The 120,862-nt window shown below is 46.3% G+C and overlaps 4 protein-coding genes and 1 long non-coding RNA gene across 7 annotated transcripts in view; 4 read left to right on the top strand and 1 right to left on the bottom strand.

The window, feature by feature from the left end:
* Nucleotides 1-10,158, top strand: part of Gnb5 (G protein subunit beta 5) — a 32,980-nt gene extending 22,822 nt beyond the window's left edge. Inside the window, exons 7-11 of the mRNA XM_028865145.2 lie at nt 839-930; nt 2,937-2,985; nt 5,945-6,041; nt 7,102-7,268; nt 9,250-10,158. Coding sequence (XP_028720978.1) covers nt 839-930; nt 2,937-2,985; nt 5,945-6,041; nt 7,102-7,268; nt 9,250-9,261 — 417 coding nt within the window. The 3' untranslated portion in view covers nt 9,262-10,158. The remainder of the gene's footprint in view (nt 1-838; nt 931-2,936; nt 2,986-5,944; nt 6,042-7,101; nt 7,269-9,249) is intronic.
* Nucleotides 10,159-11,963: 1,805 nt separating this feature from the next.
* Bcl2l10 (BCL2 like 10) lies at nt 11,964-16,010 on the top strand. The gene is made up of 2 exons (XM_028867462.2): nt 11,964-12,689; nt 15,452-16,010. Exons 1-2 carry the CDS (start codon nt 12,252-12,254, stop codon nt 15,575-15,577), a joined length of 564 nt encoding a protein of 187 aa, XP_028723295.1. The 5' UTR covers nt 11,964-12,251; the 3' UTR covers nt 15,578-16,010.
* A 4,681-nt stretch (nt 16,011-20,691) lies between these two features.
* LOC119089070 lies at nt 20,692-23,678 on the top strand. The gene is made up of 3 exons (XR_005092923.1): nt 20,692-20,993; nt 21,644-21,803; nt 22,828-23,678. It is a non-coding gene; the product is annotated as an uncharacterized LOC119089070 (long non-coding RNA).
* A 20,222-nt stretch (nt 23,679-43,900) lies between these two features.
* Mapk6 (mitogen-activated protein kinase 6) lies at nt 43,901-66,975 on the bottom strand. Of its 3 annotated transcripts, none has more exons than XM_028865089.2 (6): nt 66,839-66,975; nt 53,793-54,963; nt 51,634-51,778; nt 49,453-49,617; nt 47,799-48,000; nt 45,010-46,114 (listed from the first exon to the last, which is right to left on the bottom strand). In XM_028865089.2, the coding sequence occupies exons 2-6, from the start codon at nt 54,345-54,347 to the stop codon at nt 45,010-45,012; spliced, it is 2,172 nt and encodes a 723-aa protein (XP_028720922.1). In that variant the 5' UTR covers nt 54,348-54,963; nt 66,839-66,975. The 3 variants fall into 3 exon arrangements, with proteins under 3 accessions (XP_028720939.1, XP_028720922.1, XP_028720931.1); XM_028865098.2 differs by lacking the exon at nt 66,839-66,975 and adding an exon at nt 66,126-66,268; XM_028865106.2 differs by lacking the exon at nt 66,839-66,975 and having other exon boundaries at nt 43,901-46,114; nt 53,793-54,347.
* Nucleotides 66,976-93,950: 26,975 nt separating this feature from the next.
* Leo1 (LEO1 homolog, Paf1/RNA polymerase II complex component) lies at nt 93,951-119,755 on the top strand. Its single transcript, XM_028865076.2, has 12 exons — nt 93,951-94,091; nt 97,864-98,643; nt 101,340-101,444; nt 103,232-103,326; nt 104,169-104,314; nt 105,442-105,526; nt 108,730-108,824; nt 109,227-109,361; nt 110,216-110,351; nt 111,587-111,773; nt 113,965-114,062; nt 119,570-119,755. The coding sequence occupies exons 1-12, from the start codon at nt 94,034-94,036 to the stop codon at nt 119,669-119,671; spliced, it is 2,022 nt and encodes a 673-aa protein (XP_028720909.1). The 5' UTR covers nt 93,951-94,033; the 3' UTR covers nt 119,672-119,755.
* Nucleotides 119,756-120,862: the final 1,107 nt, after the last annotated feature.

Here is a 120,862-nt window from a genome sequence, read left to right as displayed (position 1 = left end):
GACGGGTGCCCGTACCTAAAATGGCACCGTACCTCTTCACACCTTTGAAGCCGACAAACTTGAATGCTTTACGCCATCAATTCATCTAACTGTCGAGAGAATGCCTTTTGTAGTCAAGCTCTGTGGGAATTTATCAAAAAGCTCCTAGAATCTTGAGAGCATGGTATGGAAAATCTTTCACTTACAGTGAAAGCCTCTGTCTTGTGAATGACTCAAGGAGAGCATGCAGTTTTCAGGGTTGAGGGGTCGGGGGTGACTTTCCACCCTCTCCCCCAGTTGCTCAATGGCAGGCCTATGAAGAGGCCCTGGGACAGCTGTTTCCCAGGTTGGCATGCTGCTGAGGTGCAGGTGGCCCAAAGGAACACACACACACACACACACACACACACACACACACACACACACACACGTTCCTAACTCTGCTGAGGGCTGGCTCTACAACTCCAGCAAAGCCGAGGCTTTTGGGCGCCCCCAACTCATCCCTTAGTGTCACCGGTCTGGGCACCCCCCACCCCCTCCACGTGCACCAAGATCTGCTTGCCTTTGATGTGTGCGTGTGTGCGTACGTGTGAGTGGGTAGTCGGGAGGAAACGGAAGAGGGGTGAAGGAAAGTGAAATGCCCAGGAGGAAGTGGGGAGGAAACACCAGAGGTCAGAGACACCCAAAAGAAGGGAACACGCTAAAGGGGGAAGTGTAGAGAAACCTGCCTGCCTTCTACCCTGAGATCAGTCGGGTCTGCCTCCTCGGGCTTAGCGGGTGGAGGAGAGTCGTGTGTGAAGGTTCGTCCCCGACTGGACGTAGTCCTTGCAGTGTGTAACCGGAAGCTTTCTGTTTGCAGAGCTGTGACAAGAGGGCTATGGTGTGGGACATGCGCTCCGGCCAGTGCGTGCAAGCCTTTGAAACTCACGAATCTGATGTCAACAGTGTCCGGTCAGTCAGTCATGGGCTTGAGATCCTCTGTCCGGGGGGGCTTTCCCGGGCTTCGATCACACACACACACACACACACACACACACACACACACGCGCACACGCACACGCACACGCATACATACACACACACACACATACACACACACATACACGCACATACACACACACATACACACACATACACACACATATACACGCACATACACACACACGCATACATACACACATACACACACGCGCACACACGCACACACACATACACACACACACACGCACATACACACACATACACACACACACGCACGCACATACACACACGCGCGCACACACGCACGCACACACACACGCATACATATACACACACATACACACACGCACACGCACGCACACATGCACACACACATACACACACATACACACGCACATACACACACGCACACGCGCACACACACACATGCATACATACACACACACACGCACACACGCACATACACACACATACGCACACACACACATACACACACACACACGCACACGCACACACACACATACACACACGCATACATACACACACACACACACACACGCACGCACACGCATACACACACACACACACACACACACACACACACACGTCCATACTATGGTGTGGGGCAGACAGAGCTCAACATTGCGGGCATTTTTTCTTCCAACCCTTCTGTCCTCATCCCTTTCCGTCAGACCTTTTTAAGGTAGTTAGTTACACAGAACCAAGCTTGCTGGGGCTGAGGGGTTGTTAGCTCATCTAGTAAAGCATTAGAGGATCCAACTTCAATCTCTATCGTCCATCCACATAAAAATGCATAGTGGCAGGTGGTTGTAACCCCAGCCCTGAGGAGGCAGAACTAAGAGGATACCCTGGGGCTGACTGATTGGTGAACTCCAGGTCACTGAGAGCACCGGATTCAAAGGAGGGAGACATGGTCCTGAGATTGACACCTGAGGCTGCCCTCCACCTTCTAGATGCACACACACCTCCACAAATGCATGCATTAAAAAAATAAACTTTCCTGTTCATTAGCATTTTTTTTTTTTTTTACTATCATCTCCCTAGGACAAGCTGTAGGGTGGAGAAAGAAGACGCCTTGAAAGGAATGGGACGCATCTGAGTGTGGGCAAAGCGAAGGGATTAAAGACACTTATTCAGGGGATGTAGCTCGACTAGTAGAGTGCTTAACTAATGCACACGGAACGCAGAGTTCTCTCTAACACGGCATAAAACCGGGTGTTGTGGCTCACTCCTGGATTCAGAACAGAGGAGGTGGAAGCAGAGCGATCAGAAGTTCAAGGCTAGCGTGGGCTACATGAGACCGCATCTGTAATAAATAAATGAACACCCATGCTCCACCCATGCTTCCGGTTCATAATCTAACATCCATACTTCCTACTGAAGCTGACGGCGGGAACAGCCACCGTTCATTGCTTGCTTTTTATTTGGCAGCATGCGGGATTCTTGGGACTCACTGCCCTATTAGATCTTCACTGTGAGGACAGGCTTTATTACCCTCACTTTTCCGAAGAGGAAACCAGGCTGGGAAAGCTGATGTCATTGCCCAAAGTGCTGCTTGTCGTGACAGTGCCAATAGCTGATGTGGCTCTGTCCGTCTGACTCTGTTGTCCCTGCGCTCTGAGCTGCACTTTGGGAATTAGGTACGCGATAGGTACAAATCCTGCTTTGTTAGGTGCCTAGGGTGAATGTGAGTTATGACATTTGGTTCTCACCAGGCCTTTCTGCAAGGTAGTGCCGCTGTCCCGGGTTTACCAGAGGAACATGAGGGGCCGGTGGTCAGACCACATGAGACTCCCCTCTGGCCTGTGCAAAAGTCCTCCTGCATCCCAGAAGTGGGGCTTCTGGGTCTGAGACCCTGAGCCAGGACGACATCCCAGGGGTTCTGGGAGCGAGGGTGTCAGTGGCCAAGGATGACTGTTCCCCATTAACAGGCTTTCTACCAACTCTCTCTGCAGATATTACCCCAGTGGAGACGCCTTTGCTTCTGGGTCAGATGATGCAACGGTAGGTTTCTGGGTTACTGAGAGCCCTTTCAAGGCAAAGGGGAAAGATAATAATAGCTTGTTTTTATTTATTTGCAAAAGTAACAAGGAAAATTTATTTAAAGCAAAGCAAAAAAAAAAAAGGAACTAGAAAACACCACAGGAAAGCATCAGGCTTTAATTTTTTTTCAAATTTTATTTAAGTATTTTTATGTGTATGGATGTTTTGCTGTATGTACATCTACACACCACATGCATGTGTGGTGCCCTTGGAGGCCAGAAGAGGGCACTGGGATGCCCTGAGACTGGAGTTACAGATGTGCGCAGCCATCTGGGTGCTCAAACCCTGATCCTCTGGATTAGCAGCCAGTGATCTTAGTGGGGCCGTCTCTTCAACCCTTTATCTTTATTTGGTTGGTTGGTTTTGGTTTTGGTTTCCGAGTCAGAGTTTCTCTGTGGAGCAGCCCAGACTGTCTTGGAACTCATTTTGTAGACCAAGCTGGCCTCGAATTCACAGAGATCTGCCTGCTTCTGCCTTCCAAGTGCTGGAATTAAAGGCGTGAGCGACCTCCACTACCTGGTGCTCTATTTTATTTTTTAAACAACTTCTTTTCTGGTCACAGAAGTCATAGGTAGTGAATGAGGAAAAAAAAATGAAGGAAATTAAATTACTCTCCTTTCCTAAGGAAAGCCACACACAGTTTAATGAATCCTGAATGCGCTTTCTCTTTGTCAACACAATATCTATTTGTATATTTGTCTTTTCCACATCACAACAGCTTGTGTACATTCTGTGCCTAACAAGCATTTTTCACTGTGTAGTCTCTTAATCATTGTCCGGTATTTGGTATTATTGGCATGCTGTCATGTACTCAGTCTTCGATCTGGAGAGAGCTCTTCCTAAGTCTCCCCCTCACCCATTAAGAACACTGCCATAAAACCCAGCATGGTGGTACAGTGCTTGTCATCACGGCACTGGGAAGTAGGAGGAACAGGAGTTCAAGGTCATCCTTAGCTACATAGACATAGCAAGCTCATGGCCAGCCTGGGCTACAGAACAAACTTTACTGTAAGTAAATATTTTCGTGCCTCGCACTATTTAAAACTCTCAGGCATTAGTTACTTACCTAAAAACAGATTCAGTTCTCACAGTTTTGTTGCTAGTGGCAAATTATGTCAACATATGTTCTTAGGAGAAAACATAATGCCATTTCTTGTTGTCCTTAAAAATATCAAATAGCCCATTAAGTAATAGGCTTCACTCTGAGCTGCTGCTATGGAAGACATTACAAGAGAAATTGAGTTTTGGTAATAATGAAAAATCTTAGGGCTGAAGAGATGCCTCAGAGGTTAAGAGAGCTGGCTGCCATTCCAGAGGACCTGAGTTCTATTCCCAGCACCCATTTCAGGTGGCTCACAACCTCCTATAACTCCAGTTCTAGGGAAATCTGACTCTCTTCTAGCCTCAGGTACCCATGCCTGTGTGCTCACATGTGCATGCACATCCATGCACATCCATATTCACATAAATAATGTTTTTTAAAAACTCTTATGTGTCAACAGTGTGTGTGTGTATATATATATACACACACACACACATACACACATACATACATACACACACACATATATGTATATATACACACATTTTGGCCATGCCATTTTCTGGAAATAATTCTATTCTAAGGGTTCTGCTCCTAAGCTAATGTAATTTTATTTCAGACATCAACATGTATATAAAGATTTTTACGTAAACATTTTTATCACGTGGCTATGGGCACTGTTGTCACGGCTCAGCCTGTTGACCCTTGTAATATATTCAGAAATCAGTTTTCCTCCCACAAAAAAAGGTTCATCATAGAATTATGCATAAAAGAGAAAATTAGTCATAAGAAGAACATTTAGCTGGCCATGGCCCGACAGATTGTGACAGAGCCACATGGAGAATATTGGACAGACATGTAAATCATCTTCTTGGAAGACTAATTTTGGAAAGTGCTTACCACATAATGTTGACAGAGACGGCAATGCAACAGCCACCCCATCAATTTCCACACCGTCTTAGGGTTTCCATTGCTGTGATGAAATACCATGGCCAAAGAGCAAGTTGGAGAGGAAATGGTTTATTTGGTTTACACTTTCAAATCACACTGTTCATCATCAAAGGAAGTCAGGACAGGAATTCAAACAGGTCAGGAACCTGGAGGCAGGAGCTGGTGCAGAGGCCATGGATGGGGTCCTGCTTACTGTCTTGCTCCTCATGGTTTGCTCAGCTTACCTTTTTATAGAACCCAGGACCACCAGCCCAGGGGTGGCCCCACCCACAATGGGCTGGGCTCTCCTCCATCAATCACTAATTAAGAAACTACCTTGCCTACAACCCACACTTTTTTTTTCTTCTCCCAGAGCTGAGTACCTAACCCAGGACCTTGTACTTGCTAGGCAAGTGCTCTGCCACTAAGCTAAATCCCCAACCCCTACAACCCAACCTTATGGAGGCATAACCTCTTAATTGAGGTTCCCTCCTCGCAGAGGACTTTAGCATGTGTCAGGTTGACATAAAAGTATCCAGCACACACACATAAAATAAAAAACAAAAACAAAGAACATCACAGACATTAGCAAATACCTCTAAAACATGGGGCAGGGTTGGGGGAGGGACGGACTTTCATCTCCTCGTGCACGAATTTCAAAGTATTTCAGAATGTTCCATGATGACTGTATGTGCTTCATCATGGAAAAGAAAGTAGGGCTCTATGTTTATCTCTGTACCTGAAGAAGTTTTCTAGATTTGCTGTTTGAGTCTCTGCTGCCCCATGGAGATTAGCAGGAAACTGGGCTGAAGGATAAAATAGGAGAGGAAAGTAAAGAGGTTTTCTCCTGTCATGCCTCAAACTGCAGAAGCTGCTGGGCCCGCATCGTAGCTCTGTGGTCTGCACTTTGAGAAACTGAAGACCTTTGTCTGTTTCTTCCCACCCCAGTGTCGCCTCTATGACCTGCGGGCAGATAGAGAGGTCGCCATCTACTCCAAGGAGAGTATCATATTCGGAGCATCCAGTGTGGACTTCTCCCTCAGTGGTAAGATTTCCTTTCAGAAACTTTTCCGGGACTGTAAGACTAGACCTAAAAAACAAACCAGCCCTCTGCCTAGCTTCCCACTGCGGGGCGTTTACCCACCAACCCCACAGCTCCCCAGAGTTTTCTTGAGTGCAAGCAGCAGGAAATATTAGATAGAAGGATTTAGATTGTGGAGATAAACAGATAGAAAATAAAAGAATAGCCTCGAGAGGACCTGGAACCTATTCCAACGGGCCCTGTCTCTGCCCCAGGGTATTTATAGAGACGCCCAGGGGAGGAGCAAAAGACCTCCCCCACCCCCCCCCAGCACAGTCAAGTGCAGACCATCTCAAACACCTGCACTCAGGCCCGTGGTCCTGATCATCCTCTATGCGGACCTGCTGGGTAAAGACATGAGGAACCTGAAAACGGGCTCCTACATCCCATCACTGAGCTTTCCGTGGAGCAGTATGCTCAGGCCACATCTGACCCTTCCGATACCCCTCCCTTCACCTCATCCCCTGGCCCTTCCCCAGTGAGTTCTGAAACTCCCTGCTGCCCCACCCACAGCCGGGAGGCAGCTAGCAGAAGCCAAGCCACTGCTGATGGGACACCCCCGGTTCTGAGTTTGTGCCCTTGCACACAGAATTGCAGCCGCTTTACGGCACCTCTACCCAACTCAGCTGCTCAGCCCTCAAAAGCATTGACTGCTTTGCTTTCATCTCTGTAAACTCAAGTTGAAGGTTTAGAAATGGCAGGAGTGTGCCTGCTTCCTCTAAGGCCCGGCGGCATCCTACACACATGTGAGCCTGGCATGGTGGCCCCTACCACCTGATGCTACAGTGATATTCCTCTCTGTCCCATGCCTTCCACAGAGAATAGTGACAGCTTTCTCCTGAATTGGAAAGGCAACATACACTGCCTGCCACACAGTGGGCCTAGATGAATCTATGTTTTATTGAATGGATGGATGGATGGATGGATGGATGGATGGATGGGGAAATTCATTAGCAAGTGAGTGAGCGACAGTCAAGGGAGGAAAAACAGGACCTGCTTTAACCATTGTATCTTCTGCTTCCAGGCCGCCTGCTCTTTGCTGGGTACAATGACTATACCATCAATGTCTGGGACGTTCTTAAGGGCTCCAGGGTCTCCATCCTGTTTGGACATGAAAACCGTGTCAGCACCCTTCGAGTTTCTCCTGATGGGACAGCATTCTGCTCAGGATCATGGGATCACACCCTAAGAGTAAGAGAGCTGTCCCGTTTTCCTGTGTGAGAGGAAAGGAAGGACCGGTGGCTTTCCTGAGACAGGCTGTCAGCCAGCATTCTCATGGCCAGAACTCCAGATGCCAAGGGGGTGTCTCTGGGAGGTTAAGGGCTTCGTCCACAGGCATTCAGAGAAACCAAGAGTATCAGCATGGTGCTGAAAGAATAATGGAGCTAGATAACCCAAATGTTTTGTTTTGTTTTTCCCTAGATGTCTGATCTTTTGAGATTCTGGCCTTGAGTAAGCCACAGGTTCCTAGTCTCTGCTCCTATGTTGAAGGGGTCTCCATACCAGTACAGATTTCATGTGTCAGGTCACGGGCCCCTGTGAGGCTGTGAAGGCCCCTGTGAAGACTATTCCAGGAAAGGGGCCTCGTGACTTTGATTAGACTTGCAGCTCCCCTAGAGTACCACCACCATAGCTAAAAGGAGGTGAGCATCGGTGTGGGAGACCAGCTCCAACCTGTTGAAGGTTTCTTGTGGGGAGGAGCGAGGAATGAGGAAGTATTAGAAATATAGACAGAGATGACAGAGACACAGGATAGCTTTGGGAGGGCCCTGGGTCAATACCCAGTTGCCTCAAGTTTAATCATGATGGGCTTTTTATTCATCAGCAAGGGGAGGAACAAAAGACCTCCCCCCTCTGAAGGTCGAGGTACAAAGTACCGACAAGTGTAGACCCTTCAAAACACCTGGTAACCACACCCTTGGCCAAATCATCCCATTATGCAGCCCTGATGGGCAAAGCAAGCTCAGACTTTCTGACCTTGAGTAAGGCCTTACTAGGGAGCTCCCGTGGGCCCCCACACATCGGATGTTCCCAGAGCATGTGAGTGCTAAGCACATTGCTCATTGCTATGCAAGATCCCAAATCTGACAGAGACTTGTGTGGGGATATAGGGATCTACTTTGAGATGGGTCTTTGGATAAAGACTTGATTAGGTTTGGACATATTTGGAGCATAATAATTTTAACATTGCTGGACAGATGGTAAGGGCCAACAAGATGTCTCAGTGGGTAAAGGTGCTTGCTGCCAAGCCTGACAGCTTGGGTTTGATTCCTGGAACCCACATAGTGGTAGGAGAGAACTGATGCCCCCAAATTATCCTTTGACCTACTCATGCTCGATAGAGCACACACATGCCCATGTATATAGACACATACACACTAAAGCATAAATGAATGAAAAACATTTTTAATAAGGACTTAGAAAGTAAGCAAGCCTTCATGTTATATTTATTTTAATAGGAACAGGTTGAATGCCTAGTTTCAGGACACATAGATAAGAAGATTTTTTTTTTGCAGTGTTACAAAAACAAAGTTTAGTAGTGAGGTGTTGATAACAACAATGAGCTTTGATGTTGTTAGAGTTTTCTAGCCTTGCCCACAGTCAGGACAAATCTTTGTCACCTGCCAGTCCCACAGCCGCTCAGACCCAACCAAGTAAACACAGAGATTTATATTGCTTACAAACTGTATGGCCGTGGCAGGCTTCTTGCTAACTGTTCTTATATCTTAAATTAACCCATTTCTATAAATCTATACCTTGCCATGTGACTGGTGGCTTACCGGCGTCTTTACATGCTGCTTCTCCTCGCGGTGGATGCAGTGTCCCCCCTCCTTCTTCCTGTTTCCCCAATTCTCTCTCTTTGTCCCACCTATACTTCCTGCCTGGTCACTGGCCATCAGTGTTTTATTTATATAGAGTGATATCCACAGCACTTTGAAGATACACATGGTTCAGGTCTCCATCTTAGGGTGTCACCAGTGGCTGGTAAGCAGGCTGCAGAGGCCCTGCACACAGTGAACTGGGGGGTAGGTGTCAAGCATGCTGAAGCTCTTGAGAGCCCTGTGGGTAGAGTGTGTGAGTGAGGTGTGCGCACGCGCACAGCCTGATTTCCTCTTTTAAACTCACGTTTTACGAATAGCTAACGACTAAAAATAATCTATCTGTCTTCTAGGTTTGGGCATAATCCTCTCACAGTGTGCGTGAAGAACATGTGTCCTCCCACGTAGATACGACTTCTAGAGGAACCCAGGATTCCCACGGGCTAGCTCATGTGAGCGACTTCACAGCTCAGCACTCACTCAGCCCCTCCAGTGTTGCCATGAAAAGCCATCCCCTTCCTGGAAATGTACTCCTGTGGGTCTTGGCCCTTCAGCTGTCCCTTCGAGTCCCTGTTTCATCTCAAACACTTTGTAAAATGTGTCTGTTTTGCAAGTTATTCCAACCGATAGAATTCCACGTTTATCGGCATTTAAAGTGTCCTCCGTCGCTTCCGTGAATTTGGTCTGTCTTCAGAGCACTTTAAACTCCGCCTTTTCTTGGTGTGGACTGTTCTAGAACCGTCCTCTGGACATGCCAGCTACATGGACTGTAAGAATGACTGTTCACTGGTCTGTCATAGAAGAAAATTCCAGTTCCAAATGTGGCTACACAGAACCACTTTTTAAAACCGTTTTTTTATGTAAAAGTATCTTTTTTTCTCCCAACCTGTTCAGTTGTATTTTTATAGATGAAATGTTTTTGTCTGGGAGAGCCTTTAGAAATGAAGCAGACGCGTGCTGAAAACAGGCCACATGTCTGACTGTGTGATGCTCTGATAGATGGTGGTCTAGGGTGGGGCATTCCCCTACACTTGAGGGGAAAACCTGGTTGCCACTTGTAGCACAAATGCTACTGAGAACAAACAGAACCTTCTGGCATGGGAAGACAAGACACTAAATTGGTTTAAAAGCCTACTAGTGGTGTTATCAGAAATGTCTACGTTAATGTGGGTGTTACCCATGTAAATGATATTTGAGTGTCCTGCACAGCAGCTGTACAGACTGATGCGCAGGTTGTGAGTAATAATGTCTTTGCTATCAAAGGAGTATCCTGTCTTTATTTGAACCAGTACTTCCCTCTCGATGCTGCTGGCTGCTGCTGCTTACAAGGTCCCTGCTTTTTCTTCCTTTTTTCTTTTAAAGGTGTAGAAGTTGGTTCTTCTAGGAACACCTTATCTAGTAACATGTCACGTCAACAGAAGTGATGGTACACACTTGTCAGTCCAGGTACTTGGCGGGCAGAGGCAGGAGGATGGCTTGAGCCCAAGGGTTTAAGATTAGCCTCAGCCAGATAGTGAGACCTCATCTTTTCATTTTGTGTGTGGGGAGGGGGGTTGCTCTTTTTTTATATATTAATTTGTTCATCATTTGAATCATTTCTTCTGTGTGTATGTAGGTGAATACACATGCCACAGAGCACATGCCAGGGTCAGAGTACAGCCCGTGGGAGTCTGTTTGCTCCTTCATAGGGTGCCTGGGCATGGAACTCAGATCCTCAGGCTTGGTAACAAGAACCCCTACCTGCTGAACAAGCTCACTGCTCCCTGGTTTGGTTTTTATGAGACAAAGTGTCATGTATCCCAGGTTGCCCTCAAACTTGCTACATTGCCAAGTAAGATGGTAAACTTCTGGTCCCTCTGCCCTTGCCTCTCAGGTGCTGGAAAATTGGGTTTGCCAACGTGCACCACACACTGGATGCACTAAAATTGGAGGCACACTGCTGGGACCAAACCCAGACTGTCTGGCATGATTCACCAGCACTCTACAACTGAGCTACAGTCCCAGCCCCAAGACCCCGTCTTTAAAAAGTTTTTTTTTTTTTTTTTTTTTTTTTTGAGTACTGGGAAACAAAGGTCACCTTGGACCCTGGTAATCAATCATTCCTGGGTACAACTGGCACTGTGCGTGGCCTTGGGCATCTGACCAGCCAAAGATTTGATGTCCCTAAGAAGCAGGGGGTAGGGTGGGGTAGGGTATCCCCAGATTGCCTGGTCCCCTGTCTTATCCTTCTCTGCCTGACTCTTTGCATAGTGCTGACTTTACCTTTGTAGGCCCAGCCCCAGACCTTTGCTCCCCAGAAAGACCCTCAGAATGCAGAAAGGACATTCTTCCAGCCATCAGGGTGCCACGGTCACTTCAGCAGTCCCTTTGGAAGTGAGGGTGAGAAATGCCACATGTATTTTTGTTATGTCCTTAGTATTATTGAAACGTCCCGTAGAGTCTCAGGGACACACGATGGTTCTGGGTTATACTTTGACACCCTAGAGAACTCTCTTTGCCCCTCAGGGAGATGGTCCTGAATTAAAGTAGGTCTCTAGAGAGTGTGGACATAAAGAAAGGGCCAGGACAGCTGGGCACGGGTGACCTCTGGGAAAGAGCCTCAGAGGAAACTTTGGGTAGCATCACAGCAAGTCAAAGAGGAGCCCCAAGAAGGCCCACAAGGGCTAGAACCCAGCAGACCTGTGACCTACTAGAGCAGTGGTTCTCAACCTGTGACCTCCTTCGGGGATTGCCTAACAGAAACCATGCATATCAGGTATTTACAGTTCATAACAGTAGCAAAACTACAGTTATGAAGTAGCAACGAAACAATTGTACTGTTGGGGGTCACCCCAGCGTGAAGGTTCGCAGCACTGGGAATGTTGCGGACCACTGTACTGGAGACTCGTTCAAAGGAGGGCGGCGGGGGTTCTAGGGAGCACAGCTGGTAGGTCAGAGACAGGCAAGAGTCAGGGGCTGGGGCCGCATTGCCTCCTCCAACCTAGGACAGCTACTTTGCAAAATGATTTATACATCCTCGTTTTCCAAACACGTCAGCCCAGTCAGTAGCAAGATACAGCTTCTAGCGGGGCCTGATGGAACAAGCCTGTAATCCCAGTGATTCAGGTGGCCGAGGCAGGAGAATGACAATGCCAAGGCCCGCCAAGCTCTAGAAAGTTCCAGACCCTGGCTGTTTCTTAATCCGGAAGGTAAGCAGTAATCCATGGGTCTCACGTGGCTCCTGCTTGCTCCATCACAGGCCTCTCTCCTTGCAACAGGTGCAGGTGAGATTCCCAAAGGTCTGGGAGGGGTGGAGGCAGGAAGCCGCTGAGCCTAGAAAGCCGGCTGGGGTTAGGCCGGGTGCAGAGGCCAGAGGATGGGTGATCCGCTGCTGGAACGCACCAGAAGGCTGCTGACTGACTACTTGACGTTCTGTGCGCGGGAGCCGGGCACCCCCGAGCCGCCGCCCGGGTCGACCGAGGCGGCCTTGCTGCGCTCTGTGGCAGGTGAAATCCAAGAGCACTACCAGGAATTCTTCTCCTCCTTCCTGGGCTACCAGGGCAACCGCCTGGAGCTGGTGACACGGATGGTGAATGTGGTGCTCTCCGATACCATCAACTGGGGCCGCCTGGTGTTGGTCTTGACCTTCGCGGGGACGCTTCTGAATCAAGGCCCTTGCAAGGCTACCAAGCAGAAGAAGAGTGGTCGGGGGAATCAATCCCATGTGACCCGAGACTGCCAGCTCATAGTGGACTTTCTGTGCAGTCGGATCCTGGGACAGCATCGTTCCTGGCTGGAGGCTCAGGGTGGCTGGGTGAGACCACGGAGCGAGCGTGGGAGTGATGGTGTGTGGGGGTGAGGCGGAGGGTGCAGGGCCGAGCACCTCTCAGAGACGAGGAGCGAGTGCTTCAGCTGTACTGTGCAGTCCGATTTTATTTCCTTTCTTTACTATTTTCCCTCTTAAAGTCAGGGTCTCATGTAGCCCAGGCTGGCCTCACTACATAGCCTCCTGCCACTACGGTCCTCCTGCTTCCAGGAGCATTAGGATTATTGGCTCTGTCACTATGATGGGGTTCTGTGGTGCTGGATGTGGACCCACAGGGCTTTGAGCATGCTAAGCAAGCACTCACTGAGCCAGGTCCCCAGCGCAAGGATTTCTTTACAGGCACTCAGACTGCCCTTGCTCCATAGTTCTCATAAAAATTCATTCAGGGGTGGCCAGGCACATAGGGCTTACCCTAACCCTTACCCTCGGGACTTTCAGGGAGGGCTTATTAGGTCAGATATACCCAAGGAGCATAAAGGGAGCTGTGGTCTTGCCCAAGCTCTCCAGAGCTTCCTCTCCTTTCTCTAAGCCTTTAGGAGACTGAAACCCTAGGGGTTGTGAAATGTGTGTGACCAGCAGTGGGAACCCTGACTAGGCTCTTTACTTCTCGGCCACAGCACTGTTCCCTGCTGGGCAGCCTCCAGGCCCCTGGCTTTCTGCTGGTCCTGAATCTCTGGTGTAAGCGAAAAGGGCAGCTAGCTACACAGAGTTAGCGATCAAAGGAAACGCCCAGGATGGGAATAAAGGTTGATAGCAGACTGTTAACATCTGTGAGGCCCTGGGTTCGATCCCCAGCACCACCAGAAAAGAAAAAAAGAAGAGCTCTACCCTAGTTTAGCTCACATGCCGAGCTTGGCCTCAGGTTTCTTTACTTTCCTCCTCATTGGGGTTGGATCAAAACTGAAGTGACCCATGTTAGGGGATAAATGTAACTTAACTATTAAAACCTGTTACACACACACACACACACACACACACACACACACACACACACACACACACACAAACCAAAGCTGCCTGTCAGCAGTCTGCATTTAAACCACCTGATAAAGAACGGTGGTGTGACGTGTTAGCAATTCCTGATGTATGGGTCTCCACTGGGCCTGAGGACTGCCTTCAGCTGGGTTTGTGAGAACCCTCTCTGAGCCCTCTGAAGAGGTCATAAGACAGTATTCATTTTTCCTTCTGTCTTCTGGCTCACTCCTCTCCTCCTTTCTCTCCTCACTCCTCCCCCCCAACACTCAAGTTCTCAGACTTGGGTGGGTTCAAGAGGAATAGTGAGGCAGATTTTCTTTGGGGTAAGAGATTCATTCATTCACAGAGTAATACCATGGAAAGACAGCATAAGCCGGGACCCTGTGTAGAGTTAGGTCTATGAGACAAAGCCCGACTCCCCTCTTAAAGGTTCCAGAGGAAGGGGAGGTCCCATGCCACATAGTGCTGACTATGTGCTTGTAGTTGAGATGTCACTGACTCCAGAGCAGTGGGGAAGAGGGAAAGGCTGGGTCCTTAAGTCAATGTGTAATCATCACACAGGATTTGCTGCCCATAGTCCCTGATTGCTTAGGGTCTCGGGTAGCCTGGGGTTCGTAAACACCCTCTGGGGAAGAGAGGCTTATAAATTCACAGACTGGCTTTCAACAGAGCGTCTACTATTTCTTTTGTCTAAGCTGAGTAGGTAGAGAAAGCAGCTTCTGCAAGTGAGCATGGCTTGAATACACTCTAGTCCAAATAGAACCTTCCCAGCCTTTTGGTTTGGGGGTAGCATTGAGTTCAATCTCTAGTTGCTACATACTGACTTGGGGTGGTGTAGACGCAGCACGTCTCCCATCTCGGGGTATCTGAGTCAGAGATGACTGATGCCTGTATGGGCACAGTAGAAGGATGTTGAGCCTGTGTGATGTACCACACAGCAGTCTGGATGAGTCGAGGTGGGCAGTGTGCTAAAGAGGGGGGCCACGGATGTAAGAACCAAGATCGTTATTAAAGGGGTAACCCCAGGTGTGACCCAGGAGGTCCCTGATGAGTTTGGAAACCATTTTGAATTTGATTTGTAGAGGGAAGGTCAAGGTTAAAGAGACAACTAAAGACAGACAGGTGCCGTCAAAGGGAATGCCCAAGGTTTAAAATTTTCAATTGTATTGGAGGTTGTGGGGAAGGTATCAGAGAATAAAGAGAGGCTTGAGTAGAGTTCTCCTAGATGTCTTTCCTCGGTGTTGAGGTAAAATATGAAGTGTTATGAGGCATCTCTGCCATATAGGACAGTCAGGTGGTTGCTTCTATGCAAGTTGAACTGCTGTGAACAGGTCCTACGAGGTGTCTGGTAGCCACATGCCTTTCATTTTATGGCAGGATCTAGACCTCCCCATGTATTCTGGAGTGTTTTTTCATACTGGAGATTGGCCCACGGCCTTGTGCGTGCTGATCACCTGTTTGACCTCCAAGCCCCACACTAGCCCTTCCTGTGAATTTTCATTTAGATATTTTTATTGTGTGTGGGCTAAGTCCCTGTATGTGTTCTGTGTGCCATGTAATGCAGTGCTCGGGGAGGCCAGAACAGGGTCCCCTGGACCTGGAGTTACAGAATTGTGAGCTACCGTGTGGGTGCTGGGAATTGAACCCGGGCCCTCTGCAAGAGCGGCCAGGCCCCTCAACTGCTGAACCGTCTCTTCAGCCCTGACTTCTGTGTATTTGGAGCTCAGGTTTGTTCGTGGGGAGTCAGTCTAATTCTCCTCTTCTGCCCCTTGCAGGATGGCTTTTGCGACTTCTTCAAGAGCCCCTTTCCACTCTGTTTTTGGAGACTGGTGATCAAGATTCTTCTGTACTGCATCATTGCAACAGCCACCCTGTATGTCTGGAAACAATTTAGGTTTTAAAATTGTAAAACGATTTTACCTGCCTACCTGTGATCCTCTAAGGGACAATTTTAGATGGCTGGATAAGAACTGAAGAAATCCTCCTGCCTAGAAACATTTTAACCTGCATGCTACATGGAGTCCCGGGGTTGTGATGGAGCCAGTATTTGGAGAGGGCCTGAGTGGCTCTTCACTAAGTGGGGAATGGTCTTACTTCAAAGAACTCCAGAAGGAACTACATCCACTCACTAAAGTGCGGCTGTCTGCGTTTGGCTATAAGCACGCCAGAGCCTCTCCCGTCTGTTCTGGGGTTCTTGAGCTGCCGATGTTCAATAACCAGGGTTCCAGGGCAGAGACTCCCAAAGCGCCAAAACCCCAGAGCGATGAGGAATGCCAATAGGAAACCTCAAGGACTCCTCGGAAACCTAGATCTTTCTGTGCCTAATTCCCGGGACTTCTGAATAATAGTGTAAAGTAGCCATGTTTTTAAAGTAACTTCAAATTTTTAATAAATGTATGCATTAAAAAAAAAAACCCTGGGTTTTTCTCTAGTTCAGCAAAACTCTTTTCTTGAGGGTAACTAATTGGTGACACTTTCCTTTTGTCTCGTTTGATTAAAAACTAGGGTTTAGTTTATATAATGTATATTCACATTATGCTTGTATGTATATCCATGTACCACATATGTGTCTGGTGCCTATGAGGCCAGAAGAAGGTGTCAGGTTCCTGGAACAGGAGTTACAGTTGTAAGCACCATGTGGGTGCTGGGAATGGAACATGGGTCCTCTGGAGGAGCAGCCAGTGCTCGCTCTCCAGCCTTAACAATGCTTTGTTTGAAACATTTAATCTACATGTAAGTTCTGAAATCACTCCTCTTTCCCCCCTTCCCCTCTCCAGTCTACTCAAAACATGCAGGGTGGTAGGGAATGTGCTCCTCCAAGCCTCCCTGGCTATTGTTAACTCGCATTTCATAAAACTGAGTCTGCTTATGCTGAGTGAGTGTGTGTGTGTGTGTGTGTGTGTGTGTGTGTGTGTGTGTGTGTGAGAGAGAGAGAGAGAGAGAGAGAGAGAGAGAGAGAGAGAGAGAGAGAGAGAGAGAGGACGAGGTTTCTGGTTTCTGGCTGGAGATGTAGGTCTCGGGGATCAGATTTGGGTCGTTAGGCTTGGTGGCAAATACCTTTACCTACCAAGCCATCTCATCAGCTAAACCACATTTATGATTTGTTTAGTTATAGTGTGTGCACGTGTGTGCGCACGCGCACGCATGTGGGTGTGCGTGCGCCACAGTACAAATTGGAGGTTAGAAGGAGTTGGCTCTCTCCTTTCTCCACGTGGCTCCCCAGGATGGAACTTGGGTCATCAGGCCTGCTGGCAATCACCTTTACCTGATCAGCCAGCACTTTGGTCGCCTTTTCCTCTTCCCACCATGAGATTCCTAGGGAAGTTCCAATTTGAGGAGTCCCTTGAAGAGAAATCGGGGCCCCTGTAGCAGAAGTGGGGGTCTCTTTGATACCTTTCTAAGAATGGGGGAAGGTACAAGCCTGCGGCTAGACTGATCGCCAGGCAATAGGCGGGGAAGAGGGTGATGAGCAGGATGAGTACCCTCCCGTTCCCCCAGGGGGGTCTGTTAGCTAGAGATTGATTCACAGTGTCTCAGCAGGTGCCTGTTGTCTGTAACTGTGAGTGCAGAGGGGCTGCTGTAAATATTGTGGCCTGGGCAGAGGCTGGATTCTAACATCACATCCTGACAGTTCTAGTCCTTGCATTTGTATTGAGAGAGAATTCACACAATACACAATTCTTTTCCGCATCTTAAAGCACGCACTTCAGTGGATTTTCGTGTGTTTACAGTATCGTGCACCTATCACCTGTTATTTAATTCCATCACTCAAAGAGAAACCCCACACCATTAACACACTCTTCTGGTCCTCCCCAACCCCAGCAACCACAAATCTACCTTCTGCCTCTGGATCTGCCTCTTCTGGACACTGCATATAAATGGAACCAGACAGCTCATGGGTTTGCGTGTCTGATTTCTTATTTAGCCAAGTGTTTTCTAGGCTTCTGCACGATGTAGCATGCCAGGACTTCACTCCTGCTCAAGGCTAATGCTACATCGTGTTTACCACACACAGCTCACCGGAATGTGGGTGGCTCTTGCTTGTCGGCTAGTGTGCATGTGACGCTCTGAGCGTGCTTTTACGTGTTTTTATGCAGACTTAGACTCTCAGCACTCCTGGGTGGGATTGCTGGGCCCTGTGATAACTGCAGGCTCAGCGTGGGGCAGATCTGCTGAACTGTTCTTAGCTCTACCACTCAACATTCCCACCAGAACAACCTGGGGTTCCAACTCCTTCCATGGTTGGAACCATGGAGGCATGGTTCCACGCTTCCCAGGGTAGCAAAGGGAAAATGGAGAGAAAGTCCTGGGCAAGACCTGGGAAAACACAACTTGTGCGTTTAAAATACAGATGGCAGATGACTTCTTTCTCCTTGGCTTCCCGGACACCATGCGGCCACGTGCCCTGATTTGGTGGTACCAGCCAGAGAGTAGAGTCTTCTCCTAGACAAGGCCAGGGGTCCGTGTTATGTCCTCGGCCCTTCTCTGCAGCCAGGTAGGGCTTCTGTGAAGCCATCACATTGTACTTCGTGCCCTGAGGCCTTCATGCCTGGCCTTGAGCTAGTCAGCTGTTGTTACAGGCTCTATTAAATGGCTAGAAGTTTTGTTTAAGATTTTATCTTGATTTTCCTGTGTGTGCATGTGTCTGTATCTGTGCACACATATGTGTGTGGGTGCCCATGGGGACGAGAAGAGGGGTTTGGATCCCCTGGACCAGGAGTTATAGGCAGTTGTGAGCTGTCGGAACCAAACGCCCGTCTTCTGTAGGAGCAAGAGGCTTACCAGCTGAGGCATCTCTCCAGGCTGTTTGTGCCTAACCAGTTTCCCTGACCCTGACAAGACTTCGGTCACATTTTAAGACACTTACAGGTGTCCACTGGGAATTAGCTGAGGGTCTTTTTTTTTTTTCATAAAAATTATATGTAATTTAATTGAAAGAATCAAACAGTTCAATATGGTCTGTTACAAGAAATGGCAGGATCTCGTCTTCCCTCGTGCCCCCAGGCCCACAGGAATCTGCTTGTTCCTCTCACTGATTATTTTACTTTCTGCCTCAATCTTTATTTTTGTTTTGTTTTATTTTGAGACGGGGTCTTTAGGCAACCCAGGGTGGCCTTGAACTTGACATGTTGCCAAAGATGACTTTGCCTTCCTTTGAGCTTCTACCTCCCAGTGCTGGCTAGGATTGCAGATGTCCTCGACCACCAAGCCAGCCAGCTCCCGTATCTTTAGAGGGCTTTTCTTGATTTCCAGCTTGAGGCATTATCTTTATCTTTACAGTCCCAACCCATCTCTTGCCATCCCCAGCCCCACCCAATGTAATTATATCATAATTTTACTTCAATCACTATTCATTATCCATATTACCAGTTCTCATGCTATTCCGAACTGAACCATGTAATCAGCTAAGATTGTTTCTTTCTCACACTTTCTTTCCTTGAGCTAATAATTGCCTTAATCTTTCTTGCTCGATTAGTTTTGTATAAACTTTTTTGATGACCCATCCTTGAGTTCTCTAACAGCTGCGGCGATCTCTTCTGGAGAAACTCGTTTCCATCGGGTTTCTCATATGTGATCTTGCAGGGTCTCCCAGTTTGCTCACACCTGTCCTTATCTCCCGTTCCAGGTACACAGTTACCCGACCCCGAAGTGTCCCTGCGGTGTCCAGACTCGGGATCCCCACCCCCTCTCCTCCCGGTGGAGTCTCCTGCTTCTGGCCTTACTCCTCTTTTGTCTGCCATCCTTGTTCTGCTGGAGCACATCCCATCCCGCAGCTGCTGGAGCACATCCCATCCTGCAGCTGCTTCCTGACCAGGAGGAGGTGGGAAGGGACTGCTTGCTTGCAGCCTTGCGTGTCTGAACATCTTAGGTTACTTGCCATCAACACTCCATCCAGATGCACAGTTCAGATTGCTCATGGCTCCCTTCCAGGATTTACAGTGCGCTTTCCCATCTCCTTCCAGTTTTCAGGATTTCCCCAATATGTGCATGGAGTGAGAAGGGGGCCTGCGTTCTCTACCAGAAGCTAGCAGGGCCTTCTATTGAACGTGATTTTGAAATTCAGGTGCAGGGAGTTTTTCAATCAGGGCTCATCTGTTGTCCTCTTGTCCTGATCCACTCCCCTGATTTCCTTCCTATAATTTTTAGTATTTAGATTTCCATCTTTTAATGTTTGCTATGGTTTTTTTTAGGGGGGCGAGGGTTCGAGACAGGGTTTCTCTGTGTAGTTTTGGTGCCTGTCCTGGATCACTCTGTAGACCAGGCTGGCCTCCACCTCACAGAGATCCACCTGGCTCTGCTTCCCGAGTGCTGGGATTAAAGGCGGCTTCATGTTTGCCTTCTGCCCCTCCCTGGGGAGCTAGCTGGTGGAATGGAGTTGTTGCAATTATGACAAGGAAAACGTTGTGTGGGGCAGCAAAAACCAGAAGCTGAAGATTTCTGGAAAGAAATGCATTTCAGCATGACTGTGATACTATGTTTCCATCCACACACCCACAAAACAAGCGGCTTCTTACAAGAGTAAATGTAATTTAAAAGACGTGTATTTAGCCAATTGCACACCCAGAAAAGGCCCAGCTGGCTGGGAAAGTCTGCTGAATAAAAGCAGGTCAGATAAAGGAGGGCAGGGCCATTACCCACCCTCAGGACCCCCGTGTCCTCTGTACCCCTCTGGGAATTGGAGCATCCCCCACCAGAGGCCAACCTGCTATCCAACAGCGAAGACTATTTCTCAGAAATCAGTTGCCAAGAAGAGAGAAAGTGAGTTCGCTGTGTGTCACAACTCCGACCACAGTCTTGACTGCAGCTATTTCTATTTTTGAAGCTGCTTTCCTGTAATCCTGGGCAGCTCTCTAGAGTAGCAATTACCCTCAGAGGCCTGTGACCGCAGAGGCTCATCTGCTGGGGCCCAGGGCCTGACCCTTGAGGAGGAAGCGGGTGTGGAAAGGGCCAAAAGATAGCGAAGGCCAGGGTAAGTGCCAGAGGGCGGAGGCTGCCCCACCCCAACACTCTCCGCGCTCCCACACAGCCTTTCAGTGGGTACTGCGGACCTCAGGGAAAGTGCCCAAGTGGGAATTCTCAGTGGCCCTGGCTCCTCTCTCATTTGGGGCAGGGTCACAAGCCTGGCTGACTGCCTCCCATGGTGCATGTCCTTGCATGAAGGAAGTGCTGACTCCCCCCAGCAGCCTGGATATGTGGCAGCGGCAGCAGGGCAGGTCACCTTCGTCTTCTGCCCCACAGATGTGGGTTTTGAGAGTTCTGTGGGTACTGGCTTTGCTTCCGACCTGTTCCCAAAGGCTAGCAGAGGGGAACCCCGAGGTAGGAACGCCCTATCATTGCTGGGGGGCAGTGGGAGGTGGTGGTGATCTTGCGGCTTCTTTTCTTCTGGCCAGAATTTAAATTCCCTCTCAGCCTTAGCTCTTGACCTACTGAAGCTATAATTTTTCATTACTTATTATACTCATTAATCTCTCATCTCTGACAAAAATACATGACACACCTTTTTAAAAGATGTTTGTGTGTGTGTGTGTGTCGTCTGTGTTTGTGTCTGTGTGTGTGTGTGCAGGTACCTTCAGAGGCCAGAAGAGGGCGTCAGATGCTCTGGAGTTGGAGTTATAGGCAGTTGTGAGCTGCCCAACATGGGGTGTGGGGAACCTAACTTGGGTCCTCTGCAAGAGCAACAGGTGCTTTTAACTGTTGAATCATCTCTCCAGTCCCAGAAAGCAACTTTTTTTTTTTTTTGGGTTTTTTTTTGGTTTTTTTTTTTTTTTTTTTGGTTTTTCGAGACAGGGTTTCTTCGTGTAGCTTTGCGCCTTTCCTGGAACTCACTTGGTAGACCAGGCTGGCCTCGAACTCATAGAGATCCGCCTGCCTCTGCCTCCCGAGTGCTGGGATTAAAGGCATGCGTCACCACCGCCTGGCTAGAAAGCAACTTTTTAAAATCCATGTTTATTTTACTTTTTCTTCAGTGCTGAGGACGGAGCTCACAGATTTGTGCTCGGGAGGGGCTCTACCACAGAGCCAAATCGCCACCTAAGATGCAGCTTGGAAGGAAGGAAGAAGCATTTATTCTGGCACACGGTTTCAGAGGAGGTACAGTCAATCATGGTGTGGCCAGCACAGCAGAAGGTATAGAAGACAGCTCATCACACTGTGTGCAGAATCAGAAAGTCGGTGGAGATGAGTGCTGGTGCTCTGTTAGCTTCCTCCCCCCCTTTTTTAGATTTATTTATTATGTATACAGAAGAGGGCGCCAGATCTCATTACGGATGGTTGTGAGCCACCATGTGGGTGCTGGGAATTGAACTCAGGACCTCTGGAAGAGCAGTCAGTGCTCTTACCTCTGAGCCATCTCTCCAGTCCCCTTTCCCCCTTTTTTTTAAATTCATCTGGGAAACTGGAGAGAGAGAGCTCAGCAGGCAATAGCGCTGACTGCTCTTCCAAAGGACCAGGGTTCGATTCCCAGTACCTACATGATGACTTAAACCATCAGTGAGTCCAGTTCCAGGGGATCTAATGCCCCCTTCTGCCTCCAACAGGCACACATGATACACAGACATACATGCAGGTGAAACACCCAAACACATAAAGTATTTATGGCTGGGTATGGTGGCACATATCTTTAACCCCAGCACTCAGAAGGCAGAGACAGGCAAACTTCTGTGAGTTCAAGGCTAGCCTGGTCTACATAGCAAGTTCCCAGGCAGCCAGGGCTACAAAGTAAGACCCCCATCTCAAAAAAACAAAAAACAAAACAAAAAATAAAAACACCAACCCAGTACATTTGGGACTGCAGCGGGTGGGATAATGCACCCTATGCACAGTGGAAACACCATTATAACAGACCCACAGGTGTGTCTCCTAGGTGATTCCAAATCCAGTTGACAATGAAAATTAAGCATCAGGTTTATCCATTTATACTTATATGAATAGGTCCTTGCAGTTTGTTTTTTTATGATTCAAAACTCCTCGTGCTCAACCTTTTAACCTCCCAGTCTACGTAAGAATTTCTTAAAACTGCTTAACATAGTGTGAAGTGGATCCTTAGGATGCTTCGATCCCATGCTGCTGTTTTTAAGGATCATTATTATCCCTTCATCCCCTGCACAGAATGAAAATGGGTACAGCTACTTTTCACTTTGTTATTTTTTAGGACTTTATGACAGACAAAATGCAAACATGAAAAATGAAGATGAATTTTCACACCCATCTCAACTGTGCTTCAATCATTGCCAATTTATGGCCAATCTCAAACTGTTTATACCTTCACTTCCCATTTTCTACACAAGCAGTCCAGCATCTCCTGCAAGATCGTGAGCCGATGTCCGCATGGTGGCCTTCCATGGCTTCCTTATTGCTGGTGTGACCAGGCACACTGGCCTCACCCTGGAAATCTGTGACCCAGAGTAGAATCAGCAGCCAGTGTCTTTGGGAAAGAGACCCAGCCTCTTGAGTTCTGGCAACTGGCTGTTTTGAGGTAATAGGCCCACCGTGGAGTTCCCAGGCTCTCTAGGCCTTTGAAGATTCTTAAATACAATAACCCTCATTTGGTCTCAACTTCATTAGAATAAAGATTCAAAACAGGATATAGAGCCTGCCAGCCAGAGCAGTCAACATTTATTTAGCCCTTTAGCCCACTGTCCCCAAGACACAGTGAGCTAAATAAAGCAATAAGGAAGGCCAGTGGTAGGTAGATGGCAACTAGTGCCGTATAAAAGAAAAGCCACAGGGTGGGGAGGCAGACACATTGCGGGCTGGTGCTATGTCTGCTTGGCACAAGCTAGAGTCATTTGGGAAGAAGAAATCTTAGCTGAGAAAATGTCGCCATTAGATTGGCCTGTGGGCAAGCCAATTTTCTTGATTGATAGCTGATGTGGGAGGGACCAGCTCGGTATGGGTGGAGCCAACCCTAGGAAAGTGGTCCTAAGTAGTGCAGGAAAGCCAACTGAGCTATCTAGGAGGGGCAAGTCAGTAAGCAACATCCCTCCACGGCCTCTGCTCCAGGTCCTGCCTCCAGGTTCCCGCCCTGTCTTCCCTCCTTGATAGAGTGTGACCTGAGAGTTGTAAAATGAAATAAACACTTTTCCTTGATTTGTTGATGGTCATGGTGTCTTATCACAGTAATAGAAGCCCTAACAAAAACAGGTGAAGGCAGGTTTCAGGCTAACTAGAGCAGCAGGCTGCCAGGCCATGGGCTCAGCCACCTCATGGAGAAGTGACGTCAGCTTTAAATGTGTTGGTTAATGTATATGATACATACAGATGCCTATGTGGATTGCTTGTATATTTCCTGTATTTTCAGAATAGTGTATTGAGGACTTTACAAGAGGGTGGTGAGCAGCAATTACTAGAGTAATGTACAGCCAACTTGGGTGTTTTTACAGAAAAAGAACAAGAGGGGTTGGGATAGGAACTTGGGAACGTGCTGGCCTTGTAAGCAGGAGGACCTGAGGTTACATGTCTGTCATCTCAGCGCTGAGGAGATGGAGACGGAGGATCCCAGAGGCTTGCAGTCAGTCAGTCTAGCCGAATGAGCAAGCTCCAGGTTCAGTGAGAACCTGCCTTAAAAAAAAAAAAAAAACAGGTGGAGCGTGCAAGGAAATCATGTGACCTCCATCTATGGCCTACATACACATACACACACAGATAAACACACACGTATATACAGAGAGATGCAGGCAGACATACACACACACACACACACACACACACACACACACACACACACGAGAAGAAAGGAAGAAAGAGCTGGGGGGAAAATACACCAAAAACACGGCCTTTGGCTCTCTTTGGAAAGTGGGAATTGTGGTGACTTTTTCCTTGACCCTTTATTATAATTCACTACAATTGCTAAATTTTATAACATGAGTAGGCAAAGTTTTATTATCAGGAATGAAACAATATATATTACTACATTACACAGTTTAAACAATAATCTATCTGCCTTGTGCTCCCAGGCGAGCTTCGGTGCTGGGTGTCATGAAGTTGGCCTGGTGTTTGGTTTTTCAGAAGAGACTGTGTTCTTCCACGAGGGGGCGCCTGGCCTTCAAGTGAGGAGACTCAGCCTCAGGGTTGAGGGGAGTGGTCCAGTGTGAGAGGTTAAAGTCTTGCATAGTTACTGGACACACCTAAGAACCTTACTCAGAATGCTTTGGAAGCTTTTGACATTGGTATACCTGTCTCCTTCGTTACTAAGAATATAAAAGCCCATTTTCCCTGAAACCAGTAAAAAAGTAGACTACATCGAGGCTTGGGATCAGCTAGCCAGGGAGAAAGCATGTGCCTGCCTTTGGGAGGTTAGCGATCTAACCAGAGAAGCCTGTCTCGCAGTGACCCTTCCCCGTGTGAGTACCGGAGAGATGAGCCAAGGGAGGGACCTGATACAGGATTACCCCAGGAGAGATGCAGAGGCCAGGGTATTGTCAAGCTTGGCCTACATAAGGCCAAAAGAGATGCCCGGGGCTCACGGCTCGACACTTGGCTTGTTAGTGTCTATGTATGTGGGCAGAGGGCGGCTGGGTCCTCCAACTATGCAGCAACAGCTAGCTTCTTTGCAGTTGTGCAAGAAAAATGGAGTAAGACCTGACCAGAGGACGGGGGTGGGGGGGTGGGGGGTGGGGGGGATGTCCAAGCTTCTACCAACACCAAGATGCCATGGGAAGATAGGGAGGAGCCACCCGGCCCAGAGTGTCAGGGAGGACTTCCTGAGGGAGGTGGCCATTGAGCTTGTGAAAAAGGGCCAAAGGGGCACCTGAAAGGAGAGCAGCTCAGGCAGAGGGCACACACACACACACACACACACACACACACACACACACACACACACGGTCCTCGAAAAAACATGGGATCTATCTATGTGTAGAGGGAGCCAGGGCATGCAGACAATGCTGAAGATATTGTATCTGAAGGGCCTTATGGAGCCCTGAGGGATTTCTACAGTGACGTGCCCACCGACCATGGGGACAGACATTCAATAAGGTCACCATTGTGGTCTTCATGTAGTCAAGTGGTTCTGCTTAGTTTTTTCTCAACATGACATGCGCTAGGGCAAGATGAGAAAATGCCTCCATCAAATCGGCCTGTAGGCAAATCTATGGGGCAATTCCTTGATGAATGGAACTCTAAACCACACCCCCAGCCTGTGCCTCCTCTGGTCCCTGCACGTAGCTGCCCTGTGTGGCTACCCGGATCCCCTTTCAGCATTCCCACGGCTTTGGATGCTTCTGTCCTACTTAGCAGTGACGATGACGACGAGAATGGGGTGCTGCAGGGACAAGCAGAGGCCCACATCTCCTGGGTGTTGAGGCCAGGGGAGACATGTTCAGACCGTATCATGAGCAACCGTGGGAGGATCAGAACATATTGTTCGCGGATAAGCAGAGGCATGAACTGGAGGGCTAAGAGCTGCTGACAGGATAATGTCCTGGATCTGAGTGAGGTTCAGAACTCACTGTTCTCAAAGGGCCGAGGGATACACTCTAAAATAAGGTCAAGTCCAAGGTCTGAGAACACGATGAATTCAGGGAGAGGCAGGAAACACAGATAGGCCCAGTGGGTCAAGGGAGACTCCAAAGTCTGGAGAGTCACCGGAGGTAAGAATCCAGGCCAGAGAACCGGGTGTGGCTTCTGGCCTGGCTTGGTTCCCTAAGCTATGTGGGCTTCAAATATCCAAGGATGTGCTCCCAGCTTCGCAGGCAGAGAATCGGGAGTGTGTGCAGGCCATGTTCGGACCTCACCACCACATGAGCAATGACAGCAGCAAAGTCTCAGTCCCTGCCCCAGCTCCCTGTTTCCAAACCACATCCCAAGAGGACCAAGAATGTCTCAAGGCTACAACATGCAGACCACTGATAAAACAAATAGCCTTCATGTCTTATCAGGAGTAAAGTCATAGGCCAAAACATCAAAATATTATGTTTAGGTATTTACAATGGGTAGGAACTACTAGATTATTTAGTAAGCGTTGTTAGAATAATCGGCTACCCCCCTCAGAAACAAACCAAGTCAGGAGTCTATCTTAGCATCACACACACACACACACACACACACACCACACAAATTACCCCACTCACAATTAGTTTCAAAACATCCCACAAAAAGCTGGGCCCAGGCTGCTGAGATGGCTCAGAGGTTAAAGGCTGAGACCAAGCCTGAAGACCTGAGTTCAGTACCCCAAAACCACATGGTGGAAGGGCAACATCAACTCCCCAAAGTTGTCCTCTGATTTCCACATACATGCTATAGCATGCACACAGCCTAAATTTAAAAAAAAAAATAATAAGTGTACGATTTTTTTAAAGCTAAGTCTAGATGGTCTTACTAGGGAATTCCAATAAATGTTCAAACAACTAATAACAGTCCTACACAAACTTCCAAAAGCATAAGGGCTATTTCCCAGTCCATTCTAGGGGAAGATGCCCTACTCAGGGTGGGATATTTGCAAATCATACATTTAATAAGGGAGTTGTTATTAGAATATGAATTTTTAAGCATAATAATAAAAAGGCAGTCCAATTGAAGAGCAAAGGAGCTAGAGAGACCATTTCCCAAAGATTATATACAAATGGCCGATTAGCATGGATGTTCTCACCTTCATTAGTTACCAGGAAAGTAGAAATCAAAGCCATGATGAACTGCTGTTGTGGATCCAGTGGAATGGCTGTAGTTGGAAAGATTGGTAAGTGCTGGAAAGAATGTGGGAGATAGTGGAACCCTGTTCCAGTGCAGTCTATGTTCAAAAAGAGTGTAGCATTTCCTAAAATGTTGTTATCACGGGATATGCTTAAGTACATACACAAGAGAATTGAGCACACGCTTCTAACAGAAATCCTACACCGATATATGTAGCGTCATCAATGATAGCCAGAAAATACAAGTAATGAACAGGCAAACAAGCCATAATGTCCACACAATGGAGTGTTACTTGTGGTGGGGGAGAAATGAAGTAGTGATAGAAGGGGTAACATGTAAAGAACTGCAACCTTGCGTTGTGCATGAGTGTAGACCATGAAACTAGAAAGAGGATATCTTAGGGAGGGATCGAGAGAGTAATGGAGTACAGGTGATAAGAAACCAGAGGGGGTATCTGGAAGGAAGAGGAAGAGGGAAGCAGCCAGAGTGGCCAGGTGTGGTGGTTTGAATAAGAATGGCCCCTAGTGCCTCATCTATTTGAATGGCTGGTCACCAGGTGGTGGCACTATTTGAAAGGGATTGGGAGGTGTGGCCTCATTGGGGTAGGTGTGGCCTTGTTGGAGGATATGTGTCACTGGGGGTGGGCTTTGAGATTTCAAGGGCCCAGGCCAGGCCCAGAGGTGCTCTCTCTTCTTGTTGCTTGTGGACCTGGATGTAGAACTCTCAGCTCCTTCTCCAGCACCATGTCTGCCTGCATGCTGCCATGCTTCCTGCCAGGCTGATAATGCTCTGAACCTGTAAGGCAGGCCCAGCTAAAAGCTTTCTCTTCTAAGAGTTGCCATGGTCATGTTGTTTCTTCCCAACAATGGGACATTGACTAAGACAACAGGAAACAGGGGGAAGGGCATGGATTATGAGAAAGTATGATTCTTAGCATAGAAATACCAGGAAGCCCATTTCTTTGTATTCTAACCAAGAAAGTTTAATGACATTTATTTATTTTATCATATCTTACTTCTGTGTGTGTGTGTGTGTGTGTGTGTGTGTGTGTGAATGAGAGAGATGAAGAGAGAGAGAGATGAAGAGAGAGAGAGGCGAGAGAGGGGGAAGGGAGAAAGAGAGAGTGTGTAGAGAGAGGGAAGGGAGAAAGAGAGAGAGAAAGAGAATGTGTGTGTGTGTGTATAGGCACACACATGCTAGGGTGACTGTGTGGAGGTCAGAGGACAACTCACAGGAGTCAATTCTCTCCTTCCACCATCCTTGGGTACTGAACTCAAATCGTCAGGCTTGGCAGTAAGTGCCTGTGCCCACTGAGCCATCCCCAACCAAAAAATTATATATTTAAAGAAAGAATAACCTCAATGAACCTTGAAAACATTCAGCTGACTAAAAGTCACTCACAAAGACCAAGTGTTTTGTGAATCCATTGAGATATAATGAACCCATCTACAGAGAGAGGAAGTACGCTCATGGTTGCCAGGGTATTTCAGGGATGCATCCTGAAGAGTGACTGTAAGTGTCCTGAAATTAGAATTCGGTGATAGCTGCAAACCCCGTTAATGGAGTTCAAAAGGATTTCACTTCTATAGGGCTGCCCTGATGCCAGATTTGAGGGTGCACACCTGGAACCCCAGCACTAAGGAGGTAGAAGCAAGAAGTTCAGAAGTTCAAGGTCATCCTATGTACATAGCAAGCCTAGGATGTATAAAATCCTATTCAAACAAACAAATAAATAAATAAACCAACTGAAAAATATCAAAAGTACCACCGAAGTAGGTAGCCTAGAATCTTAATTTCACTACCACCAGAACTTGGACAGGTTACTTAATTACTGAAATTCTCTAGTTTTGCATCACAGATGGAACTATTGCCTACCTGGTGTACTTAACCTCTTAGGGAAAAGTGAAACACATCAAGTTTCTAATATTGAAATGCGCCCTAAAGTCAAGGGACTGTGACTGAAACGGATATTCATTGTCCTGATGAGCCCAACAGAGATAACTTAGTGACATCCATGCCTGGAGGACCCCAGTGTGCCCAGCTGGAGAACAGCTAGTTAAACATGCAATAGAAAGAGCACTCAGGAGCCTAAGTCGAGGAGGACCACAAGTTCGAGGTCAACCTGGGCACGTAGGAGACAGGAGAAGCCAAGTTGCATCACACACTGTTGTATGTTACAGGCACATTTGGTGACAATCAGCCACAAACCATCCTCCTGCCTTGCTCTCCCCATCAAAAGCCAACTCGCGGGGCATGGTTTCTTGAAAACATCAACTGCCTCCTGGCCATGGCAAGGTGAACCTTCCCTTCTACCCTCCCACCCTGCCCCCTGCCCCCCGAGAAAAAGACAGAAGGATGAATAGACAGCAAGATTCTAACAGCTGGAAGGATTGTATCTGTGGAGCTATGGAGAGCCCCTGCTGCTGGCTGTCCGCATCAGGAAACCTTTAGCTGAAAAGGGACAAGCAGAAATGAGACTCAGCAGCTGGTGCCCCTTCCCCAGCCTGGTTCCGATTCTGCCTGTGACTGGATTGAAGGATCCTACGCGTCATCTTTAATCATGAGAAATGCCCCCTTTTGGAAAGACTAGCCTAGGTGGTCTGTTGCCAAGGGCCCTTGGCTGACCGTGTGATCTGGGCCTTGGCTCATGTGATAAGGAGATGATGCACAGGGACAGTACGAGACACTTGGATACAAACTGTACTGCGCCGTCTTAACTAGGTCACGACATATTGTGCAACCCTAACAGGTACAGTCAGTCATCCCCTAGGAGCTGGGAAAACCGTGGAGCAGCTGAGTCAAGAACAACGAAAATGCTAACCTGAGCTGCACCCACATTTGAAAATGCAATTAAGGTTAATAAACCAGCCAGAGCAGGCTTACGTTTTTCCCAGAATTTCTAACTGCTTCTGGGACTGCAACTCAGAGCACATCTAAATAGCCCCAAAGCCTCTGGGCACCCACAAATTATAGAAAATTGACAACTATGACTCCTATAAGATGTCCCTCCAACAAGCAAACCCCAGAACCGTCAATAAAGCATCGCTGACTGAGAAGGAATATGAGAATCTCCTTCATGCCTTCCTCCAGCTAGCAGATACCAAGAGTTCCTGTGCCTGGCATGGTTAGGTGGTGAAGAGACATAAACAAAGCCCTGCATCAAGGGGCTCATTCTCTAACTAGAAGGGTAGACAGTCTGTAACTGTGTAGTATCAGGGGCTGCGGGCTGGAAAGGGAAATCAAGCAGGGCAGGACACAGGGGGACATGAGGAGTGCTGTTGTACACACACTGGCAGGCACAGCTGCAATAAGAACAGACTTATTTTAAGTTAAAATGCAGCTGCATCACTTCCCCTTCCCTTCCCTCCCTCCAACCCTCTCATGCCCCCCCTTTCAAAATCATGGCCTCTTTTTCCTTAATAAATATTTATCTTTATATATAACATATAACTATATAAAGTATATATAAATAAATGTAGTTTGTATACTTATATTGCATGTTTAATTTTTATATATTTATGTGTATACATAAATATAGTATGTATGTATATATGTATGTGTTTTTATTATATAACATATAATGGAAATATATTACATAATCAAAACACATACATATACAAATACACCCTGCTCAGACTGTTTCGTGTTGCTTGTATGTATATGTCTGCAGGGCTGACCACTTAATATTGGATAACCAATTAGGAGACTCATTCCTGGGGAGGAATAAATTCTCCCTCTCTCAGAAGTCTTTAGTTGCCTGTAGCTCCTTGTCTAGAGCTGGGGCCCCATGAGAGTCTGCCTTCCAAGCAAGTTAGTATACATATTGGCATTGTCCTTGTTCAGGTCTTGTTTAGGCAGCCATACTGTTGATAGAGCATGGGTGTGGCTTCCTTGTCATGTTTAGGAGACACAATCTCATGACGGACTTTTGCATCCCCCTGGCTCTGAAAATCTCTCCACCCTCTCTTTCATGATGTTTCTTGGGCCCGAGGTCCAGGACTTGTTTTGCAGATGTAGTTGTTGGGACTGGGCAGCCCATGAGCAGGTCTCTGCACGTTGGCCAGTTGTGTTTTCCAGCAATGGTCTCTGTCTGCTACAAAGGGATGATTCGTTGATGAGGGTGAGAGCTACACTTGTCTGTGGGTGTAAGGATGGGTATTTAGAATGCAGATAGGACATGTGCTGGTCTCGTGAAGTGGTGACTGACAGTTCTCCTCTGAGATCCATGACCTCCCTAACCCCAGGTAGCTAGCTAGCCTTTGAGTAGCAGTAGCTTTCCCTCCTGTTGAGTGAGCCTTAAGTCCAAATAGAGGGCTATTGGTTTTCCCCAAGATATGAGTGCCACTCGGCACCGATATAGTCACATATCAGGCTGGTCACTGATGGGGTCCATTGGTGTCACAAACTGGGTAGGATTATTGGCTGCTTCCCTCCCTTGGCAGGTGGCATAACATCTTGGTACTGTGAGAGCTGGTCCTCAGGGAGGAGGCTTTCAAGTCAGATCCAGTTTGAATCCTCCAAGTCCTGTGTCTCAAGTACATGATATCTTCAACAATAGGGACTCACCTTCAACTTCTGGGAGGCAACCAAAGGCAAGAGCAATAACCTATATTGTTTTGGGAGTCTCTTGGACACACCTAGCCAACAACTTGAAAGGGAGTCTCTCATGCTGGGTGCTGAGATTTTTACTAAATAGCCTCTGCCTCTTGTGGGGAGCATTGTCAGCCTAAGTGACCTAACTTCATTTAAAACATATATATTTGTGTGTGTATGTGTGTACATATCCGTATGTATTATGTGTAACTTTTTTTTTTTTTTTTTGAGACAGAGTTTCTTTGTGTAGCTTTGCGCCTTTCCTGGAACTTACTCTGTAGCCCACCCAGGCGGGCCTCGAACTCACAGAGATCCCCCTGCCTCTGCCTCCCAAGTGCTGGGATTAAAGGCGTGCGCCACCACCGCCTGGCTTATATGTAACATTTTAAGTAAGTAAATATGACTCCTTATGGTTTTTCTTTTTCTTTTCTTTCTTTTTTTTTTTAAGATTTATTTATTTATTATGTATACAGTGTTCTGTCTGCACATATCCCTGCAGGCCAGGAGAGGGCACCAGATCTCATTACAGATGGTTGTGAGCCACCATGTGGGGGCTGGGAATTGAACTCAGGACCTCTGGAAGAACAGCCAGTGCTCTTAACCACTGAGCCATCTCTCCAGCCCTCCTTATGGGTTTTTCAAACATCCTTAGTGTTATTTTTCCCTTCTCCATCCCCGTTGTATATTGGTTCCCCCACCACCATTTTACCGTCTCCCCCTCATATCACTGTATCCTGCTAGTCCCCCCTCTAGCATTCTTCCCCCAACTCCATTGTCCCTTTCTTCTTTCCCGGATTCTGCAGTTACTCCAGGCTGTATGCTCCCATCTGAGGATTTGGAGCTAGGAACCACAGATGAGAGAGAATGTGCACCATGTGTCTCTCGGCATCTGGATGTCCTCCCTCGAGACAATCTTCTCTGGTTCTGTTCACAGACTTGCAAATGTCATGATTTCATTTTCTTTACGGCTGCAGAGTTTTCCACCGTGGATATGTCCCCCATCTTCATTAGCCGTCAGTCGAAGGACATTTAGATTCTTTCCATTTCCTAACAATTGCGAACAGGGTGGCTGTAAACACGGCTGAGCAAGTATCTATGGAGTAGGGTGTTGAGTCCTCTGGTCACATGCTAAGGAGTGAGTGGTATAGCTGGGTCATATGGTAAGTTTATTTTTAGTTTTTTGAGCGCTTTCCAGAGTGGCTGCAATCAGTTTGCAGGTCCACCAACAGTGAATGAGGGTCTCCCCTTCCTCCCTGTCCTCTCCAGCATCTGCTGTCAGTTCTTCTGTTGATCTTAGCCGTTCGCTCTGACTGCGATGAGACGGACCGTCAAAGCCTCGCTGATGTGTATTGTTCTATTTGCTAACAATAATGAACTTCTATTTGCTAATGATAATGAACTTTTTTTTTTTTTTTTTTGAGATTTGTAGCCATTTTTATTTCTTCTTTTGAGAACTCTGCTTGGCTCAACAGTTTGTTTTTTGAATGGGCAGTCTGTTTTCTTTTTTTTTTGGTTTTTTGAGACAGGGTTTCTCTGCGTAGCTTTGCACCTTTCCTGGAACTCACTTGGTAGCCCAGGCTGGCCTCGAACTCACAGAGATCCGCCTGTCTCTGCCTCCCCGAGTGCTGGGATTAAAGGCGTGCGCCACCACCGCCCAGCACAGTTTGTTTTCTTGACTCTGTTTTTTGAGTTCTTTGTAGTCTGGACTTCCGCCCTCTGTCAGAGCCCCAGTGTGGACTTGCTCTGCTCTTTGGGCTTCCACTTTAATCGGCTGATTGCTTCCTTAGCTATGCAGAGACTTCTAAGTTTTCCGAGGTCGCATTTGTCAATTGTTGGACTGATTTCCTGGAGACCTAGTCAGAAAGCCCTTTCCCACATCCATATCTTGTAGCCTATGTTTTCTTCTAACACAGTGGCTCTCAACTTTCCTGATGCAGTTCATGTTATGGTGACCCCCAACCGTAAAATTATTTCACTGCTACTTCCTAACTGTAATTCTGATACTGCTATGAATCGTAAACACCTGACATGCAGGATATCTGATATGTGATCCCAAAGGGGTCTCAGCCCACAGGTTAAGAAGCACTGTTTGTGTTTTAGGTTTTACATTAAGATCTTTGATCCATCAGGAATTAATTTTTATGCAGAGTGATAGATACAGGTCTAATTTTATTCTGAAACATGTGGGCATCTAGTTTTCCCAGAATCATTTGTTAAAGATTTTGTCTTTTGGGATATCATTGTGAAATATCAGATGGCTATATTTATGTATGTGTACTCACATTGGAACCGTCTATTTTGTTCTGTTGGTCTACACATCCATTTTTGTGCCAGTATCATACTATTTTTATTACTATGGCTCTATAATATATCTTGAAATTTGCAATGGTAATCCCTTAGCTTTTTTTTTCTCCTCAGGATTGCTTTGGCTTATCCAGGCTCTTTTATGGTTCCAAATGAATTTTAGGGTAGTTTTTCTATTTCTATGAAGAACGAGATGGTGATTTTGATTGGGTTTGCATTGCTTCTGTAAAAAGCTTTTGGTTGTAGGGTCATTTTCACAATATTAATTCTGCCGGTCCATAAGCATGGGATCATATCATTTGTGTGCTGCCTAGTTTTATGTCTACTTGACTGAGAAGTCATCTGAGAAGAGGGAGCCTCAATTGAGAAAAATGCATACATAAGATCCGGCTGGCACACCTTTAATCCAGTACCTGGGAAGCAGAGCCAGGCAGATCTCTGTGAGTTCGAGGCCAGCCTGGTCTACAGAGCGAGATCCAGGACAGGCGACAAAACTACACGGAGAAACCCTGTCTCGGAAAAAAACAAAACAAAACAAAAAAATCCGGCTGTAGGCAAGCCGGTGAAGGATTTTCTTAGTGATTGATGGGGGAGGGCCCAGCCCATTGTGGGGTGGTGCCATCCTGGGCAAGTGGTCCTGGGTTTTTATAAGAAAGCAAGCTGAGTCGTCCACAAGGAGCAAGCTAGTAAGCAGCACCCCTCCATGGCCTCTGCATCGGCTCCTGCCTCCAGGTTCCTGTTCAGGTTGAGTTCCTGCCCTGGCTTCCCTCAGGGGATTGTGATTCAGGATAGGTGAGCCAAATAAACCTGTTCCTCCCCAGGTTGCTTGTGATCATGGTATTTAGCACAGCAGTAGTAACCCCAACTAAGAAACTGGTACTAGGTTCTGTTCTGTGACAGCCCTGAATGTGTTTTGGGGAGGATTGTGGAAGGACTTTGGAACTTCAGGCTAGAAAAGCCTTCGAGTGTTCAAACTGGTGACCCGTTGTGAGAACTTGGAAGAGAGGGGATAAAGCTGAGAGCGGTGTAGGTGAAGGAGGCCTGGCTTGTGAAACTTCAGAAGGAAGCAGAGGTTCTCATCAGAGCCATCACTTATTTTGAATGAAGAATCTGCAGCTTGGGTCAGCTGGGGTTGAAGACGCAGCTGTGATTAACAAGAGGGCAGCATCCCTGAAGTGACCTTCGCTTTATTGGGACAATTGATGCCCGTCAGTTGGCGCTGAGACACTATTGGTGATTAAGAGGAGACCAGCATTGTGGCCGGAGAGAAGGCTCGGGGGTTAAGAGTACTTACTGTTCTTCCAGAGGGTCTGGGTTCATTTCCCAGCACCCACCCCAGGTGGCTCAAAATCTCTGTAATGACAGTTTCAGGGGATCTGACTCCCTCTTTCCTCTACCTAGTACCCGCGTACAAGTGGAGCAGATAAACGCACACAGGCACGCATACACATAATAAATAAATCTTTAAAAGAAGAGAAAGAAAAAGAAAGGAGGAGGAGACCAGCATTAATGATGTGGATTCTGGGATGGTTTCCTTGGAGTAGCACACGCGGAAGCTGTGTTCCAGAGGAATCCAGGTACTGGCAGCCAGACTTGGTAGTATAAAAGTTTTCCAGGTGGTGCCAGTGTTGAAAGGCATGAAGGAGTCATGGGGAGCAGCTGGCATCCCTGAAGGGAGCCCAGGAGAGGCTACTGATGAAAGCGCAGCCCAGCTGCAGCAGAGGACCCCATCATTCTAGAGATGCTGGTACTATGGGACAACCATCAAGAACCTCGGAGTAAAGCCAGCCTGAGGCCAGGAGACAATGTGTGTGGGCTGCAGATGGTGGAGTTGGAGAAATGACCCGCAAGAACTCAAGAGATCATGAGTCCCAGACATTGGACTCTTGAATTATCTACACTGTCTCTGCCTCCTGATGCTGGGATTAAAGGCATGCAGCACCACACCCAGCCTTTTGAGTAAGGAAAGTAGGCACTCAGAGCTATACATCTCCCTCATAGATCGGCTCAGTGTGTCCCAGAGTTTTGTTTTCACTTTCATTTAGGTCTAGGAATTTGATTTTTTTTATTTCTTTGATCCATACATCATTATGAGTTGTTTTATTTCCCTGAGTTTGTATGCTTGCCCAAGATTTGTTTTCTGTTGATTTTAAACTTTATTACATTATATCCAGGTAGGATACACTGAGTTATTTCAATTTTTCTGAATTTGTTAAAAATTGTGTCCCAGGATGTGGCCTATTTTTTAAGATTTATTTACTTATGTATACAGAAGAGGGCCCCAGATCTCATTACAGATGGTTATGAGCCACCATGTGGGTGCTGGGAATTGAACTCAGGACCTCTGGAAGAGCAGTCGGTGCTCTTAACCTCTGAGCCTTATCTCCAGCCCAGGATGTGGCCTATTTAAAGCAGCTTCCAGGAGCTGCTGAGTAAAATGTATATTGCTTGATATTTGAGTAGAATATTCTGTAGAGACCTGTTAAGTCCATTCGATGTATGATGTCATTTAATTATGTTTATTTTTATTCAGATGGCCTGTCTGTTGGGGAAGGAGGGGTGGGTACTGACATTGTCTACTGTGTCTCTTTAATTCTAGTAGTGCATTTTTCTTTTTTTTAAATTTTTTACTTATGTGCATTGGAGTTTTGCCTGTATATCTGTCTGTTTTGTTCCCCTGGAACTGGAGTGACAGTCTTGAGCTACCATGTGGGTGCTGAGAATTGAACCCGGGTCCTCTGGAAGAGCAGCCAGTGCTCATAACCCCTGAGCCACCTCTCCAGCCCCAGCAGCGCACTTTGTATGAAACTGGGTCCATCAGAGTTGGGTGCACATCTGTTTAGGATTGTGATGTCTTCTTAATCGTTCCCTTGGTTAGAATGAAGCTTTCCTTCATCTCTTCTGACCAGTTTTAGTGTGAAGTGGATTTTATTAGCTATTGTGAGAGCAATGCCCGATTGTTTCCTCGTTCATTTTGATTAGAGTGCTTTTCTTTAAGGCGGCGTCCATTTTTAAAGCATATTAATGTTTATTTTTAGACATCAGAAAGATATTTCTTTAAGAAGGGGTTTGAGAATTATTTATTTTGGAGACAAGGTCTATGTAGACTTGGCTGTCCTAGAACAGGCTGTCCTGTAGAAGACCAGGCTGGCCTCGAAGTCACAGAGACCCACCTGCTTCTGCTTCCCAAGTACTTGGTCTAAATGCACATGCCATCACGCCAAGTTTATTTTTCTTTTATGTGTATGGGTGTTTGCTTGCATGTATGTCTGTATACCCCATGTGTGCTGTGTCCATGGATGCATCAGATCCCTTGGAACTGAAGTTAGTTATTAGCCATTATGTGGGTGCAGTGAATTGAACCTGGGTCCTCTGGAAGAGCAGTCAGTGTTCTTATCCACTGAGCCATCTCTCTAAGCCCAGATTCTGTTTAATCTATCTATTCAGCCAGCCTGTGCCTTTTGATGAAAGAGTTAGGCCATTAATATTTAAAGCTGTTTTTGAAGGGTGTGTGTTGAATGCAGTCATTGTGTTGTCTTATTGCTATTTGTGTTATTAGTCTATAGCCTCTTGGCTATGCTTAGTTCTCTCTTCAGGCTGGAGTATTGCTCAATATATATATTGGTGTTTTTGAGACAGGGTTTCTCTGTGTAGCTTTGGAGCCTTTCCCAGAACTTACTCTGTAGCCCAGGCTGGTCTCGAACTCAGAGATCTGCCTGCCTCTGCCTCCTGAGTGCTGGGAATAAAGGCGTGTGCCACCACTGCCTGGCTGCTCCCAATATTATTTAGGGTTGGTATGCTGGATATGAATTCTTTTAAGGTTATATCAAAAATGTTTTGTTTCATTTTTCAGCTATGGCAGATAGTTTGCTGGGTATAGTAGTCCAGGTTAGCAATTTTAGTCTCTTAGAATGTGGAATGCATTACCTCAGGATCTTCTGGATTTCAAAGTTTCCATTAAGAAATCAGATGTTGCCAGGCAATAGTAGTGTGTGCCTTTAATCCCAGCACTTGGAAGGCAGAGACAGGCGGATTCTCTGTGAGTTTGAGGCCAGCCTGGTCTATGCTTCCTATTCTTTGCTTGTATGGTCTAGTTCTTTTACTTGCTCTTCGGGTCCTAATACTCTATTTCTACTTGATCCATTCTACTTGTAAGACTTTCCCTTAAGTTTCTAGTTGGATTATTTCAATTCCATCTTCATTCCAGCTTGTATGCTCTTCAATATTTTTCATTGAATTGTTTTTAAATTTTAGGTTGTCGTTTTATTCACCATTATGTTGGTGTTTTCTTGGGCATCATTCCGATGTTTACTCTTTTATTACATTTTCTTTAAGTTCACTGAGCTGTTTGTGTCATCTCTAGATTCCTTCAGTTCTTTGAAGCATGCGAGCGTTAAGTTCTGTGGTCTGAGGTCTATCTGGGTTAATTCTACAGGACTGGTGGATTGAGGGAGGGGGGACTGAGGTCTATCTGGGTAATTCTACAGGACTGGTGGATTGGTTTGTATTTTGGCAATGAAACCTGGGCATGCGGACTTCTTTTGTTGTGTCAGATGTGGAGTTACCAGGCTGGGCTGCAGTGTAAGATGTGCTGGGCCCTACTGGCCCTGGAGGTTGGATATGGTCCAGGCAAAAGTCATGCATAGGAGGTGGGCTGGGCTGGGCTGTCAGGCAGGTTATGGCCAAAGCCTGGGAGTTGGGTGTGGTATGTGTAGAGCTGACCAGATAAGGCCAGGGCCTTAGATGTGGGGCCCAGGCTAGATCTGGGGATTGCAGTGTGTGTGCATAGGATAGAAACAGACACATCAGGCTGGGCCCTGGCTCCAGATGTACAGGTTGGGCTGGGTCTGGATATTGAATGTGCCATGGAGGGATCAAGTCAGGTGGTAGGAGGGGAGACTGTGCTGGTACATACAATGTACCTCCTGGCCAAAGCCTGAATGTTGGGGATGGACTAAGCCAGGGCACTGGATATGTGCTCCAGACTAGATCTGGGGTGGGGATGGTATGTGGAGGGGGAGATCAGGTGGTGAGCTTACCAGGCTGGCCCTGATGCAAGACTGAATAGATTTCTAGTAAAGAGGAGAGGAACAGTGACAAACTCCTGTACCGAGAGCTTCCAGGAGTGGGTAAAGCCAAGAAATAAGTCTGGGCCAAAGGCTGGAGCCATGTGATGATGATGAGGTGTAGGAGAGAGGGATGTGTGCCTCAAAGGCCTCCACAGACTAACGGGAAAGTCAATTAGGCTCTTGGGTAGCCCAAGAAGTGACACAGTCTAACAGGTTTAAAGGATCAGTCTGGCTGGGAGGCGGCGGCGGCGGCGGCGGTGGTGGTGGCGCACGCCTTTAATCCCAGGATTTGGGAAGCAGAGCCAGGCAGATCTCTGTGAGTTCAGGGCCAGCCTGGTCTACAAAGCGAGTTCCAGGAAAGGCGCAAAGCTACAAGAGAAACCCTGTCTCAGAAAAAAACAAAAACAAACAAAAACAAAAACAAAAAGCATCAGTCTGTGGGTTGGAGAGATGATTCCAATTAAGAGTACTTGCTGGCCCGGCGGCGGTGGCACACGCCTCTAATCCCAGCACTCGGGAGGCAGAGCCAGGCAGATTTCTGTGAGTTCGAGGCCAGCCTGGTCTACAGAGCGAGATCCAGGACAGGCACCAAAACTACAGAGAAACCCTGTCTCGAAAACCAAAACAAAACAAAAAACAAGTGCCTGCTGTTCTTACAGAGAATCTGGGTTCAGTTCCTAACAACCAGATCAGGTGGTTCACAACTGCCTGCAGCTCCAGTTCCAACGGATCTAATGCCTCTTCTGGCCTCTGTGGGAGCGCGCACACACACACACACACACACACACCTCTAATCTTTAAAAAAAAAAAAAAAAAAAAAAAAAGGCTCAAGCCGGGCGGTGGTGGCGCATACCTTTAATCCCAGCACTCAGGAGGCAGAGGCAGGCGGATATCTGTGAGTTCGAGGCCAGCCTGGGCTACCAAGTGAGTTCCAGGAAAAGGCGCAAAGCTACACAGAGAAACCCTGTCTCGAAAAAACCAAAAAAAAAAAAAAAAAAAAAAAAAGGCTCAAACTGGTTGAGTATGGTAGTTCATGCTTATACTCCTGGCACCTGTGAGAATGAAGCAGGAGAATTGCTATGAGTATTAGACTAGCCTGGGTAACAGAGTAAGAACACATCTCAAAACAAAAACAAAAACAAAAAAAACCCAAAAGCAAATAAATTGATAAAAAATAATAAATAAGTGGCCTGTTCTAGTTGTGAATTGAGAATAAGATACAGCTGGCATATTACTAATATTCTGCAAGTAAAACAAATTTTAAACACCCTAGAGATGCCCCTGGAAGTCACACGGAACTTTATCCAGAACCAGGATGGGGCTTACGAGCTGTTTAAATGCCCTAAAGTGGAGGTAGAGAGCATAGCAGAAACCTATGGCCGAATAGAGAAGCAGCCAGTGCTGAAACCTTTGGAGCTGAAAACCTTCCTCAAAGTTGGTAACACTTCCCCGGATCAAAAGGAGCCAACACCCTTTATTATTGAGTGGATCCGGACTTACTCCCACAATCCAAGATTGGTGAGCTTCGAATCAAGTTTGAGTATGGTCACCACCGGAATGGACATGTGGCTGACTACCAAGAGCCAAGGCCACCCCTGGGCCAGCCTTTGGAGCTGGCCCCTCTGACCACTATCACTTTCCCTTGAGGCAAATCGAGTTATTTTGCAGGGTTTGCACATCCCCCCCACCACCACCACTGTAAATTCTAGTAGCACTTAATGTGGCCCCTGCTAATAAACTGCACTTAGCTAAGGTGCAGTTGCTCGGAGCATGCATGTGGGTTCTGTAGAAGGAACTCTTTTACATAGCCTTGTTGGCACTGCTGTGTACAGTCTTATTATAAACCAAGCTCTTAATTCTGACCAAGTCCAGGTCATTGGCGTTCTCATGGAGTCACCTGCAGCTCGCCAATTTTCTGTAATTCTAAGAAGTCGGCAGCTCTGGAACTTAGCCAACAGTGTGAAAAAGATAACGATGCCCTGGACAGAGCAGAATGCAAAGGATCTGCCTGAGAGCTCCAATACTCTATCCTGATAGCAAATAAAATAGTGTCACTAGTTTTTCCAAATGGTAAAAAAAATGTAGATCAAGGCGGCTCCAAAAAGCCTGTGAGGATGCTATTGTGATCCCTGATGGCAGCGACATCTTATGGTGGCCAGGGCTAGGGAGGCAGTGAAAATTACGTATCACAAGTTGCCTAACGTGTGTGTTCCAAGAATCCACATGGCTGATACACTTACAGACCTAGATAGGAAAGGCCAATCGCTTACTGTCACCTCTTGGTGCAGCCAAGAACTAGGGAAATAAGCTGTGTGAGGCCACCGCCAACACAGTACTGCTACACTTCTAAAGCAAGCACAGGGTGCTGAGGGAACCAGCCACTACCCATGAGGCTGTGCTCTACTTTTCCTTTAGGGATGGGGGTTTTGTCTGCATGCCTGGTGTCTGCACAGACCAGAAGAGGCCATTAGGCCCTTGAAACTGGAGTTAAAGATTATTGCGAGCCATCAAGTAGGTGCTAGGAACCAAATCCAGTCCCTAGAAGACCAGCAGCCAGTACTCTTAACCACTCAGCCATCTTTCTAGCCCCAACACTTCAAAGACCAGAAAACAAACCAAACCAAAAACTAAAGAAAACTGTGTGTGTGTGCATGTGTATGTGCCTAAGTATATGTGTAGCATACAGTATAGGTACCTCTGAAGGCCAAGTGAGCATCATAGCCCCTGAAATTATATTTAAAGAGGACTGTGAGCAGCCCCAGGTGGGTTAGGAAATGAACCTGGATCTTCTGCAACAGCAGCCAGTACTCTTAAATCCTGAGCTAGTCTCCAGCCCCTAACCTGTGTCTTTTTATATTTTGTATGCATTATCAGTCCATAGGTGGCATGGTGACCCAGCCTGCAACCTTTGCACTCGGAAGGCTGACACGGAGGACTGCAAATGAGGCCAGCTGACGCAAAGAATGAAAAAAAGCAGGGGCTGGAGAAATGGCTCAGTGATGAAGAGCACCTCCAGAGCATCCAGGTTCGGTTCCCAGTACCAACAGTGGCTCGCCATCATCCACGACTCCAGTTTCAGGGGATTGGCACTGTCTTCTGGCCTCCTCAAGCACCAGGCATGCATGTAGTACACAAGCATATATGTAGGCAAAACACCCATACGCATAAAAACAAATTTTAATTACAATTTTAAAAAAAAGGTAAAAATTTTGACTTTGCTAACACAAGGACAGATGTGAAGTAGTTTCTGCACATGGCTGAAGGTGCTATCAGTTTCAAACAGAATGTTACCATCAATGTTTTATACAACTCCTTTGATAACTGCAAAGAAAATGCCTACAGAAGGAACACCCCCTCACACACACAGAGTCAACAAAACAGGGACAATACAAGATATAAAATACTTCTATAAAAATTGAAGATTCCTGACTAAATGACAATGGGTCTTTAAAATCTAATTATATGCTCTAAACAAGACTCATGTATATGACTATCAAGATCCATCTTACCACGTAGCCTAACTGGCCTGTGACTCACTGTGTAGACCCAGCTGGCTTTGACCTTGGGGCGATCCTCTTGCCTCTGCCTTCCAAGCGATGGAATTACAGGCAGGTCCCATCAACATGCCTAGCATTCCAAGACTCATTTTAAATGTAAGAACTAGGGTTGGGGATTTAGTTCAAATACACTTGCTTCATAGGCACCGACCCTGGGTTCAATCCTCAGTATTACCTAAAATAGGTATGGTGGCTCATGTCTGTAACACCAACACCTGGGAAGCAGAGGCAGGAAGATCAGAAGTTCAAGGCCAGCCTGGCTGAGGCTACTTGAAATCCTGTCTCAAAAAAGAAAACAAACAAACAAACAAATAAATAAATAAAACAAGAAATACCCAGCCTGGATCCCCACAAAGCAAGCATGTTTTATATAGTTTCCAAGTAGTAATCTATCATCCTCTTCCTCTGATGGCTTTAAAAGGTCAAATTGTTAATAAAAATCCAACCACTACTGATGCTAAGTTGACATTCAGGAGCAAGTTTCCCAGGCAGAAAGAAACCCTTGGCTTCCCTCAGATGGGAGCATTTTACTTATTTACAAACATGTGCTCATGAAGGCCAGGTCCTTCCACTCCGGATCCTCCTGCCACCACCTACTGAACACTGGGCCTGGCCTATGCCACCATGCCCAGCTTCCCAATAAATGGCCTCTGTAAGGGTCATTTACTGAGGAGAGTAGATACAGGTTTCTCTGCAAGGTTCAATGCTTCCCCAGGCTGTAAGAGCTTCGAGACACAAAGGATTATCCCATTTGAATGTGAAAGCATACCAGAGAAGCTTTTGTACAGACAAACCACCTTTTCCCCCAGCCTCTTAGAGTATTTCTATTAGGGACAACTAAGCTTTTGTCACTGTGCTATTATCTTCTATAAATGTTGGGCACATTCCCAGCATCCTGGGACCTGTGCTCAGGCTGCAGGCTGGTGCTACCTTTCCTTCGGAAGAGTCAAACAAGATCCGTACCTGCCGTCGTCCATCTTGTCTGTTTCCTTCAAACAGGGTAACTGGAGATACAGGCTTCAGCAATATAAAACAGATGAACCAAACTCTAAAAGACTGAGACGCAGCATGCTACATTTAACCTAATTTTATTCATGCTTGCCTAGGGATGGGAAATAGATCATCCAATAAAAACATACAGTAAAAACGGGGGGGGGGGGGGAGGCTTATCATGTACAATGTTTAAACTACAATAATGATGTACCTTAATTACTTCCATGCACACAAGTCTAACATTACAAGTTTTTAAAAAATAAACACAATTAAGACTTCTAGGAGCATTTTATAATAAATTCCTAATTTTTCTTTGTAGATAGATCAAGCACCTCCAAAATACAGATTCCTATACACAGTGAGTACTTTACTTAACGTACATGGACAGCCTCAGAGCAAGCTGACGTCATCAGCTTGGCAGGCAACAAACCATAGTGCCAAATGGAAAAAAGGGCAGTTGCAAATAAACTTAAAACTAAGTTAACTTCTATAATTAAATACAGAAAATATACTGATTCGCTAAAAATAAATAAGATGTGATGTATTTAACACTCACTATTAAGAATGAATACCAGGACATTTATAAACGGTGAACGGGTCTCAATAGTTTACTACGATAAACGCTGGCTGGATAGAAGTGCAGATGCCGTGGAGCACTATGGGTGGTTTATGTTTCGCCACATACTTTTGTTACCTTGAGGTAGATAACACATGTGTACCAAATTCGGCATTCGTTTTCAGTTGCTGCTGGTATCATGTGTCTTAAGAAATGTGTACAGTATGAAAAACTTGAAAATACTAATGAATGAAAAATGTTTCAGGAAAAAAATAGATCTTTTCATGCAATTATGTACAGTCTCACTGTGTAAGTTTCAAGGCAAGGTTTTGTTTCCCGTAAAGCAGGTCACTGGTCTATGAGAATGTCTGTTCACCCTAGCGCATCTCGTCTCCTCCTGCACTGCATTGTTTTGCTCTATTCTTTGTGTGTATGTGTGCAAATGACATGCCAGTTCAAATGAAAACTAACTCACATGTAGAAAAAGTCTGCATTTTACAAACCGAGAACTAAGAAAACTCCTTGCAAATTAATGACACCTTCTGATTCAAGTAAAAAACTGACTTAGAACATTAGTGATAAAAAAAGACAACACATCTCATGAAGAACAAAGAGAAATGTCTGCTGAGTGTTTAGTTCAGATGTTTCAGAATGCTGCTGTATGTCTTGTGAGGGATTTGAGGGGAAGATTTCATAGCGGAAGGTGTTAACGTGGCCTGGATGGACTTGAGTGGGGACCCCACTGGACTGTGGAACTGCGGAGTGCCTATGGACTCTAGCTGCTTGCTCAGGAGGATCTCCCCATTGCCGTTCAGAAGCCCTGCCTCGCGTCCTCTCTCCCCACGCTTCCCTTCCTCAACTGGCTCAGTTTCTAGCATTTCAGAATCTTCCTTCCTGCTAAAGAACTTGTCCAGATAGCTGGTGTACGTGTTCTCCTTCTCCACATGCTCGTCCTTCCTGACCTCACAACAGAACTGACTGATGAGGAAACACTCCTCCCCGCTGCCGCTCACCAACTGGCTGTCCCAGGAGGACTGGTACAAGGCTTCCAGCTGAGCCAGGTTCGCCATCCCCTTTTCCTGCTTCTCTTGGCTGACTGACTTGGAGATCAAGCTTTTCAATTCTAGCTGGGACACTGAGCTATTCAAGTCGTTTAACTTGTCAACAACGTCAGCAGGCTCCTGCTGGGAACTAAGCTGAATAGTTCCTGCTATGAAGGAATCAAAGTCAAAGCCCTGGCTCTTCTCCCTTTCCTTCTCCGCCAGTTGCTGGGATGCTTCCTCCAGCGCTATCTGTGCTTTGACCAATCCGTTCCTCTCACACTTTGACTTGCCTTTTTTATCGGATTTTTCTTTACTTTGCTCTTTCCAGTTGGAAAGATCTATAATAAGTTTGGGCTCATAGTAATGGTTAACTTCACTCTCCCTCCATACCAAGTTATCTAAATATGATGGTGACCTTGTTTTGTAGTTACAGGTGTGGCTACACTCCAGATCACAGTACTTGTTCTCGTGGTGATCTGGGTACTGCCAGCAAGGCTCAGCAGAGTAGCTAGTGTCAAAGGCGGGATCCTCCAGGTACTTCTCTCGGTCTCCATCCAAGTATTTTCGAGGATCAACTTGAACTTCTTCTTCCTCGGTGACATCAGACAGAGCTCTTGGGTCAAGCTGAACTTCATCGATATCAAAGTTGTTATGAATAGGCCAGTCATGCTCCGAGAACTGACAATCATGATACCTGAAGGAAACACAGGCATTACTCTACATGGTGACTTCATTTTCAAATGCACAGTGTGCTCTCTGTGCAAGTATTGAGTGCTTTTTGTTTGGCTTCGTTTTTAAGAGCAGGAGTCTCACTGTATAGCCAGGCTGACCTCACACTTGTGATCATCCTGTCTCAACTTCCCCAGTACTGGAGTAGAGGTGGATGCTGCCACACCCAGCTCTGAGTTGTAAAAGCTGTGCAGGGTCTGGGGGGTTGGGGGGGTAAGAGAAGAGAAGCTAGGAGCAGTCTCTCCCTCCCATCAGAATCTATCATCTCCATCTGGAAGCCGTGCTACTGATTAAAACAGCAGAAGGCAGCATCTGGCGGTTGCCAACAGAGCTCCAATTTCATCAGAAGTCAGGACTTCCATTGAGCTGGGTTGCCACTTCTCACCTCCTGTGCTCCCTGTTCTCCTCTCCTCCACAGGTAATTACCTAGGAGGCTGGCACAGCTGTAATTTAATCCCACCAGTTTCCCATTAACACTTTATGCCCAAATTCTGTACATCTAACAGTGAGCAGGTACTTTCCTCGTCTTGGGTCCACTGGTAATGAGGTAGCTGAGTAATGGGGAAGGCTTACTGGAGTCTCCCATCAGCTCCGCCCATGTGTGCTGTTTCTGTTTACTGACAAAGGCAGGGCAACTATACCACGCCCAAAGGGAGGAGACTGACACACCAACAGAGGCTGGAGAATGGGAAGGAGTCAACGGAGATGTTGACTTCAGTATACTTAGGAGAACGCACAGGTCAAAAAAAACCCCGGGGTATATGAGACCTGTACTTAGGGACAGAAAATGACAGCTAGCAGATGGGGTGAGTATATACACACCCTGACATTTATTTAAGAGACAAAAAATACTGCTTTAACTACTTCTGTTTCGTTTGGCATGGGTCAAGACAGGGTACTGCCCTACAGCAGGGTGGCGCCTACCTCTCCAGCTTCCAGGCAGGTGCCACTAGCTTCAGCTTGACCACTTCTTTCCAAACATAAAAACTTAAATCCCATTTGTGATTCTCAGTCCTGGCTACACATCAAACCCCTGGAGACCTTGACTCTCCGGGGTTGTTAGGGGTGTACCCCACTGAAAGCGCGCACAGCGACACATCTCCAGGAGTTAGAAACACAAAGGAGGCCGAAGAAAGCAGACCACACGCACTCCAGTGATGTCACCATTCTGTTCGCAGACCAGACCCGTCCCCCTCTCACTGAACCTACTCTCGGTTTGCTCTTATGTCACCTGGAAACAAATTCAACTGCCACATGGACAGGAATCAGACACTGAGTCACCTCACCAGGTAAGGTCGAGTCTTCAGATTCAGAGCTAAAAAGCAGGTTTATCACAGATGAAAAAGCATTAGGTGTGTAATTAAATGATTTTTAAAAATTAAATAACTTTATAAAATTAGTTTTAAATCATTCAGATTTTCAACCATCTTAAAATCTTAATTAGCATGCTTTAATGACTGCTTAAGACAGCACTGTTATCACCATTTCCTCGCCAGTACCTAGTGCTGAATTCCATAAAATCTAGTTAAAGACAGTGACTTAACAAACCCTTTAAATTTTTAGGACATCTATAAACGTAAGCATACAGTATACAACATATGATATACTGAAAATTCAATAAATGTTTTTCTAACTTAGGATGAATTTACCTTTCCCAGTTATAAATGTGACTGTGTGTTTCATCCATAAGTAAAATATCATCAACTTCATCTTCTATGTGAAAAGGATGGCTTGAAATTGGCTCATCCGTTGGAAAAGAGTAGATGCTCATGTAAGGATGGGAAAGCGCTTCCTCTGCTGTTAGCCGATCCATGGGGCTGAATGTCAGAATCTGTTCCAGGAAATCCAGTGCTAAGGGGAAGAGGAAAGGTTTACAAAACAGCCTGTTCATCTGAAGAAAAACTGAAAACGTTAGTTTCATTTAATTCAATGTGCATAGCTGGGCATGACGGTGCAAATTTTGGTGGGGTTGGGGGGGGGAGCTTTTTTGAAACAGTGTTTCTTTGTGTAGCCCTGCCTGGCTGTCCTAGAACTCACTTTGTAGACCAGGGTGGCCTTGAACTAAGAGATCCCCCTGCCTCTGCCACCCAAGTGTTAGGATTAAAGGCGTGTGTCTTTGACCCCCCCAATTCTGACACCTCAATGTATCTGACTATCATGTGTGCATGTACATTAAGTGTACGTACTCAGTTTGATGCTAGGGGTCAAAAAGAAGGCCTGAGCACTCTAGGCAAGTGGTCTACTACTGAGCCAAACTCAGATCTAAGTATCTTTCCCTTTTCTCAAGAAAAGGTTATCTTATTACAGAGAACTACAAAAGTTGAAAACTTTTGATCAAGCATGTCACTCCGTTGAGATGAGAAACGAACTAACTTAGTAGTTGATGTAGAGACTTCAATATTCAAGACTGCACAAACTCTTACATCTAGCACTTCATACTTCGAATATTAACCCACAACTCTTACATACTTTGTTCATTTGGATCAATACTTGGGCAAACACTATTTCTGCTTGCATCTTGCTCTTCCTTGTCATGAAGATCTCTGCCTTCTCCTGACTACTCTTCTCTTTCCTATCTAAATTTAGCCAGTGAGATGGCCAAGGAGTAAAGACAGCTCATGTGCTTGCCGCCAAGCCCAACAACCCAAGTTTGATCCCCTGGACTCTTGCGGTGAAAGCTGACAGCCCCATTCTTCTTACAAATTGTCCTCTGACCTCCACACATGTATCTTTGCACACATACACACAGTGTAAACTTTTTTGAAGATTCAAGTAGTTGTTTGCTTTTATTTTAGAATATGGATGTCTGTGTGTGACATGCATGCCTGATGCCCATGGAGGTCAGAAGAAAAGGCATAAGATCTCTTGGAACTGAAGTTACAGTTATAGGCCACCATGTGGGTGCTGGAAATTGAACCTGGGTCCTCTGGAAAAACAGCCAGTGCTATAAACCACGAATCCATCTCTACAGCCCCATGAAATTATGTTTTAATACAGAAAGCATACCTGATCAGCGTCTAACACTCAGAGAACTCCACTGCAGTTAACTGAGACCCAGTCATTCGATATGCTTACCCACAGTAGGTGGGAAGATAAATTAGAAAATGGGATTAGAATCAGCGGATGGGGTATGTTTTCTTAACTCCAGGAAAGCCAAGACAAAGACTATAGTCAAAAGGGGAATGCCAGAGTTTAAGGCCTGGGTCCACCTGAAGACTCTGGGAAAACACACACCTCAAGATGGCAGCAGGCCAAAGCCTCCACACTCCAAAGAGATGTGACATTATTCTCAAGTCACATTACCTTCTCGACTAATTCCTGGAAGCAGCTGAGTTAGCGGTTTGTGTGGCTCAGTCATGTCATTTCTAATGTAAACTGGAATCACACTGAGAAGCTCCTGACGATCTTCCTCATGCACAACAGGAATAGATTCTAAGATGAGCTGCATCTGTTCAAGTTCATGTGCACCTGAGTGAAATCAAGACACCACAGTGTAAACAGATCACCCACGGTGCCCACTTTCCCGGCAATAAAGACACCCACAGGTTCTTTGATAGTCTCCCTTGAAGTCAACACCTCTCTGCACTGAGTCTGAGCTGTCCTTGGTGACCTGCTTTTACGAATGAGGCTGAAATGACAGTGTATAAGTTCTGAGGAAAATCACAAGGTAGTTCACGTTTATGGCCAGCTTTTTTTTTTTTTTTTTTAAAATAAAGGTGGCTTACTATTCAATTTGTAAACAAAAACTTCTTCACCAGATGGTTCAAGGACAACTGGACATCCACAAGCAAAGTAATGAAATTGGACCCCTGCCCTCACATCACACACATAAATCACCCCAAACAAATCCTGATCTAAATGTAAAAAGCTAAAACTATAAAATGCTTGTAAGTAAATATTGTGGAGAATGGTTTCTCAGATATGATATGCTAACACAAAAGACAGATCAGTTGGCCTTCAACAGAACTAAACGTTCTGTGCTTCAGAAGGCACTGTCGTAAAAGGAAAAGACACCCTGCACACAGCCTGGGACAAAATATAAACTCTATCTGATAGACCCGTGTCCACGGTGTGTAAAGACTTCTTAAAAACACAAAAGACAATCCAGTTAAAAGCAAACAAATGATCTGGGTACTCTACAAAGAAGATATTAAAAATAAGAGACTACGCATGGTGGCTCCCACTTGTGATTCTAGCAGCCAGGAGGCTGAGGCAGGAGGACTGTCTCATGAGTTCATGGTTCACTTGAACTTGTAAGAGCCTACACTAACAAATAAGAGGTCAGTAAGCACATCGAGACACCCTTTTTTCACACCCACCAGGATGATCACATTCAACAAAGACACAACAACCCTTTAAAGTGCTGGTGATAATGTGAACAGAACCTTCCTTCTCAGCTGACTGGGGAATGTACAACACACAGCTGCTTTAGAAAACTGTCTAGTCTCCAAAAATTCAACCTAAGTTACCCTGGGTCACCTAGTTATTTATGCCTGGGCATGTAGATCGAAGAGAACTGAAAACACGCTCACATAAAAACTGATACACAAACGTTCATAGCAGCATTGTTCATAAGGGCCAAAAAGTAAAAACCAAGACATCCACCAACTGATGAATGGAAAACTAAATGAGGCCTCTATCATCTGGCATATGCTGAGTCAAACACAGACATACGCAACAGGAATGAACCTCTAAAACACTGTGACGAGAAAGCAGTCTGTCATAGAGCCCGATACATGGTTCCATGCACGTGAAGTGCACAACAGGCAATCCACGGAAAGTGGATGAGTGGGTACAGGAGCTGGGGAAAGGGATAACTACTATCACAGGGCTAGCTTCAGAAGGATGGGGATGCTCTAGAATCGGCATAACCCATACATTTACGAACACTCCCAACGACACACTTCATTTTCTGCAGTGCTAGGCTTTGAACCAGAGGCTCCATGAATGCCAGACAGGCACTCTATCTAATACCCAGCCACATCTCCAGCTGAAACACAGCCTCTGAGTGAACTGTATGGTATGCAAACGAAGATGGTTTTCTTAAAACACTGGCTTTTTCCTTGGTCTTTTAACGGATAAAGAGTTTCCACCTTGTGAGGATACCCCCACTGTCCACAGGAAACCTGGAGAAGGGGACAACAGAACTCTGGAGGATTTTCAACAATAAATTTACCAGGAAATGACTAATGCAATTCAGATATGACTTAACACAGATCGCCAACAAAGAGTATGGATCCTCAAAACACTGAGGTTTAGAAATAAACTGGCAACAACAGAACACTAGAGTTCTAACTAACCGTTAGAGCAATTTCATGAATATGTGAATAATGATGTTCTCATTTCTTAAGTAATATAAACACTGTTTTCTCTTTGCATTGGAATATTCCAGACTATATTAAGCTCTTTGAAATCTTACATAACCTTGCCTTAGAGATAAATGCAAAATGACTTCTGGTACAATTCTCCCCACATGATACTGACCTGCAAAGAGGGTTTTACCAGTCAACATTTCAGCAAAGATACAGCCTGCAGCCCACATGTCAATGGCTTTAGTATAATTATTAGGAGAAAGTAAAAGTCGTGGAGATCTGTACCATTTGGTAACCAATCCTTCAGAAAGATGACCCTGCAAAGGAAACACCAAACAGACTTCAATTTCCCTTACTTTATGGGGCAGGAGGATACTCATCCTCCAAAAAAGCCGTAAAATTCTCAATTACTGTTGATTTCTAAGCCCATTTTCAAGGCTCTTACCATCTAGATGCTGCAACCATCACTTAAGAGATGGACATGCCATGTCTCAGATGACTGTCACAAAAAGTGCAGAACAAGACATCATAAGGCCTTAATGCCAACTCTAGGCCAAGTGCAGCTTGTTTCAGAAGAGAAAAAAGTTCTCCCTCCAAGTTTTAACATAATTAAGGAGCAGGCATGCTATGCCTGGATCAGAGGGAAGGTGGGGGAAAGAGCTGCAGCTCCTAGTTATCACACACACAAATTCCACCCCCCACCCTGCCACACACACCCTACTCCTAACCAATGTCCACATGGTCGTGCTCCACCCTCAGAACAACACAGACACTGTACTGGTGGACACTGATTTGCAGGTCAGAGCACTGGACAGATCATGGGTCTGCTTAAGGACACACCTAGGTGATTCCAGGGACGTCAAGTAAAGGTCTAGGTGTGGCTCCTTCCAGTGTTCTGTCCACACCTCACTGTGCTCAGCAGGGACTCAACCTCTATGTTAAAAGTTGTTCATTAATCTATGTGGGTGAGGGAGGAGAGAGGGAGAGCCAACAACCACACACCATAGTGCAAGTGTCCAGGTCAGAGAACAGCTTGGGAGAATCCATTCTGTTCTACGGTCCGGGTTCCAGGGTCTGAACTAGGTTATCAGGCTTGCTGCAAGGAACCTTTCTGCTGAGTCATCTTACTGCCTCCCCTCCCCTTTTTGTGAATGGAGTGAAGACCATCAGTTAAGACAACACGCACGCATGAAGATTTGTTTCAGACATGGGCTATGGAATGCCAAGTAACAGAACTTGCTCTCAGGGGTTCTCTGTCACCAAATCAGCTCTACCTCTATATTTGACTTACTTTATTGAGACAGAGTCTCTCAGTGTTGCCCTAGTTGGCCTGGAACTGTGTAGACCAGAATGGCCTTGGCTTACACGGGTTTACCTGTCTCTGACCCCTGAGCACTGGAATTAAAGGTATGCACGACCATACCCAGCGTACTTTTATATTTTCTTTCTTTCACTTTTATATTTTAAACATCAAGATTCTACCTAAGATTTCAATTTAAAATCAAAAGGCCCAAGTTCTCCTTGGAAGATGTTATTAAGTTCTTATATGAAAAAAAGTTGCTTATAAAGGGAAGTTGCTATGAAGTGAATCTTTTTGGCTGTACTTAATTGCCAGCTGTTCATGCAAATTTAAATTTTAAACTAAATTCCATTTAAATGAGGTATAACTACAGTACAGTATAGAACAACAGTATAGAATAGTACAGCAGCATCAAAAGGACCAAGATAACTTAAAAACTGGGAAAGCTGCTCCGCTCACCTTCAAATAAGATGCCAGATCCAAACATAAAATGTGTTCTACTTTGAAATAACTAAATAAACAAGAATCTTAATTACAATAAATAACTATGTGGCAGTACATGCTTAGAATCCCGGTATTTAGGAGACTGCAGATAGTGAGTTTGAGGTCTGTCCAGACCATACACTAGAGTCCAGGCAGCCTGGTTACACAGACAAGAGTCAGTCTCAAAAAAACAAAAACAAAAACAAAAACGGCCAGGCCATGGGGGCACATACCTTTAGTCCTAGCACTTGGGAAGCAAAGGCAGATGGATCTCTATAAGTTCGAGGCTAGCCTTGTCTTACAGAGCTAGTTCCAGGTCAGCCAAAACTACACAAAGAAATCCTGTCTCAAAAAAACAAAACAAAAAAAAAGATGTACACCTCAAAACTTCATTACTAACAAACAGCCATGCACTCTGAGGAAGTTGTATGGACCTAGGAGTCCACTTCACCTTCAGTTCATACCCTGGAGATTATGAATGAAAGCAGAGCTGCGTCAGGAAAAGACATCCCAGTTTAGAAGTTGGGTGGAGAGAGCTTTCTACATACCTTATGGGAATAATGAGGATCCATGATCCGTGCCAAACCAAAGTCACCTATCTTCAGCACCAAGTCTTCAGTGTTAATGAAAAGATTAGCTGGCTTGAGATCTCTGTGCAGTACGTTTGCAGAATGGATATACTTGAGTCCACGTAGCAGCTGATACATGAAAAGCCTGGCATGCTCTTCCAGTAGAGGACCCTGCTCCAGCACGTTCGCCAAGTCTGTCTCCATGTACTCCTGAACTATGTAGACGCTGTTCAGCTCCGTGAGAGAGCCCACATCATCTGTTAAGTGGCTTCCACTGGGACCAAGAATTTCAAACACTTTCACAATGTTATCATGGTCAAGTCTTCTAATAATTTTGATTTCACGGAGAGCATGTTTGACGCTCTGGGGATCGGTGAGGACAATTTTCTTGATGGCTACTCTTTTGTCACAGTCATTGTCTACAGCAGAAAAAACCAAGCCATTGCCTCCACAGCCCAATGGTTTTAAGTCCATGTATCTAGAGCCCAGATCAAAACCATGAATGTTCATGAGACTTTCAAATTTCTCTGCCATTCTGAAACCCTTACAATTGCCTTTTCCTTTCAAATTGTTGAACTTGTGTAAACAAGGAAGACAACTGGCATCAAAAGGAAAGATCTCTCAAAAAGGGAGAAAAACAATTCCGTTTCCACAGCACGATGGTTTCTTGATGTTCATTGCAGACACCAACCAGGCCCGCTGAGTTCCCCTCAGACTTAAAGCTCAAAAATCTCTATTCATACTGAGAATCAAAAAGATTGCAGTGCTCATAGTTCAAGGAAGGGCAGCAACTCTGCAGACATTTAAAGAAAACACTCAAGAAACTCAAACGGAATGAAATGACATACTATGCACTCAGATAGACTATGCTAACCGACTTAACATGGGACAAAACTGTGAATAAATATGCACCCGGCAGGCCTCCGTGGACATCCTCTCACAGTGCAGATACATTCAGTGTTGGACTGGTCCTGAGCAGCATCCTAAGGCGCTGAAAGCACTATTCCCTTTGCTTCCTCTCTTCCTTGTTATGTATTTCAACAGGAAGCCCTGGTGATGTTGGCTGACAGGTATCTTTTGTTAGTGATCAGGTGGCTCCAGCTCACCACAATCACAATCAAAGCTACCGTCCATCTTACTCTGATACAACCTGGGGTGAAAAGAAAAGAAGGAGAAATATCACCACTAGAGAAACCACTTCCTATCTGTACGACATGGCAGTGAGGCATGGGAAGGACCACAGCGGGCATGGTGGCACATGCTTGTAATCTGGGGAGGCTGAGGTAAGAGGATTGTCTGGGAGTTCCAGGACAGCCTGGGCTATTAAGTATCTCTGTCCGTCTGTCTGTCTCTATCCATTCATCACACACAGTCAAGTGGTATAAGTTTCCCAGACTTCACAGCACTGAATTCTCTGGAACAGGCTCATCAGGTTGGCACTTCAGTGAGAAAGGGGCTTGATGTGCAAACATTGAGACCTAAGTTCAAATCCCAGGCCTCAGGTAAAAAGCTTGTAACCCAGCATTGTGTGCAATGGAGTCAGGAGGAGCACTGGACCTTGTCTCAGGGATATAAGCCAAAGAATGATAGAGCAGAGCACCTAACATTCTCTTCTGGTCTCTGTGTCCACACAGGTATACAAATACACCACACACACACACACACACACACACACACACACACACACCCCACATGAAATGCCAACCAGTATAGGAAACTTCATAATATTTTTATAGAACTTTTTACAAGTAAAATTCATTTGAAAGGTAAAATTTTAGTAGTACTTTCTTAGTTGGAGCATTGTATCATTATCAATTAACTATGTCAGTACCCAGTAAGCAAAGTCTAGCAGCACAGGCTGAACTTGCAGAACACGCTCTGAAGCTGGTAAGAGTGGGTGCAGGCAGCTCAGGAGACAGACACCCTTGACTGCCAAGGAAATCAAACTATCTTAACATTTCCAACTAAAACACTTGGGGGGTCGCTTGCACACCAGTGTGGAAATGCCACCGTGCCTGCCTTCTACATGGGTGCTGAGGAGCAGACTCAGTTTCTCATGTTTGCACGGCGAGTACTTTACTCACAGCCATCTCCACAGGCCCCAGAAAAATATTTTAATACTCCATTAATATCAAGTTTGAGGAGGAATGCAAAAAAGGAAAAAAAACCCACAGAATATTGATACAGTATTGGTGAAAGTTTAAAAATAGTAAAAGAAATCAGGGCTTGGTAGTTAATACTTGTAATCCCAACACTCGGGAGACAGAGGCAGATGGGTCTCTTTCGAGTTTAAAGTCAGCCTTGTTTAAATAGCAAGTTCAGTCCAGTCAGGGCTACAAAGTGAGACTCTGTCTCAGAAAATAAAAATTAAATACAACAGTAGAATGGGGGCATTACTGCCCCCATTCTATAGAAACACTTGAAAGTACACTGGAGCTTCTCAGGGTAAAGTACCCCTCCACCCCACCCCAGCCTGTTCACAGTGACAGCCTCTGAAAGGCTCTTGGTCACTTTGCTCTTCTCCAGAGTCAAGTGAGCAGTCTGAGTTAACTGGAACTCAGCCAGCTGCTTTGGGAAGGGACAAGCTGAGCTCTACTCTGTCCCCTAAGCCTGGCACAATTGGTGCTGTTATCAAATTCACTCGTCTGTGATCATGCCTCAGACTCTCTAGTTACTGAGTTCCTAGGGCACAGAAGGCCATAGCTTAGCTACTCACAGGCATTCCTGACAAAAGCCCCTGTTCCTCAGGTAGGGTGGCCTGAAGAGATGACATCAAGGAGGCCAGCGGTGCAACCCAGTATTGGGTGAATCATTGCAGGAAGCTAGAGAAAGACTTAAAACATATAAACACCAAGGCCTAGCAGGCTTGTTGCACACAGTATCAGTACCTACTCAGCTACACTTAATCCTGCCATCTATCTTGCTTCTGGCCAAGACTTCATGGTGGACAGGGGAATACAAAGTCTCTTATGTAGACCAGGCTGACTTTGAACTCACTGAGTGCTGGGATTAAAGTTCTGTACCACCACCCTGGCTCAAGACTTAGTTTCTAAGATGCCACATTGACCTAAGATTAAAGAAACACTGGAACAAACACAGGACTAGGAAATGTTTGAGTGACTCTTTTCCAGACACCTTTGAGTCTAAGGATTCCCATCAGATTTCTGTGGCTATCAGGATAGACCAGATGATCCCCAAAACTTGGCGGTTTACTCTAAGTCACAACGAAGTTGTTATCAAAGACACCACCTTTACCATTGATACTGAGTACACCAAAGGATCTACACGAGCATCTACACCTCTCATCCCCATGACACATTTACCAACCTATTACAGACCTAAGCAGGTCACACAGTCTCACAGACACACCCAAAGGAATTGAGGAAGTGCTACCCCAACCAGGACCCAGGAGCACAGAGAACTAAGACATGAACAGTTCTAAGAGTCCGTCCGAGTCTGTTCTTGTTCATCAGAGTCCTGAATGCTCACCATGGCCAGCACTATCTTCAGGCATTAAGATGTGATGGAAACAAGAGAAACAACCTGTTTCCAGCCCTGACTCAGAGAGGCCCTGAGTCTGAGCACTTCCCTCCTGCTCACCATTTCCTACTTCCTGTCCCTCCCTAACAGCACTGTCAGTTTCCCCAAGGTTATCTTCTAGATCGTCTCCTCTTCCTCTCCCATGACACCATCCCTCTCCACTGATGGTGGCTGTCTGCTTTAAATCAAAAGGTTTGAGATTAAGCAGTTTTACTAGCATTTGCTGAGTACAGAATTTGGCGGTTACTAGGTGCCCTATAAACTGTACCGAATGAATAAAACAGCCTATCCAATGAGATGATGAGACATTTGAGAGGGGATAAGCCCTATTCTCCTATTTTTCCAGAATCAGAGGACTAGCCTGGCCACTGGAGAGATCTGTGAAGATGCAGCTCCAGCATTTGACTTTCCAGGCACTCCCAGGAGCCTCATCCCACAGTGAATGTGCAAGTTTGTCGACAGGAAAAAGCAACTGGTTTCCAGCCCTGGGAGAGCAGAAGCAAAAGCACTCAGCTTTGTTACACTCCCCCTTTCCTGTGTGGAGGTGGAAGGACAGACTGCCTGGGCACTGTGCTCTGCAGAACCACGGCAGCAGCCTCTGGAAAGGCAGAGCCTGTGTCAGTCAGCCCTTCACACACAGTGACCCCAGCAGAGTCGAGGGCACCTTGGCCATACTCCACGACAGGTGAGACCCAGCACCGCTGTCCTGCAGCTGAGCCTGGTCACCAGGGTAGAGGACCTTACAAAACTTGTCTAGACTCAGTGGCTGACTCACACAAGCTTGTCTTCCCAGCTACTCAGGAGGCGGAGGCAAGAGGCTCAGTAGTTCAAGGCCAGTTTGGACAAGAAACCCTGTCTCAAAATTTTTAAAAAAGGACTAGGTATAGTTCTGTAATAGCACCCTTGCTAAGCACTCAGGAGGTCCCAAGATTGATTTCCATCCTTAACTTCAATTCCAGGGGATCTAACACATGCTTCTCACCTTTATCACCATGCACAAATGTTAGACACATACATACATCCAGGTAAAGCACTCATACACATAAATTAAAGTAAAAAAATGTAAAAAAAAAAATTCATTAAAATGTCAAGCCTTGCCAGGTGGTGGTAACACACACCTTTATCCCCAGTGCTAGGGAGGCAGAGGCAGGAGGATCTCTGTGAGTTTGAGACCAGCCTGGTCTACAAAGCAAGTTCCAGGACAGCCAGAGCTACACAGAGAAACCATCTCAAAAAGAAAAAGGAAGAAAAGGAAGGAAGGAAGGAAGGAAGGAAGGAAGGAAGGAAGGTAGGTAGGTTGGTTCACTCGATCCTTTCAGAAAAGAAGATACCATGGCTGCTCTTGTGGTTGGCAACAGAGCAGAGAACCAGGCATTTCCCACTGACAGGATTAAGGAGAACGCTAACTTCTAGGGAACAGTCTCATGGGGATTCATCAGGGCCACCCTGCACATCCCACTCACCAGTCCTTTCCTACTGGTCATCTTCAGTGAGTACAGAAGACTGAGGGAGTCAGCTGTGGTGCCACACACCTCTAATCCCAGCACTCAGGGAGGCACAGAACAGATGATGGGTGCAAGTCTGAGGCCACCAGGGCTACAGATAAGAGGGCTAGAAAACCCACCATTTCCAAAGCAGCAGCCCTCTGAAAGTGGGGCCAAGGCAGGAAGCTGAGCTAAGGGCATCTTCAGTCTAACAAGTTCATATTCTCCTCAGGCTGAGCCAAGGAAATAGGGGGCCGCACTGGAAAGCAGGAGGAAAGCTCCTGTAGTCAGCAGAGCCAGAAGACAGGCTGGAAGCAGAGAACTCCAAGGTTTGGGAAACTAATGAGACTTCAGAAATACGTGTCAGGACATTTTCAAAATCAATTAAAACAAGACAAAAACAAACAAAAACAAACCAACTCAATTGAATTCACACCAAACCAGTGACACAAAACAATAAAGAACAGCTGTTAAAGCCAACCAGGAGACTCAAGTCTGTATCAGGGAAGAAAAGAAAGACCGAGGCTGATCATCACTAGGAAGGAAAACAGCACCAACAGGAGGCTGTCAGCAGAGAAGAAGGTCAAAGACTCAGAACATACTAACTACGGTTCATAGGATTTTCTGTGATGTTCCCATCTACCGCCCCACAAGGTAGCCATAGCCACAGATGGTAACTGAAATGAGACAGACTCCACTGAAGAATTCATCATTCATTCATTCACTCACTCATTCATTTTTATGGTACTAGGGATTGAACTCTAGGCCTTGTGCGTGCTAGGCAAGCATTTTATCACGAAGCTACATCCCCATCTCCATCAATTAAAGGGAAATGTCTTTAATTCCAGCACTGGGGAGACAGAGACAGGTAGATCTCTGTGAGTTCTAAACTTGATCTACATAGAGTTCCAGAACATCAAGGGCTGCATAAAAAGACTTGCCTCAAAAATAACAAAAAAGTTGTTTTTTTTTGGCTGTAGGTACAGCTCAAAGATAATCTGCCTACCATGCCCAAGGCCTTGGGTTCAACCTCTATAACCAAAATAAAATCAATTACTAAAATGCCTACATGTGGCTACCATATTGGACAATTCTACAGCACATTGGCATATTTAAAAAAACAGTCTAACAGAAAGGTGAAACCCACAATGCAGGTAAGAAGGAAGGCGTAGGAACCAGAGAAGGAGTCAAGAGCATAGGAGCGGAATGCATGGGGGAGAGTATGATACACAGAACAGAACAGGTAGAGCATGCATTAAGCCTAGTGAGAACCCAAACTCAGGGTTACATACAGAAGAATATAGGAGTCAAGTCGAAGGTAGGAACATAACTCATAATTTACTCTGTACCTGTTATAGGCCAAGCATTTTCTAAGAGAAATAGTTCATCTTACAGAGAGTCCAGATGTTCCCAAAGGTGAGGTGATCTCATTAGGCAACACGGACAGTAAAGCCAGGATCTGAGCACACCAGTCTGATTCTGGAGTCAGAATCTTCTCATTGCATACAGTTTGTGTGACTTTTGCAGAGCAATGGCCAAAATCCCCCAGGACAAGCTAAAAGGAGGAATTATTTATTTTGACTCAATTTCAAAATGTCATTCCAAGATGGAGTGCAAGACATAGTAGAGCAGGTGACTCATGGAGACTTAGTGTAACACCAAAGCCATGCCCCTAATGACCTACTTCCTTCAAAGATGCCACCTCCCACTTTTAACCAGCTCCCAAAAATGCCACCAAATTACAAGTCAATCAAGGAATTAAGTCACTGATCAAATCAGAATCCTCATGGACACACCAGATGTAAGTTTTAGTGATCTCCTAGGCATTTCCTAACCTAATTAAACTGACAAGACAGACTACTATGTATGCATCTCTGATGAGAGCTTAAGATCTCTCTCCATTTCTGCACCTGGAAAAGTACCCAGCATGTCTGCCTGGCAGTTACCTCCAGAGCCAACAAACGTGGAGAGACCAGGCCAAGGGCAAGGCTACCAACACAGACCACGATGTACCTCAGAAAACTGAATCCCTCTGTGTTATTTTTTTATCCAAGTGAAAGAAACAGGAAGAAACGTGCATGCATTCTTGCAACTTAGATTAGCTTTACTGAACAGAAAATTGGCACCACTTTCTAACAGTCATTAAAAGAATATCCAGGCATAAAGTAAGTTAGTCAAAAAAGTACCACCTCTTCAATTTGTACATAAAGAGGGAAGAATTACCAAACTGAGACTCATTATTAAGTTGAGGATTGGATAATTTAAAATTTAGTTTAAAAAAAATCTAGATTAGGCTAGGAATATAGCTCAGTTGGTAGACTGTGTGCCTAACCAACCAGAGGCCCCAGCCTCAATCTCCAGCAACACAGAAGACCAGGTGTAGTGGTGCACACCTGTGATCTCAGATGGGAAGTGGGAAACTGAGGCCAGCCGGGTTACTACCTAAGGCCCTGTCATGAAAATCACACAGAAAGCTAGAAGTGATTTCACACACCTTTAATCCCAGCACTCGGGAGGCAGAGACAGGTGGATTTCTGTGAGTTCAAGGCTAACCTGGCCTACAGATCAAGTTCCAGGCCAGTCAAGACTACACAAAGAAACACTGCCTCAAAAAACAAACAAACAGATGAAATTCAATTTCTCAAGGGCATCAGTCACTTGTCAAATACTTAATCATCACCACTCTGGCTTGCTGAGACCTCACTGGTCAACACAAAACTGAGCACTCCCTCATCACACAAACTCTATCCAAAATTGATTCTATTCTCAACTTTACATTCCCATTTTTCATGAGGGCCAGGAGAGAGAACAATTCATAAGACGTGTTTTTCCAAACCAGCTGAGGGCCACTCATGTCTCCCTCAGCCAAATGACTGTGAGTTCAAATCACAATATTCACAATAATTCACTGGGTCCGGATGAGCCAGCTCCCAAGTGATATGGTTTTAGATCATACTGGGCCTCAGTTTACTTAATTATCAAATGATATAGTTGGAGCAAAATGTTCATGCCACCCTTTCAAACACTCACATGAAGTTTTATGGTTGCAGAGGCGGACTTCCTTGAAGTAAATGTTAAGGTTCTTTTTTTTTTTTTTTTTTTTTTTTTGGTTTTTTGAGACAGGGTTTCTCTGTGTAGCTTTGAGCCTTTCCTGGAACTCGCTCTGTAGACCAGGCTGGCCTCGAACTCACAGAGATCCGCCTGCCTCTGCCTCCCAGTGCTGGGATTAAAGGCGTGCGCCACCACCGCCCGGAAAATGTTAAGGTTCTTACATCCTGAAACCTTTGGATTTGTTCTTTTTGTGTATATGACCTGTGCTTGTGAGAGCATGCAGAGGTCAGAGGACAACGCTGGAATCAGGTCTCTTCTTTCACCATCACAAGAACTGCTAAGATCCACCTTAGGTAATCAGTCTCACACAGCAAGCTCCTCACCTGCTATCTCACCAGAGCAACATTAGAACAATCCTTTTTCTTCCCCCCCCGCCCCTTTTCTTGTTTCTTCAGACAGGGTTTCTCTGTGTAGCAGCCCAGGCTGTCCTGGAACTCCTCTGTAGACCATACTGGTCTCAAACTCAGACAGAGATCCGCCTGCCTCTGCTTCCGAGCGCTGAGGTTAAGGGCAGGCATGTACTATACCACCTAAAAAGAAAACACACACACAGTGCAAACAACAAACTCTAGCACCCAACCATGGTGTCACGGGCCTGCAATTTCATGAGGTGAAGGCAGAAGGATTAAGGCATTGTGGCAAGCCTGGGCTATGTAGGAAGCTGTCTCAGCAAAACAAAACTGGGAAAGGTGTGTTTCAGGAAAACAGACTACATTTTCCAAATGCAATTCACGGAGAGAAATTCAGGGGGCCACTAGCTCCTCAACAGCAGCAGCTCCCAGGAGCAGCTCCCTGGCAAGAAGCCAGGGAGTACAGTAACGACATTTTTTTTTTTTAGCATAAATCAAATTTTGTTTCTCCTTTAGAATATTTCTTGCCCTCCCTTCTTTTATGGTTTTTCTGGAACAAACTCAGCCCAAGCTGGCCTTGTACTCATGAATCTGCCTCCTGAGTGATGGAATAGCAGGTGCCTACCACTGCATCTGGCTTTTTTGAAGAAGTTCTGATCGGCAGAGTAATGTCATCTTTATGTTTGTGAAGTCTGAATACTAAGCAATAAAACTGATCAAGATCCTGATACTGTAGGCAGGCTATAGTGTAAGAGTTCACAAAACAGCCTGCCAACAATGGCACAGAGAAATGACTTTAGAGGCATCTTCCTGGTTTCACAGGAGCCCTGAAGTAACGTAGGCTCAAGGGCTATAATGCAAATAAGGAACTGGAGAGCAGTGTCAGAACTCCCCACCTCACAAAGCAGCACCTTAGAGAAAGCTTGTTTTTAATTTCTGAATTATGTACAACAGTTAATAACCTGCATTTAAAAAGCCCACATGCCCAACTTCTAAGTAATGTGATGCTTTGAAAATCTCAATCGTTTTACATTTGTATTTTTGTGTTTCCTTTAGTAGGCAATATTAAGTATAAATTAATCTTTGATACAATTTCAAAATGCCCCAAAGATTTAGTTCAAATCCACAACACATTTCACTGCCCAGGAATCTTCCCAAATAACTTTCAGAAAATGAACAGTATAGAGAAAGTAACAAATGGGTGAGGAGATTTTTATTTATTTCCTCACTTAGGAAACAAAGTATCTTCAATCTGTCTTGTTTCCCCTCAAATTATTTTTAGGCAGGTCTCACTATAGGGCTCTGGCTGGGCTGGCACCCTCCTCCTAAACCCCACTGTCCCAAACTCACACAGTCTTGCTGGGCTCTAAAGGGGGGGGGGGACTTTAAAGGTGAGCACATGCCGGGCGGTGGTGGCGCACGCCTTTAATCCCAGCACTCGGGAGGCAGAGCCAGGTGGATCTCTGTGAGTTCAAGGCCAGCCTGGGCTACAAAGCGAGTCCCAGGAAAGAGCAAAGCTACACAGAGAAACCCTGTCTCGAAAAACCAAAAAAAAAAAAAAAAGGTGAGCACAACCTCCCCTGCCCCAGCCCTTCAAACTTACTTTAAGCCAATTTGTTAAATGCTGGCCAACTACTTTATCACCAAGCTTCAGCCTAAGTCCTAAATTTGGAACGATTCATTTAGTTTATCGCTTTAAAAACTATCAATTATAAAGAGTGCTTGTAACAATACTGGCTGGAGAGATGGCTCAGCAGTTAACAAGCACTGGCTGCTCTTCCAGAGGACCCAGATTTGATTCCTAGCACCCACATGGCAGATCACAACCCTCTGAAACTCCAGTGCTAGGAGATCCAATGCCTTCTTCTGGCTTCTCTGAGGATACCAGGCAAATGGTTCATAGGCACACATGCAAGCAAAACATCCATGCTGATAAAATAATAACAATAATTATAAAGTACAGAAAATGCACAAATATCACAAGAAAGCACTGTGTATCTTTAGCAGCTCTACTAAACTCTGGTGGTATTTGTACAACATCTAATCCAGTACCCTCTAGATGTTATAAAGATAGCTTTTACATAATCAATGAAAACCAGTCAATTTCCACTGAGACTATAATGTACTGTCTATCCTTTAGAAATAACTTGCTAACAAATCTCTCTTAATAGTAGCCAAAGACCAACATTTAATTTCAGCAACTAACCAGCAATTGACTTTATCTTTTCTCCTAACAAATGTTATACAATTGTACCTGTAGGGTACTGGATAGCCTTTTAAAAGGCAATTTAAGAAGCCATTACTTTTTTTGGGGGGGGGTGACTACTCTTCAGAGAAAAGAGAACTATGATATGGACAGTAACAGTTTATCATATAAAGAGGGGGAGGGGAAGAGGGGAAGGGGGGAGAGGGCAGGGAGGGAGGGAGGGAGAGAGAGAGGGAGAGAGAGAGAGAGAGAGAGAGAGAGAGAGAGAGAGAGAGAGAGAGAGAGAGAGATGGAGAGGGAGAGAGAGAGAAAGCCAGCCACGTCGTAGCAGTAGTGGGCAGGGTGAGTCATCACCCAGCTCCAAACTTGCAGCAGTACTTCTGAGTCTCCTCCCACCCGACCCCAACCCCTTCACAAGGCACCCTGAGTCAGCACGCCTTTCTTACTATTTGGTCAGTTATGAATTCTCACGATGCCTACATGAACTTATGTAAAATGCTGCAGCGCTTTAGCGCTCGCACTTGTCTTGAAACGGCTGCCTTTTCTACTGCAAAACTAAATGTTCTTCAAATCAGTCTTCTTCAGATTCTTTTTTAATCGCAGAAAGTGGGCAGGCTACTTTTAATCCTCTTCTGCAAATGACTAAACTCCAAAATATCCTCACATAGAAAGCTGGTTTTAAACGGTTTTTCATTTCCCAGGGTCTTTTTTCTCTGAACAGTAATACTGAAGTGACAGAACAGTCTGCTCAAATCTAGCAAGCTTCAGAGATGACAAATATTCATTAGGACACCAGTAAGCAAGATTTATGATGTAGTTAGATTAACTAGTACAACATATATGTCCAAGCACCTTACAGTTTTTAACTACAAGCTAAAGATATTTTTCCTCCACCCAATTCAAAATTATTTCCAAACAGCAAAACCTATCATTTCTAAGAAAACTCTAAAGCTGAGGGTAATGCGCACACGTGTCAAGCCCAGCAGGAAGCCGAGGCAGGAGAATCGTTTCTCAAAGCCTAGCTGGGACTACGTGGCGAGACCGTCTCCACAAACAAAACAACAAAACCCCTTTGAGGGCCGGACCCTGTTTAGACTCTACATTCTTCTCTACTCAAATCCCTCTTTCCAACTCAGTTCTCCGACGTTAAAGAGACAGACAGAACGTTAAAACCCAGAATCTTACCAAAATAAACACGCTGGAATAATCAACAATTTAGAAAATTATTCTGAAGCTAGCTGCTCTTCGTTGGATGGCCCGTGAATGTTTTTTTTTTTTTTTCCCTTCCCCTCTGACAATCATCTGTAGCCATAAAAAGTTAATACAGGACTGCCTCGGGACTCTTAGCAACGCACACGGGCTGTTCAGATACAGTAAGGCGACCTCCTGACTCTCCCTTGCTAGGTCCCTTCGCTCGATCTTTCCGTACTTTCAAACCACCAAGGTAAAAAACACGAAAGCGATCTAAAGGCGCCCGCTGCACGCAGCTCCCCCAGGCACCTGAGCCGGAGAGACCACGCCAGGCAGGAACAAAAGGCGGCCGAAAGCCCTCCGCTCCGCACAACTCCCAAGTCGGATTATAACAAGCTCCAAGTGCGGAGGCCTGGAACCGGTAACGTACGTTTTCATCTGGGTTGTTTTTCCGGATCACACCTTAACGTCCGGAAAGGGTGTCAGGAGCCCCGTCTCCGGCCGGCCGGTCGCCCGCACCTCGTGGACGGCCAGACAACAAACTTGGGCGGACTTAGGGGTTGGAGCCGAGAGCTACGCAACGTGCCGGGGGAAGACTTTGCCCGGCCCGAGTCAGCTGAGGCCGAGTCACCCGGGCGGGCTGGGGGAGGAGACAGGAGAGCGTTAGGGAGGCAGCGAGCCAGGAAGGCAAGCCTCCGTCGCCTCAAGCGCTCCTGGACCACCGCCCTCGCCTGCGCGCTGTGGCGGGGACTCGAACCCGCAGAACCGGGCGCGGGAGGGGGGAGGGGGAAGGCGGAGACTCGAACCCTCGCAACACAGCCCGGCGCAGGCGGCGGCGGCGGCGGCGGCGGGGGTCGGCCTGAGGAGCCCGCGGCCGGCTACCCGGCGAGGGGCGTGCCGGGTGGGAGGGGCGCGCCGGCCGCGCCGCCAACCCCACGCGGGGACCCGGCCCTCGCAGCCGGCCGGGCCGAGCGGGCAGACGGAACAAAAGCGCCTTTGTTGAGCCGCGGCCGCCCGGAGGGTCACACACAATGGACGCGGGAGCCGCCGCCGCCGCCGCCGCCGGGCCCTCCGCCGTTCCCTCCCGCGCCGGCCCGCACACGCACACGGACACGGACACACACACACACGAGGCACACTCACGGGACTCCTCCGACTCATCGAGAGTGTGCGGGGCCCGCGGACAGCCCCCAAGGTCGGCTCAGGTCTCCGGCTGTGCTGGCGGCAGCGGCGGCGTCTCCGAGGCTCTCGCTTTGCCGCAGTCGCCGCCATGTAACCCCGACCCGCGAGAGAGAGAGAGGGAGGGCGCCGAGAGGAGGCGGGGCCTCGCCGGGGCACGCCCCCTCACGTCACAGGCTCACTCCACGGCGGCCCCGCCCCCGCCGGCCGGGGGACTCGCACGCGCCGGAATTTCCAACGCCCGTGACGACGCGCGCCGCAGGGGCGGCGGCGGGGGCTGCGCGCGGCCTGCTGGCGGGTATGCCCCGGCCTCCGCTCAACCACCGCCCGGGGCTGTGGCACCCAGTGACCCGGCAGGGCGAGGCGGTGAACGGCAGCTGCCCCCCCCCCCGGGCCGTCTGGGGGAAGTGGCCGAGGGCCTGGTGCGGAGCAGATCGACTCCGGGTGGTGTGGGTCCGGAGGCGCCCGGGATCGGCCCCCCGGGAGGGCTTCCAGAAGCTTCCGCTGTAACCCAGGAGGTGAATGGCTGAGGGGTCCTGAGAGAAGTGAGAGCGGAGACCCAGGCTGAGACCCCGGAGAGTGGCTGGCGTGTTGGGGGAGCTGGGGCCGGGCGTTGTTAGCCTTGGGTAGTGAGAAAGGTGGATCGCGGCCCTTCCCAGGGCTTGGGTGAAATTTTTAGGAATTGGTGATTTAGGAATATTAGAGATTAAAAAACACAGGGCTGAGCCGGGCGGTGGTGGTGCACGCCTTTAATCCCAGTACTCGGGAGGCAGAGCCAGGTGGATCTCTGTGAGTTCGAGGCCAGCCTGGGCTACAGAGTGAGATCCAGGACAGGCGCCAAAGCTACACAGAGAAACCCTGTCTCAAAAACAACAAAACAAGCCGGGCGGTGGTGGTGGTGGTGCACGCCTTTAATCCCAGCACTCGGAAGGCAGAGGCAGGCGGATCTCTGTGAGTTCGAGGCCAGCCTGGGCTACCAAGTGAGCTCCAGGAAAGGCACAAAGCTACACAGAGAAACCCTGTCTCGAAAAACAAAAAAAAACAAAACAAAAAAAAAACAAACAACAACAACAAAAAACCCCACAGGGCTGGCCTGGGAGTGGTGGTGCATGCAGGAGTCTCTCTCCGAGTTCGAGACCAGCCTACATAGTGAGTTCCAGAACAGCCTGGGCTACATACTAGACCCTGTCTCAAAGGGAAAAAAGGGCGGGAGGAGAGCTTGTTGGTGCCCCTCTGTGATCCCTGAACTCCAGGAGTGGAGACAAGAAGGGTCAGGAGATGCAGGTAACCCTTGGCTGCATAGGGAGTTCAAAGCCAGCCCAGACTTGATAAGACACTTTTTGTCTCCCAAAAAGAAAAATGAGAAATTTGGTTACCCCTTTTTATCAGTGATAATTGACCATCCTAAAGGAAATCTGACACACAGCAGTCCATTATCCACTGCATGCAGCAAACCCCTTCAGAGATGACACAGTCACTTGAAGTTAAGAGCTTGAGATGGGCTTCGATGTTTTCTAATACAGAGATACATTAAAATATATACTTTGTGAGACGGCATCTCACTAGGAAGCCCGGCCTGCCCTAGCACACCTAATCCTCCTGCCTTAGCTTCCCCAGTGCTCGGATTATAGGCTTAGGCTGCTGAGCCCAGCTCTATGATATTTAAAGCAATACCGTCTGAATACCGGGTGAGTAATGCCAAGCGAACACCAAGATTTTCAGCTCGTGGATGCAGCCGGCCCAGCACTGCTCTGTCTACACACCCCCATCACTGCCCCATTCTTCTTCAGGGACTCTTCCACATCCATCTTCCTATAATGCCTGGACACCTGGGGGTGGTGAGAATAAAGAACAAGCAGTGTGCCTTCTCACCAAAAGGTCATAATGTATCTCCCCTGACTTCCATCAAAGGCCAAAAGCCAACCTTATTGTTTTATAGCAGTCAAGGGAGTCCGTGGAGTTACGTCTTTGCAGTATCTTGAGAGAGGTCTGGGGCTAGTACAAGATTTGGGGGATTTGGTTTAAAGCAGGTCTTTCGGCTAGGAGACTTAACTGGGATTGAGTGGTGTAACAGTTTAGGGTGGGAAAGGGGAGAGTTTTGAAGCCTAGGAGAGTGTAATGGTGGGTAAGCCCAGTAATCTTGCTGAGGTGGGGGCTGTTTACCCTGAGAGTTTGGTTACTCTTGTAGCCTTCAAAAAAAAAAAAAAAAAAAAAAGGATTTGAGGAAGTCCCTGCCTGAACGTCCAATAAAATATTTGCAGATTCATCTTTCTTGAAATTTGTCATGCGTACAAACCAGGTGTGGTGGTGAACGCTTGTCATCACAGCATTCTGCAGGCTGAGACAGGAAAATCTTGAGGTGAGGTCAACCCTTGGGGTTCATAAGACCTAGTCATAAAGGCAAGCAATCAAGAAAAGTAAGAGAAAGGAGAATGAGAAGGTAATGGGGGAGAGAAAATGGCCAAAATGTATCACATACATGTGTGAAATTGTCAAAGAATTTTTCTAAAAAGGTCATGTTTACATGCACAGCTGACTTGCATTCCTGGTAATCCAGCTGGGCTTAGTTCTTAATCCTGTTGTATGGGTGTAAACAGTCCAGTTCACTAAGGTTAGTTTTGTTTTGAAGGGGGTTATGAAACAGGATCTGTCTGTGAGGCCCTAACTAGCCTCAAAGTCTTGATCGCCCCACCTCAGCCTCCCCAATGCTCCACACCACACCCAGCTGCTCCAAGTAGTTTTTGAAGCTGCATATGACAATCCTTAATGAGTAGGGAAATCATTTTGTGGGTCATGATCAGCAAATTTCATTACCAAAAGAGCAAAAAGCCAAATAAGAGAACATCCTCTATAACAAAAAGGGTAACAGTGAAGCTTTCAGCTTTGTGCTATATTTCAGCAAATCAAAATGCCACCAAATATGAGCCATGCCATAGGCTGCTCTTCCAGAGGACCAGGGTTTGATTCCAGTACCCACGTGGGCATTCACAACCATCTACTCCAGTTCCAAGGGCTGCATCGTCCTCTTGGCCACCACAGGCACCAGGGATGTATATGGTACACAGACAAACATGGAGCCAAAACATCCTTACACTTTTTTATTTAAAAGAATGATAAAATCAAAACCAGACAGGCCTTTAATCCCAGCACCAGCTAAGCAGAAGAAGGCAGATCTCCCAGAGTTCAAGACCAGCCTGATCTACATAGCAAGTTCCAGGCCAGCCAGGGTTACACAGTGAAGCCCAGCCTCAAAGAAGTAATAAAGAAAATCTTATCAAAATGTCTCATTGCTATGTTCTGATTTCAGAGCTGTTAAATAAAGGAAGAACACAATATTGAAACGTAAGGCATATAGAGCTGTGTATATTTGATCGAAGTGTGAAATGAATTTCTGGTTTTTTGCTATTGCTAGGAAAGTTTGAGAGCCATGGTTATGGTGGAAGTACACAGGAGAAGCTGAACATGGCTGAAGGTAGCAGAATGTTGAGTGCTTTCTGAGATGCACAAGTTGAGCTGTAATGGAAGGAACAGTTAATGAGAGCTGGGGACATCGGTGAGCTCAACTAGGAGACAGCATTTTACCTGGCCTCCACTTGATGAGGCAGTAGCAGGACAATAGACATTCCCAGTGAAAGAGCAGACTGTAAGAAGGCATGAGCCTTCAGACCACACTGCAGAACTGAAGTACAGCAGGCCTGAGAAAGTTGTCTCCAGATGGAGAAGGCTTTGAATGCCCTGCCAACAGCTCTAGATTTCATGATAATGACAGCAGGCGAGGAATTTAGGTGATGCAACTAATTACCGATGGTGATGACGATGACGGTGGTGATGATGATGATGATGATGACGACAGTGTATGAGTGATGCTACCCAGGGAACCCAAGGCTTCTGAATACTGAGCTGGCTCTCTGCTGGTGATCGACAGCCCAGCCTGCATCTACTTCTTTGAAGTGAAATGGTTGACATCAGTGGGAAAGGCAGATTGATAAGCAAAAGACTGAAGAACCTGAGAGGGTAGGAGAATCTATTGTTTCTGCCCAACTTACCCTAGCCTGCTAATGAGAGATGCTTAGAGAAGCCTCGCACTTGACTTAATTCTCTGCCATCCTGACTTTCCTAATAGTTCCTGTCTGGAAGTCAGGTGAGACAGAGGAGCGGGTGTGTGTGTGTGTGTGTGTGTGTGTGTGTGTGTGTGTGAACAGAGAGGATAGAGACCATATTGCATTTTATCTCCCCACTCCCCTCAGGGCAGTCTCCGCGCCCACGGGCATAGATTTCTGATGGAGCTACAGATGTCAGAGTTCACAGCCAGGAGTCCAAGGGAAGTAGCTATCTGCAGCTCCCAGAGGCCGCGCTTTCCAGTAAACAGAACTTGAAACCTAAGCCCTGTACTCTGATACTCCCAAGACTGAACTAGGGTGGCATGGCCACTCTGGCTTTGTGCTGGCCAAGCTTCTGTCCTGAGGATACTTCCAACCAGTCCTCCTTATGCTTCGGAGACTCCTGGTGGGAGGTGTGTATCAAGAGGTAAAACATTAAGGCTGAGTGAGTTTTGTGCAAATTTCTTGCTTCCCTGGTCAGAACAAAACATAAAAATGTTTGAGCCCTGAGACAGAAACTGTGACACTTTGGTGAGTATATGCAAAAATTAAGTACTTGTGGTTACATGTAAAGCTGCCTTCCTACAACATAACATAAAAATATGTAAATTTTTTCTTTAGAACCACATAAACAAATTGAAAACAAAAGGAAGCATTTTATATTTTTCTACCTTTAGCAGTCTCTCTCTCTCTCTCTCTCTCTCTCTCTCTCTCTCTCTCTCTCTCTCTCTCTCTCTCTCTCACCAGCATTGCTAGGAAACCCCACCCCCATGGCATCTCCCCAGCCCCTGAAGAAGGTGGCTCAAAGAAGGACTTCCCCACTTCCTGGCACTCCCCTCACTTTCTGAACAAGCCAGAAGAGACTAGCTCCGCTCTCTCCAGGAGATCCAAGGCTGCCTCTAAGCTAGCTGCCACACTGGAGGCACACTTCCTGTAGTGACCACACTTGGGCCCCATTATTCCAGGAGTTAGGTGGGGAGGAAGAACGCGGTCGGTATTTATGACGTGGTGTCTGTGGAAGACACAAATTCGAAATCAACTCTTAAGAACTCATCTCAGTCACAAGCAAGGGCTGTCTGTCTTCCAAGCTCAGAAAAGCCAGCATGGTCAAGAAGGATGTAAAACTGGGACAGACACATGTCAACACGAAGTTATTAACAGTGATAACTTCACTGTGTCCCCTGGGAAGAGTCCAGCCCTCTCAGCTGAAAGAACTTGCTTCTGCCTAGGTGGACGGTCTCTGGTGACCAGTGCTGGCTAGGCTGCGGTTGACTAAACAGATGGTAATCCATTCAGAGATGACTGTGCTGAGCGGGACCCAAGATTCAGCCTGTCTGCTATTCTCTGGCGGTGTGCATAAAAAAACTTCTGGGTCTGACTCACGATCACCCTGGCGTTGGCTGTAGTAGCCTTTTGGTAAGTGTTGAAAATTAAGTGTTTATGCCAGCCATGGCCCAAACTTAGGGACTTAGCAGCAAGTGGTTTTACCGTGGAGCCATCTCAACAGCCCTTCCTCAGTTTTTCATGGTTGTAACACAGTGGCTGACATTAGTCACGGCGTGTTATTCTGGCGTATGGTTCCTAAGGTTCCATGGTCATCTGACTGTTGCTATGGGGCTCTGGAAGGCAGAACAAGGAAGCCAGGGACAAGACAGGCCCTTGTAGTGCCACTCACATCCTCAGCGGCCTGCTCCTTCCAACTACACCCCACTTCTAAAGTTTCTACATATCACACCCCCAGCACCATCTAATAATTTTACTCCCTCAATGGGTAACTGTGTTGACATCAGAATCCTCAGGGTCTAGTCACTTTCCAAAAGCCTGCAGCACGTGAGCCTCGGGAACAGTCCCCATCCAAACTGTAGTGGGGATCTGCCTGGTTATTTTGTCCCCTGGTGAATCTGGTAGACCCTTTTTTAAGGTTTCCCAGAAGAATTCAATGCATGATTCTGAGTATTGCTTCATTAGTGTCTTGGACAAAATGCTTTCAGTTGTAGAGAGGTTGTTGTATGACACAGTCAGTCGTAACTCAGGTTCTCTTCTTGGAACAAAGCATGGCTTCCAGCTCATCCTGAGCTCACAGCACAGTAACGGCCTAAATGAATTATTGCAAACAGTGCAAAGGGGAACTCATCTGCCGTCCTTCTGTCCACTGACGTGGCTGTGTGTGCGGTTTGCCTTTTCTTCAGTGTAGATGCATCTGCTTGGAGTTTATTGCTGGCTGGAGAGCTTCGGGACATTTTCAGCCCAGTGACTTTTCATTTTCAGCCTCTGAGAGTCTCATGCCCTCCAGCAGCAGTGATTCAGGAGAGCTCCAGCACCAGGAGCTCCTGCTGGTGCCCATCTGGTGCCCTGACACCAAAGGCATTCACCAGACCTGGGACTGGTTCCACTTCTGCCACTTATTACTTGTTTGACTCCAGGCAAGTAATTTCATCTCAGGACATTATGAACAGAGCCGACCTCTCTCCTCTTACAGAGTCCTCCTGAGGGTTTCATGAGCTACTGTGTAGCATGAATCTTAAAAGTTCTTATTAATAAAATCAAACCCGAGGTCAGTTATTGGGGTCCATGCTGGTAGATCAGAGAGACAGAACAAGCCACAGCTACCTCACCTCACCAGTTCCTCAGCTGGTCCTGTTTCCTCAGACTGGAGGCCTCTGAGTCCTCATCCAGAATGAATCTCAGCTGAACTGTGTTGCTCCAAAGCCTGAATGCTTAACCAGCCACATGCTTAACCAGCCAAATGCTTAACCAGGCCAAAATGCCTCTAGTTTCTGGTCCTCACGCCTTATATATCTTTCTACTTTCTACCACCACTCCCTGGGATTAAAGGCTGGCTTTCTGGGATTAAAGGCGTGTCACCATGCTTGGCTGTTTCCAATGTGGCCTTGAACTCACAGAGATCCAGAGGGATTTCTATCTCTGGAATGCTAGGATTAAAGGTGTGTGTGCCACCATTTTCTAGCCTTTGTATCTAGTGGCTGTCTGTTCTCTGACCCCAGATAAATTTATTAAGGTACACAATATTTTGTGGAACACAATACCACCACACTACTGTGTGGAAAGTGCCCTGGCAATGTGGAAAGGACACACACAGGGTGGTCAGATCTCCAACCAGAAGCCTATTTCCCTACCGTGGCTTCCTGAAGTTAGCCTGGTCTCCCTCCACTCTGCTGTATTCAACAGGTACTCTTTGGGTGTCTACTTTATCTGAGGAAGAACATTTTCCCAGAGCTGGGGACTCAGTTCTCTGGTCCAACACCTGCCCAACATACATGAGGTCTGGGTTGGGTGCCCAGCAACAGGAAGGGCAGATACAACAACTCCCCAAACCTTCAGGGTAACTTAGTTGGGAAGTTGTTGTTTTCAATGCATGTCTTACGCATCAAATGATGGAACCATTTTTAAAGTGTGGAGTGCGTTGTTTTGAACTTAATTACTTCTCAAAGGCATGCTGAAATAATAAAGCCTGACACCTGCCCAAGCACATCTCCCAGGGCCACGGGGCCAAGCAGTCTACCCGTATCTCTCCCTGGAAGGAAGGTAATGCTTTCGGCTCCCTGGGAAGCAAGGATGCCTTCTGCTTTCGGCCAGGAGAGGTAAAAGGAAGGTCAGGATGGATAAGGTTAAGAAGACCGGGAGAAATAACCAGGTGATACCAAAGTGACTGGCAACTTCGCCATTCCCAGCATCCAGTACCATCATGAATATGTTCATTTATACAAAGGCAGCTTTCATGCTCTGTAGTTTAGCCTGAGGTCAATTCAAGCAAAGAAACATTTCTTCTACATTTAGAAGCCTTTGTTGAAGGATTACAGATACCAGTTCCGGAGCAAAGGCAGAGGCTAAATATCCTCGGGGGAAAAGAGAAACATTTAAAAAATGACTTAGCTGGACAGCAGGGCATGCAAGAATGAGAAGGAAGAAAATAAATGGCTCCTTCCTGCCTCCCTCTGTGACGCAGAGATTACCCCTAAAATAGTCCCCGTCTCAGCTGAGGAAGACGCATCTTCACAAGTTCCATGATGGCCGACCAAGGGAGAGGAACAAGGGAAGGAGGTGGGAACTACTTTGGATTTTGATTTTTTGCCAGCAGAGGGCTGGTGGGGTTGTTTTGAGACAGGACCTCTCTATGAGGCCTAGACTAGTCTCAAACTTCAGATCCTCCTGCCTCACCTCAGCAATGCTAAGATTGCACCCGTGCACCAGCACCCCTGGCCGGAACCAGCAACTGCACCCGGACAAGAGTGCCCCCACTCCGGCTGTATCTCCAGCCTGGTTTTCCTTTTGAACTGGCTTCTCTAATAAGTTTCCCAGGCCGGCCTTGAACTCTTTCTATAGCCTGGTCAGGTCTTGAATTTGTGACTACCTCTTCTTCAGCCTCTAAAGTAAATGAGATTACAGGCCCCTGTCTCTAGGCCCATCAGAAACAGTGTTTGTGATGCAGGGGATGAACCCTGACCTCACTAATGCTTGGCCAGTGCCCTTACCTCTGAGCTCTGCTCTAGGCCAGGAACAGTAACTCTGTGTGGAAATTCAGAAGACTAACACGCTTTGAGGCGGGCCACAACCGAGGCCCATCTCGTGAAGTCAGTGTTTCCTACTCTTTCTTGCCCCACTGTTTTTCTTAAGTGTATGGCCTGCATATATGTGTGGGTACCACATTCGTGCAGTGGCCAGAAAAGGGGACTGAATCCCGTGGAAGTGAGGTTGTGAGCCACTATGTAGGTGTGGGGAATCTATGCTGGCTAGTTTTATGTCAACTCGACACAAGCTGGAGTCACTGGAGAGGAGGGAGCCTCAATTGAGAAAATGCCTCAGTAAGACTGGGCTATGGACAGGCCTTAATTAGTGCATTGTCTTAATTAGTGATTGATAGGGGAGGGCCCATGGCAGATGGTACTATCCCTGGGCTAGTGGTCCTGGTTCCATTACAGTCGTTCTCAACCTTCCTAATGCAACCCTTTAATACAATTCCTCATGTTGTGGTGACCCCGAACCCTAGAATTATTTTTGTTGCTACTTCATAACTGTAATTTTGCCACTGTTACGAATCATAATGTAAATATCTGTGTTTTCTGGTGGTCTTAGGTGATCCCTGTGAAGGGGTTGTTTGACCAAAATGGGTCACAACCCATAGGTTGAGAACCACAGTTCTATAAGAAAGCAGACTGAGCAAGCCAATAAGCAGCACCCCTCCATGGCTTCTGTATCAGCTCCTGCCTCCAATTTCCTGCCCTGTTTGAGTTCCTGTCCTGACTTCCTTTGATGATGAACAGTGCTGTGGCCAACTTGCTTTTGGTCGTGGTGTTTCATCACAGCAAAAGAAACCCTAACTAAGAATCGAACCCAAGCCCTCTAGATAAGCAGCCAGTGCTCTAACCTCCGAGCCATCTCTCCAGCCCCTCGCCCCATCATTTGTAAGCCATACACATTGCATTGCCTTAGGAAGAATGAAGCTTAACTTCTGTTTCAGGCTGGTCTCCCATCGATTCTCCGAGAGACCCGTGATTTACAACCTCAAATGGATTTTCATCTTTCCTGTGTTTCTTCAGTTGTTGAGTATTCTTTTCGGAACAGCTTTTTATTTTTAGTATTTCAGACTTAGAGAAAAGTTGTACACCTGGGCTGGGGATGTTGCTTACTAGTGGAGTATTTGTCTAGCATGGGAGAAGCCCTGGGTTCGACTCATATTACTGTAAAAGCCGAAAGGGGCAGGGCCTGGAGAGATGGCTCAGCTAGTGGGAGCACTGGTTGCTCCTGCAGAGGACCAGGATTTTGTTCCCATCACCCCTGCGGTAGCTCATAACCATCCATAACTCTAGGTCCAGGGGAATCTGACACCTGTACCAGGCATGCACAGAGTACACATACATATGCACACAAAACACATGCAAATAAAATAAATGTAAAAATAAATAAATTAGGAAGAACTGTCCACACATAGCATAACGATTTCTTCCTGTGTTTAAGATAGAATCCAGGTTTCATTTAAGCGCTACACTGCTTAGCTGCTGGCCAAAACACATCAATTTTCACCTGAACAATTAGAGAGTAAACTGCCAACGTGACCCCTGTGGTGGCATTCAGACCACTGGCTAACTCTTCCTTTGAGAAGAAACTTGGTGTTTAGCTGTTGGGACTGTGGTTGCACATGGCTGTCAATCACTTCCTTCAGGGTTTGCCTAATCTGCAGAGAGCATCCTTGCCTAGAGAGATACACCTTTCCTCAGTGGCCCAATCCATTGACAATCAAAGTAAATACAGAAAGAGCCACGGACTTGAGCCCTGCTCCTGGTGACGTTGTGGGCCTTGGCTGTGTAAGGGCTCCGTGATGGGGTTAGCTCAGGCCGTCAGTCTGCATCTCATTCCAACTCCTCCTCTGCCCAGTCTTGTTTCCTTCCCCTCCCATCCACAGATGTTGATCCCAACAGCTCTCTCTAATAAATATCCTGAGCCCTGAGTCTGTCTCAGTCTGCTTCCTGAAAAATCCAAACTCCTGCAGTCTGAGAAGTCAGAGATCAGACAGGGTTTGGAGCTGGCCCATTCACCACTGGCAAGACAGGCTGCAGGTTCCATGAGTGACAGATGGAGCACAGATAGCCTTTGGCACAAGACAAGCAATTAAAATACTTTGAAAGTATCTTTTTGTTCACTTAAAAAAGATTGATTTTGTTTTTAACGTGTGTGTGTGTGTGTGTGTGTGTGTGTGTGCTCCCACACACTGTGTCTGTGGGTATGTGAGTGTGAATGCTGGTGCCCACAGAGGCCAGGTGTCAGGTCCCCCACCTGATGTGGGTACTAGAAATCAATAAGCACTCTTAAACCCTAAAACATCTCAAGTAATTCAGGCTAGCTTCAAGCTTCCTATGTAGCCAAGGTTAATTCTGAACTCCTGATCCTCCCTCTTTACCTCCATTTCCCGGTGCTAAATTATCAGCCAATAATACAACACCCATCTTAAAAATACGTTTTTTCAACACAAAATGGAGGAATAGACAGACAAAACAGACAGAAGGAATAGCAAAATGGCAGATATAAATCCCTCATATAAAATGACTCAGCCAGGTGAGTCAGCCTTTGTCATCAGCCACACCACAGCTGGCACAACAGATGCGTGAGTTAAGTGACCCTGTGGCAGACCGAGACTCTTCAGAGCCCAGTGGCCCAGTTCTCACTAGGGCTTAACTACTTCTTGCTCTCCAGTGTCCAACTCGACAGCCTGGGAGGCCTGTGGAAGAGTCTGGGTATGGCATCACACCCCCAAAAAGCCATCTGGCGACAAAAGCTGGAGACGCTGGAATCCTTCTTCGGGGAATGATTCATTCTAACAGGAATGGACAAGTATTTGGGTGAGTGCTTCGATTGTCTCATCCCTCAGGCATCACCCTGGGGTTCTGGAATATTCCATTAGCATAGAATCTCACAGAACATTGCATCAGACTGGGGGATTCAACTTGCAACACAGAAGCAATGATGGTGGGTCGGTCCCTGACATGGAATCTTCTGTCTGTGTTGCTCACAAGCTGTATCTATGCCTGCTGGTCTGCCTCACTCTGCAGAGATGGAATGCCATTTTCCAGGCTGCGTAAGGACAGAGAACAAAAGGGTTTCACTATGGTTCTGTGTCTCCAGCAGGAAGAATATGTGGACCTGGGAAACAAACTTGCTATCACTCCCCTGGGTCCCAGATCCACTCCTGCCGTTCTGATTCCGTAGGGCTGAGGTACCTGGTTCCTAAAATGGGACTCTCTCTGCACCAGGTGAGGCAGCAGAAGTCCCTTTGAATAACTAGCAAACTGAACACTTTGTGTGCCTGGTATCCAGAGACAAGGGGAACAGTCTCCCTGGGGGGACATCATCATCAGGACCCTCCACATCCAATAGCTGATCAAAGTGTGGTTCTAGACTCAAGGCCTGGACCAGGGAAATGGCTCAGTTGGTAAAGTGCTTGCCTACCGAGCTTGAGCCTCAGAATCCATGTAGGAGTAGGAGGCCAGGTGGGACAGCACATGCTTGGAATGGTGGAGACGGGAGGATCTCATGGGACTCACCAGCCAACCTGGCCTACATGGTGCCTTCCAAGCCAGTGAGAGAGCCTGTCTCAAAAGGCAAAATAGACAGCTCCCAAAGGATAAACCTGAGGCTGTCCTCTAGCCCTCATATGCATGTGCACACATGAGCATGTGAACTTACACACACACACACACACACACACACACACACACCACAATAAAAATTGGTCCCAGCACTTTCAGCCTGACTGGGGCACTGTGGTTCCAGAGCGCCTCATAGGTCACTTGAGGCTGCTGCTCTTCCTTACAGCTGTGTTTCCTGCCCCCGTGCTTGCTTCCTTCTCTTCCCTTCCCTTCCACAGGTGTCAATGTCAGAGGCACTCCCTAACAAACATCCTGGATGCTAAACTGTGACTCAGAGGCTTCTTCCTGTGGAGTCACAGCTATGAAGACGCTCTGTTGCCCCTAGAACTGTAATGTGTTTTCCTCACAAATGAGAACACTCAGAGCATTTCAGCAAAATCATCTAAATCAGGATTTAACAAGTTTGCCTCTCATCTCCAGACTCTACTGGAATTGTCAACGTTCTCAATAGTATCCTGTGTGTGTGTTCATGTGTATGTGGGCATATATGCACATGGTAGGGGGCTTTGTGTATATGCATGTGTGTACGAGTGGGTGCATGTGTGTGTGTGTGTGGGAGGGGAGCTGACTGGAGAGAGAGCCTCAGGGTCTCCACCTCCCCAGCTCTGGGATTACAAGCGGACACCACCATGCCAGACTTTCCCCCGTGGGTCCTGGGAAGCAAATTCATATCCGCGTGTTTGCAAGGCAAACACTGTCCTGACTGGGCTGTCCTCCTTGCCCTAATCCCACCGTCTTTATAGTGAAAAGACCCTTCCAGAAATCACACCTGTGTTTAGGTGGCATGGCTCCCCAGTCTGGTTTTTTTTGTTTGCTTCATGGTTATTAACGTGTATATGTATGTGTACGTGGGAGGCGTGAGGACAACTCTGGGGAGTTATGGAATCCAATCTCTCCTTCCATCTCTGTACGGGTTCTGGAGGTTGCATCATGAGCAACATCATCCACTGAGCTGTCTCACAGCGCCTCCCGCCTTGTTCAACACTGAACAGCTTCTTAGTCATTCTTTCACTTTATATAATATTCACATATGCAGGATTATGTAATCCTCACATATGCAGCAGCCCAGGCTGGCTTCAGACTCCTGCCTCTACTTCCCCAGTGCCACAGCGGGCACCACCATGGGTGGCTTTCCTTTGACTTTCACGACTCAACAGTTCTCCAGACGATCGGCCCCTTCTTTTTGTAGAATGTTTTTGAATTTGAGCTTAGCTTGCAGCAGAGAAACTGAGGGGAGATCTCTGCAATGGAGTCCACTGGCTGTATCACCACACCTCCTACAAGTTGCCCCTGCGTCCGTTCAGGTGCCGTGCTCTGTAGGCATGGACTGCCATCTTCCAGGGTACAGAAAGACAGAACCCAAAACTGGAGTTTGATCATAAATAGACTGAGGTCATGCACCTTTGGCCAAACTACCAGAGCAGCCACTTTTCATTGCATCCTAGTGGGTGACACATGCCGCCAACTTGTTTTATCACGAATGCAGGTAAACTGTGACCACTTGATCAGGTGGTGACTGCCAGGATTTCTCACTGTGAAATTACCTTTTCCCTTTGAAATTAAGTTTTTTATGGGGACATACATTACAGCTATGAGTAAATAGAATATAAAGAGCAAATATCCTGCCCTTCATCAGACCTTGAGTGTATTTATTCATTCCTTTGTGTCTGCATTGGATGAAGGACTCCTGTTTCATGCAGGAAATTATAATCCATTACTTCATTATTTTATTTTTATTTTGTTTTGTTTTTTGAGACAAAGTCTCCCTATATAGCCCTAACTGTTCTGGAACTCTCTATGTAGATCAGGCTGGCCTTGAACTCACAGAGTTCCACCTGCCTCTGCCTCTTGAGTGATGGGATTAAAGTTGTGAGCCAGCCACCACAGCTAACTTACTTCCTTGTTTACTTTTCCAGGGTTTCCGTGGCCAGTAGGAGCCTGTGCACACTGGCCTCCTTTTCCTTTCCGCTGATTTCCTCATTCCGTTGTCCTTGCTCCCTGTGTAAGATGCTCCAAGCTTACTCCGTATCTTCCATGCTCCAGCCCTTCAGCCATTATCTTAGAAGCCAAGATCTGGACCTTAAATGTGTTCCTTACTCTTCTGTTCTTGGGCCCATTGACACATACAGCTAGGGAATATAGGAAATATTCACATGTGTGTACATGTGTGTACTTATAAATAACAATGTACACATTTAGAGCTATAGTTGTTTCTAGACTCTTCTGTGTAGATCCAAAATAATATCACTCTCACCTCCAATTCTTGTCCAACTTGACCAGCCTGAGTCTTCTCGCTTCCTATGTAGGCAATGACTATCTCTACTGGTGAAAAGCTTAGGGCATTCTCTGTGTTAGCAACCTCCCGACAGCCTGTGAAATTGTGAAATATAGATTTGGCCTTTACAGAGAGATCCACAAACCTGTGTAATTTCCTGAGTAACAACAGCTGCTAGGAGAATCTTTTTTCCCCTAATATTTGGTCATTGACCCTGGTTCCTGACTCAGAGATCTTCAGACCTGTGTAATTTATTGAGTTCCTGCCACATCTAACTCGGAGCCTCTAAATCCTTGGAATTTCCTGAGCTAGGTGCATCCTCTGTTGTACCAAGGCAACTCTTGACCTGTTCCTGGAGAGCCTCAAGATGGAGATGGTTGCCAGGGGAACCAGCCATGTGATCAGATGGGGCAAGAGCTTCTTAAGGTGGATCTGGACATGAATGGCCAGTGCTGTAAACAATACAGCTTCCTAATGAAGCCTCCATAAAACTTCCAGGGATAAAGTGTGAAGACCTTCCAGGTCCCCAGCTGGGGTTGGGGGGCACTCAGAGCGCACTGCATCCCTACAGCCTCCCATATCTCATCCAGCCATCAACTCCATCTCTTATACAAGTCTTCCTAATACGTGGATGAACATCGGCAAAGTGTTTCCCAGAGCATGTGAGCTGCCCAGGCAAACCAAGCAAACCTAAGAAGGGCTGTGGGAACTCAGATCTACAACTTAAGTGTGAAGCCACCCCGAGACGGCTTGACAAGTGGGGGCAGTCTTATGGACCATCCGTTCAATCTGTGGGTTCTGCCTCTTCTAGGTAGAAACTGTCAAGTGAAGTGTAGGAGTCCTGGCCTGTGTCCACCGAGGAAGCTGGGGTCAGAAGTGTTGAGTGTGTCCCTGGGTCAGGACACAGCTCTTTCTCCTATGTCTCTTACTGTCCCCCTGCCCCTCCAGTGCGACTTTCCTTCTCACCTGCATTGCAGGTGCCATGGACGGTGCCCAGCCCCACTGCCCCGAGTCTCCATGGGCAGCTTGACCAATGCACCCTGCAGGCTTCCTCTCTCCTTTCCCTGCCCTTTGTCCCATGTTTACCTTCCTTGGTTTCCAAAGTCTGACGCCAGGCTGCCTCTCTAAAGGGACTCCATTCTCCCTTGTCCCAGAATACTCTGCTGGTGTCCCTCCCTTGTGGGATGCCCTCTCCTTCCTAGTAAAGCCACCCTCTGCACAGAATCCTTCTTGTCCCTCTTGACTTCAACCTCCTTTTCCAGACCACCCTCCCACCCAAACTCTAGACCACTATGGTCCTAAAACCCCCACCTTGCTCGGGTCCTGCCTCAGTTTGTTTTCTATTGCTATAACAAAAGAACTGAGGTTGGATACTTTAAAGAAACAAGATATTTAATTAACTCACCATTCTGGCGACTGATACGCTAAGATCAGATGGTTTCTGGCGAGGAACTCCTCGGCTACATCACACCATGCCAGATGGCATCATGGCAGGAGTACAACACAGAGAGAAGCCAGGCAGCAGAGAGGCCTTTTTATAACAGCAGTGAATCTTCTTGAAAACAAACTCCCCAGCTCCTTCCAAGGGCAACACCTCTGATGATTTAACAAGTGCCCTGGACTCTAGCTCTTCAAGGTCCTACACCTCCCAACACCACTCCACTGAGGACCAAGCTTCCACCGAATGAAGGCACACCCAAACCTCAACAGCCCTACACATGGTTTGATTTATGTAGCAAAGGGAGGGAGGAGCAGAGAGGAAAGTAAAAGAAGTGACACACCATTAGTCACTTTTCAAGTTTTATTTTATTTTTTTGAGTGGGGGGGGGAGGGAGACAAAGTCTCATGTAGTGCAGGCTGGCCTCCAACTTGCTACATAGCTGAGGGTGACATTGAACTTCTAATCTTGTCTCTACCTCTTGAGTGCTGGCATCGCGAGTGTGCACCATGCCTGGCTCGTGCAGTGCTGAGATTGAACCCAGGACCTCCTGCATACCAGGCAAGCACTCTACAACTGAGCCACATCCCCATTCCGCAGGGTCACTTGCAGTAAACATTATCCTGAGATTCAGCTCCATTTTTTTTTTAAACTCATTATGGCATCTGTTAAATTTATATTTGCCAGGGGAACCAAAGCTGCCTGCCCAACTCATTCTTTTAGTTTTTGTCTTTGTTCATTTGAGACAGGGCCTTGCTATGTAGCCCAGGTTAGCCTCCAACTCTTGGTGTGCCTCCTGCCTCAGTTTCCCAAGTGCTGCAATTACAATCACAGGCCACTATATCACTTCCACCCATTCTTTATGATGCCACAAACTCTTGTAGCAGAACCTCCATGGCTCATGCAGGGCAATAGGTAACAGCTGACCCCCAAAGTCCCCTCACTGTTTGTCAGCAGATGTGCCAGGATAACCGACCTGGGCATGGGCTTTAACCACCTTGAGCCCCTCCTCCTTCCTGTTCTGGGTCCTACTAGAATGTTTGCTAGTCTTTCTAGATTTGTGTGTGTGTGTGTGTGTGTGTGTGTGTGTGTGTGTGTGTGTGCAAATGTGCCCCTGTGTGTCTCTGTTGGCCATGGGTCTATGTTTCTAGACTGGGTATTTCCCTCTATTATTGGTTTCCACCTCTTTTCCCCACTTTTCTTCTTCTTCTCCTCCTCCTCCTCCTCCTCCTCTTCTTCTTCTTCTTCTTTGACAGGTTCTCTCACTGAACCTGAAGCTTGCTCTTTTGACTAGGCTGGCCAGGGAGCCCCCGGGATTCCGTCACTCGGCACCATTTCCGGGGTTACAGATGTGCATCACCACACCATGTGTGGCTTTTCATGTCAGTGCTGGGAGCCAAACGTAGGTCCCTACACTCACACAGCAGACACTTTACCTACTGAAGCATCTCCCGGGAACCCCTGCCTCTGCACTTCCTAGTGTTTCGAGTTCTCTTGACCTGGGCGGGTGTGTGTCTACCTTGGCACAGGTGTGGAGGTCAGAGGACAACATTCAGGAGTCAGTTTTCTCCTTTCACCATCCGGGTCTGCAGAGCAAATTCAGTCAGGCTTGGCGGCAAGTTCATTTATCTTCTGAGCCATCTCTATGATTCTGTCCATAAATCTATGCTAGATTTTTTTTCCTATGGGCAGATACTTCCAATGTCCTGATGCTATACAGGCCGGGATCACTTTTCCTCATGTATACCCCAAACTGTCTGTGCCTTATTCATGCAGATTCTCCTCTCAGGCCTGTCTTCCCATTGCATCTCCAAAGACAACAGCCCTGGCATCCTTAAAGGCATCCCACATGCTGTCCATAGCCTTGCCAGTTTTCCAACTCTGGACCTTGGTAGAAATTTAGGTATCTGTGACATAAGTCCTTTTCTGTTTTAGAATCTAAGAAATACTAAGCTCCTTCCTGGAGACAGGTACACAGCAGAGATTAGACATATTTGTTACACTGAAACATCAAAAAAGTTTATATATTTATTTCTCTGAGACAGGGTCTCACTTCAGGCTGTCCTGGAACTCTGTAGACCAGGCTGGCCTCAAACTCACAGAGATCTGTTTACCTCTACCTCCTTAGTGCTGGGCTTAAAGGTATGTGCCACCATACTGGCACTTTTTTTTTTTTTTTTTTTTTTTTTTTTTTTTTTTTTTTTTTTTATAACTAGCATAAGACCTCAATTTTCTACCTTAGGGAAGATAAGACACTTTACTCATCTAAAAGGCAAGAAAGTTAAAATGTTTGCCTTTCTCTCCCAGGATGCAATGTGCTGTGTTAGTTCAGAGGTAAAACCTACCCACACTGCAAATTCAGACTTGCCCATGTAAGTCCACATTTTTATCTTCCCCAAATGGCATTCCATTTTAGCTTTTAAAGCTATGAAATATTGACATATTTTCATTTCCCACGGCATGTATTATTCGTTACTTTCCTGTTGCATAAAATCCTATTTTCATCTGCAGAGACATGGCCCCAATTCCTCACTCCTGGTAGGCATTACATAACGACAGCAGGAGAGCAGTCTGCTTCTCTGTGCTGGTCTTAGCCTGGAATCTCATAATCTGTTTCAAAGCAGGGCATTATGGACAATCTGGCTGGGCTGCTCGGGCAGGCATTTTCTCCATTTAACTATTGAGAGCAAGAAGAATCATTTGGTGGTTGTCCTTTACCCAGCACTGTCTTCTAATGCCCCGGACCCTCCTTGTCATCCCAGGGCTGACAGAATACTATGGATCTGCAGAGTGTGGGACTTTACCAAGTTCAGTTTGGAGCATGTCACTTCTCTCTGTGCCATCTGCTACTGATCTTGCTGTGTTCAGCAGCTGAAAATACAGAGTTCTGGTATTTTCCTCATGCCCAGTCATACTGCTCTGAACGTCTGTTTGTCCCTACTGACCTAATCACCAAGTTAGCAGAGTCGGTTATTTTAGGAATTTTAATCTTTACATAGAAGAGAAAGAAGGGCTGGAGTACAAGCCAAGGCATTCTTACAACAGAGACGGCTTCCTGCCAAGTTCCTACCTCCTTATCCTCGTGATCTGTGAATGTGACCACTGAATGGATGGTTCAGTCAAGTTTGGAGAGGGCCACAGACACAAGAGCCTATCTACACCCGTAGAGGACAGAGGCAAAGGGAGATGTCATACACGAAGGGAGAAAGGCAGTGAGACCACAGATGGAGAGATTCTACTGATAGGCCCAGAAGCCAGGGAGTGTTGACTGCTATCAGGAGCCCACCAAGACGAGAAACTGGTTCTCCCGAGCCCTGCTGAAGCCATTTTCCGCCAGTGAGACTGAGTTTCCAGCCTCCGCGCCGGGAGTGGTTACACTCTGCTGTATTCGGCCACCAAACTGTGGTCAGCCACAAGCAAATCAAACAGTAGCCTATCCCTGAAATGTTTCTATCTTTGCTGCTCTCCTTTCTTGAGCCTGTGTATTTTTAAAATCCAATTTTGTCCTTCATAACATGTTTTCTCTAAGAAAATAACTTTCCGTGTTCTTTTCAACTTCCTTAGATGTTGGATTTCAGACTAATTTAACAAACAATCATCCATTGTGGCCCTGGAGTGTTTAGGCACTAAAGGGGATACAGAGCAAAAGCCTACAGCCTATCCTTAAGTATAACTAGCAAACAGTTTTAATAATGCGCATACCCAATGCATGACAAAACACAAAGAGAAGAGCCCACGTCAGGCAGGCTGGAGTGATCAAGGACGGGAGATCTGTGATGGGGGGCCTGGGGTGAGGGGTGGACTTGAACGAACAAGCAGACCTTGCTGGGAGGCACGGGGACAAAGATGACCTCAGAATTCCCCTTCCAGTCTTTCCTGAACTCCCTTCCCATTTTCATTTCCTTCTGCACTGTGCAAGTGATCTAGATGCTTTCTCTCCTTCTGTGTCCGGTGCTACCCAGTGACGCTAGGGCCTCACGTATACTAGGGACGTTCCCACCACTGGGTACACCGCCAGCTGCTTTTACTCTGAGGCACAGTCTTGCTAAGTCACCCAGACTGGCCTGAAGCTAGGGATTCTCCTGCCCTCACCTCCTGGGTGGCTGGGGTGATAGGTGTGTACCACCAAACACCACAGGATTTCTCTTAAAACATTTCAGAAACAAAATTGCACCACGAGATGCCTCTGTAATCTCATATACCCAGAGAAAAGCTTTTCTAAGAATCTAAAGTATCTTCCTCAGGCTTTTCCCCTGCACACACAGTGGGATGTTCAGATAATTGTTACAGGAATGACAAGCTGCACACATTCTTTTCCTACCTGCTGTGAACAGAGAAGAACAGGGCACTTTAAGATAATTCATCTTTGGCCACACACACACACACACACACACAGAGAGAGAGAGAGAGAGAGAGAGAGAGAGAGAGAGAGAGAGAGAGAGAGAGATTTCCCTAATCTCATTCTGATCACATGCTTTAGAAAAATCACACTTTTCTAACCACATAATGGACTGTGCCAAGGGAAGAAGAGAACAGGGGGTGGGGTGGAGGAGCTAGGGGAAGGGAGAGTGAGAAGGTTTTTGTTTTTGTTTTTTACAATAATCTGAATAAACAGGATGGGGGAGGGTGTGGAAAGAGGGCCCAGCAGTTAAGAGCACTTGCTTCTCTTGCAGAAGACCTGAGTTCAGTTCCCAGAACCCACACGGGACAACTTGCAACCCCTTCTAACTCTGGCTCCATGGGATGGGACACCCTCTTCTGGATTCTGTGGGCACTGAACTCACATGCATACGCTCATGCACATACATATACACATAACTAAAAATAAAATTAATTAAAGTTAGAATCAGGGTCTGAGGGCATAGCTCAGTTATCAAGTGACATGTATGGCCCTGGGTTCAATCCCCAGCATGGCAAAAATTAATTAAAAGCACCATGTGGTGGCTCACATCTGTTACCCCAGCACTCAGAGGCTGAGGTAGGAGAATCTACACAAGTTCAAGGCCAGCCTGACCTATAGAGTGCTTCCCCGTGTAAAGAAAAACAAAAGTAAAATTCATCAAGTACAAATCAGTACAAATCAGAGTAGGGTACAGAAGTGCTGCTGGAGTCAGGATAGGAAAGATCTTTCCCTACTACTCAGCATCTTGGGCCATGTCGATAAAAGCAAATTCCCCTTTGCAACCTCTGAGAGGCAGAACAATGCAAATGATGTGTAGAAAACAGTGAAAATGAAAGCAAAATCCCAAACCACTCAGAATCCCTATCATTCGCAATCACCACACATACATTTGGTGTGTTTCCTTTCAGACATTTTCCTGTGTAAATGTGTGTACACATATATACTTCACAAAATGAAGTTATGAGGGCTGGCTCAGCTGGTAACACCCTTGATGCCAAGCCTAATGAATGACCTAAGTGTGCTCTCTGGAACGTAGGTGGTAGAAAACGGCTCCTGAAAGGTGTCCTCTTATTTTCACGTGTACTGTAACACATGTGCATGCACACATAAACAAAAAATTAATAAATGTAGTAAATTTAAAAATATAGAAATTGGAATAGTACAAGGCATTTTTGTGACATATAATGTATGTGATGGGTGTGTGTGGCATGGGGTATGTGTATGTACAGTGTGCATATGTATTGTTTGTGGTGTGTGTATATATAGTGTATGTGTTTGTGGTGCTGGGGACCAAACCCAGACTCTCAGACACACTAGTTACCACTGAGCTACAAAGTAAACCTACTTAAACTACATTATAACTTACGTGAAGAATGTCCATGGTTTGTTTGTTTGTTTCAATTTCTTATTACAAGAAAGTTTCTGTGAACATTTTATCCATTTATTTGCATATCTGTCAATTTTTTTTTCTCAAAATTAATTTCTAGGGGCTGGTCTCCTTAGGTCCTGCAGGAATGTGGTATATATACATACAGGTAAGTAAAAAACTTGTACAATAAAAATAAATTTTAAAAAATTTACTTGCTTCTGTCTAAAAATTTTTTCTTTTTCTTTTCTTTTCTTTTTTTTCTTTTTTGAGACAGGGTTTCTCTGTCTAACTACCCTGGCTGTCCTGGAACTTGCTTTGTAGACCAGACTGGCCTCTAACTAACTCACAGAGATTAAAGGTCTGCACTACCCCTGCCTGGTGAAAAATAACTTCTAATAACATAGTTGGACAAAAGGGTTATAGCGCTGGTGGGATCATCTGTATGCTGTTTTCCGTCGCTTAGTTTTTCTTGCTATTTTAAGCCCAAGATTATAATCTATTTCTATGTTCAAATTTTGCTTCCATGTTAAGTAGTAATGGGTATATGCAGTTATAGCTCATTTCGTTCAGCACCTTCCTTGGCACGAAGCCCTGGTTTGATCATCTATACTCACACCAGGCAGCAGCAACACAAACACATATGTTCCCACATTTGAAAGCCAAATCTACCCAAACACCAGTATGAATCATAATCAACCTAAGATGTCACACCCATTAAAGGTAAGGAAGGGACTATCCCCAACTGTCATTTCCTGATGAGTAAGGAAACAAATTACAGTAAAGGGAAGAAAACCTTCAGTGGACTCTTTAGGGGAAATTTCCCATTTTATGGTGCCCAAGAAAAAGCGTTTTTCTAAAAACGTAGCCGTTGTTATTTTAAACTGAATCAACAGCCAGGTGTAGTGGTACATGCCTGTAATCCTTGAGGCTGGAAGATCGTGAGTTCAAAGCTAGTTTGGGATACAATGTGTTTCAGGTCAGCTAGGGCTATATAATGAGAGGTTATTTTAAAACAAACCAAACAAAAACCACCAAAAAACCAAAACTATCATTTTGCCAGGCACAGAGAGAGCTTCATTGCTCTCCTATGTATTGAGAGGCAAAGGCAAGATGATCACTTGAGTCAGAGAGATGTATGTGTGTGGTATGTGGTGTGTGTGTGTAGTGTGCGTATGTATTGTTTGTGGTGTGTGTGTGTGTGTGTGTGTGTGTGTGTGTGTGTATGGTGTGTTTGTGGTCTCATCTTTAACATCGGAGTGTCTAGCTGAAAATGTGTTTCTGTAGTATTTGTTAGTCTTACGGATATTTTTTTTAACATGGCTACATTTTATTTTAGAGGTTACAAAGGGACTCTTCACCTTTTCCCACAGACTCACATAAACATCTAGCTGAAGAAAGACGGGCTAAGGGCGGGAGTGGAGCTGCTCCTCCCTACCTGAGTTTGCAGTGACAGGTCTCTTCAGCATCCCATCACCATCTTGTGGCCTCCTGCCACATTACTGTTACGACCTCAAAGCTTGTGAAATTGAGGCCTAAGGCCAGTCTCCTCCTAGTGACTCCCCTGTGAGAGAGAGAATTATACAGCGCCAGCCAGCCAGCCAGGCACACCAGTTCCCACCCTCTGCTGAGATGGCATCTCTGTGTTTACTCAGGATTCTAAAATACTCAGTTCAATAAGTAAACAAACCAGACAGACTTAATCCGAGCAGTGTTACTATAAGAAGAACGGTTCAGTTTTGTTTTTGAGCTGAGTCTATTTTATTCTCTTTTCGAGACAGGGTTTCTCTGTGTAGCCCTAGTCATCCCGGAACTTGCTGTTGGCCAGGCTGGCTCTTGAACTCAGGGATCCACCTATCTCATCTCCGGAGTGCTAGGATTAAAGGCATAGACCTCCAAGCCCAGCTAGCTAAACCTATTTTAGTACTTTCTTTTTATTTTATTTTTCATAAACTGGACGGACTGGTGCAGACGTGCACACTCCTAGCACTTGGGAAGGAATAATAGGAGGATCAGAAGTTCAAGGGCTTCCTCAAAAAATTTAGTTTAAAACCTGCTTGGAGCAAGGCTGTGGTGATACATGCCTTTAATTCCAGCACTCAGGAGGCAGAGGCAGAGGCAGGTAGATCTCTTGAGTTCAAGGACAGCCTGGTCTACAGAGTGAGTTCCAGGACAGCCAAGGCCGCTACACAGAGAAACCTAGTCTCGGAAAAAAAAAAAACCCAAAACCAATACCCCCTCCCCCCCAAAAAAAAGCCTGCCTTTAAAAAAAAAACAACAAAAACCTCTGCCCATACACTGCAGGGGAGTGGAGTTCCCCGAGTTCTCTGTTTTAGAAGTTGGAGAGTTTCCTCCCCCCATGATTTTATTAGGCTTTTGTAAGATGTTCTTTCATCTCCTTATTCCTCCGTCTCTACTGTCCTCAGGTCTCTCCTTCCGGGTACTCGGTGTCCGTTCTCGTGGCGTCCTGACTGCTGTCACTCTCCTCCTAGCAGGCCCCGCCCCCTCTGCCTGCTCCTTCCTTCTTCATCTCCTCCCCTTGCTAGTGCAGCAGCTGACCTCATCCTGCCTGCTGGCGAGGTCTTTCCAGGACACAGCTCCCTGGTAACCCTCAACCGGCAGGAAGTAACTAAATCCAGCCTTCTTCTGAGCCCCTCTGCGTTGGAGGGGAAAGGTCCCAGCAAACCAAAGGCCCGCCTTTATTTCTCTAAGACATGCTTTCTGATTTAATACCTCTCTCCCGTTTGCTGTGGTCTGTTTGCTTTTTTCCCTTTTCTCCACATAAATACACATTTTCATGGGAAGTGTACCCAAACGTTTTCAACATTCATCTTTCCTTGCTCAAACTCTCATTTGCATAGGGAACTTACCAGGGCTTTGAAGTTGACAATCAGATCTCCTAAAAATCCAGTTGATACATGGCAATTAGAGGACATGGAGGTTCAGGATAAAATATTTGTCATTATTTTGGGAAGTGTTGTTTATTTCTAGATGCTCAGAAAACTCTTCCCTGTAGAAATCAGCATCCCATCCAAATCGATTTTATAATGCCAAGTATGTATACACAGAAAGGGGGGGGGAGAGAAGAGAGTGTGACTCTCAGTTTACACTATTCTATGCATTTTCCACTGTGATTATAAAAACAACCATCAGAATCCTCCATGCCCAATGTCCTAGTTTACTTCCTATGGCTGTGATTAAAAACACTGCCCAAAAGCAATCTGGGAAAGAAAGAGTTTATTTCACCTTACAGTTTACATCCCATCATGAAGGGGAATCACAGCAGGAACTCAAGGCAGGGACCAAAGCAGAACCACAGAGGAATGCCGCTCCCTGGCTTGCTCAGCTTGATTTCTTATAGGAACCACCTGCCCAGAGGTGGCACTGCCCAGAGTGCACGGGGGACACATCACTCATTGATCAAGAAAAATGCTCCACAGACGTGTCCACGGGCCAATCTCATGGACGTATATTCTCACTGGAGATTCCCTCTTTCAGATGACTCTAGCTTATGTCAAGTTGGCAAAAGAAAACCCTAACCAGCATACCAAATTAGTAGGAAAAACATAACACAGTATGTCCTACTAGATAAAAATGTCCTTGCTTATTCTAATATATTTCCATGGTAGAAAAATCCACAAATCAGAACAATAAAATCTTTGCACCCCGAGCTAATTAAGCACCACTGGCATTTACCCAGAGGGTATAAAAGGGCAATAATAAAGCAGGAGAGATGGCTCAGCAGTTATGAGCATGTACTATACTGTGAGGAAATGGGTTGGTTCCTAGCATCCATATTAAGCAGCTCGCAATTGCCTGTAACTCCAGTTCCAGGGTATCTGATGCCCTCTACTGGCTCCTGCTGGTACCTGCATGTATGTGGTGCACGTGGAGACAAGCAGGCACACACACACAGGTACACATAAAAATAATGAATCTTTTAAAAAGAGATAATGAAGGATGGCATCTCCCCCTCCCTATCCTCTTGTCCTCCTCAGGGTCCTCTCTTAGGAAGTGGCCACTGTTTCCAGCTTCTACAGAAGGAGTCTTCTGGAGACAGATGGTCAGTTTCATGCTACATACAAAGGTTTTTTTTGTGTTTGTTTGTTTTTTGTTATTTTGAGACAGAGTTTCTCCATGTGGCCCTGGAACTCTCTATTTTAGACCAGGCTGACCTTGAACTCACAGAGATCCATCTGCCTCTGCCTCCTGGGTGCTGGGATTAAAGGCATGTCATTGTGTTTGGCTCACAGAGTTTTAATGGTAGTTTTATATGCATGCTATTCAAACTTTTCTTTCTTAACCATATATCTTAGACATATTTCTTTTCAATTTTTAATTTTTGTTTTGTTTTTCGAGGTAGTCTGTATAGCCCTTGCTGTCCTGAAACTCACTCCATAGACCAAGCTGGCCTTTAACTCAGAGATCTGCCTGCCTCTGCCTCCCAAGTGCTTGGATTAAAGGCATGCACCACCACTGCCTGGCTTTGTATCTTATTATTATTTTTTAAAGATTTATTATGTATACAGTGCTCTGTCTGCATGTATGCCTGCAGGCCAGAAGAGGGTGCCAGATCTCATTACAGATGGTTGTGAGCCACCATGTGGTTGCTGGGAATTGAACTCAGGACCTCTGGAAGAACAGCCAGTGCCCTTAACCGCTGAGCCATCTCTCCAGCCCTGTATCTTAATTTTAAAGACAGGATCTTTTATTGAACCTGGAGCTTGTGTTTCCCGTGCTGGACTTACAGTTGGCAGAGCCGTACCTGGGTTTAAGCAGGTGCTGAGGTTCCCGAACCCAGATCTTGAGGCTTGCAGGGCAAGTCATTTACCGCCAAGCTACTTCTCCAGCTTTCTCAGTTTTATTTATTTATTATTTTTTTTAAGAGGTGGGGGTCCTGAAGGATCCCACGCTGCTCTTGAATCTGCTATACGGCCGAGGATGAATTTGGGTTTCTGATTCGGCCTCTGGAGTGCTAGATTACAGGCGGACACCACCACGTCTGGCTAGAGTTCTCAATGACTTATTTTTCTTTGCGACAGGGTCTCATTATGCAGCCCAGGCTGGCTAGAACTCGCTATGTAGACCAAGCTGGCCTGGTACTCGCGGAGATCACCTACGTCTGCCTACCCAGTGCAGGGATTAAAAGCGTCAGGTTCCCATGAAGTTGAGGGCTGCGGCAGCGGACATGGCCTAAAGGAGTCCGCCAAGCTCTGCAAGGCCGGCGGGCAGCCCGGCGGGCGGGCGGGCGAGCGTCCGCACTCCTGGGGGCGGAGACGGCCGAGCGCACGCGGAAACTAGGTCACAGAAGCCAAGCGGGCCTTTGTGCGGGCCTTTACGACACTGTCGTGCTCGGTCGGCTCCGGCCGTAAAGGAGGCACGAGTCGTCCAGGCCAAGGCCGCGGACCGAGTTGCCATGGCCGACATGGAAGATCTCTTCGGGAGCGAAGCGGAGAGCGAGGCGGAGCGCAAAGGTGCGGCAGGCTGGCGGGCTGGCTGGCGGGCGGGCGGGCTCCGCGGATGGGCGCCCGGGGTGCCGAGTTGCTTTCCGGCTGGAGGCGCGCCGCCCGGCACCGTGGCGCTCCCGCGCTGTTGCCCAGCGCCCCCTGCATGCCCGATGGTGCCAGCCTCTCCCGGGGGACGGGCGCGGAGTCTGCGCCTCGAGGGTCAGGGGGCCAGCCTGGGCTCGTGGTGGTGGTGGTGGGGGGGAGCAGGGGGGAGCAGTCCGAGGACGTGTGGTCTGCGCCCGGCTGTGCACACCTGGCCGAATGAGGGGTGGCAATGACTTAAGTGGAGACCTGTTCCATGGTTATCCGGCCTGATCACGCCCTCCTGGGTGAAGTCCGTGAGATGATGGGGGACTGTAGATGCTCATGAAGGGTCTGGGAAGGATCAGGGTGGGGCGGCATAGAAGGACTACGCGCCGGAGCTGAGGGCCGGTTCAGAGGATCACTTTCCCTGTCTGTGATGTAAGAATGGGGGAGCTTGTGGGGTGCTGGGAGAGAGGTGACAGAAGATTTGGTGATGAGTTATAGGGTGCGTGGAGGTGTTTCTAGCACAGGTCTCTGAATTGTTTGAGATATGAATGGAAGTAACTGGGAACGAGGAAAGATCCAAGACCAACTTCGGAATTCTTGCAGCCCTCCAGGCCCAAATTAGCCTGTATCAATGTCTTCCCCCCCCCCCCCCCGATTTTCACCAACTCCAGTTTATATTTCTGTAGTGAAGGGAGCAGTGGGTAAAAGTACAGAGAACGGAATTCTGCTGTGACAGCTCTAATTAGGATAAGCCAGGAATATCTCTGTATACTAACTCTGGTCCCACAACTTTTGCTAGTAGTTTTTCCTCTTTGTTTATTCTTGTCTCTTCGAGGCACAGTTCTATGTAAACCTTCCTATGACTTCCATAAGGTTTTGCATTTCATTCATTCAATAAACAACAATCCCTATAATTTTCTAGCTACCTTGCTAGGTGTTGGGGACATAATCATGAGAAGACAGGTTCCCGTCTCCCTAGCTCAGTGCTTTTTGATTCACAGTTGAAGAGAAGCATGGACAGTGAGATGTACTCTGTAGTGCTTTCCTGTAGGGAAGTGTGTAGAGATGATTGCAATTCTAAGCTTTTGCTCTATCTTTTCTTCCCTTTTAAAACTTCTTTTAAGGTCATTACAGTTTTCTTCCATTTTATCATTAAGTTAGTGGACACTCTAAGATTTCCTTTCCGGGTCTGGTGTGCCGTCCTTGACAATGGCTCTTGGACTTGAGGTTGGAATGGATGTGATAGGGTGATACTTGGTAGGCCTGCCTGCTTGTCTGCCTTCACCTCCTCCTCTTCCCTTCCGTTTTTTTCCTCTTTCTTCACAGGTTCTGCTGTGTATGTTGCCTTTGTTGGCTTTATGTTCCTAATTCTCCTGCCTCAGTGAGTGCTGGTGTTACATATATGTACCTCCACTCCTGGCAAGTAGTTATTTTATATTTTTCATTTCTAATGCAAGTTGATCTTGTGTCTTGTTGCTATCCTGCAGCTAATATATTAGCTGTAATAGTTTTTGGGCTTTTTTAGTTTTTTCTACATAGGAAACCATGCCATCTTGATTAGAGAGAGTTATGCTGTTTCTTTCTCTTACCTATGTATTTTACTTACTCTGGCTAGCACTTTCTTTATAATATTGAATGGGAATTGCAAAAGTAGATATTGTTCTTGACCTTAGAGGGAATGTATCTAGGTTTCTAGCATTACTTATGGTTTACAATTGTTTCTGTAAGGTCAATAATGACATCCCCACTTCCATTCCTGACTTTAGTAATTTGAGTCTTACCATTTTTTTCCTTGGACAATCTGCCCAAAGGTTTAATTTTGTTAATGTTTTTAAAGAATGAAATTTTAGCCAGGCATGATGGTGCATCCTTGTAATCTTTAACATTCAAAAGACAAGAGGCAGGAATATTGGCACAAGTTTAAGGTCAGCCTGGTCCATATCCTAGTTGCAGACCAAGACTAGAAGAGCCTATATGATGGGAAAAACAAACCTACAAACTTCTGGTTTTATTGATTCTCCACTGTCTTTTAATTTTATTTTCTTTGTTATTCCCTTACTGCTGCTATTTTGGGGCTTCCTTTTCTTATTTTGGTTTTTTGAGACAGTGTTTCTTTGCATAGCCCCGATTGTCCCAGAACTCACTCTGTAGGCCAGGCTGGTCTCAAACTCAGAGATCTGTCTGCCTCTGCCTCCCAAATGCTGGAATTAAAGATGTGTGCCACTACTGTCCCGGCTTGGGCTTTATTTTCTTTTTCTGATCTCTTAAGATGTGAAAGTAGATTATTGATTTGAGATGTTTCCTTTTAATGTAGGTGGTGGTAGCTATACATTTCCCCCTGAGCAACACTGCTTTTCCTTTTGTCCCCAAAGAACTGGTGTAATGTTTTCATTTTCATTCATCCTAAAATAATTTCTGGTTTTTCTGTGATCATTTTAAACCCTTTAAATTATTAAAATTATTTTGAAGCGCAGTTGCAAGGTATAAAATTCTAGGTCAGGCTGAATCATGGTTAGGGGTCATGTTCTTTTTCTTTTTTTGTTTTTCAAAGACAGGGTTTCTCTGTGTAGCCTTGACTGTCCTGGAACTCACTCTGTAGCCCAGGCTGGCCTTGGACTCAGAGATTCTCCTGCCTCTGCCTCCTGAGTATTGGGATTAAAGGCGTGCACCACCACCACTGCCAGGCGGGGGTGTTCTTGACTAGCACATTTGACAATCTTCCAGCATTTAAATGCCTGTTTTTGCTTCTGTAGTTTCTGATGAAAATCAGCTGTCATCCTTATAAAGCACCCCTTGTATGACACAGTCTTCCTCTTCTCACAATTCTTTGATAACTTGATGATATGTTTAGGTGTGGATCCCTTTAAGTTTTTCCAGTGTGGCATTCACTGAACTTCTTGGATGTGTAGATTCATCAAATTTAGGTCATTAATTCTTTAGCTATTGTTTTCTCCTAGGACTCTACCATGCATATATTTTGTATCTGGTGGTACCTGGTACAATTTTTTTTTCTATACTTATGCTTTTAAGCTCTGTTCATTTTTCTTCTTTTCTCTTCCTGCTGCATTTCTGGTACAGGTTCCAAATGCAGGACTGTTTACTTATTTGTGTGGGTGAACTAGGCAGTGGAGGGTGGGGCTGGGTGAGGTAGAACAGGAAGAGTTCTACTTTATTTATGTATCCATTTATCTCAGCTTTTTCAAACAGTCTCATGCTGTAGCCTAGGATGTCCTGGAACTTACTGTTATCCAGGCTGGCCTCAGATTTGAGTTGATCCTTTTGCCTCAGCCTTCTGAGTTGCTTCAATTATAGGTGTGTGTGTGGGCTACTGTGCTTGATGAGTGCAAGTCTGCTGATCTTCCTTCCTTTCTTTCTTTCTTTTCTTTTTTTCTGAGACAGGGTTTCTCTGTGTAGTTTTGGTGCCTGTCCTGGATCTCGCTCTAGAGACCAGGCCGTCCTCGAACTCACAGAGATCCTCCTGGCTCTGCCTCTTAAGTGCTGGGATTAAAGGTGTTTGCCACTGCCCGGCTGCTGATTTTTCTTAACTGAACATTCTCCTGGTTCTTGAAACTTCTTTGCCTCTGGAACACTGAGAAAGTTGGCTCCAACAGTTTGGCCAGTTCGTGTTTGCCTTTTATCAAGTTGAGATGGACTTTTAGAGTTCCTTACTTTGCTGAGGTACCTTGTGTTTGTTTGCATGATCCCACAGATTCTGATTCTGGGTCTGATTCCGACTCCGATCAGGAGAACGGTGTTTCTGGCAGCAACGCCTCTGGCAGCGAAAGTGACCAAGATGACAGAGGGGATTCTGGACAGCCCAGCAACAAGGAACTGTTCGGAGATGACAGCGAGGAGGAGGGAGCCTCCCATCACAGTGGTAGTGACAATCACTCGGAACAGTCAGATAACAGGTCAGAGGCTTCTGAGCGATCTGACCATGAGGATAATGAGCCCTCTGATGTAGATCAGCACAGCGGATCTGAAGCCCACAATGATGAGGATGATGAGGGTCACAGATCAGATGAGGGGAGCCATCGTTCAGAAGCAGAAGGTTCTGAAAAAGCACAGTCAGATGATGAAAAGTGGGACAGAGAAGATAAGAGCGACCAGTCAGACGATGAAAAGATGCAGAACTCTGAGGACGATGAGGAGGAGCGGGAGCAAGGGTCTGATGAAGACAAGCTGCAGAACTCCGATGACGACGACGACGATGATGAGGAGGAGAAGATGCAGAACTCAGAGGATGAGGACCGGGCCCAGCTTTCAGATGATGACAGACAACAGCTGTCTGAGGAGGAAAAGGGGAATTCTGATGACGAGCATCCTGCAGCTTCTGATAATGACGATGAGAAGCAGAATTCGGACGATGAGGACCGGCCACAGGTGTCCGATGAGGAGAAAATGCAGAACTCTGATGATGAAAGGCCACAAGTTTCAGATGAAGATCGAAGGCATTCCGATGATGATGAGGAGCAGGACCAGAAGTCAGGTAAAGATTCATGGGAACCGGTGTGATTCAGTAGAAACACCTACTCTGTTCTCGTTTCTTTCTAAACATTTTTTTTTAATCTTATTTTATGCGAATGAGTGTGTTCCCTGAATGCCTATCTGTGCATCATGTGCATGCAATGCCCATGGAGGCCAGAAGTGGGTGTCCAAGTCCCCTGAAACTGGAGTAAACAGCAGGTTGTGCGCCACCACATTGTTGCTGGAAATCACTGGGTTCTCTGGAAGAGCAGCCCATGCTTTTATCCACTGAGCCATCTCTCCATTCCCTTTATTCCTATCTTTATTATCCTGGTTTTCATTTTTGTTTTCTCTTCTATCCTTTTATTTTCACTTTTTAAACTCTAATACACACACACACACACACACACACACACACACTCACTCACACACTTTCCCCATTCTTCTACATTTCCATTTGTTTTTACCGTCTTCCCCTTCCATTTATAAACTGACTAGATTAGAGAAAAATACTAAAGCGCACAGCCTTAGAGATGTATGGTGCTAGAGAAGCTAAATGAACTGAGTTGGTTCTACTTCCCAGGGTAACTGACAAGCATGTATGACAGATATGCCTGCAGTAATGATGGCATCATTAAACCGTCCCGTATAGTCGTACTGAGATATGGGTACCATGTCCCACCCTAGAATTTGTGTGTATGTGTGTGTTTAATAACAGTATGTGTGTGCACTCATGTGCCATAGCAAGTGGCTGGAGGTCAAAGGCCAGCAGAGCACAGCAACTGTACAGCCTGATTTTTGTCCCTGGGTCCCCCCTTTATAACTGTCAGATTGCTCAGCCCAATCAACACATTCTATATACACCCTGATTTTTGTCCCTGGGTCCCCCCTTTATAACTGTCAGATTGCTCAGCTCAAATCAACACATTCTTCATATTAGAATATGAAAATATTTTAGAGATTGAATTCTTTGTATTATATAAGTCACCCCACTTAGGTTAAGTCTTTCAGAAGGAGTATATGGATTACTTCATTTCTGTAGGTGATTGGTCATGTTAAACTACAGTTTGGTTCTATCTTGGGAAGCTTAAGTACAAAGGGAGATTTGCTCCTGTAACATCTCATGAGGAGCATTCAGAACCACATTTTGACCTTTTTTAGTAAAGGACAGGATATTTTCCAATATGGATATAAATCATAGGCCATGCATAGGGCTCCGTAAATATTTAGTAACTAGTTCAGAAAAGGATTCTTTATGAGGTTGTCGGAAAATTTAAGGCCCATACAATACTGGCAAATTAATTTAAGAACGGGTCAGAGAGAGTCTGCTGTTTTGTTTTGTTTTGTTTGAGACAGGAACTCACAGACTGCCTCCAGCCCCCAATCCAGCTGGGATTACAGGCATGTACTACCATATTCAGCTCTTCATGAAGTTTTTAAGGGAAATAACTATCTAGAAAATAGTTGTAGACTTGTCTCTTCCTCACAATTGTTCCTTTCTTCTATAATGTGTCTGTATAATTTATCATAAGCTACAATACTGATTTTCTCATCTCTATCAAAAGTTTCTGCTTTTAGAAATCTAGGTTCTTTGAAAAAATAATTTATTGGAGACAGGATCTTATAGTTTAGCACAGATTAGCCATGAACTCATAATCCCCTGGTCATGATTCAGCTATTTTTTTTAAATTAATACATGGCCCAGCACGTGGGAGGCAGAGGCAAGCAGATCTCTGTGAGTTCAAGGCCAGCCTGGTCTACATAACAAGTTCCAGCCAGGGTACAAAATCTTTACCTATCCTGTCTTTAAAAAAAAAAAAAAAAAAAAAAAAAAGTAGCCAGGCGGTAGTGGCGTACACCTTTAATCACAGCACTTGGGAGGCAGAGGCAGGCGGATCTCTGTGAGTTTGAGGCCAGCCTGGGCTACAGAGTGAGTTCCAGGAAAGGTGCTAAAGCTACACAGAGAAATCCTGTCTCAAAAAACAAAAACAAAAAAAAAAGTATAAGAGAATGTATCTTGTGTGTTTGTATGTGTGTGGCAAGGTTGACTTTGTATTGTTGGTTTTGGAGACAGGGTCTCTCTGTACATCCCTGATCAGCGTGGAATTTATTACACAGCCCAGGCTAACCTTGAGTCCCCGCCCCCCTTCTGCCTCTGCTTCTGAACTGCTAGCATTACAGGTATGCACCACCACCCCTGGCTTCCACCCCCATTGTAATTGTTTTTCTATGATGAGATGAACCCAGGGCCTTGGCCATGCTAGGCACACACACTATGACTGAGCTACATCTCCACCCTTTTGTTTGTGTGCAGTTTAATTAGTGTTGACATGTTTTTAGATTATGCCATCATAATATAGGACATATGTAATACCATCACGATACAGGACAGCATGTTATGAGACACATTTTATAGCCACATCCCTTGCCTGCCCCTCATCACCTACTGATCTGATCTGTCACTATGCTTTTGTCTCCTTGTGCCTCGGCCTCATTAGTTCCTTAGAACTGTGTCCTTCGTATCCGAATCCAGGCACTGTGTCTGCCAGGCTAGGTTTTCTTCTTTGACTTAGCATAATGTGTTTTCTATCGATACAAATTGTTACATATATCATCATCCTGTTCTATTTACTGCAGAACTGGATTGCCTTGCATGAATGTTGCAGTTTCTCTGTAAAGCTTGGATGTGACTGTGCACACCTAATTCTGCTCTTTCAGAATCTGCAAGGGGCAGCGACAGCGAAGATGAGGTTTTACGAATGAAGCGCAAGAACGCCATTCCGTCCGACTCCGAAGCCGACAGCGACACCGAGGTGCCCAAAGGTAGCCCTTGAGTTTCCGCCCTTTTGTACCCATGTCTAGTTCCTAACTCTGTCCTTTGAACTGTAGTGCACTCCCAAACCTTGAGACTGCGTGACTCACAGAACACTGTGTGGATGTGGTCAGTGAACTCTGCAGCTCACACTGTTAAGACCCTGCTTCTTTGTTTATAGTCTGAGTGAATTTATCAAGGGCCAGGAGGCTGAGCTCACACTAAGAACCTGCTTCTTTGTTTATAGTTTGAGTGAATTTATCAAGGGGGCGGGGCTGAACCTCTGGTCTGTTTGGGTTTTTTTTGTTTTGTTTTTTGAGACAGGGTTTCTCTGTAGCTTTGGAGCCTGTCCTGGACTGGCTCTGTAGGCCAAGCTGGCCTCGAACTCACAGAGATCCACCTGCCTCTGCCTCCCGAGTGCTGGGATTACAGGCGTGCGCCACCACCGCCCGGCACTCTGGTCTGTTTGGAAGTGACACTGTGTTCTTCAGTCTAAATAAGAATAGTCCTGGACTGACTTCCCTTACTGTTCTCAGACTTTAACAGTTTAATATTAGATGAAGGAGTGGTCCTTGACTGGGTTACAGAATGAGTTCATCCATAGAAATGCAGGTTAGGGTTGTTATAAAGGTGAAGATGTACGTGTTCATCTCTGTAACCTGTGTGCAAATGGCAGATGGCCGTGCAGTGAAGATGTTAGTATGAAAGTGCCAGCAGGTACAGTTGTGACGGATACTTGGGTCTGTGCAGCTCTTACTATGTATGCTGCGTGGGAAGTAGACAGTACTCCAGAGCTTCGAGAAATGAGCCTAAGGAACACGGTAACTGAGGCAGACGTTTAGAGGGTCAACCATAGAGAAAAGGGAAGCTAGACAAAGCAGCAGACTTGAGGGTTTACTTCAGTGTCTGCTCAGTAGTTGCCTGAGTGCGCCTTGGACCCAGATGACCTGCCGTGTTTGGGTGGTCAGATTTCTCACTAGTTTTCTAAGATACAAAGTGGGCTGATGCAGACCCTGACAGAGTTGTGAGAATTAGGTGGGCTGTGTCCATTGTTTCATTTTGGTCACTGATGTTTTTGGAGGCTCTGCTGTATACTGTGGCTGTTCTAGGCACTGGGAGTATAACCATGATCGAAGCATCTTCTTTGTAGAACTTGCCAGCCCGGTGCCTAGGTGTGCAGATTGAAGAGACAAGTAACCTCACATGTCCAGTAGGGGGTGGTGGTAGGGGCTAAGAAAGGAATAGAGAGGGACGGGGAGGCATAGTCATGTTCCTGCTCGTCGTATAATGAACTTCCAGTACTCAGGCCACCTTTGCCTTGCTGTCCAGTGATTTTGTCCTGTGCCACATCTCTGTAAGTCAGTGTCATAGTTTTCTCCTAGACCATGTCTTCACCGGGAATTCTGACTTCTGTAATCACAGACAGCGCTCGACCATCTTCTGTCTTTCTTTTTACTTCCTGTTTTGATGAGTGCCTCACTGATGTTCTTCTGCCTGTGAGATGGGGCCTGGCTAGACACAGATGTGTAACCCTGACACAGAATGTGTTAGCCCAAATTGAGGATCTAGCCTGGGGTAAAAATTGGAGAAAAAACTGGCTCCTGGACAGTAAGGGAAAAGAGAAGGATACAGAGATGGATGGAGGAGGAGGAGCTTCCTGTGCATGTGCCTGTGTCTCTGCACACACTTGACAATGGTCTTCTCTCCACACACATTTCCTGGAGCTGACCCAGAACTCTTGGGACGTTCAAGTGAAGAGCAGGTGTTAACACTCTGCATTTTTCCTTCTGCACTGAAGATAACAATGGAACCATGGACCTGTTCGGCGGTGCAGATGACATATCTTCAGGGAGTGATGGAGAAGACAAGCCCCCTACTCCAGGACAGCCTGTGGTAAGTCCGAGTACTAGTGTGAGCCGGCCCATATTTCAGTGAGACGAAGTCTCAGAGGTGAAGGGTCTCTCTCCAAGAAAGTTAGTCGCTAACTAAATTGTCGTATGAAAATACAGTGAGTAGATGACTTTCTGTAGATGTCGTGACTATGGCTGACATGAGGTGGTGCTGTGCCTCACAGGTTGAGATCATGACCTGGCATTGGAGAACCTTTCACTTCATTGTTTTTCTTATTCATGCAAATAAATGTGTGCTGTCTTAGTAATTTTTCCTTCATTCTTTTCCCTTTTGCTTTTTAAAAAGTTTAGTTTTGGAAACAGGGCCTTGCTATGTAGCCCAGGCTGGCCTCAGGCTCACCGTGTGGTGCTAATCTTCTCTAATGCCCTTAGATTGACTGTGTAAGTGCTGACCGAGTGAACGCTTCTGTCAGCGAAGCTTTGGAAGATACTAGATCCCGGATGCTCTGCAGTGACGTAGCCAGCCTTGCCTTGCTTTTCAAACTAAGATGTTTTGCAGATAGATGAATAGCGCGGAGGACTGAGGGTGCATCAGCCCTAAGATAATATCTAAATATGGTTCTTGCTGGGCATGGCGGCTTATACTTATAATCCCAGTAGTTGGAAGGCTGAGGCAGGAGGATTTCTGTGAGTTTGAGGCCAGCATGGGCTATGTAGTGAGTTGTTGGCCAGCCTGGATGATAGAGTGAGATCCTGTCTCAAACAAAACGAAGAACAAAATAAAAACCAAGAGTGTTTCTTGCTCCCCTGAGTAATAAAATGTGGAAGCTCAACTGGTCTGACACCCAGTCCCCACAGCTCTGACCTTCTGCCTTCTTGTACCAGGATGAAAACGGCCTGCCTCAGGATCAGCAGGAGGAGGAGCCAATACCTGAGACCAGAATAGAAGTAGAAATCCCCAAAGTAAACACTGACTTAGGAAACGACTTATATTTTGTTAAACTGCCCAATTTCCTCAGTGTAGAGCCCAGGTAAGGAAATTAAGATGTCTTCTGAGTGTTGGCTGGAAATATGTGGGTATTGGCCGGATGGTGGTGGTGCACACCTTTGATCCCAGCACTCAGGAGGCAGAGGCAGTAGGATCTCTGTGAATTAGAGGCCAGCCTGGGCTACAAAGTTCCAGGACAACCAGGGCTACACAGAGAAACCCTGTCTCCAAAAAACCCAAAAAACAAAAAAGAAAGAAAGAAAAGAAATGCGGGTATATGTGAATGTGTTTTGCTTACTTTCATTGAGTTGATTAACATAGAAATGGAAGCTTCATTTCTGTATCTGAAAAGGTAAGTCAAGCATCCTGCTACAAAAAGCATGGCCTAGTGTTTGGGGAGACGCTCTGATTGTGGCTGTTGATGCTTTCTTATGAATGAGGGGACACTTAGGAACGACGGCAGCCAGCAACACTACAGTGAGAAGTGGTGAGACCTGCTGGCCGCTGGAGACGCTGTTGTCACACCAGAAAGCTAATGGTGAACAGTGCTGATGGGATCCCTAAGTTCACACTCACACCAGAAAGCTAATGGTGAACAGTGCTGATGGGATCCCTAAGTTCACACTCACAGTAGAAAGCTAATGGTGAACAGTGCTGATGGGATCCCTAAGTTCACACTCACACCAGAAAGCTAATGGTGAACAGTGCTGATGGGATCCCTAAGTTCACACTCAAAAGACCTGGGTGATTTTCATGCTTCCCCCTCTGGAAGGCTTCTGTAATTGAGAAAATTTTTTTTCTTTTAGACATTGTCTCACTGTGTAGCTCTGGCTGGACTGGAACTCACTATGTAGACCAGACTAACCTGGAACTCACAGATCTACCTGCTTCTGCCTCCCAAATACTAGCAGTAAAAGTATGTGCCACCACACCTGCTATTTGGAATGTTTAGCCTTGTTTATAATTTATTTCAAGTAAATATATAACAGCATTAAAATTTTTGGATTATAGCATATTTTGAATACTTTCAAGTTGAGCTTCAAACTATTTGAACATTGTGGTCTTTAAAGTTAGGATTTTTGATATAGTTGATTGTGATAACTATAACTGCATCATGGTAGTACTTTTTATGAAACAGAATTAACAGCTTATTTTAAAAACTCCTTGTAGGCCTTTTGATCCTCAGTATTATGAAGATGAATTTGAAGATGAAGAGATGCTGGATGAAGAAGGGAGAACCAGGTTGAAACTGAAGGTACCATGCTGTCTGCTTCCCTTTTGTAGAGTGAATCTGGGACACGGACCTCACCCTTGAGCTCTGATGGTTTTGTGTCCCTTGTCCTTTCAACCAGATGAGCCATCTGTCTTCTCAGAATCCTTGTGGGCTGGGGATTGGCCTCTGCATACTCTTCCTGGAGCTGCATCTTTGGTCCCTGACCTGATGCCTGGGAACTAAACCTAGGCCCTTGCAGTTTAGGCTTTTTTAAATAAGGCACAGTCTTACTAGATAGCCCAAGTTGGCCTTAGACACATGCTCTTCCCACCTCCACCTCCTGGACGCTGGGATTACAGGCTTGAGACGCATGCCTGACCCGGGGGTGAGCTTCTGCATTCCAGTGGGACTATCTCTACCACATTCCAGAGTGTCCTGGTGTCTAAGTGACATTGGTGGAGATGGTCCCTGACTAAGGGTACAGTGTCTAGAGCCGTCTGTGACCCGTCTGCTCTAGGGGATCCCACAGAGCAAGTAAGAAAGGGGTGAAAATGCCAATAATTTGCTCAAGATCTACAGCTGGTAGGTTTGGACTTTTTTTATTTGCTCTGCTCTGCCCTCCACTGTCTATACTGCTGGCTCATCTGTCAATGTTATCTGCTTGGAACATGTATGTATTGATTTAGAGTTAGCAATATTCATTTCTCATGGTCGTTTTAATGCCTCTGACTTCTTTCTGCTGCTTTTCATTATTTTTATCATTTATATAAATTAATGTGGTAGTTCTTTTCTCCTTTTCAGCTTAATCATTTTGGCATTTTCCCATTTTGTGCTGTGGTACAGCAATGAGTATCATTATACCTACTATACATTCCAGTGTGGATATCATAGTGTAGACATCAGTATTTTGCTCTAAAATCTCAAGTGCTTCAAAGTACAAAATGTCCATGTTTGATATAGGTAACTTTCCTTTACTCTTGGGATGTGATTGAAAGTGACCCTAGATTTGTTTCTGGAGTGATGGTTGAGACAGGTTGAACAGTCTTAGAGTTAATTGATGGTACAGTTAGTTCTTTAATGAACCAGGAACCAGCTGTGTGTGTCTCTGTTTTTAGAAGTACTACCATGTGCTTCATTCCTTTAGGATGAGACCTCATAGTGAGTCCTCAAAGACGTCTTTCAAAATGTCTTCTCAGTTGACAATACCTGTGCTGGTTTGAATGACAATGGGCCCCCACAGGCAATATAGTTCAATAGTTGGTCCTCAGTTGGTGGAACTGTTTGGGAAGGATTAGGAGGTGTGGTCTTGTTGGAGGAAGTGTGTCACTGGGAGAGGGCTTTGAGATTTCAAAAGCCCACACCAGTCCCAGTGAGCTCTCTCTGCCTTGTGCTTGTTGATGAAGATGTGAGCTCCCAGCTACTGCTCCAGAGCACTGCTGTCTGCCTGCTGCTGCCATGCTCCCTGCCGTGGTGGGCATGAACTCAACTCTCCGAATCAGTGAGCACAAATTAAATTCTCCCTTTTATAATTTGTCTTGGGCATGGTGTTTTATCACAGCACTATAAAAGTAACTAAGACATTACCTCTATACTTATATATTTATATATTTATATGTAGCTAACTGTCTTAGGGTTTCTGTTACTGTGATAAAACACCATGACCAAAAGCAAATTTGGGAGGAAAGGGTTTATTTCATTTTACACTTTCATATCATAGTCCATCGTTGAAGGAAGTCAGGGCAGGAACCTGGAGGTAGGAACTGAAGCGGAAGCCACTGTAGAATGCTACTTACAGGCTCTCTGCTCATGGCTTGTTCAGCGTGCTTTCTTTCTTTTTTTTTTTTTTTTTTTGTCGGAGCTGAGGACCGAACCCAGGGCCTTGTGCTTGCTAGGCAAGCACTCTACCACTGAGCTAAATCCCCAACCCGTCTCAGCATGCTTTCTTTTTTTTTTTTTTTTTTTTTTTTTTTTTGGTTTTTCGAGACAGGGTTTCTCTGTGTAGCTTTGCGCCTTTCCTGGGACTCACTTGGTAATCCAGGCTGGCCTCGAACTCACAGAGGTCCACCTGGCTCTGCCTCCCGAGTGCTGGGATTAAAGGTGTGCGCCACCACCGCCCGGCTCAGCATGCTTTCTTATACAACTCTGGATCACCTGCCCCAGGGATGGTACTGCCCAGGGTGAGCTGGCCTCCCATGTCAATCATTAGTCAAGAAAATACCCCACAGACCTTACTACAGTCTGATCTGATGGAGGCATTTTCTCAGTTAATCCCCTCTTCCTGGATTTCTCTGAGTCAGCTGACAAAAACCAGCTAGCACACTAACCTATTATACAGAAGAGGGGAAGCAGGAATAGTGATGGGTTGTTTTCATTTAAAAAACTTTTAAAGATTAAATATATTTATATGTTTTACGGGCGCGTGCCTCATGAACATTCACAGGCCACCCATGGACTTGGGGTGTTTGCTTCACCTTGTTGCTATCTTCATTCCAACCCTGCCTCTTTAGACAAGGCCTTACTTTGTAGCCTGGGCTGAATTCAGACCCGCAGTCCTCCCCCCACAGTCCTCCCCCCCTCCCTCGCAGTCCTCCCCCCGCAGTCCTCCTCCTGCCGTATCCCCCGTGCTGGGAGCACAGATACGCAGCACAGCACCTGGGTCTTTCTCTTTCTTTAGTCCTTGTGAATGAGTTTACTCCCCACCCCCACCCCCGTTTGCTGTGTTTCCAGCATGCAGCTTGATAAACGCATGCATTTAATGTGCCGTGTTCTCCTGGAAGGCCCATCAAGTTTTTAATTTCCATAGCAGTGGCTCATTTTCTAAATCTCTCTGGCATTTTTCCATCCTGCAGGTGATAAGTCCCCCTATGTGTGTGGGGAGGGGGCTTCCCTGGCTCAGCAGACCAGTAGGCAGAGTATCTCGGTCTTACTTTTAGTAGTTTTGAGGTCTGTGAGATGACTTCCTCTCGTGTATGAGCTCCAAAGTCCTCTTCAGGGTTCAGGCTTTGTCTCCTGTACCTCAGAGCTTTTCTCAGAGCCCTGGCTGTAAACGGCCATCGTCATACTAGCAGCTCAGAAATTTACTTAATTTTATTACACTTATTGTTCTTCCTGCTCTTAATATGCTAAGAGGATTTCACTGGTGTCTGTTTTTCTGTCATGTACCTACATGTGCTTATTCTGTGACTGTCTGTCTCTGGAGCGGAAACCACAGGCACAGTTTGCTAAGGTTCTGTGTTTTACCACAGGTGGAAAACACAATAAGATGGAGGGTGCGCCGAGATGAGGAGGGAAATGAAGTGAAAGAGAGCAATGCTCGGATAGTCAAGTGGTCGGATGGAAGGTGAGTGCCCGGAACAGTGCGGGAGAAGACACGGTGGTGGGCTCCGGCCCTACTCAGGCCAGCTCTTGTTAGAGAATCTCCATTAGTTACTCCTGGGACTGGCTAGAAAACCTGAGAGAAATGGTAGCTGGAGGCTATGGCTATGTCAGGCTGGTGGGAGACAGTAACCAATGTAAGTGTAGACTCTCAAGCCCTCCCCTCAGCCCCATTGTATACCAGTCACAATGTGAGGAAAAGTGTCCTTCGCTGGGACTTCAGGAAAGTCTTTTCTCCATCATGGTGTCTTTCCTCCTGTGTTTTGTATAAAGAAGGAGACAGTAGTTGGATCACATTTTCAGGGAAGTAAAGCTGTAGCGTAAAAGCCTTTAGATGTTAACAGTGTTTTTTTTTTTTTCTCTTCAGCATGTCCCTGCATTTAGGGAATGAAGTGTTCGATGTGTACAAAGCCCCACTGCAGGGTGACCACAACCATCTTTTCATAAGACAAGGGACTGGGCTGCAGGGACAGGCAGTCTTTAAAACGAAGCTCACCTTCAGGTAAGTGCTCCTAGGAAAGTCGTTTGGTTTTCTGATGCCTGCTCCCTGTGATGGACGCCACAGCACAGACCCGGAGCCAGTTCTTGGTTCTGGAAGCACAGCAGGGCTGCTTTTTTTGGGAGCCAGGTCCTTCCAACCAGACGTACAGAGGCTGTGATGTAAGACAGAATGTTGTGTATTAGTTCCAGTGACCACTGTCCCTCCAGGAGAGCTGAAGTGCTGTGTCTATGCTGGTCAAATGTAAAACTGACCTGGAGACAACTGGTAGTTAGAGCTTGTGTATGCTACTGTTAGAAAAGCACTGAGCTGGGGGATGTGAATACTGGGGCTGTCCACTGCCTAGTGCTGCTGTGTCCAGACCTTTGTGGGAATGTGTCCCCTGACAAACCGGAGCACCCTGGGCACTGGTGAGGGCACTGTGCTTCTCCCTTTCCTGGGTGACATGCAATCTGTAGGGAGCACTAACTTTCAGAATTGTAGCATTTAAACTAGGCTTGGGATCTGGCCTGCATCCATGGCTCCTTGTGTGACCTTGGGCAGCTTTCATTCTGTGGGATTACCTCATGGGGTAGCTGTGACAAGTCAGATGCAAAAAACAGTGTCCAAAACACTGCCTGAGCCGGGCTGTTTCCTGCCTCTGGTGGTCGTGCTAGTCCAGCTGCCTTCACCCCAGCCTTCTCTTTTTCACTTTTCTTGTCTCACTGAGCTGGAGAAAGGAAGGTCTGCAGCCCTCCAAGTAGAATACCTGATTCAGTGGTCTTGCCTACTTCCTTGACTAGAAAGTGGTTTTGTGACGAGGGTATGACTGGCTCATAAAGATGTTAATAAGCGGGAATTCTGTTCATTTCCCACAGGCCTCACTCCACAGACAGTGCCACACACAGGAAGATGACCCTGTCACTTGCAGATAGGTGTTCAAAGACACAGAAGATCAGAATCTTACCAATGGCTGGTCGTGACCCTGAGTGCCAGCGCACAGAGATGATTAAGGTATGTTGGTTAACTTTCATCCAGGAATAGTTTTGTGTATTAAGAACAAACTGTCGGGGCTGGAGAGATGGCTCAGAAGTTAAGAGCACAGACTGCTCTTCTAGAGGACCTGGGTTCAATTCCCAGCACCCACGTGGCAGCTCACAGCTGTCTGTAACTCTAGTTCCAGAAGACCTGACATCCTCACCCAGACATACATGCAGGCACATAAAATTAAAAAAAAAGAAAATTTAAAGAAAGAAAAGAAGAATAGATTGTAGCCAGGTGGTGATGCACGCCTCTAACCCCAGCACTCGGGAGGCAGAGGCAGGTGGATCTCTGTGAGTTTGAGGCCAGCCTGGTCTACAAAGTGAGTTCCAGGACAGCCAGGGCTACACAGAGAAACCCTATCTTGAAAAACAAACAAAAAGAACAGATTGCCCAAACCGTGTTCATTATCTCCTGTTGGACATCCCTCCTTCCAGTGGGCTAGGTTAATTTCATAAGCATTTATCAAGTGTAGTTATGTGGGGATCGTGATAAAATGGATGCAGGCTCTTGGGTTCTCCTCCAACAGGCTTGAGAGTTCCACAAAAACCGGTCACTGAAATCCCTGAGTTTTCACAAGTCAAGTACCACTAAATCACTACACCAGTCTGTCCTGTCAGAACTCGGTGGGCAGGCTCAGGAGGAGGCACAGCAGTCCAGTGAAGACGACCTAAAGCAGAGTCTCACAGAGTTGTGTGAGTCTGGTTTGTGGTGCTGAGAATTAAACCTAGAGCCTCAGGCATTCTTGGATTGTGAGTGCTGGGCCAGCCTGGTGTAGGCTAAGATCCTGTCAGAAAAGTAAGGCAAGAAATGTACTCCACTTAAGCCTAACAACCCAAGTTTACCCCAGCACCCACATGGTGGAAGGATAAAACCAGCTCCCATCGCTGGCCTCTGACCTACACCCCCCCACCCCAAACACACAAACAAAATAAACAAAATGAATTTTAAAAAAAGGTTTTGAGGTTAGAAAGTCCAGAACCAGGGAACAGCAGCTGATGAGGGACTTCTTGCTGCATTCCAGCGTGTTGGAAATCATGGTGACAGAGAAAGCTCGCTTCTGTCACGGCCAATCCCGTGACAACCCATCAGTCAGCCTGTTAACTTATCAGTTACGAATTAACTAACTAGCTAGGGATAAAGTTTCCAACACATGAAATTGGGGTCACTTTCAAGCCACAGCAGCTGGTTGATTTGCTTTCTTACAGAAAGAAGAAGAGCGCCTGAGGGCCTCCATCAGGAGGGAGTCTCAGCAGCGCCGCATGAGAGAGAAGCAGCACCAGCGAGGGCTGAGCGCCAGCTACCTGGAGCCTGACCGATACGACGAGGAGGAGGAAGGCGAGGAGTCCATCAGCCTGGCAGCCATTAAAAACCGATACAAAGGGGGCATTCGGGGTGAGTGGTGCAGACCCTCGTCCTGTGTGTCACCTTGCACAGGCGCTTACTGCCGGCCGTTGGACATCTGAAAGAGTCAGTGTTCCTGAGTGTCCCCTGCCACATCTTCTTGACGAAGTCATTGTACGCTGTGTGAGGCTGTCCTGGGAGGGTAGGACCTTTGTGACTCCCTTCCAGGTGTTTTGTGTTTGGAGGCTTTTGCAGACAGGTCCCTTGCCTGGCTCCTTGCCATTGGGGTTACAGGCATGTACACCACATCAGGGCCCTTGCAGATTGACCCCTTGACCTTCTGTTTCCAGTTTGAAAGGTTGAGGGATTTTGTTTTTGTTTTGAGAAAGGGTCTCATTCTAGCTGAGGTTGTCCTCAAACTTTCAGCAATCCTCCTGCCTCAGCTTCTCTAGTGCTGATGTTCCCGGCATAAACCACCTCACTGAGCTGAGCTGCCAGGTATGAAGAGATACAGCTATTGAGAGCCGTGGTGCCTTCTTTTCCTCCCCGCCCGCTTTTCCCTGAGCTGTGCTCTGCAGACCCCTCTGCTTGGTGTGCATTTCATGGTGCTCTCACTTACTCAGCACACACTGAACCCCAGACAGACAGGATACTCTGTTGGATCGCTACAGTGTTCAGATGAGGCGGATGGCTCAGAGCGGTCTGTAACTCTAGTCCCAGGAAGTCCAATGCCCTCTTCCGGCCCCAGCACACGCTAGGCACACACATGGTACACAGACATACATGTAGATCAAACGCCTACACGTTAAATAAAATCAATAACATGTGGACAAAACACCCACACAGTAAATAAAATCAATAATGCACTAAAAAAAGAAAAGCAGACTGGAATCCCCCTGCCTCAGCTTCCCAAGTGTGAGCTTACAGGCATGTATCACCATGCCCAGCTAGTTGTGCCACTTTTTAACAGTGACGTTGGAAAGGCTCCACAACCCCTTAGAACTTCTCGTGTGTCATCTGGAATAAAACGCCCTACTGATGGTCGGTCCCTAGAACACCAGCCAAGGACTGAACAAGGAGTGCGTTTGCTGCTAATCCCAGTGCACAGGAAATGAATGTTCCGAAAGCCATTTTGCTCACCTCATCAGCTCTGTTAGGGAACTGCTGTACCACTGGGCTTCCTCGCAGCCCTTCCCTTGGTCCACTCTGACAGCTTTGAAAACCACATATAAACCATATAGACCATAGTATAAGGATGTGGACCAGCATGCATCCTGGCTTGGTCTTGGCTGAGTGATAGGTCTTAAAACACCTAAATTCCCCTTCATCTGACTTTTCTTGCAGGACTTCATTTGGTCAGCTGACCTGTTATATCTTACCTATTTTTGAGAGCACAGTACAGCAGCCTTCTTCATTTGCCAATGCTAATTCATTACAAAAATCTTAACTGTAACATTTTTAGTACAAAATATTAGAGATACATTCAAGGATTATGGTATATAACATTCAGTTCACTAGAGAGTAAAACCAGGTAGATGAGTTCAATGGTTCCCAGCATAGTACAGTACTCACCTCGCAAGGACGTAGGAAGCTGGGAGGCATTATATTTGAAAAGAATGGGTCTGGTTCATTTTAACATATTTAAAACTGTAAGGAAAGTTAAACTGGGGCTGAGGAGGCTCAGTGCTAAAGCACTTGCCACGCAAGCATGAAGACTGGAGCTCAGGTCCCCAGAACCTGTGTGATCTGGGGACCTGTAATTCAGCTTTGGGAAGTAGAGGCAGGAAACCCCCAGAACAAGCTGGCTAGTGAGACTGGCCATATCAGTGAGCTCTAGGTTTGATAGGTGAGACTGGCCATATCGGTGAGCTCTAGGTTTGATAGGTGAGACTGGTCATATTGGTGAGCTCTAGGTTTGATAGGTGAGACTGGTCATATTGGTGAGCTCTAGGTTTGATAGAAAGAGTCTGTCTTACTGAATGAGATGCAAGGACTGAGGATGATTCCTGACATCAACCTCAGGCCTCCACATGCATGTACACACATGTGCACACACATGCATCACACACACACACACACACACTCAAGAAAATGGAACAAATAAAACATCAGTGGAAACTGGAAAAAAACAGTGGAAACTCAGTGGAAAATGTACAGAGAGAAGAAAATGGAGGTATTCATATTCAGGAATGAATAGGTAACTGTCTATGAAAATGATTCGATCTGATTCCTTCGCTTTCAGAGGAACGCGCTAGAATCTACTCCTCAGACAGCGATGAGGGCTCAGAAGAAGACAAGGCGCAAAGATTACTCAAAGCGAAGAAACTCAACAGTGATGAGGTGAGCCGCGTGTACTGAATGCTAGGGTTATCTTGTGTTTAGGCCTTGGTTACTGGATGACAAGGAGCTCTGAGACACATACGAAGGACTTCTCCACAAGGTGCTAGTCCACAAGCTGCGTGGGGTGAGGCCCACATTTGGGTAAATACTCACTCCACTCGTGAGGCTCTGCCTTTGTCCTGCTTACTGTTGTGTGACGAAAACTTGCCCTGGGGAGACACACAAGTCTACTCACCTCAGATAGGGAACCATGACAGACCAAAGTCCAGTTTGGTGAACCAGTAAGTTCTTTGGGGATTACCTACAGGAATATGGGTGAGGGGTTACTTACATGATCAGACATGACTCAAAGACAGCTCCATCACCAAGGCCCACCCCAGCAGGGGTGACAGCTCAGAAAAGCTGGGAAGCTGGAGCACATTGCCAGCCTTCAGGCAGCTCAACAGGGTGGTGAGTGTCCTTTCCAGGTGCCTCAGTTGGTCTAAAAGTCTTCTAGCAGCTCTGCTGGTTTCTACTTCTGGCAGCTGGTCTGGTCTCAGGGTCTCCTCGCTGGTCCGGATCTAGGCAGCTCTGTCCATCTCAGAGTCTTTGTCAACAGCTCAGCTTCCGGCTATCTTCAGTGGGACTCTCAGCTTTTATTTTTAACTCTGGCAGGGATGGGTGTAGTGAGTCTGGTCAGTTTCAGGGACTTCCTCCAGCTGTTTTGAGTTGTTTACCTTCCTGGTGAAGGAACTTCCTGCAGGACAGAATGTTTTAATCCTAGGAGGAGACTGCTACACAAGCTAACCTTCCAAAAGCCCTTCTAACCTTGGGGGTTAGCATTTCAGCCTTTGAGACACAGACTCTAGCATCTCCTACTGTTTCTGCTGGCTGTATCTTATGGTGCCATATTTTTTGTACGTTCTGTGATGGAATGATTCTGATTTACTGAGCTGATAGCCATGCTGTTTTTTTTCTTTAAGATTTATTTTTATTTGTATGTGTGCACATGTATATGGGTGCCCACAGGGGCCAGAAGAGGGCATCCAATCCCCTGGAGCTGGAGTTAGAGGTTTGTAAGCCACCTGACATGGGTGTTGGGAACTGAAATTGGGTCCTTTGCTAGAGCAGCATGTGCTCTTACCCACTGAGCCTTCTCTCCAGCCCCCTCCACAGGAATGTTTGGTGCCTAGATTGATTAAGTTCTCCAAAGATGATTTTTGAGTTTGGGTTTGATTTTTGGAGTCTTCATGTAGTTCAGGCAGGCCTTGAACTCACTGTGTAGGGGTGGGTGATCAGCTTGAACTCCTGATCGTCCTGCTAGTGCTGAGATTACAGATTACCTAGCACAGCTAGGTCTGGCTGATCTGTATGTGTCTCTGCACGGTGCCCTGGGCATCAGCCGCCCAGGACCACCTGGAACTGTAGTCTCAGATTGAGATCTTGCTGATTGGGCTGTGAAGCCTGACAACCAGGTTTGACCTGTGAAACTCACATAGTGGAAGGAGAGGGCTGACCACCAGATTGCCCTCTGACCTCTGCACACGTGTTGGAGTACATATGTACCCCTCACACACACATTCAACACAAATAAATACTTTTGATTTTGCAGACTCCTGACTCAGAGAAACAGTGCCAGGCTTACATCCTGGTCCACTTGTACACTAAAGGCTTTGGCCCTCGTCTCCTGTTCTGCCCACCATGCCAGGCATAAAAGGCGGTGCTCATGATCCTAGTTCAGTGGTCTGAGGAGGAGCCTGCTTCAGTGCCCCACTGCTCTCGGCCTTCTTGCTTTCGCTTAGTTCTGGCCTCTGGTGATGCTTTTGTTTTAGTTTACCCGTCATTGTTTGCTGTTTTCAGTGAGAGGGCTCTTCTAAGTACTGGTCTGCCATATTGCAGGAAATAGATATTTTCCTGTTTTTGCTTTTGAGCTATTTTAATTAGTTTGGGCTTTTATGAACTCTTTTCTCATGTGAAGCAAAATTATGTTCTCAGGTTAATGTTGATTACCACATTTAATATTTCGTGATGTTCTTGAGAGTAGCTTGCTATAGACAGAATTTGTTAACATTATTCTGCAACATATTTGTTGTGGATTAAATGAAATAACATCTTAATAGTGCGTTTACAGTGTGATGAACAGTTGGCAAATGGGGGTTGTCATCCAAGCAGATGCTTAATCCTTGGCAAGCAGAACCGTGAAAATTGAGAGGTGCCATGGAACTATTTATTCCTAGTAAAAGATATGCCTGTCAGATCCTCCTGCCGCTGGCTGGGCTGGGAAAGTGCAAGCTTTCCAGCTCTCTCTTACAGAAGCTGCTCTTTCCTGTCGGTCGGTTCCCCCAGCACTCTCTGAGTGCTTTGTACCCTCCCTGCCTTCCCTGACAGCAAGTGTTTTACCTCGGCCTCCAAGCCTTTGCTGCTGCCTCTTCTATTGCTGCAGCTCACGTGGTGCCCGTGGGTGACAGTGACGAATTGAGAGGATCCTCCTGCTCTGTTTTGTACAACAACACCCCATCCCCAGATTCTAGGAACCTGGCTATGCTTCTAAGATGTGGGGGAGCTTTTGGGTGTCAGGATACCCACATCAGGAGCCACTGCTATGCCAGAGTCAGCTTTGAGGGTGAGGGACAGGCTAGATTACCCAGGCATGGTGGATCATACCCATAGCCCCAGGTTTGGGAGGCCGAAGCAGGTGGCTACATAGTGAGTTCCTGGCCAGCTGTGCTGTCGAGTGAGACCCTATCTCAAAAAACAGGTGAAAGGAAACGATTCTCATCAGCTGGATTGTTGAGTTTGGATGCTGCCCATACCTGCCAGTTCCCATTTGCATGCCTTGGGGCAGGTCAGCTCACTTCCCTGAGTTTGTTCTTCTGGTACATGGCATGCTCCTGCCTGGGAAAGTTACTGTACTGTTGAAAACACAGATAGGAGTGTGGGAACAAAGTGACATCTAGCTTGACAGGAAATGCTGCCCTGCCTTCCCCGGCCTTAATGGAGCGCATGTAAAGGAGAGTGCTTTATCCAGCCCCTTCATTTCTACTAGTAAAACCTGCAGAAAGCTTCATTTCCTCCCTTGAAGACAATGAAACAGTGGGGACTGTCTGTGGCTGTTCCCCAGGGGGCTAGAAAGGGAAACACCGCGTTGAAAGGTTGAGATGCACCTGGAAAGAAAGGTGTGGGAGGTCAGAGCTCTTTCTTTCAGCAGGCTGCTTGCTGAGAAGTTAGTTAGGGGTCTGGTCCTCTCTCTCCCTTCTTCTGCCTCTCCTTTCTGGAACCCGCTAGCAGCCCTGCCTATGGCCCAGCCTGTGAGCTGCCTGTGTCTGTAGGAACCTGTGCTCTGACTACATTATCAAGTGTTAGTTCAGTCTTAATGTTTTTTGTTGTTTCACGCATGTATGGCGCAGGAATGTATGTTTCAGCTTTGTTCAGTAAGGCAGCATTCTGCATGCCTAGCTAGTTTCATGAGATAAGGTCCTGAAGGCTCCCTTGTGGATCTAGGGGTTCCTGTGCTGTGCTTGCTTGCTGCTTCTGGGGAGTCAGTGTTGGCAGGTGAACCACAGCTGTTTAGTCCTGGACTGGACTCTGTTTGGGGGAGCCCTGACCTCAGGCTGTCACTGGACCCCTTCTGGGAGCTTTTTGAAAAATGTTATACATGTTTAGAAGTACCACGGCAGTTCTTACAGCCACTCAAATCTAACGCTAACATTAAAGAATTTTAGAGCTAGACACCGAACACTGTTTATGTGCAGTCATGTAATGTGTTTGCAAGACTCTTCGGTGGGAAGCCAAGTCAGTGTTGCCTTTGCTGACCGGGCTGGAGAGGATTTTGGTTTGCTCTAGGCTGGAGAGTAGGGAAGGAGAAGACTTGTCACATCCTGGGGGTAAGAGCCTTCCAGTGGTGTCAATGGGGTCCCTTCATGACCACCAGCTGGGAAGTACATAGAAGAGCATTTACTGTCCTTGTATGGGTTCATAACTTTGAGCGAGCTCTCCTGTGGCACTCCCAGCCTGTAGGAAAACATTTGGATAAAAGGCAAGAAACAAGTGCCGGCTGTCATCTTGTTCTCAGAGGGCCAGGCAAGGAGATCAGGAAAAATGTGGGCATGCCAGCTTGCATTTTGCATCTCGAAACATTTTGTACCCTTCCCTGACTAACTTTCAAGCTGTGTGTCTGTCCACTGAAGTTGTTTTTGTGGTGCTAGTGACCTGGTCGGGGGTCTCATCCTAAGCAAGCAGCCTGCCTCTGGGCTATGTAATCCAACTTCATCATTTATGTGAAGGGTTGGTTTGTGATAATTCTGAAGTGTCAGCCAATGTAAGACTTTATTGAAGGGATGTTGACTTAAATGTGAAGCTGAATTCTGCCTGACAAAGTTCTTTCTTAGAAAACCTCCAGAGTTTTGTTACTATAGAGGGTTGTGCAGGATGAATTTCAGTTGTTTTAAAAGGTTCTCTGCTTGTATTTAGGCCTTTGATGTCTTTAAATATTTTTTCAAAAACCTTTATGATGTGAGGGTTTTTTTTGTTTGGTTTTTCGAGACAGGGTTTCTCTGTGTAGTTTTGGTGCCTGTCCTGGATCTCGCTCTGTAGACCAGGCTGGCCTCGAACTCACAGAGATCCACCCGGCTCTGCCTCCCAAGTGCTGGGATTAAAGGAGTGCGCCACCATCGCCTGGCATGATGTGAATTTTTAATATGTTCAAACAAAAATTATTTAAATATTTTCTCAAAATTCTTTATGGTACGGGTTTTAATTTATCCAAACAAAAATTATTTTAAAAATGGACACTTACTGAAACCCTGAATTCTAGATAGGGAAAAGAAGTGGGCCGATGAGAAAGGAGAGCTAATGTTGATGAAGTACCTGACTGGGAAAATGTTCCAGTGGGACAAGTGACTCCTCAGTTTTAGATTAAGAAGCCGTGTGCCCGTGAATGAAAGAGAAGAGAGGAGAGAGCGTGTGTTTGGGTGTATGTGTGCCATACCTGCCGAGCCATGCTGCTGGCCCAGGTGAAACTTCTTTGAGTCTCAACCTTTTCAAGGGCAGACCCCATCACCCATACCCTTGTGGCTGTCTGTGCCTACAGTGGTTCCCTGTACAAGACAATCTGCTGGGCTGGAACTCTGCAAAGTTGTCTTTTTTTTTCTTTCTTTCTTTCTTTTTTTTTTCACTATTTATTTGTTTGTTTGAGACAGAGTCCTACTTGTAGACTTAGCTGGGCTGGAACTCACTATGTAGACCAGGCTTGTCTGTACCTCACAGAGATCTGCCTGCCTCTGCCTCCCAAGTGCTGGAATCAAGTGTGCACCACCATGCCCTGCATTTTTTTTTTTCAGTAAAAATATGGACAGGCCCACGCTAATCTTCCTGTATCATTCCACTTTTTAGTATATGTGCTGCCGAAGCAAGCCCTTGCAAGATCTTTTTTAAGTTACTTTACTAGTAGAGAATTATTCAACTCAGATAAACTTCCCTAGAAATGTTCTCTTTGGACTTTGAGACTGTAAATATTTTTATTTGTTTAGGAAGGTGAATCTTCTGGAAAGAGGAAAGCCGAAGATGATGATAAAGCCAATAAAAAGCACAAGAAGTATGTGATCAGTGATGAAGAGGAAGAAGATGACTGAAGTACAGACTGTGACTGCATTTTATATATTTATTGTACAGCTTGTCTATAAATATGATGTAAACATGAGTTATTTTCATTGAGATTAATTGATTTGTGTTTGTGAAAATTTAATTGTAATAAAAAATTTTAAAGCAAGTTCCTATGCTTAAGAAATCTGCTCTTCTGGCCGGGCGGTGGTGGCGCACGCCTTTAACCCCAGCGCTTAGGAGGCAGAGCCAGGCGGATCTCTGTGAGTTCGAGGCCAGCCTGGGCTACCAAGTGAGTTCCAGGAAAGGCGCAAAACTACACAGAAAAACCCTGTCTCAAAAACCAAAAAAAAAAAAAAAAAAAAAGAAAGAAAGAAAGAACTCTGCTTTTCCAGGGGACTGGGGAGCAAGCTGATTTCATAAGCATTTTACAGAGTCCAGGTGTGGGGATTTCTGCTGCTTTTTGTCGCCCCGTCCTCTCTTCCCACACAAAGTCGCCTCCTGGGATGGCTAGGGCAAGACAGCAAGGCGCTCTTCTCCCACACAGAGTTCATAGAGGACAAGAAAACCCCTCAGTAATTAGTTTCCTTGGTCTGCCCTAACAGAGGATCACCAAGTTGGTTGGCTTAAAACAGTAAAACCTGGGCTGGAGAGATGGCTCAGTGGTTCGATTCTCGGCACCCACATGGTGGCTCACAACCATCTGTGACCTTTGTCCCAGGGAATCCTGTGCCCTCTTCTGGTCTCCTTGGACACCAGACATGAACATCATGCACAGACATACATGCTGGCAAAACACACAAATTCATAAAATTAAAAACAGTGGAAACGTACGCTCAGACTTTTGGAGAATCTGGAGGTCTGAAATCAAGGTGAGTACAGAGCCGCACTCCTCCCAAGGTAAGGATCCTGCCTTTCCTTCAATTCTTTGGCTTGTGGCGTGTGATACCTGCCTGTTGTCAACACGGCTGCTTTCTTGTGCACTTGTTCTGGGTCTTTATTCTGCACTATGTTGGCAAGAACCAGAACCCATAGGACCAATTTAAATCCAGCACGTCCTCCTTTTAACTGATTATATCTGCAGAAACCTATCCCAAGCAAAGTCACACTCTCAGGTTCTGTGTAGACATGAATTTGTGTATAGGGTTACAATTCAACCTGCCTGAGTAATTACAGTAAATCATATATATTTTTTAAAAACTAATGTAAAATGAGTGATTTTT

Source organism: Peromyscus leucopus, chromosome 14 (assembly GCF_004664715.2).
Source record: "Peromyscus leucopus breed LL Stock chromosome 14, UCI_PerLeu_2.1, whole genome shotgun sequence".
Taxonomy (NCBI): domain Eukaryota; kingdom Metazoa; phylum Chordata; class Mammalia; order Rodentia; family Cricetidae; genus Peromyscus; species Peromyscus leucopus.
Note: the sequence above shows the minus strand (reverse complement) of the source record. Positions and strands in the feature narration are given on the sequence as shown.

What these genes read in the sequence shown, in the direction of transcription:
- Mapk6 (XM_028865089.2), bottom strand. Translation starts at nt 54,347, where the DNA reads ATGGCAGAGAAATTTGAAAGTCTCATGAACATTCATGGTTTTGATCTG. An exon ending in TGGTAAAACCCTCTTTGCAG is followed by an intron (nt 49,618 to 51,633) that starts GTCAGTATCATG and finishes GATTTCACTCAG; the next exon opens with GTGCACATGAACTTGAACAG. An exon ending in TCCAGGAATTAGTCGAGAAG is followed by an intron (nt 48,001 to 49,452) that starts GTAATGTGACTT and finishes TCTTCCCCTTAG; the next exon opens with CACTGGATTTCCTGGAACAG.
- Bcl2l10 (XM_028867462.2), top strand. Translation starts at nt 12,252, where the DNA reads ATGGGTGATCCGCTGCTGGAACGCACCAGAAGGCTGCTGACTGACTAC. An exon ending in TGGAGGCTCAGGGTGGCTGG is followed by an intron (nt 12,690 to 15,451) that starts GTGAGACCACGG and finishes TGCCCCTTGCAG; the next exon opens with GATGGCTTTTGCGACTTCTT.
- Leo1 (XM_028865076.2), top strand. Translation starts at nt 94,034, where the DNA reads ATGGCCGACATGGAAGATCTCTTCGGGAGCGAAGCGGAGAGCGAGGCG. An exon ending in TTCCTCAGTGTAGAGCCCAG is followed by an intron (nt 104,315 to 105,441) that starts GTAAGGAAATTA and finishes AACTCCTTGTAG; the next exon opens with GCCTTTTGATCCTCAGTATT. An exon ending in GAACCAGGTTGAAACTGAAG is followed by an intron (nt 105,527 to 108,729) that starts GTACCATGCTGT and finishes GTTTTACCACAG; the next exon opens with GTGGAAAACACAATAAGATG.